General features: G+C 39.1%; 2 protein-coding genes across 3 annotated transcripts in view; one reads left to right on the top strand and one right to left on the bottom strand.

Moving 5' to 3' along the window:
- bmp2b (bone morphogenetic protein 2b) overlaps positions 1 to 789 on the bottom strand; it is a 7,072-nt gene extending 6,283 nt beyond the window's left edge. The window contains exon 1 of one of the 2 annotated variants that reach the window (XM_055044279.1): positions 393 to 789. The gene's annotated coding sequence lies outside the window, so the exon portion shown is untranslated. The remainder of the gene's footprint in view (positions 1 to 392) is intronic. The other variant, XM_055044280.1, reaches the window with a different exon arrangement.
- A 35,151-nt stretch (positions 790 to 35,940) lies between these two features.
- LOC129369013 (1-phosphatidylinositol 4,5-bisphosphate phosphodiesterase beta-1) lies at positions 35,941 to 143,315 on the top strand. Its single transcript, XM_055044263.1, has 33 exons — positions 35,941 to 36,334; positions 40,932 to 41,009; positions 64,717 to 64,785; positions 92,236 to 92,376; positions 92,467 to 92,546; positions 95,198 to 95,251; positions 97,056 to 97,131; positions 99,715 to 99,815; positions 100,575 to 100,741; positions 104,612 to 104,758; positions 105,764 to 105,921; positions 108,584 to 108,666; positions 108,918 to 109,002; positions 114,355 to 114,529; positions 115,475 to 115,561; positions 115,955 to 116,025; positions 117,918 to 118,014; positions 118,298 to 118,382; positions 119,125 to 119,249; positions 119,351 to 119,505; positions 119,720 to 119,884; positions 120,470 to 120,569; positions 120,744 to 120,848; positions 120,931 to 121,046; positions 123,086 to 123,221; positions 123,300 to 123,353; positions 123,508 to 123,727; positions 124,383 to 124,551; positions 125,675 to 125,751; positions 125,843 to 125,932; positions 126,035 to 126,092; positions 126,362 to 126,448; positions 140,141 to 143,315. Exons 1-33 carry the CDS (start codon positions 36,236 to 36,238, stop codon positions 140,363 to 140,365), a joined length of 3,735 nt encoding a protein of 1,244 aa, XP_054900238.1. The 5' UTR covers positions 35,941 to 36,235; the 3' UTR covers positions 140,366 to 143,315.
- Positions 143,316 to 144,179: the final 864 nt, after the last annotated feature.

Below are 144,179 nucleotides of genomic sequence, written 5' to 3'. Positions count from 1 at the left end.
ACAGCAACAGCAGCATTACAGTCAGACGGCATTGTTTGCAGAGGCTTTGACGGTCATGTAATCATAATGGATAGAGTTACTTCAAGAGGCTTGCAGGTGTTGGATCTGACGTGCGTACCAAAGCCAGATGTACCCTGGTAAAGCTCGTGAAAAACTTCAAAAACTAAATCCAAATTTTTTACATTAACTTTTTTTTTTTTTTTTTTTTTTTCATCTGCTCCTTTACTGTTTATTGTTCAATAATAAAAAAAAAACGCCCTCTCAACTTTTCTAGGAAAAAGGTGGGAAGCAAAGCAAAGCACAAATTGTAAAGAGAGCGCGTTTCTCTGAGGGATTATTTTTTCAAAACGATTATTTTTAGTAGTTTGACAAATTCACCGGTTGCTCCTTACCTGACGAGAAAGCGCTGTGTCCGGTCGTCGTTCCACCTTTGAGCTCCGATAAATTCCACATTAATTCGTGTTTAATCCACGTTGTTTGTCCTTGGGGGACCAAAGACAGCCCATGCCGCTCACAGATTGCCACATATTCTCACCAGCTGTGAGTTGCGTTAAGTCTCGTTCAGTTAGATGGGAGGGGAGAGGAGGAGGGTAGGGAGTGGGGGGGAGACAGTCTATGTTAAGTCTATGTGGAAACTCGTTGGCATAATCGATGGAAGTCTAAGGAATCTCGTCTGCGCATCTTCGAGAGACGAAGAGCTCGCTGAAGTCAGAGTGGAGCGGCGCTGAAAGTTGGAGAGAGAAGCGCACTGGAGCGTCAGCTGCGAGTGGGAGAGTGCCGCACCGCAGTGCTGCTATTGATTGGTGCCTTCTGTTCCTCCTGCGACTCTTTTTGTCCTGTAATGATGTCACGCATCAAGCACCCACCTACTTTTCTGAGACCCCCGCTGAGCATCTGCGTTAGAGTCATTTTCGTGACTGAAACGTCATTGTTGGGGGGAGAAAAAAGAAAAGAAAAAACAGTAAACTGTTCTTGAAAGCAAAGATTGCCCTTTAAATTTGAAATAGCCTATTCAGTTTTGCCCTCTAACATCTGTAACTTTTTTTTTTCCTTCCTTAAAAGCCATCTGCAACGTTAATCTTAAATCTGTATAGTTTTCTAGTTTAATCACTTATGAATAAAACAAATTGTCTAAAAGTACATTTTTGTGATTTGTAGGACTTTGGTGAAAAAGCACAATGAGGAGTTGCCAGGGCTAGTATCTCCAAAGATTTCCGTAAATCTCGGGCCAAATTGGGGCCACTAATAACCCTGAGGCGGCACAGCAAAACCAAAAAACTCCACAACAATTTTATAGAACTATGTTGGTACGCCAGAATTCAAAACTGTGCCACAAAAAAAAAAAAAAAAAAAAAAAAAAAAAGTAGAAAACAACAAACAAACAAACAAAAAACCTCAATCTACTTTAGGAATTTTATTTGAATAACCTAATAATCAACAAGGTCGTGTGAGTTTATGTCTGGCACCAATTTACCAAAAAGCAGAACTTTTGACATATTGCCGTCTTTTCTGCCCCCACAAGGAGTATTCATAATTTTAAAATAGTTTCACTTTCACTCTTTTTTTTTACCCAAATGTGTTTATTATTTTAGGTCAGTGAAGGAAAAGCTTTTTTTAAAAAAAATATGGGGATTTTACAGGGAAAATTACAGCATATAAACATAACGAATGCACTCATCAAAGCTTTTCTTTTGCTCTTATAAATTAACATGTTAATCAATGCCAGTAGTATGTGTGATTTTAGATACAGCAGGTGACATCTTTTTCTCTTGACTGCACTCCATTTGCATGTGCAACATAGTGCTGATATTTACATGCTGGCTCCTGGTTTAATCATTTCATTCATATTTCTGTAGCTGACAGCGGACATATGTCCAAACCTGAATTGCCTAATTTTATACCTAACTTAACCAGATAGAAAGGGTAATAAAGCAAATTTTCCTAATTGTGCTACTCGTATGAATAATCATTTTAGTTCAAAAAGCCAGTAAAACAAGCTAAGGAAAGTGTGTCAACTGCAACCAATTAATATTGGTTAGAGACGCACAGAAAAGACTTTAATCATCCTTATTTACACTTGACCTAATTACTAATGATAGTTAGGCTAATTGCAAAAAAACAGCAACAAAAATTACATGCTGAATGTGAACAAAAATTGCAAAAGATAGCCCAGCACATCATATCCATTTTGTTTTTGAATATTTATTCAATTCTGTTTAATAGCTGAGCCGTGTTTCACTGACTGTTCTCGCTCCCACACACAGTGTGACGTCTCCTTTGGTAATATTTAACAGTCATTCATGATCAAATAGCTGCTGAAATCTCCTTTACAGTTACAATGAATGAACCAATGTTTCAACAGTGTTCCCACAACAGTAAATTGTTGTGTTTTTCCATCCATCCATCCATTTTCTAGCACCCTTCTCCCTAGTGGGGTCGGGAGGTGCTGGTGCCTATTTCCAGCTGCGTTCCAGGCGAGAGGCGGGGTTCACCCTGGACAGGTTGCCAGTCTGTCGCAGGGCAACACAGAGAGACAAACAGGACAAACAACCATGCACACACACACTCACACCTAAGGAGAATTTGGAAAGACCAATTAACCTGACAGTCATGTTTTTGGACTGTGGGAGGAAGACAGAGAACCCAGAGAGAACCAACGCACGCACAGGGAGAACATGCAAACTCCGTGCAGAAAGACCCCGGGCCGGGAATTGAACCCAGGACCTTCTTGCTGCAAGGCAACAGCGCTACCCACTGCGCCACTGTGCAGCCTTATTGTGTTTTTCCCCCCCTAAAAAATCAAAGTAGACACTGCTGCTATTTATTTTGAATAGATCTTGTATAATAACTCTATCTTGTGACATGGTAGAGGTTAGAAGTGATCAGTTCTTTATGTAAGTCAATGAGCTGTCAAGGTTTTTTTTTGTTTAGATACCTTTCTTCCATTAGCTATATAATTTTACCATATATATAGATTTTTAGTGATTCAGAGAGAGGATCACATCTTCATGCTGTTTTTGAAGCTGCTGTATTTCACATCCTATTGTTAGCACAATTGATTTTGAATTTATTGAGAAAGTATAGAAAGTTACTATTTATAGTTCCGAAAGAGAAATCAGCAGATTTGTTTTTTGAGGAAGCCTCACTCATAGCAAATAATAGAAAATATTTTTGTCAAATATTTTAAGCACAAGGCCTTGGATTACACAATATTTATTGCTTATGGTGATTCTGGTCAAGATGAATCACTAGGTGTTGCAGTACATGCTATTAAAGCTCTTCCTATGTTATTTAAAGTAAGCAGCATTACTGTTTACCTCCATAAGAAAAGGCTTCATTGATTTCCTCTTGTGATGATGGCGGGACAGGTGGCTATGTTTTCTTCAAAAGATAGCCACATATTTAATCCCACATAAATCACAAGATATCATTGTCTTGTGTCAGTATAATATGATTATATGAGGGATAATCCCAGATTATCCACTTGGCAATTAAAATGCAGAGAGGCTCTTGGGTTCGTGCCATTACAAGCATCACAGAGTTCATTGTGCTTTTTTTCCTCAGTACTATTATAGGATGATTCAACATGTTTCTCTCTTTCTATTTTGTCTTCTTTTTATCAGAGTAAAAACAATTTTATTTAGAATAAAATGTACAAAACTACCTTTTCTATTCAACTTAATTCAACCACAGCTAATTCATCCATAAAGCTCCACCTCATTGTCTTGTTAATCCGTTGGCAGTGATAGCTGGGTCTGTGCTGTTGCCAAAACACCACTTGGTGAACCTAGTGCTCTAAACCCAAGCCCAGGTAAAAGCTGCACGGCATTTAGATACTTTAGATTGAAAAATAAGCCTTCACATAGCAAGCTGTGAGCATCTTTAATTACAGAAGTGAGAGGATTAGAAAGGGAGGGATTTATCTGATGTTCTCTCCCATATTTTCTCTTGTTTGTTTGTGTGTGTGTGTGGTTTTAATGAATGACCGCGTGAACATGAGAGGGTTCAGAGAGCACAGACATCTTTATAATATTTGAGTGTGAGTGTGTGTGTGTCCTGATACTGTAATAAATCATTGTTTTCTGTCAGATACATCACACTTATCACTTCCCTGCTGCTGATCCAATTACACGCTGATTGAAAAGACAACATGACAGAGGGAAACTCTTGTGGCCAGAGAGGGCAGGTAGAGATACGCTATCAGTTTTATAAATGAACGACTTGTTCGGGGGGACATGGGGATTTCTAAGGGGACATATTATGACTCCACCAGACAGTATTAACTCACCACAAACACAAGACGTATGTGTTGTTACTGATATTTGTAAATAGCCTTTTAGAGCTTTGGCAGAAAACTCAGACTCTGAGACGGACATGTCTGTGGGACATTCCTGGTCAATTGTACAATTGTTTTCAAACTTGTTCAGCAATATTTCCACAAACTGGTTCAGTACTGATATGATTAGAAACATTACTTTAACTGAAAAAACATAATTGAAACTGTTTTTCACACATGTAAGATCAATTGTAGTTGCTTTAAAAAGTATGTGTATGCCACAGAACCATTTCAGCCCCGTATATTCTGATATACCAAAATAAATTCCAGTGCATCCAACTCCAAACAGACACCCACTTATTGCACACGTAGTCTAATTTAATCTTGATAAATATATACAGCCGTGGAATTTAGAAAACATCAGCGCGAGAAGAATAATGCAGACTAAACGTACTATACTTCTACAAGACACTTTTTATATTTTTGTTACATTTTATTATTACAAATTCATTCTTTTTTTTTGTAGCAAACATTAAAATATGGACAATAGTTTTTTTGTTAGCCCTTTGACAATTTTTTTTCTCCGTTTCTGGACCCTCAGGTGCTGTGGAGCATGTGGACCTTCTCATAGCAATCATTTCATTATTAGCTTTATAGTCATCAGACAAACTAATGCTGTTAACAATAAGGGCCATTAGGTCGATTTCTAAGGGATGAACAATCTACAGACAATCCACATTGAAAAATGACAAAACTGACATTCGTTAAACCAAAAACATTCTGAATGAAAATGGTGGGTGTTTTTTCTACACTATTTTTTGTATTTAGTGCCTGTGTTCCTAAATGTGATGTTCTGACATTTGTCTTTTATTTTGCCACTTTTCGGTGACAACTTGAAAAGAATAATAAGCGAAACCGAGGTCAGTGGCATGGCAAGGACCTGCACCACTCCAGGCCTTACATGATGAAGCACACAGGGCCCTTTGTGTCGATCACGCATTTTTAATTGAAACATAAATCAACCCTTTTCCCTTGTACAGTGTGTTCCAAACAGCCCTCACCTTGGGAAATCATCTGCAGTAAACCAAAAGAATAATATACAGTCAAGCCACCATCATGTACGAATCCTTCATCTAATGCATGGAGCATCTGGGTTCTTTTTGTATGGAAACCCCCTTGCTGGCGAACAATGTGTAACACATAAATTTATGACAAAAGTATAAAGAATCCATTGAAGAGCAAATATTTGAGGTCAGTCAAGGCAGATTATCAGAGAAGAGGACATGTTGTTGATTTAACACATATAGTGGCTTCTAGAAATACTTACGCCCTTTGAACTTGTCCATGTTTCGTCATGATACATCTACAAACGTTGGTGTATCTTAGTGAACTTCCATCTGACAGACTGACACAAAGTATAAAATAACCAAGGTTTTCAGTGGTTTCACAAATCAAATCTTAAAAGTGTGGCATGCTTTTCTAGTGAAGCCCCTTTATGCTGAAAGTCCTGTTGAAGTGAAGATTTTGCACTTGCTACTGGCTGTCATTGTGGAGATGTGACACAGAGCCGGGCGGTCATAAAAGAAAAATGAAGTAGAAAGCCAGTATGCTGGAGGTTTAATAACAACAATAATATTAACAATGACAAACTTTGTTTAAATAAGTATGTCAAAGTGGTACGACACAAAAGTAAAGAGTTTCAAATAAAATTAATCAAAATAAAGTTTCACAACTCCCCCACCCTCAGCGTGCTCTCCAAAGTTATCAGCCCAATCTTATCGCTAATATTTTTTCTACAAATTGGATGTGAAGGATATTATCTACCCAAATATTGTAACTCCATAGAAGCTTATTTCTACATGAATATAAAAAAAAATAGTTGCACAAGAATATATAGACACAGCATCAAAACATAAAGGTGTGCTGCTATAAAAACAGGGAAATTATTTGATAATTCAGCAGCTCAAAGTTGGCATTATTGGAGAATATTTCTAATAATTTTTTATTAATTTAATTTTATATTCTTTACATTTTCCAAATATTTGACAAGTATTGTCTCCTGTCAATGTATCTATGCCTCATTATTGTTCTAGTTTAATAAACCGTATTATGGATGGTAACATTTGCATATCCTCTGCTCAGAGTTTTTTTTTCTTTCTGATGATCAACATTTGTTTAGCATATTTGTTTAGATATGCTACATGGACTGCATATTGTTTGCACATCCAAAACTGATATCCAATCAACTTTTCACCTGCTATCAAGTTTGAACCTGATTTTTTTTTTCACTCAGACCTTTCAAAGATCAGGTCCTGAGACCACTCAACTTTTCAAATGTATAGTATTGTAGATTCTGGTGAAAAACAGCTCATTGCCCTCAACAGAGCCCTGCACAAGCCCATTTCTTTGAATGCCACAGTATGTGCTTTGTAAATGTGTTCATGTTGAGTTGGATATGGAGAGCGAAGACCCCTCTTGTCATCGCATACATTCCCTGAGTCAGTAGCCAGACAAAGCCCTGAGATGACACCGCAGATCCAACCATTAGCCTTTCACCTGCTGTTAACAGTTGCTTGGCCAGACATAGAGCCTGCATTCCTGTACCTCAAACCAAATGTATTCTTAATACACAGCGTTGCATGCAGTCAGAAAGATGATCTTCAGAAATATTGCTTGAAAGCAGGAAACACTTGGTTGCATCGGCTCACTTGTAATTCAGCTGCTAAGCAAGCTTGCCTTTTTAATTTAGAAACCAATAAAATCTTCATCAATCCACATGTGTTTGACAGCAGAAGCACGACTGCTGGACTACGGCGCGCACGTGCGCACATGGTGCATGAAAGAGATTGTGGCCAAACGGGACACATTTCTTATAGGTCTGTCCCAAAATGGAAACCCACCAAGGTCAAAGATGGGCAACAAGAAAGCCAGAGTCAATATTTATGGATACCGAACATGTGGCACACTTCTCTACCCACTAATTTGAGCAACAAGTCCACCTCCAGATTATATGGGCCCTCAGAGATCACAAGCGAGGGTCTAAACCTTGCTCGCATGGCTGAGAGCTGCACTGAGGTTGGTCGCTGACGAGAAGCTGTGAATAATTTAGCAAATTGGCTCAGTGTTTATTTGTTTGTGTTCCAATTTTTGGTGTAAATAAGGGACAATATAGCTTTGATCAGACAGCCCATGTACCTCCTTGATCCAGAACTTACATTTGTAATTATCAGTGTAACTAGTATAGTGGTAATCATCATTATTGTGTGATGTTTTTTTTTCCCTTTCATGTTGCATTTCATAAAATCAGATGCTACCATGGTGTCCTTTTTCCATATAAAATGCATTCTTCTCCAACTGTAAAATTTAGACAATATAGTTGATCTTATTCATTTATACGTTAATTTGGATGAGAAGCAATCACATACATTTTAAAGAAGAAATGAAACAAACTCTTAAATAAAGGGACATTCTCGTTTGAATGCAGCTCGACTCATAAAGACACCACGTGTCACTCAATTATACCTCTGCATGATTAGAAGCTTGTACTATGTAAACAACCAACGTCAAGATTTACGTTTTACCACTTAAGCACAAGCAGCTGTTTACCGTCTAAGGAAGGAGGGAAAGCGCTGCGGAAGTATCCATACATGAGACAAGACGACGGCCTAACCCAGCCAACGAAGATGTTTTCAATTAATAGTTTTTTATGCCGCTCTAATGCAACACTTGGTTGGAGACCTAGATTGCTTTCTAAACTCCCAGCGCCAGTGCTTGTTGGTTTTAAACATGTTAATATGGGATTGGATTTTAGTTAGACTTTGGTTTAAAATAAAAGCGACTCATTTGCAATTTGATGCTCTATAAATATTTAGGAAGCCAAAATGACGCATAGAAACTTGTGTCCTTCCCCATTAAGTAGAATTTGACAGCCGTTTTAATCACATATCACCCAAGACGAAAGAGCGGTGGTCTTCTCATGCTTCATGTGGTAAGTAATACCACACAGTGTAGCTCCATCTGTTCTTCAATTTCACAAAAAATAATAATAATTAAAAAAAAAAGGTTTTAGTTACACAACAGGAGATTAGGGATGACGTAGGATATTGCTTCTGTGTGAGATACGGTGAAGGTTAGATAAGTAAAACATCTCGTATCATAAAGAGCAAGGTCGGTCAATGAACGGCTAAATATAATAAGGTTCAGCATCGCCGATGTGAAGAGCATGCAAAATATATCGATATAAATGTATGTACCAATAAAATGTTTCGACTTTTGTTTAATGAACAATATTGTGGCTCGCATGGATCACACACATCAGCGCAAATTCCTTTCTCATTTTATCAAATGCAAGCAGATATCTGCAGATATTTTTGCATTGGCACTTTTGCCAGTTTGTTCCATAAAAGTTTGTTTATGTGGTTTTAATACTCCAGTAGCCCTGCTTCCTTCCTGATGTAGCTAAAATGCATAATAAGCAAGCATCATAAAGTTGTAAATTCAGTCGTTTCTAAATTGCAGAAAACATTTGTTCATGTGATTTCTGTTATTTCAGTGCTTTTAGTTGAAATACTGTAACCCACATTAACTCCTTGTAGAGTTTTTTATTTTTTCTATGATTATGGTTACTGCCAGTGAAGCTAAGCTTCTCAGAAAGTGGCTCAACTTGAAGAAAATTTTTTATACAAAAATAGTGTACACTGCTTAGTTAACAATTTTCCAGCAGACACTCATTGGTACCTTCTAGAAGGAAGGTAATCTATGAAAAGTAAATGCTAAATAAGCGGATTGTTCGCATTGGACAGAAAATATGCAATAGAAATATCGATAAACTCTTCCCTGAGAGCATTGTGCAGCAAAGCTCATTCAAGAATTTGGACTAGATGCACAAGACATTGACAACCGCTGGAGTCGGTGCTTGAAGAGGCTCCTTATTTAACCCACATCAACTCTGGATCTGGGCTGCTGCTCAGATCCAAAGTCCTTTCTTCAGGTAAACATAGATTTTGCATTTCGTTTGGGAGTCAAGGCTCCAGAGTGCAGATAAAAAGTGAAGAAGGACATTACCTCTTTTGTATGAAGGTCCAGTTTCTTATTTCCACAGTTATTGATGGTTTGAGGGTAATGTGGTAAGTTGTGTTGACTGTCAACACAAAACTCTATTTTTAGCACCAGTACAATAAAACTGTACTTTAGCTGTTTTTGAAACACTGGTTCTGAAGGAGGGAGAGTAATCTCAGAGTAATGTGGTGCACTGTGTTTTATAAAGTCCAAACTCTATGCAGTTTTATCATTTTCCAACAGGATCTGGCGCATGCCCATCCTACCAAAAGTCCCAACACCTGCTTAACTGACCATGATGCACTGTGTTTGATTTGGCATTTGTTCATGGTGGCACATTTCACTCTGATCTGGGCTCTGTTCTCAAAGCAGTTCTAGTGATATACGGTTCCTCCAGTGAGCTCTGAGTCTGCCAGCACAATTCCCAGTGGGACCAGTAGGACTCATCACAAAGCCAACTTGCTTTGTTCATGCTGGTTTGGAAACCTTAGTCTTTTATCAGGTTTTTACATCCGTACATGTATTTATACTGAACAGTGTGAGTGTGTCACAGTCCAGCTCCTGCAGTGAGATAAAGATATTTCAGTCATACGTGAACACCAAACATTCATAACTGGAACAGTGAATGTGTTTTTATTGTTTTTTGGTTGTTTTTTTTTTTTTTTTGCCAAACCCAAACCCAAAAGCCAGCAAACAATCAAACTGTATCTGCAAACTGGAGCACAGAGTTAGAAAAATTACAAACGATAAGTAAAATAAAGATAAAATATTTGTTCTCTTTTTACAGGATTCTCTTCATGTTTCATTGTAGAGTCTCAGCTGGGATGATAATCAAGTTGATCCATTTTTACAGAAAATTGCCCAAGAGGAAGATGGCAGGTTTCCTGAGGCTGTCAAAAATAAATTGAGACAGACTTTGATGCAGCTATACCATCAACTCACTTTTAGGTAAATAACAGCGCTGCAGTGAGCAACGTAACTGTTCTTTTCTATTTTGTTTTGGCTCTTGAAAAGTCACATCTGGTGAAACATTTTGAGATGGGAATAGTTTGGATGTCAACTTACTAGAAGCATCAATTGTAGTGAACCCTAACACGGGATGGTTTTAATTTTCTTTTTTTATATTTATTTATAAAATAACAACATAATCTAGCATTTGGATTTTTCTCTGCTACATGGAGCACACAGCAAACAGGAGCTACACTTTAGAGCTTACTGGGATTTAATTGTTCAGGGATTTATCTGTTCTGTCGGCATATTTAAGCTATTGAATTTGGTGCACAGTTGAGCAATCATAAGCAAATGCGAAGGATTTTCCAGTCCATCCATGTTCCAATACTGTCCTCTGATTATGAACTATGAATCATGTCTGAGCGAACATGATCTTGGAGCTTTGCTTCCTATGTTGATTGTCTATGTTCTGCTCATAAGTAAGCAGAACCGCCACATAAAACAGAATCAGATGAGGTGACTGAAGCACCTGAATCCCTGTCATCTACTTGGAAAAACTGCATGAAACGAATGGGTCATTGCCGAGCCTCTGCAGAATCCGTGATGCTGAATAGAGACAATATCAGGTATCTCACAGCTGTAAGGACTGGTTTAGGTTATCACCACTAAAGTCACAGTTTATAGGATGTTTTTTTTGTCACTGCTACATGTTTATTCCTTCTGTTTACATGATTTCTAATAAAGTCTGGTATTCACCAGCACAATTCCTGCATCCTACACAATATTTCTTGCTTAATTTTACTGTCTGCCTTTGCAGCATTGTCTATGTTTGAGTAATTACCCTCATCACCATACGCAATAGGGATATCCAACCTTTTCTCTTGCTAATGTCAAGGAGTATCTTTAAAGATTTAGTCATGTTTTTATTGCTGTTTTGTAATGAACGAGTCTGGATCTGACTAAGCCAAGACATATGACCAAGATAAAATAGACAGTCATGATGTTCTCCAGCTGGCTGGAAGTTATTTGAGCCTAAGTGATTCTTTGAGATCAACCGTCTCACACTGGGTCAGTGAGCAGAAGGCATCATTTTCTCTCATGGCCTGATCACTAACAGACCACAATCCTTCTGAGAGTCTGTCGAAAACTTAAGACACTGTAACAAAACAAAGTCGAAGAAGGTATAGCAAAATGGCATTGACAAATGACTTGCCTCTTCCTCTTCGAGAAAAAAAAAATCATACTGTATACAGTTATAGGAGCAATTCAAACACTAGTTGAATTTATTCTAGTACATATCCATTTCACTGTTTCGTTTTATTATCCTGGTGTCGTGCTGTGTCTGATCCCAGTCGTTGAGTTTTGAGGAAACAGAGAGGGCCAGCATGTCCAACAGAGGCAGAGAGAAGCCTGGTAGGCTATAGGGAGGACCTGATTGTGCTCTGGCATCCACAGAATGACATTATAGCTGTGTGGTTTCATGATAATAATAATCTTCCCAGCAGCTGTATAAACATTTAACTGACATCCACTCCCTGGGCATGCAGTATATATCTTTAACTTTTCTACGAGAGCCAGTCTGATGCAACTATTCATATCTCCGCCCATCTCTGTCTCGCATTTTCTCTCTCTCTCTCTCTCTACTTGTGATATGTTCTGCATGTTAGAGGCTGCTGTAAATATCAAAGGAAAGTAATGTTCAAATTACATTAAGCTTCAGCCATTTCAAAAAGAAAAGCCCAACATAGTTGGTTGAACCGTTAGAAGAGGTATAATTTATAGCAGTTTCATCCAGTCGGGGGAGAAAAAAAAGGGAGTTTTGCAAAATGTAGGATTCAACACACGCCAATAAATTTAGACAAACCCTTGCTCGGCCTCTCACAATGTAGACTATTTCCTGGTAACATTTGTCTTAATTCGTGGCAGTTTGTGTAAATATTTATGCCTCTAAACTAACTCTTCTGTATACAGTAAGCCCCCCAATCTTCCCTGGAATGTGATTTAATTGGCGGTTTCCTCTGTTTATCCTGTTTCATACGGTTATAGGCAAGCTTACTGTAATGAATAATCAGGTAGACAAAATCTAGCCTTAAATTAAATGCTCTCCTTAAAGAAAATCAAATGAAGGTTAATACCTGTTTCATGCTGTCTGTCTGTAATTCAGATTCTCTCATCACATGCCAGATTACCATTATGTGTCATTTGTAATATGATAAACAGACTCCAGATGGCTTGGTTTCTCTCAAATACACACAGAGCAACAGAAGCTACGAGTCGAGCTGCTTTATTTTTCAGTAAAGTCACCTATCTCAGACATTCTGGCCTGCTCCCTTTCAGCCGCCATGTGTGTTTTCTGACAAATCGGTAACACAAACTCATAAAGTCAGACGTGGAAATGGGCACAAGAATTTTAATAAGGTTTGGAAATTGGAGAGATTAGTGTGTGTTTTGTCAGTTACAATAACTCTCGATGTCTGACAGTAACTTTTTCCACAAGTTGTGATACATTGAAGCTTAAATGTATTTATTTGGGATTTTATGCTAGGCTAATGCAAAATAGCAATGTGAACTCAGAGGAGAAAGAGCACTTTTTAAAAGTGTTTTCACTCATGAACATTTTAATGGTGTGCATGATTTTGTACTCATCCCCTTCACTCCGGTACTCTTAAATTAAAACCAGTGCAACCAGTTGCCTTTAGAAATCACCTAATTTCTACATTTGATCTCATTATAAATGTAGCTTTTGTTCTGTATGTGACAAACGGCAGACAACCCAGGGAAGCTGTGATTAGCTTTCAGCTCAGTCTGTGGCTTTTTGTCAGACTCAAAAAAAAAAAAAAAAACAGGAACCAGAAAAGACTGCTGGCAGTGAAGCCAAACTCTAGAGAAGTTTTTACAAATGGCGGGTCAGATTCTTGTAACGGAGTTGCTCCTGTGATGCAGTCAGGACTCCACCTCCTAGCCAATTAGTAGCCGGCAGTCTTTTGCATTTTCAGCCCCACATAGCCTGCTTGGAACCCCTACAAAGTCTGCTCTAAAAAGAGAGCATGTAAAACCATTACTAGTGGAAAATCCTGAGATTTGAGCTCAGGAGAGACAAGCAAAGCCAAAGCTAATTGATCCAAGTCGAATCACACTGAGATGAGAAGGAGCCAAAGGATGTGCCTAAAGGAAAGGTAATCCTGAAAGAAAGCTGTTAGAAGATAAAACAATTTGAGACTGTGTGCTTCACCAAGATGTTAACACTAAACATACAGGCAGGGCTACACTGGACTAGTTAAGATAACATTTCAAAGATAATCTTAATCAAGACCTGCTGACCTTGTGCTACTTTGAAAATAATTTGACTTCTTTATCATGGACTCCTTTGTCTTGTTAAATTACAAAAAAATGTCAAAGAAATACAATGATATATCTGTTTCTGACATCGCAAAATTAAATTCTTTTGCAAGGCTCTGACGATATCTTGCTGTTTACCCATTTTGACACTGTGCAGAAATGGTGACAATGCAAGCAGACTGTAAGAAAATTGTGCTTCTGATCTCCCAGTTAATTTCCTCTGGTCAGTGGGGCCTGTATATTTTACCCCAACATCCACAGAAGTGTGTGAAGCCTGGTCCTTTTCCAAAAGCTAGCTAGAACATACGCATGACACATGAGATGTTGGCTGCAGAATTGCATAAACACCTCCGTCATGATGGCTATCTCACATCCGACAATGATTTATCTATGATTATTTGGCCTCGTTATGTTTGGGGTGAGGGAAAAGGAAAGGACCACTCGTTGGTTTATGCATGGATCACCGAAGAACACTGGGCCTCTTGTCATGATGTCAGATTTTGCCCCAGAATGAAACATTGTGTTTTTCTAACCTGGTTAAATAATCACATTACCTAAAACGCCATAAAGTGGAACAAACAGTAGCATACAACTCTAACTTCTTTTTATGTGCCTTGAGTGACAGATTGGCTTTCATCAAAGAGGCGAGCACAGAAGTTATATAGTCATTTTGCTATGCTAAGAACACTAAATTGATCCTCATATGTAGAACATCTGGCGAAAAGCAATTTCCACCCAAGTGTTTTAGTATTTCCTCCTAATTAATTTCACATGTACATGACAAGACTGAACAGTCTCCCAGAACCGAGGCACAAAAGCCAGCTTTGTTTCCCCATTAGAAAAGTAATCTGTGGGTTCTGGTTGAAAACTGGCTAGGTCTTTGACACTTGAAATCAACGCTGAAGGCAGCACATTGGGGAGAAACGTCACATCTTGCTCCGTATCGACACAGTGGGCTCAGCGTTTACATTTCTGTTCGATGAGGTGATGACTCTTGGAGCGAGCAGGACATGTTTGATAGAGTGGCACGAAACATGAATGGAAGTGGGACCAGAGCCTGCAGAGGTCTGAGTGAAAATGTGAGTGACACGTTGACAATCCATCAAATGACGCAAAATGCGCTAAAACTGTTGAATTTTAGATGTAGGGCTTATAAATTATGGAACTATCCACAAAGCAACATGTAATGCCTTGCAAATCTTTATTGTTCCTGTTTAACGTTTCCATGTTCCATGATGCATTTCAACCACAAATTTCATGTTTCATATTTCATAGGGATTTTACATGGCAGACCAAATAAAAGTTGCTACTTATGGAGCAGTGAAAGAAATTATTTCACAGTATTAAATTTGTTTTTTGCAGGACTGAAAGTGTTCAATCTTATTGCAAAATAGCTCCAACTCAGTCGGATCGTATTTAGAGAAACGTGATCGTCAACTTTCAATTTGTGACACCGTTTCAGACGGATTTAGTGCTGTGCTTTGACTAGGCCAACTAGGCCATGCATATCCTTTGATTGGAACCGTTGCATTGTAACAAGCTGTAGGTTGGGGTTGTTGGGCAGCTGGAATGTGAATCTTCATCCCAGTGTTTTACAGGGTTTGTCCTTCTGGAATTGTTCAACATTTAGCTATTTTCACAACCTCATCAACTCCCATCACCTTTAATTCCTGCTTAAAAATTATGTTGCTGCCAACATCACGTTTTACTATAATGAGTGGTGAGGTGCTTCCAGTGTGAGATACAGTGTTTAAATAAAAATAAAAGTTCATAAACAAGAAAAATGTATGATTAAAAAATAAAACTTTGTTCTTAGATGACAAGCACATCTCATCTTGTTCAGCTTTTGAATTTATGGCTCACGGAAAATAGCAAATGGCACTTTTTAGGCTTTTGTTCATTTTTGGGTTTTTTTTGGCACTAATCTAAAAAGGCCTGTTTTTTGTTGGGGGGGTTTTCTGAGTGCAAAAGCTAATTGTTTTCTTGTCAACAGGCTCTCTTGAGCTGTGAATCTTTGGAGCTCCTCCAGACTCACTGTTGACCTCCTGGCTCCTTCTGGACTTTAGTTTAGATGGAAACTCATACTTTGGTTTGCGGTTGTGTCAAAGAGAGTCACAGTGTTTGGTTCGCGGTTGTGTCAAACAGTTTCCATTTTCATGTGATGAATTAAGCAGAGACTTGTGAGATGTCAAAAAAAATTGGGGCATATATTTTATAGTCTAACTCTGCTTTAAACCTCTCCAGAACTGTATTTATGTGCCTTTTCCTGGTTTGATGCTCTTTGTTCACTAATTTTTTTACCAACCCCTGAGGCGTCCACAGAACAACTTAATTTGAGTTTAGATTACACAAAGAATCTTTTTACTGAAAATAAAAAGATTCTTTTTATTTTCAGTAAAATGAATCTGAATGGAACTATCTCTGAATGGAACTTTATTAATAGATATTAAAATAAAGGAAACAAAATAAAAACACATTTTTCTAATTTTTCCTTGATTTAAAAAAAATAAAAGTTGAAATCCTGGTTGGTTTTTCCTTCCACTTCACAATTGTGCACTTTATACTGATCTATCACATAAAACCCAAGGAAGTGATGATGCAAAATGTGAAAGATTTCAAGGTGCAGAAATATGCTCACACAGTTTTCCAACATATTAATTGAACACATGATTTTTCGTCCAAAATGAACATTCAGCCTTTTGGTCACACATCCTTTAACGTTTGAAGCCGTATTTCCAAACATGAGAGGTTTTTATGTTGATCTTACAGAAGATTATATGCTCTCGTCATATATCTGGCCTAACATATATTACAACAGCCTTAGAGACCAGACGGCTCAGCCTTTGGAGGGGATTGTGAGGCTTCGGCGAGACATAACACTTCTTGTTATTACTTGTCCATATGACAGGCAAAAAGATCTCAGAGAACATTGATGTCAACACATCTAAAGCTAGTTTGATCAGATTAATCATTGAAGCTTGAGAGATACGCGCATACTACCGCATTGTTTTTAACACATTCTTGATGGCGCTCAATCTGAGAACTCTGTTGTGATAGGGTGTCTGGGACCACCTGGAAGAATGCAACTTTTGTTTTGTTTTGTTTTTTCCCAAACCACACGTTTCTCACCTGAAGGTCTCTACTTTACAACGGGTTTCCCCCTCCCCCGAGAGTCAGACAGTCGCCTTTTCATCTTGTCAAGCTCTTCATCTGGAGAGGAGATGTGATGCACGTCTGTAGAAGAAATGACTGTCCGGAGTTAGCTGTCGGAGTGCATCTGTGTAGACGAACAAAAATGGGTGGTCTTTATCCACATAGATGCAAAGGTGAGATACTAGCAGGTGTTTGCAGGAGCGTTTGAAGAGGAATGGAGATGGTGTGCTTTGATTAGAGCCCTGAGAAAGGGGTGACACGCTTTGTGTTTTCTGCTGACACAGATAGAAAGGTTCTCATCCCTCTTTAGGTTTTCATGCCTTCCTCTGATCCTGCTGTGCTTTTTTTTTATTTTACCAAGTTTGACTTTCTTGTCACTTTAGCCAAGCTTTTTTTGTTGCTATTTATCAAATCATTACTGCGTTGTTTTTGATCAAGCAGTCTGTCGCTCCATATTCCATATCAGAAGCTGCTTGCATTACGTTGATAAACTCAAGGATTTGGATTATGCCTCAATCTGCTCCTACCTCATTTTTAGGCACAGCACTGTCTGCAGTGAAGAAGCCCTCTTTTCTGTTTGAGCTTCAAAGCATTTTTTTTTCCAAAGGCGGCAGAGTTACAGGCTCTTTGTGGCATGAGTTATTTGTCAGAGGGTTTTGTAGAGTGACTTGTTTCACTCTGTTCTCTAAAAAAAAGGCCCATGCGTGAGTTCTTTAGCAGTCTTAGGTTACAGCCATGAGCCCCGGTATTACAACCTGATGACTGACAGGAAAAACGGGGAGAGCTCTTTTGCTAGGCTCTAACAAAAACACCAATAAGATGGAGAGGGAAACAACAGATTAGACTGCTGATCTCAATCTGCTCCCCTTTGGTTATTGAGAAATAATAGCTCTGAAAAGGAAGTCGTTTAAAATGACCTTTAATCAATTCCTTTTTAACGTGCAAGTGGCGTAAGACGGAGCACGTTCTCCTGGAGCTCTGGGCATTTTGGTGTGGGGGAAGCATGGGAGAGATGAGCTCTAATTTGTGTTCTCATGGTGTCCAAGCATCTCCAAAAGCACTTGATCACCACCACAGTGGGCCTTGATGCCATGTGTGAGTGTAAATGCTTCCAAGGCTCCTTGGTGGTAAAATCTCATTACCAAAATGACCACCAACTCTAAATGAAACACTACGTTCTTCTTAAAAGGCCCCATTCAAAACTCTGTGGGTTTTTTTTTTTTAAGGCACATGAGGTAGCAATTTTCTTCAAATATGGTGTTGCCCAATAGCTGTTGAAGTAACTGACACCGCGTCAGAGTGAATGAAATAAATGTGGCGCTATCTCCGCAGAGCTTAGCTACTGCACCATGTTAGAGCATTGAATACCCCTTTTTCACATTTTGCATGGCAACCAGATTTTTTTGTACTTTACTGAAAGTGTTAGGTAACAAACCGAAATACTGTAGGGCCTCGTTGTGAGGTGGAAGAAAAAGAATACATTGTTTTTATATTTCGCTTCTAAATAAAACTGAAACGTTTCACTCTCAACACGCCGTGGCTACTTTCTACCTTAATTTATAGTTTGTTTGTTTTTTTGGTATTTTCTTATTTTCCACATTTCTTTTTGATTAGCCAATTCTGACAAATGTACACACTTTGATCTCATCACATTTTGGATCAAGTTTTCCTCCTGGATTGTTTTGTATTTAGCTTGACCAGCTTCCCTCTCCACTTATGTAATACAGCGCCACAAAGCGAGGCCTAAATGTAGAGTCAAAAGAAAATCATGTATGGTTTTCTGTTTATATAGATATATTTAATTTGAAAAGTGTGGTGTGCATATGTATTTAGCCTCATTTAGTCGAACAGCTTGAAATAAAATCCTGTTCATCCAGTTGACTTCAGAAGTATAATTGCAGAGGTTCGTGATGGACCTCAAAAGTTTGTCAGAAAACATTAGTAGTGGTGGCAGCATTATGATGAGGGAATGCTTTTATTTAGCAGAAATTTACAGCAGAACCTGTTAGAGGCTGCAAAAAAAAACATGAGATGGGAATACAGACTATCCTTCCAGCAGGACAGTGACAATAACAAAGTAACAATGATTTACATGAAAGAGAATTCATTTGTTGGAATTTCCCAACCAAAGTCCAAATGACTATCTGAGGAAAATAGTTATATTGTTAGAATTATTCCCCTAAAAACTGAAAATTAAATTGCAGCAAGAGTTGGTTCTGGAAAGCATAGCCTAAGTGGAGTTCATAACATAATATAATACATCAGATTTTGTTTGTAAAGGTTATTAGAAGCCAGGTTTTTTTTTTTTCTTTTAATGTCATTTTCTGCGCTGTTTCACATTAAACCCATTAAAAAATTACAATATAAATTTATGTGTATATAATATGTAGCCATTCCATTAATATGAATATTTCTGGAAGGTGCTGTATATAAAATATATTCCAAAAATATGAGATTGCAATTCTACACTGAGGTAAGGAGCCTAAACAGATGCAGTATTTGACCCTGTTGCCACCAGTGGGATCATTTGCCACTTTTTGTTTTATAGTTCGAACCACAGAAAGAAAGCCATGTGTACAGAGTGAGTACTTTGCTTCATTCCAAAGTATGCACAAATCTGTTTTAAGTTCAAGAGAGGAGGAACCCTTTAATTTAAACCCTGAAATGAAGTCATTCATTCCCTCCTAAACTGCACCGTGACCCATAAGGTTAGGTAAACAAGTGTCCCTTACATTACTGTCAAAAAGACCCAGCCTCTAGCTCAGCCGTGATGTAAACTCCCACAATCCTGGTACAGTTGCAGGAGAGGAAGCTGGGGAGAAGGGCTGAAATGTGTTCACGGGCGATTTTTTTTTTTTGATGACACAGAGAAGAAAGTTTTTCACAGAAATGTGTGCTTCAATGAGAGAAACCGTCTTGTTCCAAAGTTTTAAAACTGTGGAGAAGAGGACAGGCCACAGTGCGCTGAGTCCAACAGGCCTGCTCAGATCTATTACCAGCTCCAGCACAGCCTGGAATGTGAAGAATCCCACTGGGCTGGGGTTCTAGTGCAGGGGTCCAAACCTCACATTGCTGCTTATACTCATTTTTCTTCTCTTATGGTATTGTATTTGGATAGGTGATTGTAATGTACCAGGAATTTGGAGTAACACTTTGAATAGCTGTGGACAATGTTGAGACTTTGCTCATAAATTTCACAGGGGCGTCGCAGCCTGATCTTCATGCAAGCTTTAGGATTTAAATAAAATCAGAACAGCTGATAAAATTAGTTTACCTACGAAAGAAAATCAATTAGGATTTGCAACTTCGGCAGGAGTAACAAATTGTACACTGGAAATTGCTAATGTGACACTAATTGCTTCTTAGTCTGTCAGAGGACATGAGAGAGAACAGACGGAGACAGAGGATGAGAAAAAAGGGGGTAGACAGAGTACCAGGTGCTGATGGAGAGCAGTAATGACTGCAAATGGAATGCCTTCACCCATAATCCTTTCTGTCACTGCTGACAGATCCTCTTGACCTATGAACTTCTAATGTAGGAAAAGAAAAGGGAGGAAGTCACAACTTAATAAATTTACTTTTACTAGTTATCACTTGTTTCACTGTCTGTTGGTGAGGCTCCGTCGCAATCCCAGTTAAATAGCACTCGGATATCGTTTGACTGCCTGCTGTTTCGGATATGTCCTTGAATTCTTGCTCCTTTTGCATCTGTTTTGCTCCAAAATGTAAGATTAAAAGCAAGGATTTCATAACAAAAGTGGGCGTGAAAATGAGATATGCAGAGTCAATTTTTCACGTTTTGTCTATGTGCGTCTGAAACAGAAAATACCAGATATTTAAGATGACCGTTCCTGGCTTGCTTTCTCCCTTCGGACGCCCATGCTAATCGCTTACATTAGCCAGGTATCTGCAGAGCTGTGCTGCGATCTATATGTCAGCAGGAGGGTTTGGCCTGGAGACACGGGCTGAAACTGTCAAAAGTTTGTCATCGATTCCCTCTGCCTTGTCATCCGTCTTATCTGATCCCACTGTGTCACTCGCTCGAGACTCCCTGCGCTCATTTCAGATAGAAACACAGACTAGCTGTGCTCAAGATTTCCTGTGATTGCCCTCCAGAAGAGTTTGAACATGGTTTATTTCTTACCATATTTTTATCCATGCTTTACAGGAACAGCTTAACTTGTTAGAATGCTAATCAGCTGTCTCTTTGCTTCTTCCTTTTTTGAATCCTAATTATTTTTAAAATGTGGTTTGAACAAAGAAGACTTGGTCTGTTAATGTAGTTCAAGATAAACCAGGATTGGTGGACACATGAACAAACTTCCCATGGTGACTGATGAAATTCATCAATATGCATTGAAAGCCATTTTTAGCTTTTTAAAAACAATATACCAAACAACAAGTTAAGTATTTTTTATTGAAAAGAAAAGAATAATAAAGTACAGTGCATAGCTGAAGTATTCATATCCTTGTAACTTGATCAGATTTGATCATTTTTTCCTGAAGAAATCTTCTGCACAGCCACATTGTGCTAAAGGTATAGCGCATTCAGGTAGTTTCCACCACACATAACACTTTGAATTTAGGTAAAAAAAAACTTACATTTTGCTTCCATTTGACCAGAGCACCTTCTCCCACATGGTTACTGTGTCTGGCTTGTAGCCAACTGAAGCAAGGCTTTTTTTCAACAATACCTTTCCTCTTGCCACTCTTCTCTCAGGGGCAGATTTGTTGGATGCACAGCAATTTTTTTCTTGAGCTGAGTCTTTGCTGCTCCTCCAGAGTTATTGTGGTCCTCGAGACTCCTTGTCTGATTGACGCTTTTCGTGTCCAACTTCTCAGTTTGTATTCATGGGTGTTTTTTGATAGGTTTGCAGTTGTGTAGCACAAAGGAGCCTTATGTATGCAGAGACCCAGTCACACAAAGGTAGACTCTGATTGGATTCTGGATTTTATTTAGAAGTATCTGAGTATAGAAGACTGAATGGAGATATATTTCACAGTTTTCAGGTTCTTATTTGTAAATAACTTTGAAAAGCAGGTTACATATTTTACCATAAAATTCCATTAAAGTTTGAGTTTGTAATGTGGAAAATTGTGATGGAAGATTCATTACTACATTTGCAGGGTACTGAATCTGATCTTCCGTCACATTCTCTAAACTGCAACTAATGAGCTCCACTATTTGAGTAGAAAATGACATTTTTGTCATTTATTTTGTTTCTGTTTACCAATTGCATCTATTTTGCTGCACTACTCCTATTCTTTGGTTCAGCCATACGCAGAGAGGATGATACTGCTGTACTTATTCTTATAGCGTGTCGTCAAGCTTTTGATCTTACCTCCTACTCCTACAGAGACTGCTGCACTGACAATTCGCTTGACAAACATGCAATCACCATAGTCACAGACAGCCCCTTTAGTTAGGGTAGAGTGCAGTGTGAATTATGGTTGAGATGGAAACCTTTGAATTATGGGTAAGCTCTAAAGTACCTCTTGTCCAGGGAAAGACGAGGAGGAGGAAGGATCTTCACAGACTCGAGCCACAGATCAGCGCAGACAGAGACCTGGCTCGGTAAACTGCTGCAGGACCAGAACAACAAGAGGCTAACCCAAACATGGACCAGTAGAGCTGGAGAAACCCAGCCTGGCTCGGCTTCGATGGTGCATCTCACCACGAAACAGTGAAGGAGGTTTATGGCATGTAGCCTCCTACTATTCAATCTTTCATTCGCTCAAGCCAGCTCTGCGAACATAGGCTTGGAAAACAGCATTGCAGGCATTCCTGCCTAATTGTACATTTGTCCTCTTTCAAAGGGAAGAAGTGTAAAGCCAGATAGAAAGATTCTTGGGACAGGCCGATAGCGCCTGTATCCCTAGCCTCCTGAGGGCTATTTAAAGGTACAGTAGGCTGTATTTTCCGCTGCACAGTGAGGCACCCTCCCTTCCGCCTGGCTTCATATTGGAACCAGATGCTGCTTGATGCGAGGCCCAACTAATTTGGTGGACATGGCACATGGAAGCGACTCGCCCTGTATGCATACCACCCCCTGTTGGTTTTCATGTGATGAAAAATCTTTACAATATGGTGAGGGAGGTCCTTTCAGTGAAGCACTCATAAACCATTCTTGTTCATGTTAATACAGCATGAACACATGCTTTTGTAGTTTGAGTAACTTTTGTACACAACCACTGAGACGTAGCAGTGATTTACCAAACACATATGCCTTTAAAACACTAGCCAGGGGTTTCCGAGATACACGTACCGTGCAAAACTAGTGTAGTTTGAGATTTGAAAAATGAATGAGGAAAATATAAAATATTTATTGTAGCTGGCAGTTTCAACTCTCAAAATTTATACTGCTGTTTTTCCACTTGAAATGAGATTTTGTACCATTTTTTTCAACCTTTCCTAAGACACAAAAAAACCTCCTACTTTATTATTATTTTTTTTTTTTACTTTATATGCCAAACAGACACACAGCATTTAACTGCTAGCATTCAGTTAAGCTCATTACCCCCACCTGATTGGAAAGGTTGCTTCATGTCCCTCTAAGCAATTTCTTATCACATCATCACAATGGTGCTGTGCTGCCAGTCCTGCCGTGTTGTAACTTAGTAAATTACATAAGTAACTATAAGAGTCATTCTGCGTTGCAGTGTGAGAAGCATGTGAAAGTGCACACGTGTATACACGCATTCGTATGTGCATGTCAAGGTAACCACAGTTGCGCCTCAGAATATGTCCTTTGTCTGGCAGGCTGACAGGTAATGGAGTCAAAGAGGATGGAGGAATTATGGCTGCAAAGCAGTTGAGACGTTGCATGGATTTCGAGCCAAAACCTCAATGGTAGTTAATTGCTGTGTGACAAAGCTGCATCCAGCTGTTTTGCTGGATCTAACTTTGCATGAAATTAAAATATAATACTCATGCAAAGTGCATATGGAATGAAATATACAAACTGCTTCGAAACTAGCACAGCAAGTGTTGATATTTGTTTTAATTACAATTATTTAACTTGATAAAAACTTCTTTTTTGTTTTCAAACATCGTCAGTAGTTCACAACGTTCCCCTGACTAGACACTCATTTGCACAAGTCCCTTGGGATCTTCTAGTGAATGTGCTCTAACTGTGAAACAAAAACTTGCAGATCAGGCAGGAAATTTCCTCTTTGATAGCACATGTTTGTTAAGCTGCACTTGGTTGACCTGTGTTGACCTGTCTTCTCAAGTTCAGCACTCCGCAGCCACAGTCCTCCCTCAGCTTGCACCAACAGCTATCCATTCCTCGCTAAAGTTTACAACTTTTTTTGGCAACACAGATTTAGATAAAGCTCAAGCTGTTCCCCTCACATCATGCCACAAAAAAAGTCGCTATAAAATCTTTAAAAATAGAATTTACCTCTAAGAGCGCGTAGATACTGCAGAGCTCTTCTAACATCATTAAAAAAATAATAATACAAGATATTTCTTTTACATTACAAGTTACAAAGCTGCATAATGTTTTAAAATTGGAACTGTGTCTCTTAATTCAGAGCCTATTAAATAATAGCGTACTAAGTAAGTGCTCACTTTTGCCAAGTTACGCCTTTCTGCATAAAATCTGTGGATAAGTGTTGAAAATGTGATCACCTGGACAGGATTCCTGCCCAACCTTCATGCTGAGTCTGAGAAACAGAAGGTGACTTTTTTTTTTTTTTCCACAATGAATGACCGCATAATCCGAGTGTTAAGGATGAGGGTGCCTCTCTGGAAATCCGTTTTCTGCAACAATGAAACAAATGCATGCAAACTTACATTAGGGAACACACAAACACAGGGAGGTTAAAGGGTCTCATTGTTATCATGGGGGAGCTGCCCTGTGGCTGTGATTAAGAGCTGTTTTCACTAACCCTCCAGTGTCCTGAAGCTTAGCTAGATGTCACAGCTACGGCAGAAATGCTTGAGTGAAAAGGCCAAGATAGGGTCACAGCAAGGATGTAAACATCAACATTTTCTCTCTTAAAAGGATTTATCCCCTCTTGAAGGGGGGAAAAAGCTCTACCGCAGCACAAAGCCTGATCCTTAGCACCTGGCCCAAGGCACACACCTATGTTCAGCTTAGCCCAAACTAATCCTGATTTAAAACTCTGTTTCAGGAGAGAAAAAAAAAAAAAAGAAAGAAAGAAAAACTGGCCGTAAACCAGCTTCTTGTTTTTTGCCCAGTGCTGAGTTGCTCCTGCAGATTGCTATCAGAGCAGACAGGAGTTTTATGCCCTTGCTGGAATTGTACCATAGCAGGCGATGGACAATAGATGCACTGTGCAAATCAGATTGGCAGATCTGCTCATAACAAACTCTCTAAATAACAAAGTCACAGTGAGGAGAGAGAGGGTTAAATCAATCCTTGTCTCATTTTTTTTTTAATAAGTATACCAGTTTCTTTTTTGTCTGTTTGTAGTTGGACATTGCATAACTTGTAGATGAATGCAAAATTTCTATGGGGACTGAAATGGGCAGACGTGAGAGACTTCAAACACATTTTTCTTGATGTTTATATTACCAGCTTCTCAGAATGCTTTGAATTAATATATCATCTTCATAGTGGATGAGGTTTGAGCATCCTGACTTGACAATATCTGCAGACTTGACTGATTTGTCAACCTAACATTTCAGTCAGTTTTTTATGTCATCCTGTACTGGCAGTGGTTAAATGAAAAAGAAAAGATAAAATAAAGGTATTGTGACAGGCCTGCAGCCCCATCTGCTGTTGTGCCTCACAATGGATCCAAAGATGGCCCGAGGCACAGATGTCTGGGATGACTTTGTCTCTCAGTCAAAGCATTACCTGGGAGGGAAGCAGATAAAAAGAATGACAATTGATTTGCACAGTCATTTTTTTTCTCTTCTTATTTAGTATTTGTTGCTCATTATTCTGTTGTGAAGCTTAAGTTTAAATAGCACCATCTCTTTTTCCCTCCCTATGTCTGCCTCAAACACGTGACAGTGGTTATGCTAACACAGCATGGGATGTGAACCATTTTTAGGCTGCAGCCACAACCGTGGCATCTGCAGCCCTTCTGCTGGCCTCTTCTCGAAGTTGCAAACTCTGTATTCATGCAATAGACATACTGTTGAGCAAATATTCACTCAAACACAGGAAAACCTTTTAGTTGCTTTGGAAGTGTAACGTCTGATGCTTCCTGATAACTTTTGTGATGAGGAAGCTGCCTTAATAGTCTGCACAGTTATAATGTTTTGCTGAAGTGTTCACACCCTCTAAATTTTCCACATTTTGCCACAATACAGACACAAACATCAAGGGACTTTGTTGGTATTTTATGTGAAAAGAAATAAAAACGATACGCGCTCTTTACATTTTTTTTACAAAGTAAAATTCAGAAAAGTGTGGTTAGCTAATCAGTTCTCCGTTTCTTGAAATCCAAGATTGAAATCCAGTCGAGTGTTAGTTAACTTTGTTTCGAATGAAGCTGTTTTACTTAGGCCTCGGATGGCTACTAGAGAATATTATTTAACAAACAGAATCATGAATACAATGCGAGAAAAACGATTTCTGCATAGCTGCAAACCTACCATTACATGGCAGCCATACTAAACTGACAGGACTGGCAAGCAGAACATTATTCAGAGAAGTATCCAGGAGGCCCATGGTAACTCCATGTGGAAAAAAAATGCCAGTTATTGCACATGAAATCCACAAACTGCGCCTAATGAAAGGTGACCTGAATAAAGTCATTGCTGAAAGAAAGCCATAAGATGGGTGGTTCACAGTATGGCATGTCTATGCAAGGGAAACAACAGATATGTTGAAAGGGTGACCTCGTCTGATGAGAGCAAAAATGTGACTTTTAGTTTTATATGAACAACTCAATGGTCGAAAAGTAACTCTGATACCCGAAGAGTACAGTGAAACATGGTGATGTCATGGTGATGGATGCTTTGGGAATGCTTTGATTCAGCAGGAATAGGGAAGCTGGTGAGATTTGATTGGAAGACGGATGGAGTTACAAATAGACAGTCATAGAAGAAAAAGCACCGATTCACAAAACACCTGGATAATAACTGCCACCATAGAGCATAACTACTATGCCGTAATTTAGATATAACAATAGAAAATATTGCAAGACTTGAAAATCTCTATACAGATAGATTTTTGTTAATTTGTCCTTTTCCTCCATACAAAATCCCAACAAAATATTTGTTCTTTATGGTCCTTGTAACTCAGGAGCTATGAATATTCTTGAAAGTTATGTTAATCGCCTATACATGTTATTTTTATTGTTTAAAATGTTCATCTGGTGACTACGCTGACATGATGGGCCTCCGCGGATCCTCCATGCTTCACTCCGGTGCAACCCGAAACATCCCTTGTGTTTATCAGCAGCTCGAGGAGGCCGTGTTTTCCTTCTCTGATAATTTTGACATTCGCGTAATGAGTCCTTTCTGACAGAGTGAAACTGGCCCAGCTGCAGCTCTGCAGGTGAATGATGTCTTCTGCTTCCTGGCTGTGAAAGGCCTCTGTGTGGTCCCAGTTTCTTTACATCATACCAACATGTGTGCGGACTGGAAACCTGTCATCCAATTGCCATTTGATATTCAAGAATACTCGCTTGATTGTTGACATTACCAACTGACCTTTTTTGTTATTGGTACTGTGTCTGCGTTGTGTGCGTAAAGCTTCTGTAGAGGTATAGTATCCACAGCTGCGAGGAAACAGTGCCTATAATCTGTCTCACCAGAAGTGTAACCTGAGTTAGAGTGAGGTTAAGGGTCAGTTATTGAACTTGAATTACTCTGGGAGAGGCCTCCCTCGAGCCTTCACCAACCCTCTCAGCCACCCTGTGGGGTTTGTTTGTTTTCTCTCCCAGTCTCTCCCAGAGCTTGCCCAGTCCCCTGTAATGAGTATTTAATACACACCCTCAGACATGTTTACACTGCATGTAACAGCACTGGTTGTGTGATCTTGTGACACACTTAAACATGCATGTCAACCTATGCTCGCAATTTATTTATTTATTTTTTTGTATTTGAGTGTGTGTGTACACTTGTATGCATGTTCCCTTTCATTTCATTTAAGCTTGTGCTCTCTATTTTCCTCGAACTCTGAAGTCTGTAGCCTGAGGGGAGGAACACCTGCCAGATTTTTCCCTCTTCAATCTGAAATAAGACAATAGAAGCAGTAGAGCAGAGGTGTATGGTTACACGCAGAAACAGACCACAGAATGGGACACATTAAAAAAAACCCTCCTCTGGTCACAGCAAAACTCCAGGTGTGAATCATGTCTGGAAAAAAGAGAAAGAAGGAAGAAAAAGAAAGCCCACTCACGCACATGCATGTGAGTGGAGACACATTGGGGAAGAAAAGAGCTTCAGCATTTTTCTCTAGACTCCTAATTTGACCTGAGTTGCAAGTCCTGGGGCCCCTCTGCAAGCTGTTAAGTTTTTAACATATCATTTTTCACTGCATATGTTCCATGTTATGTTAGTTACCAAGAATTTCAGTAGAATAGACAATAACGTTCCTAAACCTTGGGAGGATTATTCCTAATTGTAAGCAGAGGAGAACCTCCAGGTAACCGTAAGGTTATCCCACAGCACTCTCTGTTGGCGAAGTTGAATTACTGCTCCGTTTAAATCCTTGAAAGTCTCAGCAAGGCTTTGGTCTTTTTATAGGCAAAAACCACATCCCTGGTGTGTTTGAAGAAACTGTCCTCACTAAGTAGTAGCTAGAGCTGCCAGCACATACTCACTATTTTATAAGTATGAGTGGTGGAGGAAGCCTTTGAACTGCAGCCATTTAGGTTCCCCTGACTTGAAGACTTTATAATTCGGAGGAAAATAAACTATAGTTGGATAATTAGCAGTGTTGATCATGAAAAGCTGTTTATTGGTTTCTCTCACACAGATGGATCACAGAAATGGTTAAATGCACCCAGTTTAACTGTGTATGCTATATTGCATGCATTTGCAACTGACACACAACATGGAAAATGTTTAATTTGCTGTCATAACACAAAGAAACCAGCGGAGTACTTTTTAAAAGTATGAGTTTCACTTTAACATGTAGTCACGGTACAACCGTAACTGACAGGTTTTTTGGGGGGATTTTATGTGGAAGACCAAAGAAGGTAGCATAACTATGAAGAAGAACAAGACACAGTATACGACTTTCTAAATTTCGTACTAATAAAAATCTGAAATGTGTGGCCTGCATTTACTGTAAGCACCACTTACTCCTAAACCCCAACATAAAAGTCCAAATGCCTTTGAGTCTTCTCTCACCTGTAATCTCATCTTGGTTGTGCAGAGGTTCTGTGAAGATTGCTAGAGAACATTTGTGAACAAACGGCATCATGAAGGCCAAAGAGCACAACAGACAGTGAACTCATTATCTGAAAATGGAAATAGTGTAGCAAAGAGTCAAACTTACCTCATTGTGGCTCACACACCTAAACTGACAGGCATAGCAAGGAGAGCAATAATTACAAAGAAAAGACAAAAGGCGTGTGGTAATAAGAGCCTCAGAAATCTGCAGCTAAAGTCACAGTTTCTTCAACTGAGCAATTAGCTGAGCTCTAAAGTGAAGCTTAGAGTTAATGTCAAGATCGATAGATCTAAATACATTGCATTTCAATTACAAAGCATCTTAGAGGTTGCGAAGAAATTGAGTCAAGGGAGGAGGTACAACTGAAAATAGGACAGCAACCCTGGACATGCAGTAGGAGTTACAATGCAAGGGTTCAGATCACTGCCTGGCCATGTGTCCTGTAAACATAAAGGAGAAAAGGTTTAAGAGTATACATACTCTGTTAGGCAATTTTTATAAGAGCTTACTTACTTTTTGTTGTGTGGTGTAGTCTAAGTAGGACAAGGCACTGTTGGATCTCTAAAAGTGTTTCAGAAAGACTACATGAACAATTAACTTTTAATCCAATAAACCGCCCGTTCTTAGTGAAATTTGTACCACAAGTTAAATTAGCTCTGAGCTTTCTGAGGCCCAGCCTTGACAGAAATGCTCTGTCATTATGGTACTCGTTAACATTGCTTAGACCATATGTCTTTTTGGACTTTCCTCTGTTTAATAAGCGAAACCAAAGTTTATCCTGGCTGCTAAAATTCACATCTTTGTCAGCTGTGTTCACCAGCTGCCTTCAGGACTCAGAGCTAGCAATGGGCAGCTGAAGAGGCAATGAGAAAAGTAAATAAGAAAAGTATGATCTTTATTCTGAACAACTGACCTGACACCATAGCAAGTTTGCTCCACTAATGCAAAAGTGTAACTCCATTTGAACATACATCAGACAAACCAACACCATTATAATGGTGAGGTTAGTGACGCCCACAGCATAGCCTTAGACGTGTGGTGAGGTATTTCTGCCTCATTAGCCAACATTAAAGCAAAGAAGATATGACATTTTATGCCCTGTACTAAAATTTTCCAAATAAGGAATACTAAATTGCTTGTCCAAAAAATGAATATGTGTCATACGAGTTTGTCAAGGAGGGATTCTTCTTATACCGTGTTCCAAATTATTATGTAAATTGGATTTAAGTATCATAAAGATGAAATTTTTTTAATGTATAGATGATAGTGTGTGTCAGGGCTCTTTGAATCACTATAATTAATTTCAGAGAGCTGGCTTTATTAGTTTGTCTGCTGAGGTCAATTAAAGGAACTCTACTTAAGAAGGATGTTCCACATTATTAAGCAGGACACAGGTTTCAAGCAATATGGGAAAGAGAAAGGATCTCTGCTGTGATCTCAGATAGTGTAGTGCCGTATGAAAACATTAGATATTTAACAAAAACTGAAGCCTTGTCGTTGTACTGTGAAGAGATTTGTGGCTGATTCACAACATAGATGGGTTTGTACAGATGAAGGCATAATGAGGAAGGTTTCTGTTAGACAAGTTTATGTGATTAAGAGAGCAGCTGTTAAAATGTCCTTACAAAGCAGCAAACAGTTATTTGAAACTGCTGGTTCTTCTGGATCCTCAAGGTGGAGGATCCTCCAGAGAATTGCAGTGCATGAACCTACTAACCCCCTAACCAGAGCTCACAAGCAGAAATGGTAGCAGTGGGCCCAGCCGGACATGAAGATTATTTTCAAACAGACTTGTTCACTGATGACTCCTATGCAACTCTGGATGGTCCAGATGGATGCAATAGTGGATTGGTGGTGGACGGCCACCACGTCCCAACACGGCTGTGACGTCAGCAAGGAAGTGGTGGAGTCAATTTTTGGGCAGAAATCAAGGAGAGAGAGAGAGAGAGAGAGAGAGAGAGAGAAAGAGAGAGAGAGAGAAAGAGAGAGAGAGAGAGAAAGAGAGAGAGAGAGAGAGAGAGCTGGTTGGACCTTTCAGAGTCCCCAAAGATGTGAAAATGACCTCAGCAAAGTATATGGACTTTCTGACTGATCACTTTTTTCATGGTTCAAAAAGAAGAGCCATACCTTCAGTAGCAAAATCATCTTCATGCATCACAATGCACCATCTTGTGTTACATTACATAAAGGTAAATTTCATACAAACACAAAGATTACTACAAACACAATGGAAGTGTTCACTAAGACACATTATTTAGCATGTAAACCAGTAGTTTTGTTTAAATGTTTTTCAAAATGGATGTATTTCTACTTAAGAGTCAGTCTAAACTGTTTGTTATTCAAGACCCCCAACTCATCAAGTTATGCAACTAGTGTCAAGCAAAAATGGGCTGCCTCAAATAAATTATGTTGAAATTAAAGGGGAAGTTGAGGCAACTGCTCTTAAAAGGGATCCAAATAATGTGCTGTTTGTGCTTGCTGCTAATGTGCCAAATCGAGTTTAAGCTGCAGTGCCATGCATTGTCCAGTAGATGTTGCTAACATGCTTTTTTTGTTCTGTGACTTTGTGTTTGTCCTCGGCACAAACAGACCCTTCTTGCTCTTCCTTTAAAATACTGTCCTTCACTTATTCAATAAAATAGTGAAAGATTATTTATGCCACATCAGTTATTTCTCTGTCCTTCTCCTCTCTATTCCCACCTCTCACTGCTGTGTTGTAGGGGTCAGGGGTTAGCCTGTCTCTAACAGTCATCAGGCAAGAGGTGGGCCACACTGGTCAGATCTCCGCTACACCAAAGGACAGCACAAACAAACAGTCACACATGCCCACTCTCACTTCCTACAGAAATCGAAAGACAAACTAAATCTGCTTTTTTTTTTGTGCCAGGACTTTATGTTCTCCGTTGATCTGCTTCAAACTCCTGTCAGACAAGTGTTTCAAAAATATGTTTGTCTCTTTTCTTTATTTCCTGAATGCAAAAGTTTTACACTTCCTGGATCGCTCATTCAACTATTTCATTAAGTAGCAATAAATGATTTTTGTGAAACTCAACCACTGAGCACAAATGTTTCATGCAAATAAATTTTCTCCAGTAAATGGCAAATACAAATAGCTACCTAAGATTAGCAAACATTGCTGATGTCACACTTAACCCCGCCAACAACCAGCATGCATTTTTAAACATCTTTTACCTTTTATGTCGTCTTAGAACAATGTCAAATAAAGCATTATACACACATTGTGCTGACATGTATGCTGCTGGGTCAACCCATGTAGGGACTTGCCTTCTCCCAGCGTGTCGCCAGTAATTTGCTTCAGTCCTCTTCCACAACCCCCTGTAGGAAACAACGGAAATAACAAATGGTTGAATGGATTGTTTTGATCGATTTTTACAATGAAGCTGACACAGAAATGTTATTGTGCTGAAAGCTACGCTTTGTAGGAAAATTAAACTCTACATTGTTCTTGTATAGATCCAAATACTTTGAACCTAAAGAGATGGCAGCATACATCGGTGTAATATGATGCGGTTGTATGATGAATTTATAATCCCCCATTAGCAAAAGGAATGCTAAATGGGCAGCTTCCTGAGATAGTTTTGATATTGAAAGTGCTGAAAGCTGCTTGTTTGAGAACACCTGCTTCTTTGTGTTCATGCAAAGAAGCACACCGTGACTCTCATCTTTTTTTGTCTCCAAATATGAAGCTAATCACTCGTCATATTAGCTTTCCGTTTCAAGGATCTGCTCAGGAAGAGAGTCACTGTCTGTAGCTGCACACACGTGAACATAAAAGACTTAAATGCATAATAGTTTTTTTAAATAAGAGGCAAGCCAAAAGTTACTTACTGTATAAAAATGTAATCACACTCTTCTTATTTGTCGTGGTCATCAGCCTTTTCTAACTGCTCTAAATTACTTCTGTTCAGTGAACACTTCTTTCTTTTACTTCAAAAACGAGTCAGAAATCACAGTTTTCTGATTCGTAAACAGTTTTTTTTTTTTTTTTTTACACAAGCCTTGCAGAAAACAGCATTATTCAGCTGCATGCTTCATGGCTCCAGACTACAGTCTTCGCCAATTGTAATTATGATTTGCTTTGGACAAAGCACTCCAGTTTCCCTTCTATGGGCAGTGAAGGCCTTTGCCTGATCAGCAATAGTTGCTTGAAGGTCCTGTAATGTTGGAAATCTTGTTTGTTCTACCCTATTTGAAGACTGCAAACTTCTTTTTAGTGAAGTTTCCTTCTGACAGACAAATATTTAGGTATATTTTGAAGTAAAAGCAGTGGATTAGAAATACCATTGATATCAAATGTTTACATAAATTGTCTAAAAAGACACTTTTAATTAACAATAATATCTGCTAGACATTGATTTAGACTAAACTTTTCTTGTCAAGTTAACCCAAAATCACTTCTTCATTTGCTAGAAGCAGGAATAAACTGAATGATTTATCTTTGACATACTTCTGAGGTGTGTTGATTCAAAATCTGTGCATCAATCGCAAAACTAAAGGAATAGTTGCTGTCAATATGCCGGCTGATACGAGTAAGAGAGTGAAATGAGTTCTGTACCAACATGGGCACGGTCTTCCAAGAAGTGTTTTAAAACCAAAATAAAAAGCCAAAGTACTTTCAAGCCATTTCCTCTGGTTGGATGAAAGTAGAGGTGATTGGCATCAATGATCGTCATTAAAAGCCAGCTTAACGTGCAGGCGGCGTGCAAGCCTGAAAACATTATTCCGACACTGAAGTAACGGGAAGGCGACATCATGAGTGGACACTTTGCTTCAGGTCGGATTGCTACATTTCACAAAACAGACCATTATGACCATAAAGAAGAAAGACTGAAGCAGCATCTCAAAACATAAACAAGGAAGTTCATGTCAGGGAACTAACTGGTCTCCCAAATGGACAAATAACCTAAACCCAGCTGCAAATCAGTTATTTTAAAAAGACAAAATTTTGGAGCAGCCACAAAAAATATCCATAAATTTCAAGATACAGAGCTTAAAAGATATTTCTAAGAAATAAGTAAATGTTTATAGACATTTGAATTAAAAAACAAAAACAAAAAGAAAACAATTGCTCATTGTTTTTACATTTGTCTAACTAACCAAAAACAGGAAAATTTTAATCTTATGAGTCAAACTGTGAGACAGTGTCTTTTTTTTCTACTATATTCAACAAACACCTCCATGATAGCTATATATATATATATATAAAACTAAAATATTGGAAATTTCTCAGATGCGTTTTGTAGTTTTTTCTCTTTAGATTTTTTGTGTGCGTGAATGCTGCAGTGGATTTTGAAAGTTTCTCGGAACCTCAAGGCTGAAAAGAAAACGCATCTTCCACATCAATTTTTAATGCAAGAAGGATACTGAATCATTTGCACTACAAAAGTATTTGAATATCTTAGTCGTGACATTGCTTTCTTCCATTTCTCTCCACAGAAAATCTCTGTGGAGAGATTGTGCTCTTGTGCTGCTGTCCAGATGTTTTTCTTCACATTCGTTTACGTTCAGGTAATGAAGGGTTGGACTTAACGTAGGAGGTTGATTTCAGTCGGGCCGAACTGGCTGCTGTTTCACAGTCAGGCAGTGTTTGACCAGAGCGACACAAAGGGAGAACAACACGCCTGACAGGAAACGTCATTGTTCTTTTTATCTCCAAAAAGAAAAGAAAAAGAAAACAGTTGGTGGTGCAAAGGCCCAAGGACTTTAATGTTTTATTTAAAAAGAGAGCTACAGCCCAAAAATGTCCTGAAGGCAGTTAGACTGCCTTGACTCACACAACTTTGAAGAAGTCAGTCATGAAAAAATAAAGATGCTTAGAGCAGTGTGTGGGCACTGAAACAAAAGTCTATGTGCGTTCTGTCTAATGGGGGCAGAGTGACTTCTTCAATTAAGAGGGAGCATGATTTTCTTTCTCTTTAGTGCTGATACAGAATGAAAAATCACAAGCTCTGCTAAGAAAATACTTAAAATGGCTCAAAATGTTTTGAACATGGTCATCATTTTCTTAGTAAATGTAATTCCAATGGGGCTGCTGACCTCAAATTCACACCAGATATTAGTAACAACCCCAAGCATTCAACACATGCAAATAAATCTTAACTAGGTTTAACTTGAATATGTAATAAAGTGTGATCAAATGAAATGATCTTTGGAATAGGTGTCGAAAAGTTCAATCTGTCCTGATGTAAATCCCAGAGACCACAATGCAGACGAGCTGAAAACAACCCGATTTTCCCCAACACCTCAGCAGAGGCTGACTGGAGCACCAACCAGGCATTCAGTGCAAACACTCTGCAGTACATAGACAAACTTTTTAAATAGGTGTTTTGTTGATCTTCGGTAACACTGCAGTCTTCTGAGAAATTGGGTTTTTGGTTTTATTAGCTTTCATTGAAACATTTCATTCAATGTGTGATAAACGTATATGTTACATCTGAGTTTGACTTTTTGAATTACTGAAATAAATGACATTTTCCATGATCTAATTTGTGATGAAGATTTGGCTGGAGGAAAAATGTAATTTGTCATTTCCCCCTCTCCAGTCTACATCATAAAATAGACCTGTCATTTACCAAATCAGGAAAAAATATTGTTCTTGCTGCTATTGCGTTATTATAGTGTCAGCCTCGTGTGCACCTGCTGCTGCTATAGCGTCTAATTTATCAGCTTGGGGGCCAGTGCGCGCGCATCGCACTGCCACGGACACACGGAGGCGCCAGAACACTTAAAGCATCGATCCTGTCCTGGTATTGACTTGTAGCTCCTATTTCAAACCAGACGTGAAACTCATTCAGATGCCTCCCTCTTCCCCCGCTGCTCTGTCTCTCTCTGGAGCTCGTTTTTAGCTGCATGTCACTCAGTCGTTCAGTCAGTCAGTGGCTCCGCTCCGCCGCGCCTGCGCCTGTCTCTCCAGCTCTCCAAAACCGAAACGCGCCGCCGCCGCCACTGCGGGCATGACATACCACCAGCAGTAGTAACAGTGGGCTTCCATCTGCTGGCTTTTGAGAGGATTTTAAGAAAAAAAAGGGGGAGACGTTGAGACGTAAAAGAAGCGCAGAGGGGAGAGATACATTTCTGGCCGCGCCGTGCGTCGAGAGGAGTGGATGAGTCAATGGCTGGGGCTCAGCCTGGAGTTCATGCGTTGCAGCTCAAGCCAGTGTCCGTGCCGGAGTGCCTCCGAAAGGGCAGCAAATTTATGAAATGGGATGATGTAAGTAATGGATAGACACGCCAGCAGTATTTATTTATTTATTTATTTATTTATGACGACATCTCTGCATAATTTCTATTCGCTTCATCTACATGCACATGGTCCAGTGTGGCATACACAATCTATAAGCGACTCATGCAACAGCACAGCGGGTAGATTTATTTGCAGTGGGGACTGCAGTGACAGGGCTCAGTGCTTTACCTTCATGCTTTAATCCAGGATTGCTGCAAGAATGCAGCACCCTGACATGCGCTTTGTTTACATCTTAATGCAGAGTGTTTGTTGGAGTACACGCGAGTGAGTACACGTGCCTTTCCCAAAAGCTCGTGCGTCAATGAAATTGACATTTCACAGCTTATCTGACCTCTGCTTGCTCACTTTATTTTTATGGGTTTATTTAAGCACCAGCACCAAGGTTGATATGAAAAGACTTCAGTTCGGTAACATTTCAAGCCTTTCTGAAGAAGTAGATGAACATGTAATATATATAGGTGACATAGATAAAGCTGCCACTCTTCAGACTTGAGTTCAAGTTGAACCGTTTTCTTATTTTCTTCCACGCCATGTCAGCAGTAGAATTTGAAAGGGACTTTTGTTGTGATCCAGTTACAACCTATTTGAATAACTGCGCTTTTCTTCTCCGTCCTCAACCCGGGTGCAGGCCTGTGTGTACTGTGAGGATTTGCATGCGATTATTTATTTTTGAATTCCCTTTTCCTGGAATATTCTTTCCTCCAATAGAAATACCTGGAAATGAGCCTTAAGCCTTTAATTTTTAGTGAAAGAAATTTGAAATTTGTTAAATTCACAGTTCCTGTATGCTTTGTCGTGCCCTTCATAAATGAGCTTGTTTTTAAATTCATGGCCATCTTGAAATATAAATTCATGAGCCTCTTGGTGAAAATGCATGTTATCTTATTTGACTCCAGGTGAGCCAAGCACAGCACAGATGGATGAGGGTTGCAGAAGTGCGAATACAGTCAGTCCAGACGGCAGTGAGGAAATCGTGCACATTTGCAAACATTTCGCTCTGTCAATCATCAGAGGACTTGTGAAACATTTTCATTTAATTGCCAAAGAGTGGTCATTCCATCAGCTTTGTCTTTGTTGTAAAAAGGGGCGTCAAGTGTGAGTCGTTTCCTCAAACAGGGTTGTTTGCAGCCTTTGGCACATGCAGCTGTATCTCCAGAGCCAAATGCCTGCCAGGCCTTTCCTGTGAAATACAGACATACCCACAGATACTTTCTCTGGGTCATTTCCCATCCAGGTCCTTCCCATTTCCTCCTTGTGTCATTTCGTGGAAAGAATCACTGTGGAATAGAAAGCTCAATTAATAAATTGAAAGTAGAGATGAATTATATTATTTTTTTTTTCTTATCACAGCTTTGGGTTTCTCTCCCAATTTTTTCCCTCACAGAATTGTGTAGGTCACAAGAAACACAACATGGATGTGCCTCTTTCATTTATTGCTTTCCTCTGATGTGGGTTTTATTTATCTACGCTTCTACTTTGCTGAAAATTAAATTTTGCGCTTCTCGCTGGGCGCGTGAATGATGTAAAATTTGTTTGGTAAACTCCAGCGCAAGACTGTTAGGGAAAGAAAGGGACAATCGCCTCTAAATGTTTGCCGAATTCCCACAGAAAGGCGAAGGCATCTTATTTGTTTTGACTAAGTCAGTCGGACATTTTACTATATACATATATATATATATGTATATATGTGTGTATATATATATATATATATATATATATATATATATATATATATATATATATATATATGTATATATGTGTATATATATATATATATATATATATATATATATATATATATGTATATATATATATATGTATATATGTGTATATATATATATATATATATATATATATATATATATATATATATATATATATGTATATATGTGTATATATATATATATATATATATATATACAGGATCAGTAAAATTGTTACTTTGGAATCATCCCCACTTTTTGCATGATGCACTCTAAATGAGATCATACCTGTCTGCACAAGGGAGCTTAAATCTAGTGAAAGTAGCAGGATATGTCATTAGGACACAGACCAGAAATGTACAGAACTCAAATCTCCTCCATAACGTTTCCCCTGAGCTGAGCACTAATGGCACAGATGCTTCACAAAAAAAAAAAAAAAAAAAAAGACAGTCTTTCTTGGCAGGGATCTCAGGGTTTGTACTTTTGTCATTTGTTCTGCCTTTTGTTTGACAAAAATAAGACCACAGCTTGCTGAGGTTGTCCAGACAAATGACAATAATAATAATAAAAAAAAGCTAAACCAAAAGCAGATGGGGAATGTTCATTCTTGGCTCACCAGAAACAATAAAACTTTGTTGAAAACAAAAGGAATACACAACAGTTGTTTTTGTTTCTTGTTGGGTTTTTTTTCTTTATAAAAATGAAACGCAATACTACAAACCACCGGAAGTTTCTGTGTGGTTTTATTTTCAGTCCCAAGAGAAAATCTTCACTTAGAGCCCATAATAGCTTAATGTGTTTGTTATGGTGGCCGGGGAGAGTTAAGACATTAAGATGCTGGTGAAAATGACTGCTCTCACATCATTAGGTTGATTCCCAGAGCTCACAAACCATCCTTCATTCCTTCCACTAACATCAGAACCAACCCATCAAATGCCACATCCTGTCCTACTGCATAAATGCTTCAACTGGTTTAATGGAAATGCGAACGTTTTTACGAAAAGTTGTTGATCCGCTTCATTACTAATTCATTTTCTAGGAATCACTGATGTGTTTATTGAGTTCAGAAAATTTAGATTTATCTGTGAAAGTGGAGTTGGAGGAACTAAAAGGCAGACAGCGACTTTTATGAAGATTTTATGTAGACTGACACAAATAAGTATATTGGGAGAATGAAAATCTAAATAGTGATGGTTCTTTTATCCTGATGCTCCACAAAAACAACTTGCAGGGCAACAAACTGTCTTCAGAAGTCAGCTAATTACACTATGTGTTATAAAATGCAACACTTCACATCCATTTGAGCTTACCATTCATGTTGTGGAGATGCTTCTTTATAGGGACATGGAGGCTTGTCAGCATTGATTGAATGATAGTTGGAGCCAAATACAGGACTAAACCTGTCACAGACTCCACTGTGCCAAGGGTGAAGTTTTACCTTTATCTGGACAACAAACATAAACACATAACCAAAGTTAGATGAAAGCGTTTTGAAATGCTGTGGCCTATTCAAAGTCCCGACTTCAATGCAGTTGAAAATGCATTTTGTAATAAGCATCCATATAAAGAAGAAATATAAATTTTGCACATTCCTATTTATAATTTTCTTTCACCATTCACAATTTTTCTGCTACGCTGTATGTTGCTTTCAGCTGCAGTTTCAAATAAATTGGGGCGGTGGGTGTAACACACCAACAAATGAAAGAAAAAGTATGAATAGGCTTGCATGCCTCTTCACTAAACGCTAACTTAAAGCGGGGTGTTCTGCCAATCAACCCATGCAGGTTTTTCTCCCTCAGTCAAGCCTACAAAGATTGTGCAATCATGCGTGCACAACCTAAACTGATACTGAGGAGTATTTATTTCCAGTGAATGTTGAGTTGCCGTAATTAGCATCCCTATAGCAAATGCTTCTGATACAACACTTTACCAGTTCAATCTCAGAACATGTCATTCATTCACTTTTTACTCAATTCTTTTCTTCCTGCTCAGTCATGGAGTAAGTGTGCAATTTTTCTACGATGTTTTCTTCTCTTGAAGTCATTTTATTATAAATTATTATTGTTCTCTGTACCACGGTACAGTTGGATCAGAGGTCTACAATCTCCCAGTCAAATGGTTTTATATGTTGAACTTTAAGTGGCATGGGGTCACACAAATAGATATGTGTAGCACATTCTGACCATTAGCTCTGCCTCCAAATGCTGTGTTAGGGACGTCATTAGTTGTCTCAGGAAGACACTTTGAAGATTTTGTTGCAGCAAATGTGGTTTGATTTCCCGGATATTGAAGAGGACAATATGCTGCTGTTCAGCTGAACTACTGCCACAATGCGATGCTGGGGGAAAAAAAAGGGCAAAAGCCTCTTTCTTTTTATAGCGGCATCCAATAATATCTGGCGTTGCCATGTGCGCCTCAGGGTCAAATTGTGTCTGTGAAACATGGGACCGTCTTTACGTAGAAGCTGTGGGAAAGCATTTCCCCTTTGCAAGAAGGGAAAATGGTAACTTCAGCTTTCAAACAACCTGCAGCCATGAATGCAGCCGCAGCAATTACACTCACACGCCAGTGAGCTGGTCATTTGTGGCGGTGTCTCGTCATGAATTGAAAAGTACCCTGGAAGAAAAGGATTGTGTGTAAAGTGCAACAAAAACAGCGGTTTTAATGTCATTTCAGACTCTGGAATGCAAGTGTTGTTAGAAAAAAAAACAACAACTATGCTTTGATGTTGACAGGAAAATTAACCGGTTTACCCCCGGGAATATTCCGTCATATGTACTTGCGTATAAGCCACAAGAGGGATGCAGTGTTACATGGTGACACACTGATTGACTCCAGATGTCTTGTCTTTCTTACTACAGGATTCTACCACTGTGACCCCTGTGACTCTAACCGTTGACCCCAAAGGCTACTTCCTGTACTGGATTGACCAGAACAAGGTAAAACACCAGCTTTTAAGTCTGTTGAAAGGTTTTCAGTCTGAATCTTGACCTACATGCTTACAAAGTTGCAAGAAAACAGCATTCTTCCATTAGATTTATATAACAGTTATTGTTGCAGCAGCGTAAACAGTTGTTTTCCGCATTTCTGTTGTGAAATGTATGAAAACTTACAATTAGGTTGGAATCTTGTGTATTCTTTGTGTTATTGCTACTCTGAAGGCTTTGTGTGTGCTTTGATGGATGCAAAGCAAGGACAAACTATCACAGGCATTTGTTACTGTGTTAACAATCAGACTATGGGCAAAACTGCAAATTGTGAAGAACAGATTGTAGTTGTTGCAGTTGCTCTTTAAAAAAAATCTGACTCACAGGCTTAAATTTGAACAAGTGTCAAAGCTAAGAAGTAATATAAATATTCATCTGCAGCCTTTTGTGCTTAAAAACCATCTATAATGTAGTCTTGCATGCTGCAGGTTAAGTAATAGGTGGCTGTCGTGACAAACTTTCATCTGAAAAATGTAAACCTGAGAGTACACTGTGCTTTCATTGCTTTTATTTAAACTATAAAGAAACAAATTCTCCTCCTGTTGCTAAACTATTTTAATGTAATAATCACTAATGTTTATGAAAACATTGCTGTTGTGCATATTTTCAAACTATGGACAAACTACCGGTTAAGTTAAAACACCTTTTCATTATTTTACTCTTTAAAGAGTAACAAGAAGTGGACAATAGTTGGTTAATCAGTTTGTCTAAGCTACCTTAATAAGAGTGATCAATTATGTTTTTGTTTTTTGTTTTTTTGTGTATGAGTGTCAGTGTTTTTTGCTATGGAAAATCTTTGCAAACAACTATAATTGTCTTCCAAGTGAGGAACAAAAAGTGCAGCATTCTTTCAGCCATCTGGCTGGCAGTGTGCGGCAACATGTGGCGTAGTGGCAGAAATGTGTTACACAACAATCCACACACTGGTACCTTTACACTTTTTCTTGCATCTTCAGCGGCATGAAACTATCATTTCAGGAAAACCCTTTATGTACCATGGCATTGTGCTTCATTCTTTGAAAACTCAAAACATCACCAACTCAAAAATCACGATCCAGTGGCAACAAGCAATAACTCCAGCTACTCCTAGCACTTTACAATCCACTGTCCAGCCATTATGTTTGAATACAGTACTGAAACGTGGACTGTGTGGTGACACTCTGTTTTCGTTGTGGCCTCATTAATCTATCTTGTCAGACACCTTTATGTGTTGGAGACCTGTTGCAAACTCTTGGGCTACGTTCACTAAAAGATCTGTGTTGAGAAAGAGAGAAATTCAAACTGTTTCACCCAGAGTGCTTAACATGACACTCTGAGAATACACTGTAGTTTTGTGCCTTCAGTTATTACTGAAAGACACCAGGAGCAATGTTGTGAAATTACCTCTGTCTGATTATGCTAATGTTGATTATTAAGCTTATTTGATAGGGAGAGACACACATCGACAAAGTGAACAGAACAGCAGCCCATGTTTGCGTCATAGTGCAATAGCAACAGCTAATTCGCAGCACTTGTCCCTAGATGGGCTTTTTAACAGTACCTCTGATGTGACAAAGCACTTCCTCATGGCTTACTTTGTTAAAAGTGGGCATAATTTGCACTACTCCCTGTTTGTTCTGTTTATTTGGATATGCAGTACGGCTGTCAAGCTCAGGGACTTGATTACTTTAGTGATTTGAACATAGATCTGCTTGTCCAACGCCTCCAAACAGCTTGATAGACATAATGTGTTCCTGTTCTATTTAAGTGTAGAACTTTATCAGCAGTGTTAGTCTGGCGGAGACTAATTAATAGCAAGAATTGATTTGATACTTTCCTAGATGAGCATTTCTTACTGCAGTGATGGCAGAGCACAGACAGGAGTGCTGACCGAGACTTAACCTCGGCACACAAGGAGTCTTCTAAGTCCTGCTTCGTAACAGGCAAAGGATGCGATTAAGTTGCCAGCCTAATGTAAATAATACACTGTCTGTGGCAAAAGAGGCAGCGTCTGCAGGGAAAGTGAACGGTTCTATTAAGCAATTAACGAGGGAAGAGAGCAAGTGAGAGACGAACTGTGAGTGTTACTCGCTGAGAAAATTGAGAGAGGCTGGGACAGGTTGGCATTAGTTCACTATTATTTTCTGTCCCTCCATTATGAGGCGGGGAGTTGGAATGATGAGGCTTTTGCATCAATGTGTCTGGATCTGCTTGTGTGTATTTATGAATGTGGATGTCTGCTGAGTCTCCCAGCACTGAGAACAATCCTTCCTCGCACATAATAACTCAAGCTGATGCCAAGCAAAGCCTAGGTAAAACTCTATTAGGGCATAAAGAAAGGCAGCCACTATCTTGCTTTGCCCCACTGTGCGTTTGTGAAGATGCCTTGTCTCATGTGTTTGCTAACATTTATTCATTATGGTATTATGCATCTGTTCAGCAGACCGATTTAAACAAGCTGTAATGCTCTGTCCAGTTGTTATGGGTGTTTGTGGCGGCCTGCAGAGTAAAAGCATTCCTTGGATTCTTCAGGAGCAAAGCAGAACTGCACTCGGTGTGCCAACTGGGCTGACTTTTAAACTGTCATTACCACTGATGGATTTAGGTATTTCCCGTACTTAATGTTTTACTGTGTAGTCTACTTCTTGAAGCGGCACTCGATTAGGGCTTCGGCAACCAAAGTGGCTCCAGTGCTAAACCAAACCTGATGCTAGAGTGTGAACAAAAGTTAGGAGCTACAGTCATTTTCCACTGCTGGATAACCAGCCCGGTGCTAGCCCATTTTGTCACTAAAAATCTTTCTTCCAATGGTTATGACTTAATTAAACAGGGGTACGGTGACAATGTAAGTAATGTAGGTACTATGTTTTGCCTATTCTAACATTTAGAATATGGGTTACTGCTATTATTTTTGTCATTTAGGATGATTTGCAGTCATACGTGGGATCCTCAATCCTAGATTTGAGGACCCAGTCAGTTTTCCTGTTAAAATCCTGACTGGTAGTTCAATGCAGCAGTGCAAGTGGATGTTAAACACACAGTTTTAGGCAGGATTTATTGACTCTAACTGGCTATTGAAAAGCCCTACAGTGGTTAGAATTGTAAATGCAAACACTGTTTATAGAAATATCCGAGTGGCTGGGTGCAGCTCTCTGTAGTGCTAGTTAAACATGCAACTCTGTGTTTCTACTGATTGTCAGAACTGATACGGTTTGTCTCCATATGCAGAAGCGAGTTCAGTCAGGGCCGGAATATTTTTAACGCCTCTAAGGAACAATTTTTTCCCTCCTCATATGTCAGTTTTGTTTTTAGACATTTAATTTGAATTATTAATTTTTTTTAAGCATCTGTGAAGTCCATGACTCAAATAAATCTAATATCTTTCTCTGGATGTGGTGGCGGACACATTTCAAGTGACTCATAAACATTTACTTTTGTCTGGCCCAGCAGAGAGTTGGTTCTAAGGTCGGACTAGTTTTGTAGTGAAAGTTTGACGGCTACTTTTCTAAACCAGTACTGGAACTAGTTTGCCAGGAAAAAAGTCCCATTCCCAAACTACAGAGTTGTATAATATTTAAATACTTGTTCCTTCCTGAGAGAAAACCCCTTTTAGTTAATGAATATATCAATGAAACATGGAATATTATTAATGGACACTTGCCAGAACAAGGCTTTGTTAACCTTGTTAGAAAAATTTAGCAGTTTTCTCATGTAACCACAAGACTTTAAACTAAAAAAAGAATAATATTTCTTCCACGATTAACAGGTGTGGCAATCTAAATGAGTAATTAATCTAAACATTTCATCAAACAAAAACAAGAAGAAAAAAAAACAGCTCTGGACACATGATTGTTCACGGATTAATTTTAAATAACATAATATTTAACTGTGTTGGAGCTGCAATTGTAGCAGACTGCAGCATTTTATCTTCACCCACTTTATATATGTAACATGTTATGTCTTTTCCCATCTCTGATCTTCAGTTTTTCTTTCTTCTCTTTAGTGTTGTGGTAAATCCTGTGGAAGAGTAAAAATACATTTATTTAGCCATTATATGACTTGCCAGGGAAATGTAACGGAAACATAGGCAACCTGTCAATGGCAGCAATTCACCACAAAGAGCCTGGATCAAATGGATAAGCTTAATTTGAGTTTTCATGTCACTCCCTTCGCCGTTGGACTTTCGCCAAAACAAAACCTCTGACAAAGCTGGTTCTGTTGCGGACAATTCAAATGCAGCGGTCTGATGCAGCTTCAAGGTGTTACACTTTCTCTGCTTGGTTACAGGTCTAAACAGTTTAGTGCTGAATGCAGTGCTGGCCGTGTTTTTATGCTTCACGCTGCTAAATTCTCACTCAGGACACGGCTATGTAAATTATTGCTGTAATAAATTTCCCACGTTTGCATGCGTTTGGTTCACAGTTCACCCGGACAGCTTCTTTCTAGTTTCTGCAGGTTCTCTCTCTTCTTCTGAACGACTGGCTGCAATAAACATCTTCACAAATTCACAAGTGGAAAAAAGAAAATTAATAATGTCCCTTCGCACAAAAGGAATGTATTAACAGCTTTGTGTATATTCACAGAAAATAATTTTCTCAGTCACTGATAAAACTCGTGTTTTTTCCCCCCATAAAGTTAGAAAATTGAGAACAGGAATATTTTGGGGGCCAGAGTTAAGAACTTAATAAAATACTTCCTTCCACGTTTCAGCCTTTCTGTTTCTGACTGAAAAAAAAAACCCTCCTGACATTCTTTACTGCCTTACTGCTTGTTGTGAAACTAATATTAACGTTTAAGTTACTTTGCAATTTTCAGATGAAGTTACCCTTTTCTCATGCAAGACTTTAATGTAACTGAAAAGCGTTTCAATGGTGATGGTGCGATATGTCAACAGTCTGTAGCTTAACATTTGGCAGAGGCTGCTGTAAACCCAAAGTCCTCAACTTGTTTAGAATCACATCACGCTGTGGAAACGTCATGCATGAACAGGTGGCTGCACAGGTTAAAAATACATTCGTACGTCTAGTGGCTGTGGCTGCTTTTAGTGGGAGGAGCAATGGAGCAATACAATGAGAGGTGGAGTGACTCAGTTAAATTAACAACCTTTTAGTTTAGTTTCCATGGTTGCCTTGTGACAGCATATGCCTTGGAAATGTCACTTTCTCTCTCTTTGTCGCCCGCTCATATTCTGAGGAACATTGCCACTTTGAAACTGATATCGTCGTTTCCGTCTGCATGCGTGTGTGTGCGTGTGTATGTCCCACTGAGCAGGCTGCTGTTGTAACAAAAGGTTAAACACTTTCTCTCGGGAGATTTATGTTTCAGGAGTGTGCCAATTTCAGGACGTTCCCCTGACAAGCACTCAGCGTATGGCACTGAATGATGTTCAGAGGTGAAACACAGGCCACCCCGGGCCAAAACCAGACTTACGCAGTTGGCAGCTGGTATGCGACGGCCGACTCCGAATGAAGCTCCAATTGAGCCGATGCACAGCAGGAGTTCTGCCCTTTAATACACACTCGAACAAAACCACACACCTTTTCCTCCCAGCTCTGTCATAGCAAAGCTCACACATCTGTTTTTTTACCCACGCAGCAATTTTCCGTGATTACAGAGGCTGCTGCTCCTCCACCTCCGTCAGCAACTATATGGGGTTGAGAGACAAGGTATAAATCTGCAGCCAATTGACTGAAAGTGAATTGTGGCCTCTGCCAAGTTATAGCTGGGCACACAAAGCCCATATTTCACCTGCATCGGTGGTGAGAGAAAGGGAGTGAGTGTGGATGAGAAATATTAGGGAGATGAATATGACAAGGCTCTTGGAAAAGAAAAGTTATCATATTTCACATTTTGGTGACATTGGTTAGTCTGACATTTTATTTTCAGAATGACTGGATCGGGTACTTTAAAGCTATCAGGACTACATTTAAAACCTCCTCTGTCGTTTGTTGCTTAGTAATTAGTTACTAAATCTTGTAGTTATGTTATTTGAAATAACAGGTTGTGGTTGTATTTTTCCTCGTCTGTCATGACATTATTATTTTGGTGTTGCATAGTCGATAGTAACCACACCCAAACATTAAGTAACAACTGTCCATTGAGTTGCTGTGATTACAAACAGATACAGTCAATACTGGATGAAAAGTATTCAAACTTGAACTTAAAAAAAATAAAAAATTAAGTGTAAGATTAAGATTTTATGTCTTAAAGTTTAGTATCAAATTTAGTTTTCTGAACGAAGCCATCTTGGAAAAACGCAGAATCAAAAGCAGGAAAACATTATCAAACGTTTGAGACCGAACACTTCCTGAGTGTTCAGCTTTGTTTGCGTCACACCTTCTCCCTGAATTCAGATTAGGAGCTTTCTCCTCTATTGGGTTGCAGAACAGTTCATGCTCAAATAGGCAACCACACAGAAACACTTTAGAGAAGGACAAGAGTTCGTCTTAGAGTCCTTTGGCCGATTAAACGGCTCCCATTGCCAAAGTTGTTCAATGTGATTCCCGAAGCTTCAGCAGAGTCTGCCACGGTAACAGAAACAAAGGTGTCGCATTAGTCAAGCAGTTCAGACTTGGCAGCAAAGAGCAGCACCAACAGTAAGACACCGAGTCCAAGTAACAACAGGAATCGGTTATCTCCTAACTGATATTGTCCTTGCCACCAACATTGATGGAGTGTAGATAATTAGAGATTTAAAAGGTGAGATAGAATAAAAAGAATATTTGGACTTTCATATTAGGCGTTTCTATGTGGGTTCTGCATTGATCTCGAGATTCTACATCACAATAACCTGTAGCTGTAAAGCATAAGCTGCAGGAGAAACCTGCCTTCATGCCATGCATAATAAAAATCAACCCTTTTCCAGACAAACAAAATTAGACTCCAAAAATTAAATCAGCCAAGCCATTTTACAGGTTTATTACATAAATAGATCATATTTCTGGATTAGAGGCCTGTTTGTTGTAAGACAACAGCCTGTGTTAGTCTAATCAAGCATAACGTGTTTGGCTGCTTGCTTAAAAACGACAGAAGAATGAAGAGGTTGATTAATCCTCTCAATATTACGATTCCAGGTATTTATGACATTTCCACTGGCCTGTTTCTATACCACTTATTTATACATAATCTCTGGTATGTGGATTCATGTCAACCATGAGTCTTCACAAAGATTGCAGTTTGACTTTGTCTGCTAACAACTGATGGTTGATAATGACAAAAAGCCCACTGCGAAGCAACGGAAAGAATAAAATGAGAAAGTATGACTTGATTCAGATGCAAACAACCGTATCTTTTCTGGATTATAGAGTCTGTATCTGTAGAAAATCCTCTCTTGTAATATAAAATAAGGATGCCTCACTGTTTGCACTGTAAGGGCTTTTTGATGGTTTTCCCTGAAATGCATGGTTAACAGTGATTACAGTAAATGGATTCAGCTGAAAGCTCTGATACTCTTTCATTTTGGCTATTTCTTTCTGTTTTAGTTTCTTACTATTGTCCAATAAAAGCCGATTACCAAGTCAACTTTTATTAAAAGCTGCTAAATACTACTAGAAACCCTGTAGGAGGTAAATACATTAAACCAACATAAACTTTCAAACCATGTGCATGTAACCAGCAAAGCTCAACAGTCTGTGCCCAAGTTTGTAGCTTTCAGACTGAAAAAAAAAATCCCCCAAACCAAGCTTGATTTGAATAGATTTAAATGTGCAACGGAGCCCAAGCTGCTCCTGTCGCTGTTGATTATAAATTTGCATGGCAGAGACAGAACTGATCTGTGAGCAGAGCCCTACATTACCAGTCAATGTCATCCTGTGTGGGGTTGGTTCCTCTTTGCTTCCTCTTTGCTTTATTTTCCTTCTGCGGGTGTTGTCTTGTAGTTTTGGCCAGCTGATATTATAAATACAGGAGTAGTTGTAAATGATAACTTAAATAACTGGAGCTGTTACATTTTCCCTGAACAAGTCTCACTCTAATTCTTATCTGATATTTCAACTTGTCTTGGAGCCATGTCTCAAGGCATGATGCAAAGCACATGTAGATGTACTGTAAATATAGGAATCTGCGCGATCTGTATCTCAGAAATGGAGAAAGGTTTTCAGGTTTGTGTGCGGATGCTGGTTCTTTTTTTCTGTGTGTCTCTGTTGCCCTGCAATAATCTGGCAACCCGTTCAGAGTGTACCGCTCTCTCACTCAGTGAATTACACAACCGTGCCTTGAAAAGTGTTTACTGAAGACCCTGACATGTCTGATGCGTTTCTTGGTCTTTGTGTTTTTGTTCACTGTCCTTCTCTGGATTAAATTACTCATTAGTGGTTCGTCAGTTGCACTGGATTTCGTCTAGTGCTGCTAAAATGAATGTGAGTGATAAGATTTCATATTACACATTTAAAATCTTTATTTGAAAGCTGTGTTTCAAATCCCTTTCACTTGATGGTAAAGTGAGAAATTTCAAAGCAGTGCCCACTTTTGAAAGGCACTGCACTTTCTGCAGTGCCTTTCTGGCCAAAGGAAAGTACAATGCTGTGTCAAAAAAAAACAGCAAAAGTAGGAGTGCAAAGATTTATCGGTGCCGATTTCCTTAATTTTGACAGATCGGTGATCGTCCGATTTTTATCCACTGATATCAACCTCGGCGAACATCTAAAAATCAAGCTCTGTACTTTTCTTTTCTACCATAGGACAGGTTTGACTGGCAAACCAGCCGACCAGGTCATGTCTGCACATTTAAAGATGCTCTTTAATAGTCACCCTTTTTTTTGCCAATGCAGCAACTTGCTTAATATATCGAACAACATTTCAGACAAAAGATTGGTATCGGCCAAAATCAGAATAGGTAAGTTAGGTTTTTTTAAAGCTCGGTAAACGGCGATCTGCCAAAGAACTTCTAAGCAAAGGTCCTTTGGTCATGACTAACTTCAAGTTCAGTAAATTTCAGTTTCTCCAATAATTACTTTTGGTTTTTAGTGTGATGAGACACACGGATGAAATAAAGAAAGGCTATAAGAGCTATATTAGCCAACAATTATTGAATACACTGGCATTGCGATGATGGTATGTTTGAAGTATATTTTGCATCCCTACGTCTTGATGCATCTAAAACATGCAAGAAAGATTTAATTGATCCATTGTCCTCCTGCTTCTCCTATCTACCTAGAGCAATAACCAAGCCCAGTTGCTGACAATCCAACAGCTTGTTTTTCGTGACACCTCCTCCTGGCAAGGATTTTACTGCCATCCCTGCTCCAAACCAGGTGGCTGCTTTCCTCTGAGAGCCCTTTCAAATTAAAGCATTCAGTGAAAAGATTTTAAAGCCTACATTAAACTTCCATTCTCTTTTATATGATGCTTTGATGGATACCTTTAATGGCTTCTGTAGCTCATCAGTTTGTTTTTGTGTTAATGTTGCTCTTGAAACTTAAAAAGAAACTTTTAATGTGTACCCTGCTCATTTTTACAATTAAAACAAGTATCAATGTTCTTTCTCTTTTTCTTCACGGCTTTTAAACTAAGCAGAGAAACAAATGTTCCCCGTTTTGTTGCGCAATTCGGTTTTTCTTTGTTGTAATTGAAACTATGCAGTGTGGACCACACTTCCGTCTCAGTAATTAATTTCTTCCACTCTTTTTTTCTCAGTTTTTCATCTGCACCTACACAGGGAAAAAGATGAAAAATTGAACTGAAGGAGTATTGTCGTCAGAATCTTATACTTTAAATTATCCACACTTTTTCTCCTTAGGGAAATTCATCATTAATGTTACTACTGTTTCTCACCAGTATAAATAATTTTGCTGCTTTCGTCTTTGTACTATGGAAAGGATCTAATGAAGAAGAAGAAATCCAATTGCTCGGAGCGTTTAGAAGCAACACTGTTGCATGTAAAATGAATGTGAGTGTTGTGACCCACATGCTATTTCTGATGGGTTCTTGAACATAGTAAATCATCAGATGGATGGATATTCTTTGCTTGAAAATAATCTAGATATCTAGATATCCCAGTTGCTCCCAAATAATAATTCCCATCATTCTTTTACAGGGATGGATCTACGTACGTGCTTTAGATCTGTTTATGCTTAAACACTCCAGATGTAAATGATTGCATTATTCTCGCAGTTTGTCACAAAGCACTGCAGGAGTCTGCTAATGACCAATCCTTTTAAATCAGGTGGATTCAAGCAGTGAAATATCTAACAGAGGATAATCAGTGGCAGGAATTGCTTAACACAAAGGACTTTAATAGTCTATAGTCTGTGTCCTGCAGCATCACCAAAATCCCACTTATGTCTCATGTAAAAGTCTTCAATTGGAAACTACAATTTTGTGTAATTTTGTTTTGATTAAATTGAAGATGCTTTTTCTGTAAATCATTGTGGATTTACAATAACTTCCATGTGTTTTTTGGGGGGGAGTTAAAGTGGGAAAAAATCCAAATTAATTAAACTTGAACAATGGGCAATCTGTTATTAAATAGAGTAAATATTGGATAGAATAAGTAATAATTCCAAATAAGTGAGCAGCATTTTTGCGTTAAGGAACAAATTTGTCTGACCTCTATTTTTATTTTTACTTCCAGAGGGCTGGTGGTTTTCATTTAGAAAACTACTTCCTTCCTTAATGACAAAATGTCCCTTTTGTTCATTTTTTTGGATAAACCTTATTATACAAGCAAAATGAGACTGATAAAGTGTCTTATTAGTCAACATGAAGATTTCATTAAGTTCAAAAGCTTCATCCGGAAAATGAAAAAGTCTCAAATAATTTCAGACGAACATGTTTAGCTTTTCTGAGATTCACTTTATTCTCGCTGTCCTATTTTTCATGCAAATGATCACACTGCATCGATTCGTTACCCTTGGTGCTATTGTTGTTTAGTCTCTTTGCCCTTCTCTTTTCCAATGTTTTCCACTCTTAGCCACTCTTAATGTGTAAGGAATGCTTTTTTTTCCACATTCGTTGCAAGGCCTCAGTGAATTCATTCTGCTGGAGGCATCAGTACAATTGATGGCTTCCACTCACGTCCCAATTTGTTAATAAGGCAATTACAGGCTTTTTGCTTTCGAACAATCTTCAGGGCTTCCTGCACATAAAGGAATGACCAATTGCTCTAATGAGTAACAAGGAAGAGAGGTTTTAACTGCATTGCAAAGACCTGGAGTGGTCAATTGGATTGCTAGAACAGAAGATCACAGATAAATGGTGCCATAATGTCCTCTCACTATACACACCTACTGTTGCCTATTTGAAGAAAAGTTCAATAAAATTATATACATGCAGATTCTCATTTTTAAATGCTAAATAATAGTGATGGGTCAATGAGGCGCCATGAAGCGTTTCGACCCAAAGCAAAACTGTGTTGATACCGTGTCACTGAATACTGACACCTGCTGGACATTAAAAATCCCTACAGGCAACATAGTTGACAGACTGATTTGATGACCTAGTCTATACAATAAGATTTAACTCATTGTATTTTTATTGTGTATTATATAATGTCATATTTTCAGTTAAATTCAAAATATATTTGATATTCTTAGATACAGTCAATAAATAATGTGAACATGTACCATAAAGTAAAAATTGAAGTGATGGTTTGGTATGAGGATGCTTGTGGACTGGGGTTTATTCCCCAAAAAATTTTTATAAAAAAAAAAAAAAAAAAAAGATTTTCCAACATTTTGAAATTTAGTCTGTTACACTTTTTTGACCCAACTTTTTGACCCAATTGTCTTTAACAGCTTTGTACTAAAGAGCATTGAAGTCATACATAATCTCGCAGAAGTAATGAAAGCCCTTGAACTTTTTCACATTTTGTCATGTTACACTTCAAATGTCAGTGAATTTTATTTGGGATTTTTATGTTATTTACCAACACAATATGGTGCACAATTTTGTGAAGTGGTAGGAAAACAAATCAAGGTTTGATTTTACCTCTACAAATAAGAATGTAAAAGTGTTGTATGTCTTTAATTTCCCTTTTAATGAAATACAGATTCACTTATGAAACCTGTTACGCACAACTGTATTTATACGTTGCACCTTGGGGTTGTACTTTTAAGTAAATGTGCAAACGTTCTTACTTATGCCTGCTGTGTAAGATTTGACATTTCAGTTCAGTGATGGTTGAAATAATAATTTTTTTCTGTCAGTACGCTGTTGTCCATCTGTACATATATTTTTTTTCTTTTGGAAGCCCCTCCTCTCCTACCGTGGGTCCATTTCCGCTTGAGCAGCTAAGTGTGTCACACATGTGGGTCACTTGTCTTCACTCCTCACGAAAGTCAATTCAATTTGGTGAACTGATATGAAGGTATCAAATTTAAACAGCTTTGTGGTGCTCAGGGGCAAGACGAGAGGCACAGCAGACTGCCATACTTAAAATACCAGCTCCTCCTTGAGAGCCTTCTTCGACAGATGCACAACAGGAGGAAGAGGAACATTTGCCCCCATGTATCAGTGACAGAAGGATTTGGACAAGCCCATTTTTTATCTGTACATCACCAAAAAAGAAAGGACCATTAAGACCTTTCAAGCAGATGTTCACTTTATGACCACAATATGGTTTTCTAATAATTACTCTGTATGCACCAGAGGTTTCTTTCTCCTATAAATCCGATGACAAACACACGTAATTATCTGTGGTTTCTCTGACAGGAAAACAAATACACTTTTTTCCGGCTTCCGAGTGGCGGAAAGATGACTATGAAGCACGACCGCTATATCTGCGTAGGGATTATTAGAGACTAATGTATTTTCTGATTTATTTAAATTTTATCTTTTCAATTTCAGCATCCCATTCTTAAGCAGTGAAATTGGTTTGGCACCATTCTTCAGTTTCAATGACTTTGCTAAAAGTTAACAGAATAACTTCTCTTTGCAAAGGTTTTTTTGATGAGTTAGTAATTATAAAGCTAACTTAAATGTTTTTTTGTTTTTTTTTTCCTTTGAATAAGTAATACCAGACCACACCACACTGAAAGTCTTTGGTTCCACTGGTGCTGCTCTAGTTATTTTGTTTATGCGACCAACATTAGGGAATATTTTTGCCTCTTCATAGACGTATATATTACAGAACTGAAAGCAATTTTAAAATGATTTGATCTGCTGACTAAAGCGACCGTCTTTGCCGTCCGTGGCCTGTATATCCTGTCATGCCAGCTGGTCTGCTGCTCTTTGTTGAATGACTTTCAAGAGATTTTTGGCAGGTTAGTTTAACCATCTGTTCATCATTACCTCTGCAGCCGCTTGGCAAACTCATAATCCTGCCAACATCAGCCATAAGAAGTAGGGTAAATTTGAAGAAAGCACCCAATGTCATTCCCTTTTTCTTTTAATGAGGTAATATATCCAATTTTCCCAACCATGTCTATTTAGTGGTTAGAATAATTCTAAGATAAGAACCTTAGCTTCCAGAACCGAAGGAACGTTGGCAAGATTCTCCCTCATATCATTTTAGTAGCCTTGTCAGAATCCATCTTCTTCAATACATTATTATCAAAAGACTGCATTTCTACTAGAACTGTAAATAATGTCTTTCACTACAAGCATGAGTTTTGATTACTGACTGGGTGTCCATGTAAGCACAGAATATGCATTTGTATGAAACTAACCATGTTACATTAGCTATAATACAATTATTGTAAAAGCTATTAGGTTTTGTTATACACTTTAGGTTTAGGTTTTTATGTATGCTCTGTTGTTTTTCCTCTGTCTTGCTGTCTATGAGAAACAGTTCAACACTACTGCATTTCTGGTGCTGGAAGAAATGTTTTATGTTTTTTTTCCACTGAGTCAACGGGCTGTCTTCTGCTCTCTGTCTTTCTTTGTCCTTCCAGCAGTGTGGTGCTGATTTAAAAAAAGAGAAAAGGCAAGTGCAAGGAGAAGGGAAGGATCAGAAGAAAAACATTTAAGTCGCAGAGAGAAAGAGAAAGACAGACAGATTTGCCTGTAGAAAGAAAATAAAAATGCAATTTTTTTATTTTATTTTATTTTTACCAGCCTGCTTTTGTTCTGACTTCAAAGACTTTGTAGTTTGTACTTAAAACACATCTAAATGAGGTTATATGAAGGATGAGAGACAACAGTGTACTGTGAACGCCACCGGCTGTGGTTGTCACAGGATCGGAGCAGAGCAACACATTGGCACATTGCTCACTTTATAGAGTGACTATATATGTGGTACAATTACAAATATCTGGAAATTTCCATTTGTTTGTGATCTTTTACTGTAGAGAGTAAAATATTTAGGAATAGCTGTGCAGATGCCACCAGGATCTTCTGCTTTTTATTAATGAAAGAAACAAAGTAGAAACTGCTTCAGCACTTATGAATGAAACGCCCTACATGAGCACCTACTGTGCTTGTATCTGATCTGGTATTCAATTACTCTGATTGATTTTCTCTGGGGACTTTGTGCATGCATTTTCAGCTTATACATTCCTGCATGTGTCACCCGCTATTCAACTGGGGAGGGGGGATGTCAGATGTTTGTTCCACTGAAGCAGATAAGAGCGTTCCCCGTTGTGCCTGGAGGATGCCAAGGAGATGAGGAGCAGAATTAAACGATGCACTGGAGACGGATGAAGAAAGATGGAGGGAGGAATCGTGTGTGCGTGTGTGTGGTGTGTGTGTGTGTGTGGGTGTGTGTGTGTGTGTGTGTGTGTGTGTGTGGGTGTGGGTGTGTGTGGGTGTGTGTGTGTGTGGGGTGTGTGTGTGTGTGTGTGTGGGGGTGTGTGTGTGTGTGTGTGTGCGTGTGTGTGTGTGCGTGTGTGTGTGTGTGTTATCTAAACTGCCATTTGCAGAATAGAAAGTTGCTGTTAAGATGTGAGAAGACAGGAGGGAGAGAAAATGAGAAGAAACTGAGTAGGGACGTATCCATGAAGAGGAAAGGTGAGCCAAATGAGGAAGAGAGGCAAATGTTCAAAGACAGTAGAAGCAGAAATGTGACAAACAATATGATGGAAGCCATGGAAGGAGGAGGAAGCCAAAATCCAGCTTGAATCATAAGAAAGGCTGGGCAGGAGAGAACAGCAAACGATGATGGGCAGATGATTCAAACGGCTTTGCTTTCTTTGTCATCCCACTCTCGATCCCAGTTTTATCTGTCAGCACAATCCATCCTGTAATCCTCAATACACTCCATCAGTCATTGTGCATACAAGTGTGTGTCCAAGATTTGATTGGTAAGTAAGGAAAAGTGTGACCAGAGTGAGCCCAGGAGCTGCTCACATCATCGCTCTCAGTCTTCAGGTGTTTCCAGTGACTGAGCACTGAGGACACTGCAGATTAATGATAGAGATAAGGTGGTGAGTGTATGTGTGCAGTTCAAGCAGGTGCCTGCCTACCTACCGAGGTGAATGTGTGTGCGTGAAAGCGGGAATTTGTTCTTTTCTGTATGGAACAAAGATTCCTGCAGCCTTTATCTTCACGCCGGTTTGTTTTGTGGGCCGTGTTGGCTGCTGATAGCCATTATCAGCTGTGGCCATGCTCTTGTTTTGTTCAACCTCTCTGTTATTTCGACCATTCCTCCTTCAGTCTCTCCTCTCCAGATTTTCTCATTTTGGTCTTCATTTCTTCTGACCTCTAATCTCTTTGTCCTGTCCTCATCTGTCCTAAGAAAGTAAAAGCCCAAATTGATTAGCAAAGTCAAGCAAACCTATCTTTCAATGCCTTATTTTCTACCTAAGCCTTTTTATCTGCACTGAACCACAGCATAGAACGGCAAAATTGAATCTACATTTATACGCAAGTTTCATAACAATTAGACTGTAATGGAACTGAGTTGCTGCAATTCCACCAAGATACATTTTCTAATAACCTCATTATTTCTGCTGTCGGTAAATGGAGATTCTCTTGCTGATGAAGTGAATAAGTGGCCTAGCAGTATGTGCTGCCTTTGTTTCCCGCTAACAACTAGTGTGCTGCTGTTAAATTAATACTGAAAGACAGTCGAAACAATGGAGATGTGGTGAAAAAACATTTTAATATTTTTGAAAATCTGTTCTGAGGAATATTAATACATGAAAAATGCCTGAAATGTGGTTTGTTAGAGTTTGAGGGTACACACAAGGCAGTGTGTACCCTATATATACATTTTTCTTCTTCCTGCCTAAATTGACTTGAAAGTAATATATGGTACACTACATTTAAAAACAAAAGGCTCAAATCATACAAAAGTTTTCATACTCTTTGAACGTTTGGCCTCAGAGGTTTTAGACACATTTTAAACCTTCCTAGTTACGGCCATCCAGCTAATCCAGGGGTGTCAAACTCCAGTCTTCAAGGGCCAGTGTCCTGTAGTTTTTAGATGTGCCACAGGTATAAAACACTGGAATGAAATGGCTTAATTACCTTTTCTGTTGGAACTGTGCTGGAAAATGGATGCAAGTGGTAGATGCCGCAAAAGACTCAAAACCTTTGTCCAAGGTTTTCCTTCCAACAGGACAATAACTATACGCACACAACCACAGCTACAAAGAAATGATTTACACCAAAGTATTAATGGGTGTTTGAATGGCCCAGTCAAAGTCCAGACTTGATCCTCATAGAGAAGCCTTACAAATTCCTCTTCAAACACTCTCTATGTAATTTTGACTAAGTTTGAGCTATTCTCCAGAGATTTCTGGCTTTTCAGTATTAAACATTTTTAAACCATGTACCACTTCACAGTTATGAATGACGTGATGATCTATGACATTAAATGTTGTTAAAGTACATTACTGTCAGGTTCAAACAAGCTAAAACATTCAAACACCACACGAACAGGAGAAAGACAAGAGAGTTTTAGATTTACTTGTGGAAAGGAGAACAATCAGGAGAGAGCTTCAGTTACAATCTCCCGCCATTCTAAAGCACGTTCTGCCGAACCCTTTCTTTTTATTTTCTTAGGGCGGTCCCTCGTTACATAGCTTATTTGGTTATCTCGAGATAATTACAAAGCGTTGCTGCTTCTTCTGTCCTTCTGGTCTGTTGAGTCGCAGGCCTGTTGCATCTATGGGCTGACGTAGTGTAGAGTGAACAGTGCAGAGTTCAGTTCCTGTTGGTTTCCTTCTGTAGCTACAATGCAGGAACTGATGAACTCAGAACAATGGGGGCTGCTGCACAACAAAACAACTTCAAACAACAAACACAGCAAAGGTCTCTTCTTCCCCCTCCATCAATATTTGTCAAATATTATCATTGCATTCATGGAATTGCTCTTGTACTCTCCGCACTTTTGAGATTATGCACTGTGCCGATATCAGTGAGAATTGATTGATCGAGCTTTGTAATTGGCTGGGGAAAAAATTTAAAACGTTCAAGTGGTATGAATACCTCAACGTTTAAATGGAAGTTAGCGCTTCCATTTAAACTTGTTGATAATGATCTTCACGAATGTATTTCTGATAAGAAGCCATTTCCAATTACTTAAGAATCATAATCTATTGAAAATAAGAATCAGGAGGATTGTTAAGCTGCATAACTATTTCTAGGTTGAATCAGTTCAAGTTAAATTAAGTGACCCTGACAGATCTAAGTGAGAGACACACTAAAAGCTTTTTAAATTGTCAAGATAGTACGAAAATGACCCACAGTGTTCCCTTTTGATTAAATTACTTCAGCATTTCATACACAAAACAGTCAACCATTAAAGGGACATTGATAACTCCCACAAGTTATCAACAAGTTCTTGCAGCTACGATATTTAGAACAACGCTGACTTATTTTCATCCAGTCAAGTTAGTAGCTATCATTTTAGGTGAAATGTCACCTTAATATTATTTTGTCAAGAGAAGAAAATCAAGAAAATGAATTTTAAAAAGCCTCTTAAGAAAAAAAAAGTGCGATGTAAAAGCTAAACCTTAAATTGAAAATCCTTTCAGGAAAGATAGACTTTTTTATTGTATAACTTTAAGTAGAAGCAGGTAAAAAGCATCTTATGTTAAACACACACTGCTCTTGATCATTAACTATGGTTGCTTAAAATTATGTGAGTTCCGTTTTCTTTTAATAAGACAGTAGCAGCTGCCTTTCTCACCTCTTTAAATGTCACAGAATCAGTGGAGGCAAATAAAACTGGCTTGTGATGTCTCATTGCTTTCTGAGTTTATTGGTCACCACTAAACATGTGCATAGCCTGAATACAGCACATAGACTTAGACTTAGACTTAGACTTAGACTCGTACTTTATTGTTCCCTACCTGAAAATAAAAAGCAGCACATGCTTTTGTTACTTTTTTTTTTTCAAAAGTTAGGAAAATAAAACCTGATGCAAAATTTAAAATAAAAAAGATAAGTGCTATTTGGCCTGCAAAGAGCTCATCAGGTGAGGTGAGGTGAGGAATGTAACTTTATCACTGACAGGTTGTTGGAGTTGCTCTATACCAGCATTTCTCAAAGTCAGGACTTTGGTCTGGGTCCGCTCTAAACAGCATGTCAATCCAAAACCAGCCGACGGTGCAGAAACCGAGCTGAATCATGGAATTTGACATAAAAATGCTGAAACATTACAACAGCTCTGACACAGAGTCAACCGTGTGTTGGTCACCTGAGCAAAGAACCAGAATGTCCTGAAACTTTTAAGAAATAAGACGACCAAGGAAAATACAACCCTCATATTGTTATCGCCGTTTGTCTGCAAATTATAATAGATTTATTAAACAACTGTGGATCACGTTACAAGTTTGAGTTTATATCTAGAGAGTTTGTGTTTTATCAGAATAACTTTTTTCATTCCTTTCATATAAAACTTTTCTGTGGTTATTTTATAACAAAGACTTTTGGGATAGGCGATAGGTGATTTTGGGAGATTTACAAAATTATTAAATTCCCAGTAAATTGGGGTTAGTTTTCAAACCATCCATCCATTGTCTTTGCCACTTTTATGTGCATTGGAGTTTACTTTGTAATGCATGAGATTATTGAGGATAAAAATGAAATTTAGTGAAAAATATGTCCTATTTAAAGGAATACATTTCCAACTCATGTAAGCTGTTCTTAACTTTTTAATTTCTTTGTTTACTTCAGCTGTTTAGATGTTACTTGCTCTTTAAGTTCAATTTATTTATTTATGTTCTTCTTTTGTAAAACAAGACACTTTCATATGTTGAGGGATGACAATTAATTACGGTGGTGAATTTTAAGTTCAAAGTTCTTTGAAAGTTAAGAGTTCTCTTTGCATTTTCCTGTCAGAAATAAGAACAGCTTCGAGTCACAACTGAGCAGCTCAGGCCAGCATCATTTGCTTTGCTTGTGAGTTGCAAACAAATATAATAAAAAGATTTGCTCATCCCGAGGGTTCTGGACTTTTTGCTTTAACCAGAAATCACATGTTGATCTCTGACATAAAGTTTGCAAACCCCACTTCTATAGGAACCTGTGAGTGGGGTAGCAGAGAGGATGCAACTCTTAAACAAGTTCAAGTACAACTCTCCGTGAACCACTTTCCCTCATAACAGGATGTTTCCAGGCAGCTGAGTTTCAGTGGAGGACCACTTACAGAGACGGGTGAAGCACCTGCACAGCTTTAGTGCCTTTTGTTATATAGAAGTAATAGCTCTGTTTATGATAACGGGGTCACTTTCATGACAAGGATCTTTTGACCCTTTGACTAAGAAGCTGTGAAAAGAATCTATATTGAAACATATAGGATGTATTTTTGCCTGTATGACGCAGTCCCCGTTTGAATAATTCATTTACAAGTTATTATGTTCCTAGCCACAGCATTAAGGGGATTCAGGGTCCTCTTTATGTTGTACCAGTTTGAATAAAGTCGTTAGTGCATTTGTTTAATTCAAGACACGGACATTCATCAGATGATGGATAATATCGGTTTTTAATTAGAAATACAATTAAAGTGATGCGCATTGATTTGCTATGTTTTGACATCAGCCAGTGTGACAGCTGTATGTACTGTAGGACTCACTGACTCTGACAGCTAACCCTTTATTTTCTGTATGTATTTTTATCTTTGCCTTCCTCCTGCCCTGCCCGTTTGCGTCTCGTCTGTTTCTTTTCTCAGCACAGAGTAGATCCCTGTTCAGCACATTCTGAACCTGCAGGCTGTCAGGCTTGCTGTTGGCAAATGAGCAAGCTGACCTGTTGATGTCATTCTCCCGACTTTTCTGGTATAATTCTCTAAATCTTAGCCTTCCACCCCATGTTTTCTTGACGTTTCCTACCCTTTCCTGCACCATCACCTCATGCACTCACCACTTGCACCAGTAAAGCTGTGAATGATTTTAGCTTCAAAGAGCTGATAAATCTTCTGTCATCCAACTATCAAGCTTGCATGACCACTGTATATTGTCAGACAATATTTATTTAAAGCAATTGGATGTAGTTTTTGCATGGAGACAAATAAATTACACCAAATTTTTTTAGGTTCAGTTAGTTTTTCAGAAAAAACTATGACAAAAAATCAATACATTTGACAAGGTCAAAATCTTAAGTTTAAGCTCAAATATCAACATACTCCCTCACTGCTGCTTGGTTCAATATCTTTTGCAAATTGCAAAGAAACTGCCTATTTTGATCTGATTATCTTTATTTTAACCAGAATTATCCATTAGACAATAAATTTGTTTAACCAGAATTATTCAATGACATTGGATTCTTGCTCCAGATCCAATGTCATTCCCTAAATTTATTTCAAGATTTAATCTGTCAATCCTGGAGCCAGGGTCTGCATACTACCCTCCAAGTTCATAATGTTGTACAATACAGTGAGATAGCTTGACATCCATTTCCTTTCATCTAAAAGAGGGACAGCCAGGGTCTCACACTGGGTGTTTCAGTGTACGTGTTCTCACTGTAATTAGTGTGTGCGTATTTCAGCCTAAAATTCTAATCTTGTGTGTGTTAAAGATCCACATGTGTTCATTAAGTTGTTCCTTCCTGGAAGACAAAAAAAAATGTAGTATTTAAAGTAAAAGAAAATTTGTGTGACATTCATGTCGATGAAGAGAAAACATACACAAAGAGTCTGAATAGAAGGAACATTCTGTCTCAAAACGGGTCGGTGAAAACGGTCCTGCCACTTGTTGTGTGTTTCATTCTAGGAGGAAGCTTATTGCAAATGGTGCGTACCGCTGCAGACACTAGCAGGCATAGAAAACAGCGCCTGAGGCCAGCGCAGGTTAAGCATGTTCATTAATTTCTGTTGTTTCTCTCCCCGCTGGCCTTGCTTTGCTTCCTGGACGTGCCGCGGTTCTTAATAGGCTTTTGAGCTGCGCTCACAGTTTTTGTTACACACAGAAAGGCCCAGAGAGCCGAAAGAAAATCAGAGACCGTGCCACAGAGGGAGAGTGATGAATAGAGACGACTTCAGTGAAAAGATAAAGACCATATGTCCAAGAAACTGAAAAAAACAAAAAACTCGTCTCAGAGAAGCAAAGATTGAACTTGTTTGAAAAACGGCTTTAATTAACCTACTTCAAAGTCAAGAAAAAAGATTCAGTTTTCAACGACACCAGTGAGAGTTCACATCCTTAATCACAAATCAAAGCCTGATATCCTGGAAATAGCGCAAACAATATAATTGTGGTTACCTCCACAACACGCTTGTAATCCATACAGGCTGTTCACCTTCTTTTGAAGTCAACTTTAGAGGCTAACAGATGACGTTGAACCAGATTAAAGCTACGTTAACTCTACAGGAAAGCACAAAAAAGAACTCTATCAGCAAGATACTTCCTGAAGTTGCAGGGTTGCACCAAGACCCCCTGTGGAGCTTCATCTCTCTAAAGAGACTTCAAAGGCTGGCCCAGTGTAGGTGTTGACCTTTGACTCAAAGGCTCCTTCTGGTCAAACGGGGACAGACTAATGGATGCTAAATGTGAGCTTCTACATCACATCATTTGAAGCAAATAGTCATATAACTGCATCATCTTAAATATCTGCATCTAAAATGGGCCAAATAAAAACTTCTCCTTTGAAGCTTTGAAACCCTGTTATGCAGATAAAAAAGTAATAATTTGCTGTTATTCAGTATTATTTCAGGGTTTATTATATTTGTGATTTTGTAATAAGAAAAAGAGTTGAGTGACGTTTGTTATCCCTGCAACTGTGTTTCTCATATCTTCCAGGCACGTTCGCATGTGAATAAGATGGAAACATGAAATTATGTGCTGAGGACTCGCACTATATATGCATCTGCAGATAAGGAAGTATGGTCAGGTTCAATTTTCCACCCACCTCATACAGTTGATCAGATAAACATGTTGTGGCTTGAAATAGAGTCAGACCCCCCCTCCATTGGTTCTTGTCTCCTCAGATAATGCTAAGGGAACTCATGGATGACTCTGGTTAATTTTCCACCTCATGTCCTGGTTTCCTTTTGGAAAAAATGGAAGCTATGATAATTCAGACTGATTTAGAAAGTGGTTACTGCAGTCTGGGCAGTTGCACTTTGGGTATTTTCAGTGCCAGAAAAAATGCCAACACATTTAGAGTACGGGTGAATAAACAGATCAATGGTGCATTAAAAGAAATATTAACATTTTTTCTGGGTTGTTTATCCAGGCTTCTGTCAAAGCTTGGTAGCTAATTTATGGAGGGATAGTCTTCAAACTAAAATTAAAGCTCGAGTTCGTTCAAAACCATTATCTAGCATCCAAATGCAACAAATGTGCCTCATTGTTGCTAAGGACCAAAATTACAAGTAGTGGTCTAAAGTAGACATGTTTAGCTACTATGACAGGGTCAGAAAGTTGCAATTGCAAGCTGGAAAGCACCATCCCGATTCCAAATCTTTATAATGTGTACACAATATGTTAAAATCAAGTCAAAAGAGAATTTTGTTGAATATTAAAAAAGCATGTAAACTTCAGACTTTAAAGAAAGCCCTAAAATGTATCTCCCTCTCCATTTTGGCATTAAAACAGGAAAGATTTAGTCTTATTTGATGTGAGAGAATGAGAAAAAATATTTTTATTAGTACATTGCATTAAAATATGCAATTTAATTATATGAGGGTTCAATGTTGAGATGAAAACTGGAACTCTGACTTGTGTCGTCAGCTAAAATGTATTGAAAAATACCCTTTTTGATGGGTTTCAACCAAGAAAGGAACCTGTTGAAAAAGTTATTTTTAAATGTTACGAAAGTTATTTAACTCTCAACTGCTGCAGTGGACCAGGGTTTGTTTCTTTAACAAGCTGTGTGAGAAGGTTCCTTAAGAAACGCCGGGCGATGAAAAGGCGAGGCTTCAGAGGGCTCAAGATGGGACCAGGAGTGACCTTTTTTAAATTCCATCTTGTGGTTCACATTTAAAGCTGACTTCATTAAGGTTTGAGTGCAAACAAGCACTTACACAGCTGAATCCAATCAAGCTGTTGCTACATCAAGGCCTCATGCAGCAGCTGGGCATTGTTCAAAATATTTTGGGATCTATCTATATTTCTGCATTGTTGTTTTATGCAAGCAGCTTCTGTCTTCACTGAATTCCTGTTTTATGTCCTAGGATTTTGAAGCTATGTGATTAATACAACTGCCTGCTTTTACTTATGCATGCACACACTCATACACACGCACGCACACAAACCACGCACAGGTGGTTGGTGAATTTGAGGAGGGTTCCTCAAATGATTTCAGCTATGCAACCGTAGTACCCTTAATACCTATAACGTTTTCCTTTTACTCTAAAACGGCTTCGAAACCTTTAAAAATCCATATTTAAAGTATATATCTGTTTTCTGGTACTTTTCAGGATACAGACCTGCTGGATATTTCGTACATAAAAGATGCCAGAAATGGAAAGTGCACTAAAACGCCAAAGGTAAGAGAAATAATTTCTGTTGTTTACCATGTCTATGTATTTTTGTTTTGCACTAAACTATTAAATAAAGCCAGAAAAATAACTGGCACCCCATAAAAACCTGTGTAAAAAAAGCCTTCAAAATCAACTAATCCTACAGTAGAATAAGATAAGAAACTAAGAAAGAAAGTTTTCAAAAAATCAAGCAGTTTGATTATATCTACTGAGATCTAATTGTTTTTCTATTTTTAAGGACAAAATAGGAAAGACAAGTGAAAATGCCATTTTATTAGTGTAAGAAAATAGGTACCGACTTAAACTTCTAATATAGAGCATTAATTAAAAACTTGGAAACAATTAAATCTTTAAAAACAAAAAACAATGGTACATGAAAATCTCAATTTCTCTTGCCAGTGAGTCTCCAAAGCTCACAAACTACAGCAAAAATAGCATCTTCAACTTGCACAGTCGCCATAACAACCACTTCTTCTAAGACTTTTGCAGACTTCTTTACTCGGGGTGCAAATGTTACAGTGATGATGGTGTAGATTAAAACATTTTTCCAATGTCTCCATGAGAAACCACATCGTTAGCATGCTGTGCTGGTGCTTTGGATGGCATCAATGTTGGTTATTTTTGCAGAGAAAATGAATTTAGTGTGTAGGTGTCAGTCTGACCATGAATCACACACTGTCTGCATCTATCCAGCAAGGAGTTATAATAAGATGAGACTCAAATAGGTTCAAGCAGATGTAATGACGGATATTTAACAAGGAGCTCCTGGTTAAAATCAGGAAACGGCGCTACTCTGCTGGCGGTGGTGTTGAAATAAAACTAACGATTGTGACTTCCTGGAGTGCATAATGAAAAAAATAAATCCATTTTGAATCTTCCTGCTATGTCCATGGCTTTCTGTGTAGATGGTGAGTACAATTGGTAAATAAACTTATACAAACCTATTTTGTAGAGGCATAGCATGACAATTTAACACTTAATCCCCACCTCTCAAAAAAATAAGTTGCAGAAAGCTTTTGGATGTTGAGACTGGATGGCAGCAATGGCTTTATAAGGTTGACTGCATGAAAGTGAGGTGAGTGGAGGTTGATCAGAAAGCTCTTTGTGTAAGGGAAGTTCGAGGGAACGAGAAGATTCATGCATTTCTAAACAGCTTACGGAGAGATATCGCAAGAGAGAAGCCATGACCATGTGACATGTTTCATTGTCAAAGCATTGAAAATCCATTACTAGGAGATGAAGCAGTTGTGGACCCTCGGCATTGAAATGCAAGCGCCGACGAGACAGTGTCTCAGGAGTTCATGAGAGGAGGAGGAGGAAGAAGAAAAGGGGGACTTCTGAGGAGATTGTTGAAGACGAAGGCAATTTCAAAGAGTCAAAGCAAAGGCTGAAAGATTTTTCCTTTGGGTGCCGGCTCAGCAGAAGGCTATAGGAAGGATTATAGGAAAGAAGGACGGGCACAGAAAGATTATGTGAGGTCAAAAACAGATGTGAGTGAGACTCGTATGGCACACTTTCATGTTTTTTTTTGTTTTTTTTTTAAAGTCTCCTTCACACTTCTTAAAAATCATGTTAAAATGAAGGTTGTGAGAGGATTACTGGAGAGATGGACCCCTTTACACATTTTCCTTGTAAAGTGGGTCCTATTTGTTATACAATATTACATATTAGAAAAGTGAAAGTGAAATTTAAGACACGAGAAGATGCACGAATATCACAGTAACTTCAGGTATTTTGAAGGTAAGATTGACTTATTCCAATTTCTGCTTTTGTTCTAAGATTGCGATTTCTCGAGTGTTGATATAAAGGCACAACAAATCCACTTCACTCTTCTGCCAACAATATCTTACCCTGATATTCTCACTGGTTGTCACATAGGTGCATATCATCCAACCTTGCTGAACTTCACACTTGTATTGCAGGAGTAACAAGTACCGTAAAAGAATGAGTCCCCTTCGCAACATCATTATCAATTCCATGCTACAGCTTTTAGCTTTCATCAGAGACACGCTAATGACCACTACAGATCTTCAGACAGTCATTTGGAAACAGATCTGGAACAGATTTGTTTGGCAGTGGAGTAGCACAGACATTGTTTATCTTCACATGACTTTTCCTTGAACATCTTATCAGTTTCTCGGCCACAGGCCTAAACCAGGGACTTGACAGAGTCCTGAGATTATTCAGCTTTTTAGTTAAAGACATCATCATCATCATCATGCCATAGAAGAGGGGCCTTTAATCAGATCTGACTTGTTGAAGATTATGACAGGACTGACACAACGAGGTCTTGGCCTTAGGTTACCCTCACTTTGTCTTTTTCCTTTCCTATAGGATTGAATGATAAGGACTTCTTAAAATTTTGCCAAACTGATGGAGTTGTATGATTTGGTCACAATGGCTAACTCGGCTGCCTTCCCCAGTGGTTCAGCCAAGAACTAGAATTAACAAAGTACCGAGTTCCTGTGTCAAGACTAGACATTTAAATTTTTGACAAAAAGCGCGTTTTCAGCGACACTTCGTGTCCGCCCCATATATGTAAAGCCATTCCTCATCAACACAGCCGTCCAGGATTTGATTCCCTATGATAAGACCTTTGCTCCTTGTCTCTCGCCTTCTCTCTCTGCCGATTTATTTATTTTCTTCTGCAAATAGAAGCCGCTAGTGTCAGAAAAAGCACAAACATAGATATAGGCATAGATATTTAAAAATATGATTGAAAAACATTGTCTCATTTTATACATACAGTGGTCTGACCTCTGACTTCAAAAGATGAAATTGCAGCAGTTAAAAGGAAAATCAAATTTTTTTCTGTAGCAAGTCCATTTGACATAAACTGTCCTGGTGTCCAAAGTGTCATTTAGGAAGAAACGATTTGGACCCTTTTACAGTTTTCTTGTTTTTTCTTTAATTTTTAACCATATGGCAAAGATTACAAATTGTTGATTTGCCCAATTTATTCTTGAGCTGAATAAAACTTGTGTTATAGAGTATCCCTAATTATTCACATCTGCCAAGCTAACACTCTCCTGATTTGTCAAATGTCCCACATATTAAATAACAAAGCAGCAAAACTAAGAAAAATAAAATTAGCATCCATTCCTTCCAATAAAAACGGATATTAGGCATAGAAAAAGCTGCTGAAATAATAATAATTTTAAAAAAATAGACAAATTAGAAACTGGAGAATTTGGAGAACTTTTTCCTTCTCTGCTGTCATCTTCTGCTTCTCTCTGATTTCACTTAGGAGCTGCTGCAGCAGCTTTCATTTATTTATGCAAATTACAGAAAAGGACCACACTCACTGGAGCGAGATGAGAGGTTTGACTTATGACGACATGTCGACCGAAAGCTTCAGAAGTGCTTTTATTGTGCTTCTCAAGGGTCCTGTGTCTTAGCTGAACGCCGCCAGACTTGGGCACCATCATTACCTACAGATGAACCTGAAATGAGCTCCACAGGAAAAGGCTTGCTTTGTTTACATCTTTCAAATTGATTTTCTGTCTTGTAGAGCTTCTTCTGTCGAGGCTCAAGTCGTCATGTATTGTTTCTGTGCAACATCTGAATGTCTGTCTGCGCACCATCACGCTTTGGAATGCACAAGCGTGTTCACTGGCTTGTCGCAGTGTGTGAAAATCTCGTCTGACCTCACATGAACTCCTGCCACCCTGTCCACTGGCTGCTGCGGCTCCGTTGTGATTCATGTGTTTGCTGCAGAAAGACAGACAAAACGGCGCAAACACATTCCACGGCAGGAAATGCTCACTATTACTGCCACTCCGATTACGTATCCAGAAGCACATCCTGCACGGGGAGCACAAATATGTGGGCTGGGGAAAATAATAAATTGGGAGGAAATTGGAGTTCTTTGATTAACAAAGCAGTGGCTGTGGCTGCTAATTAGCATGTGTCCTCCCTCTGTGTTCATTAAGGCTGATTAAAAAGCCAGTTTTAAAAAGAGAGGAGCTTTATGTTTGATAGCTTCCTAAATAAGTCACACATGCTTACGTTGGTTGATCAAAGCACAGCACCACCCATCATTAATTTCATGTAGACACATACAGTTGACAGAAAACATCCCAAAATATGCCAAGAATTTTTTTGGGATGTTACATTTTTAATTAAGCACTTTTCTGTCAACTAGTTACTCTCTCACTAAAGTAGCTAATTAAATAATTTTTTTATTAGCACCTGCATACCAGCAGCTTTTAACAGTGCGTTGGTTTTAATGCCAGAAATAGAAGCTTTTAGCATTGATCTTAGAAAAGTTGTTGTTGCTTTTCCACAGTATTTTAAAAATAATGTCAGGCCACGATGTTAAAGTCATGGCGCGAGCACAGAAAAGTCTGCAAATGCCCGAGAGGTTATGTGATGTTACATTCAATCAACAAATTAGTCTGTCCCTGCACAACATGTTCCCTTCTCTTGAGCACTGACCATAAAGTACATCTCCAAGCTTTTATGAACATCTTACTTTACAGCTAGCTTAGCTCTGTTATATTAGTGTGGTATTTTACACATGTGTGAGGGTATTGTTACACTTCTGCTTTCAGGAGATGTTCTGCTGCATGAATTGACGATTAAAGGCGATAAACATTTCAATATTCTGGGTACAGTAATTTGTTAGAGCACACATTTATGCAAATTGCATGAGGGCATAGGACTAATGCTTTACTTTCATGTTTTAAGGTCAGTAAAAGCTCTGCAGTAGGAGGAAGTACCCTCTTAGCATCACTGGTAAAATACATTGACAGCTCAGGTTTTCACCCCACACAATGCAGGCAAATATAAAAACCGATTAGCGTAAAGTTGAATCTTTCTAGAAATTAAGTTATGGTGAAGAAATGTTGAACAAATGAGGATGAAGAGGTACTTTGAGTTTGAAGAAACAGTTAAAAACATCAAAAGTCCTTGAGAACAAACGTGTATCTGAACTTTCCAAACCAAAATGAGTAATGCCATTCTTTATTGCTTTTTAAAGAAACTTTCAGTGCCACGCAGGAAAGTCTCCTCCTCTAAAAAGCTGCTAGTTTCCTTCATCTCTGACTGTGAGGTGAGAGAAAGTAGCTGCTACCTTTGTTGCAGTCTAACCTTACAACAGCAAGAGTTGCTTCTTAACACAGAGCAGCTTGTGTGTCCCTGAGAAGGTAACAGGATCTGGGAGAGGCCAGCAAGTCTTTATCACTCCTGCTCTGCATGGCCAGCCAACTACAGCTCAATCCGCCACAGCAACAAGTAGCAGGGAGTTTATTGAAAATACAAAAAGCTTCTGTCAGGTTTGCAGCTAACGGTCTGACAGGCCTTATTCATTTCACATTCAAAGCAGCGGTTTTATTAAGTGTTTGAATAGTGATTAAAACATACTCGCAGTAACCATGCAACAGTGAAATGGCGATGTCCTGGCATTCCTTTTTGGACTGTCGACCTCTCAGACACCCATGTTTTGCAACAAGATAAAATAATTTTTCTCCTTTTCATGTTTAAGAACGACCACGGAAATGCTTTTAATTTCTTTGTTTCGTGTTTTTAAGGTGCACAAAGCTCTCTGTGTGTGTTTATTCCATCATCTAATCAGTCCAGAGTATATTGACCGGGAAGAGGGTCACAGCATGAACCTCAGCTGCAACAATCACAGCCTCTCATATTCATTGATTTAAAGAGTGGGCAGGTCCTCTGTGTGACCCTGGACAAGACCACACTGTAAAAAGAAAAAAAAAAAAAGTAAACTACATGAAAATGTGTGACAACACGGGCATTGTTGTGAAGTTGATAGGGAAAAGGGAGATATGCTTTGCAACAGCCGGTCATAAGAAGAAAAAAATAATGCTTTTTTTCCTCTTGCCATAAAATTATGCCTATGCTGCTGATGCCAAATCATACGATATGATGGATTTTTACCAAATCCATTAGGGCCATATTACAGACTAGCCACTCAGATGATGATTGATTTACTGCTCTCTGTATCTGTGCCTGTGCGTAAAGCTATCTGGTGACGGTGATATTTTCAGTATATGCCAAAAATGTAATGTAATGTGTAGCACTAATATAAATGTAAACCTTCCCACTGTCAAATCTACCATTTCGGCTCATGGTCTCATTCGCACAGCAGACAAACAGTTATATAAGATAAATAAATGCAGTTCTGAGTCATTCTACCGGGAGTGATGAGGTTATCTTTATGTTTTCATTTGTGTTAGGACTCTCTTAAATTTTAAAACGCAACACCAACACCACAGAAAAATTTGGTATTTAAGCAATTCTATAATATTTTCTGTAATATTTCTACACCTTAGTTTGAACATGCTTGCTTCTCTTTACCTTCACCAATAATTACAGTTTAACTCAATGTAATTGTTAAGAAGCCTTTCATAAATGTTTCCTAATGGAAAACACTGTGATATTATTATCACAAGTGCAACAAATTCAACATAATCCAATGAATACAGTTTTTAGGATGAGAAAATATTGGTGGCTGCTTAAATTAAAATTACATCAAAAAAATATTAAGACTTTAAGCCCACCAAGATTACAAGTAGGGAAAGGTAGGGAATATGAATAAATAATAAATCATTAATTGTTTTTTATATTTGTGTATTTAGACACGAAATATCAAGACATAAAATATCAAGTCTGGGTCTTCCACGCCGTTGCATGCTTTCCTCTAACCACACGAGACGGCACAGACACAATCCTACCTACGTCTCTTATGAGTTGCGTTGTAAAAATATGTATTGTCTCTTCCTATTTGGCTGTCTTTACCACTTCATAGTTAGTCTGTCACTTTCAATCTGACACACTAGTTAGTTCAGTCGGTGCCAATATGTGAAGAAGAGATTGGACATAATCGCTCTTTGCCGTCGTTTTCATCTGGCCACAGGGCAAATGGCAGGTTGCAGTAAGAGGTGATTAAAGTAAACGGGCACATTGACTGATGGAGTTTCATTAAAGAAACTGCATCCATTCGTCATCAGCCATGGGCAGGAAATTGATCAGCTTCACGGATTGATGTAAGCTCCCGGTGAGCAGCGGATAAGAGCAGAGGCAATGTTGCAAAGAAGAAAAGAAACGGCTAACGTGATGGAGCCTGATGGGTTTGGCTTTGATTCTTCAGTCAATTACATAGGTAATTCCCACACACAGATGAATTCCCCAAGTGTGAAGCAGGCCATCTCATTATCACCCACTGAGAAATCGAAGGCGACGTCTCCAGCCTGTTTTCGGACCTCTAAAGGAGCTGTTCTGTTCTCAGCAAAACACAAGAATGAGCTGGTGGATCGAGATGAATGACTGAATGAATGAGCGGTTGAATTAGAGTTAAAGAGGATAAAAAAGGAGGCTGGAATCATATATGTATCCAGATATTGGCATCTTGCTGCAAAAACTCCAGAACAGCATGGAAAGGAGTCTTTTGCAAATCCATATCCTCTGTTTTGCTTTGATTTAAAAAAAAAATGTATAACCTCACAAATGTGCAATGACATCCAGAAATGAGAGTTCATTTTAAGATTTTCTCACAATTGTGTTTGATTTTGTCTTTAACCACATTGGGATTTTTTTTTCCAACTCAAGTCTGGCTGCCTCGAATAGAAAATAAATGCCTTTCAAAGTGGAAGAGAAGTGATACACAACTCAGTCTCATAAACTCTGATGAGATTACATGAGCTTTAAAGCTCATCACAAGACTTAAATTAAGTACTGTAATCTTAGAGTGCACTTTTTTATTTTCACATACAAAAAAGGATTTATTTACAATTAAACGATTCATTTTTATTTTTCGGTAAGCATCCATCAGCTCACATAGTCGATTATAGAGCATAACTGTGAAATATTAAGGTTTAAAAACTGCAGTGCCAGTCTGCTGGGCTCCTGGCATGCCATCGTTCTTTTCTTTAGTCACCATGCTGGCGTCAGTCCGTTCTAGTGGGACTTGGCGCCCTTCTTCAAGTCACTTGATGCCTGCAGTGAAATCAGATGTGGCATTTTGTTAACCCAGCAAACAGTCATCCCAGTGCAAGAGGAGCTGATCAAATAAGAACCAGGGAAGGCAGCAGCTCTCAAACTACACTGTGAAGTTTGATGCCAGTTAAAAGTCAGCGTTTCGTTTCATTAAAAGGAACTGCTGTTAGCACAGACGGTTGATGCAGACAGATTCATTAAATCCCAGGTGGCAGCAAAATTTCAGTTCATACTTAATGTCTGGATAGAACAAACTCGGTCATGTTATTTTATTATTACTCAATCTAATCTTTGGATCTTAATGGATTGCATTTACAGTTTGACAAATCATCTGTTTTCAGCAACAAGGCTATTTTAGTCTAGATACGTTTCAGATAAGGTAGGTTAGTTGTCTCTAGCTACAATAATCTTGGGTTGGCGATCAGTCCTGCAGACTAAAACAGACATTAATCTTACCACTCATTTGTGTGGTCTTTTCTTCAGACAGGTGATGTTCTAAAAGTACACCATCGGTGGCATTTGGGGGATATTTTATTGACTAGTCTTGATGCAACTGTTGTTCCATGCGGTTTGATCGATATGTCATTATCAATATATTGAACAACTGAGTGTTTTCTAAGTTAGGTGGGGCTCCCGTTTGATGAGGTGAATGCCGATGTTTGAGTCCCCTGGGCCGACTGATTTAACCTCACAAACTTTTGATAAATAACACTCTCAGCTCTGTGCTATTGGTTTTTGTTATGGCCACATTGTGATTGGGAGGAGCTGATTTTAAATGAGCTTCTCAAAAGGTCAATCAATGTAATTATGTTGGATAATTATGCCTCTCTAATACCAGCTGATAAAATTATACCAAAACAATAATGAACGCGTCGATATTCACAGCACAGTCTATTGTGTTGTTGGGCCTGATTGTATGAGAGCTAACCAGAGGAAAGGGGAGTTTTTCCTTTGAAAGGAGATGATTAACCTCTACGACAAACTCAGGACACGTGCAAATCTCTACACTTTCTTTCTACCCAAACGTTTATGTAATTGCAGGATCTTTTATGCACTGACATCTAAAATCAATATGGATTTGTTAGCCATCCTTGAACAGGTTGACATTTTCAGCTGCTGCTGCACAGCAGTAAATATTAGCGTTGAGAAAAATCAAATAAGATTGACAGTATACAAAAGTTGAAGTTATTGGTGGTTGCAATAAAGCATTGATTTAAAACAAAACGCTATGGCTCAGGTTTTTCATCTAGTACACATGAAAGAACTGATCGTGAGTTCATGTAGGACATTTGGACATTATTGTGAAGTTTACAGTGGAATCAAGTTTTCATTGGAAAAATGTGATTTCGTTGTGACTAGTATGAATATGAATACGTGTGGGAGTTATTCTGTGTGAGTTGCTGATGTATTTGGGATCAGCTGGAGAATTTTTAGAGAATTACTAGGCAGGCGTCTCATCTAAGCAGAGAATCAAGAAGATTGCAAAAGTGGTTTTGTACCCAAAGGTTCGCCCTTAAAGGAGCAGAAAGAAATGTTCCTTTAGATTTAAAGTCATTTTTAATTTTATCAATGTGTTTCATCTGAATTCAAAAAAAGGAAATCACATTTTATATTAGCCTAATCAGAGTGCTGCCTTCAATCTGGTGGAGAATCTATGGATGTGTTCAAAATTAGGGTGATGGTATGGAAGCCTTCATCACCAAAGATGCATTTTAAAAATACCAGTGGACACGTTCAAAATGCTGGTCAGCAATGATAAGAGGGATTTGATTGCTGTAATGCCAATTTTTCCATCTCTTTCTATAAATAAGGGTATAAATAATCTTCTACATGCCAGTTTTTCGCTAAGAAATGTACCTAAAATAGGTCAAATGTGCATTTTTAATTGGAATTTATTTTAAATAATTTCATTATCATTAGTTACTTGAGGCAAACTTCTTGGTTTAAGGAACATTATAATAATTTTTAAAAAACGTCAAATATCGTGAAGAGCAGATAAGGGATTTTAGCAAGGTATGCTTATGAAAATAGTCAGAAATAGAAAATACCGTTTGACTAACCCTATGTGCATTATTATGTCTTCAAATTAGGTGTTTTTCTGCAGGGAGTTTGCATGCTCTCTCCATGTGTGCCTGGATTCTTTCTGGGTACTCCAGCTTCGTCCCACATTCTGAAAACCATTGGTCACCCTGTATTATTATTATGCAGATCTTTGCAACTCTCCAGCCCTCTCCAGACTGAACTTTCTTTGTTTACATTTTGTCTCATGTTTCCAAATATAATCTCTATGTGTTAGTAGTGTTGAGAAGCAAACAACTTTAACGATTTAAATCTTTGTCGGAGAGTTTTGATCTAAATTATTCTGGAAATGATTATGAATACTACTAAAGCAGCATTAATGAAAGAATATTTACAATCAGTAAAATTGCAAATATCTCATTATTTTTGAAAACCGGACTTCAGTGGCAGATGATATAATATTGCAAGCAAAAACAGGTTACTCTCTTTTCCCCTCTAATTTGCTCACATTTAATTGCAACGATGAACATCTTCGCCATGGTTTCATCTGCATTCTTATCTTCCATCTCTGAATTACAGATATGTGCACAGATAATGAACTGTGGACGAGACGAGAAAGGAGCTTGGGGGAATATTTTTAATTGCTGCCTCTGTCGCACAGGTCATTCCCTAACTTCATCAATCACATAAGTGAGACTGTTAGATGTGGCACACATGGGAAGGAGTTCTTATGAAATCATTTTCTGGCTTTGCCCACAAATGTGCAGGAATGTGTGTGTGTGTGTGGTGTGTGTGTGTGTGTGTGTGTGTGTGTGTGTGTGTGTGTGTGTGTGTGTGTGTGCGTGCGTGCGTGCGTGTGTGTGTGTGTGTGTGTGTGTGTGTGTGTGTGTGTGTGTGTGTGTGTGTGAGTGTGGTGCCAAGACGTATAGCGACAGGTGACCTTTGTCCCTTCCAACCACATCAGCAGGCCAAAGACTTAATAGGTTTTCAATACTAAATCTCAAAAGGGTTTGAAAAGAAAATGTCTGGCTTTTAACGCTGCTGCCCCAGAGACCACAAAGCTCTCTTGAACTATTTCCTTTCTGGAGGTCCTTGGTAAATGAAGGCAGAAAACCATTTTCCTTTTTTGTGAATTTCTAATTTTATTACCAGCTAAATAACGAGTAAAGTAAGTTTTGAGTCAAAGATCTTCATTACTGAGCCGTTTTTCTTCTGAATGATTTTACTTTCTGGGCATGTATTTTTTTTATTTATTTTTTATTTCTGGCAGGTTTTTGTGCAGCCATTTGTTTTGTTGGAAATGCTAAATTTTTGCTGTGGACAGCAGGTGTTTCGGAAGCTGAGAGGCCTAAATGCAGCACTTTGCACAGAGTCTGACAGCTTTCTTTCGTAAAGAAAGAAAGAAAAAAACATGATTACTTCCTGCAAATTTAAGCTAATTTTTTGTGTAGAAAAGCCAAAATGCCAAAAAGGATTTTATTTCTCTCTCTCTTTACTGTTTCTTTTTTACGTTTTTTGTCAATATCTGTTCCATTATCCACTACTAGTCCAACCATTTCCATGTATATCAGTGAAACTGAGAAATAGGAGAAAAAGCATTTTATTCCACTGTGTGAAAATCTATTTCTTGCAATGAAATTTCCATCCCCAAGGCTTTTCTATAGGGGAACGCACCAAAGAATGACTGTGTCAGCTTCTGGAGACATTCAGATTGGTACCATAAGTCTCTCTTGTGAACAAACACATATTACACATAATATAATCATGTTTGATCAAAGATCACTCCCAGCATCATGATCAATGAGACATGGCAGATTCTTCAACGTGGAATGTGTCATTATGACAGGATTTCCCCCAGATTTAAAGCAAACACTCCACAGATAAAGTCACCAGTTGAGTGTCGTAAAAATATCCAAAGGCTTGTTTAAACATTCGGCAAGTCCTTGTTGGCGCATCAGTGGAGCACACAGATGCCACACCAAATGGAGCATTATGTGAGGGGTGAAGGTGGCTGGTTGGTTAGCGGCTGGCATGGCCTGGGCTGGCAGATGGTCGGAGGATATCGGGACAGCAGGCTCTTTGTGTCACAGGGGAGCTCATGATGGCAAGAGGCTAAACGATGACTATAGACAAAGGACTAAAATCACAGCTGCACATTTCTCAGCTAGGACTCCCAAATATTTAGTCGGGGATTTCAAAGACAAATTAGTAGAGCTAGTGCATGTCCCGTCATAAGCATCTTCCCCCGAGTACGTGGAACTGTAGTGGGTAAGCTGGCTTGTCAGTTTCTGACATAAAACAATTTCAGCAGGATTTGTTAGAAAAATAGCGAGTAGATTCAGATTCAGAGATGTGGTGACTTTTTCAAAGTTCTGAGTTAAGGATTTGTCCTCGACGTTGAACAACTATGAGCAGAAGTGTGCACTGCTAGTAATATTACATTGAATTGGATTGAGCTGTCATGCGGCGGTTGCACTTGCCCTGGTGATATCACAGCCCATCATTCTGTGAATTGAACTTCATATTACAAATGCCTGCAGTGACTCTCATTTCAACAGCGCCAAGGATGTGTGGACATCAACATGGTACAGAGTCGTCCTCCGAGTCCACATCCACATGTCCATTTGAAAAGCTTAAAGCTCTGGTTAAAGTTCCCCTTTGCACCAAAGTCCCTTTGAAAAAAGTGCAATACAATAATTACCGATTTAAATGCTTGACAGTTATTGTTCAAATGAAACTTTAACCTAGGAAACACAATTTTGTTTCCAGTAATTGGTTTTTTTACCAAAATTTCCTGAATCCACGAGCTTGTATGAAATTACAGGCCTGTGTGAAATTATCTCTGTATGATAAACTTATATGAAAAAAGCAAAGTTGCACAGTGCTATATTAACATTGAAATTTAAAATAAAATTGTTTAACATGATATGAAGACAATATTTTTTCTTACTGTTATAAAATATGACTGATCACTGTGGCACTTCCTCATTTGACTACAACGCCATGGAAATAAATATTTTTGCCGTTTCAAAACTTTGACTCGATAAAATCTTGGTATATCTTCATATTGGTGATCAACTCATCCATTACTGAAATATATCTTAAATTAATTGCTAGCTTTTTCTGGCACTACTGTGTTCAATAGTACAAATCAGAGGAAACCTCCAAACCGCCGTCAGCAGAAAGACAAAGCACAGCTCCTTCTCTTCAGCTCCACTATTACTTTGAACAGTTTGCTGACTCTTCCTGATGTTACGCAGCCCTCCACTGTATCCCTGCAGGAATGTCTCCAAATAAACCCAATTGACTCTGGCCAGAATTACTGAAGTTGTCACTGGGTCTGGAATCTGCTTAGTGTCCTCTGCATAGTAAGGGCAGAGCTCATAATATGCTGTTGGTAAGATGGAGCAAAAATGGAGAAGTGTAACCCAAAGAGTAATGGAAACAAGGAAAGGGGGGAGAACATATGCTGCCTCATCACTGCACCAACAATGGCAGAACATTCATAGCCAAAAGCGCAAGGAACTCATGAATTATTAATTCCCTGACCTCCCTGTGCACGCTTTCCCTGGTGGGACTGACTCTACATGACCCCTGTGTGGTAGAGGGCCCCTAGCACAGTGCCACAGGGAGGAACAAATGCTGCAAAGGGCCCTTTTTTCCAGGACACTCAGCAGAATAGAAGGTTTTTTTGATGGAGGGGTGTGATGACACTTGACTTGTCTAAATAACTTTAACACAAGCCAGAGATGCTCTTTAAACAGAGTCTGTTGGCTTCACTTTTCAAAAGTGATGTTGGTCTTTATGTTTTTTTTCTCTTCACAACTCTGAAAATTCTGTTTGGTTCACCTAAATCACTCCATTACTGTCCCAGTGTAGCATTGTAATATACGGATTATTCCAGTTCGGGCTTTTTATCTCTAATACACGGTAAGAATGATTTGCAACTGCTGTAAAAAAAAAAAAAAAAAAAGCTCAGTTGTCAAAGCATTAAGCTGGTGGCCCCTCAAAAAATCTGATCTTGCTCTCATAAATCCAATACTAATGTATCATCTTGTCTTAGGAGTCTCTATCAATCATTAAAAATAGTGAAACAACAGATTCTTTAACCAGTGTAAAGACTCTGATACCAATGATGTAAAAAAAACAACTATAATGCAAACTGGTTGTGTCATTTATTTGAACATTTCCGGGAAAGATCCTTGCATCAAAGTCAAATATTTAAGTCTTGTTTTTCATTATTAAGCCATAAAAAAAGTGCTTATGATTCTTCAAGACTAGTAACGTTAAAACGGAATCTATTTATTGTAGTAAATATTCTAAAGGGAAAATTTGTTGATGTGAAGACACAAACATGGTTTTTATCTACTAATGTTGAATTTCAGTAGTTTTGTGTATCAGAACATCCTGTATGTGAACATTTTGTTTTTCTAGGGGGCTAAACGAGGCAGCAGAAATGTGGATTTTTCACCAGTGTCTTGGCTGCTTCTCCTGCATATCTATTTCTGCATCGAGCGTGTTCATTAGTCTTTGTGTGGGCGTGAATCTGCGTCTTCTTGAATGCCATTCATGTGCCATTCCCAGTGTGTAGGCACTGTATGTAATCTCTCCTACCTTTACTGAAGTCTGCTTTCACAAAATTAGAGCTGCGGTGTGACTAAAGGATAATTGCCATATTTACATACCTGCCAGTTTCTGGCACCTGGGAGACGTTTTAGCGCCCCTGCTGATAGAGCGGAGCGCCATGGACAGCCTGAACAGGATGGAGTTCATCCACCTTACAATGTGGATGAACCACTGATGGGACTGAATCAGACTGAGTTTGTGAAAGAAATGAACATTTGAGCACAGCACAAATAAAGTATAATATGCAATTAGAAACTTATTTAACACTTCTTTTGTCTTTTATTGTGGAGAAACTCAAATATTTTAAGCATTCCGTAACTTCTGTATCCATTCTGTCTTTTTAAAGGTCTCAATTTTCTGGCAATACCGGATTTGATTGCACAATGTACTTTTCATACCTCATTAAACATTTAACCCTAGTGAGCTGTAAGAGTTTTCTTTTTTGGCTGTTTGACTTGCGTGTTGCTGCGCTCCAAGTTCTGCTCAGCCCTTGTTCTAATGAGGAACTTGCGAATCACAGCAGCTGATTATTTTTTCTCCTGCTGGAGTTTGTGTGGCATGAATGTCTGAGGTCAGCTCTCTCCCGTCTTTGCCGTTCCCTTCCTGTCTGCCTCATGCGAGCTCAGTCAGATAGAGGAAGAGTGCATGCCAGGTAGACTTCTTCCACCTCATCAAGCTTGCCCCTTGCCCCCTCCTGTCTCTCCGTCTTTCCCTCAAAGTGATTCACACGCAGTGGGAGTCGTTCTCCAGCTTTTGTTCTGTTTATTCTCTCTTCTTCGAATTGCGGTGAACACAAACCTACATAATTGCAGCTTTTTATGTGAACATATGCTTGAGTGTGTGTCAAGAAAGCCGTTGGTCTGCTGCGGCACACAAGGAGCATTGTTAAAGTTTTTTTTTTTTTTTTTTATGCAGGTGGCATTCCTGAGAACAGAAGAGCTTTGGGATTCATTTTTGATTCCTTATTTTTACGTCTTGACTTCCAAGCTTGTGTCTTAATGTGAGCTGGCAGCCTTATTTCCTAGTAGAAATAAGATCTTAAAATGCTAATTTGCTGTAGAGCTGCACGCACAGATGGATTGAATTGAGGTAGGCCTGGGATTCTCAGAGTATGACAGCTTTGAATATATAAACACAGTTTCACAGTATCAGTGTTTCACAGAATTATAAATTAAAATGTAAAACATGATTTAATGGCCCATTTTTCTTAAAGCAGAAAAGCAGGAGATATTCCTACTGCTAAAAAACCTAAATTATAATACATTTTGAGAATTTTTCACATTAGCATTAAATAGTAAATATCATAGCATTCTAATATTTGTTACTCTATTTTTTTTCTACAAGTTTTTCAACAGAGCTACTAGAGACTAACCAATCAATTTCAAAAGATGGGCCACATTTCCCATGTTCAACAGGTCAAATTCTGAAACATGTATTTTTTCTTATTCATTACTTGCCTCAAAACTCAGTACTCCCACTGTTTTCTGTCTAATTGAACAACTAACAATTTGTACTTGGATGCACTTGTTTAAAAAAATTTTAGGACATATCTTTTTTTAACCATATCCGAGGATGATCTTGTTCGTTTTTCATTTTTAATGCATCACTCAGTCATACGTATTTACAAAACAGTGCGAATGACGGGGTTGGATCTCGTTTTGGGCGTACCTTGGTACCGATACATGCAAACAAAGAAATAAAGACAATACATCAAGCAGCAATCACTGGTGGACAGTTCAGTCAGATACGTTAGTTACTGAGGGGAATTAGATTTCCAATCAGATGCTGTCAGGCATCTCTCTGTGTTTCTATTAAAGAACGTGTTTCTCTGCTGTGACAAAGCTGCCTGAATGAGATGTCAGAGATTTTCTATGTGAAGTGGAAATCTGAATTAAGAGTTTATGACAAGGCTGCACACTCAGCTGTCAGACATGAGCCGTTTTGAGTCGATTGAAACACTTTGGTAGCAGCCGAGTGACTTTTGGATTCCTTTTCAAATTTCAAACTTCTCTGTGCTGCTGTATATTTATACTGTTTTGAACTTAAGACTGCTTATTTTTATATTATAAGCAGTTAAACTGCCCATTTTCAGTTTCCCTGTTCAGGGCTGTCTGCTTGGATTTTTTTTTTTTTTTTGCAGTCTGAATGTGTTCATGCACTTTGCATCTTTCTACTGAAATTCATTGAGAAATTATAGCAGCTCCTCATGAAACCCAAGAAGCAGCTGTTTGTGCTCTGATCATTTACCTTTGAAGTTGGATCCAAATTGACTGCAAGCAGCGACACATTTCTCTGCATTTTGCACGCATACTGATGTTACATGTTCTCCAAATTAAGCCTCGTATTGCTGTATTAGACTTGATCACTTCCAAGAAATACAGATAAGGAATTTTGTTTATTTATTTAAAAATGTAATTATTTATTTTATTTATACAGACATGCTATTCTAGTAAGATATCATTTATTTCTTTTTTATGCATCTTATCAATATTTCCAATATTCTTAAGGTAATTGCCAGATCGACTCCTGGTTTTAAGTGACAAGCTACGTATGTATCCCCTGTTACTGCATTTTCTTTTTCCTTAATGATCTTTGTTGATCCTTTGATGTTATAATGCTTGCAACATATAACAACTTGTTTTGTAGTAACACTAAGTAATGATATTTACTAGTTTAGTCACTTAAAGAAGATCCTGTAAAGTTTAAATCCTCTCCACAACATCTTCTAATACATGCTCACATATTCATGACGTGGTTTGATTAAACTAATTTATCTTCCGTGTAATTCCAGTACCGAAAAATATTAACTTTATACCAGGTGAGTCTCTCTCACCTGAGAATGTGAACCTGTACTGGGTCGATTCTGCCTTCAAATAATTGTAACAATGCTCCTGTAGAAGATCCAGAACTTATAACTTAAAAGTCTGAAACACAAACAGGTCTGTAAAAACAGCTTGTGTGCTTCACTTAGGAGAGAGACTCATTTGATGCATCAGAGTGATGTCATCACTGCTGATGTCATTGTTACCAAGGGAACTGAACATTCTACTGGTCCATTCACATCAAACACGTTTTGAGCATCAGGAAAGTCTGGTTTACATTCAAAGTCGACTTGGAGTGTTGGATTCGCCAGCTGTGCCAAACGGTTCAAATCGCACCGCGCTAGACGCCGGAAGCGCGCCGCAACGGCCCTCGACGCGCTTCCATTTAGACTTTGAATGCAAACCAGAGCCTAACCCTAACCAGACACACCGGATGCTCAAAACACATTTGGTGTGACTGCACCATTATATGTATATCCAGTGTCACATTGGGTCAGTGATTCTCAGTTCCGGTCCTCAGACATCCCCTGTTCTGCAGGTTTTAGATGCTGAACAGCTGATCCAAATGATTACATGACATCTTCCACAGAAGCCTGTTAATTATCCAGATTCAGTCCAGGGGTGGGGCAGAAGGGGAAACACCCAAAACATGCAGGACAGGGGGTCTGCCTGAGGAGGGGAATTGAGAAACTGCATTAGTTCCATCATATCAGGACCAAAGCCTGGTCCTAATATGATGGACTCATTGATTTGGGTCAGGGGTAACGTTTAGAGGTAAGATGCCAATTAAGTTTTAGTTAATGTTAGTGTTAGGAATAGACTAGTATTCCTAGACTAGTATTCATATTCTCTGTTTCATATTTTACTGTCATCAGTGTGATGAATATTTGTAAAAATATTCATTGCACACACACACACACACATTCACACCTTGGGATAATTTAGAGAGACCAATTAACTAATTAATGCACAGTTTTAGCCAAACCTGGGTTTGGATAGTGACGGAGGTTAGCACCACCCGGGTGTGGGTCGGCGCAAAGGCCGAGCCGGGCATAGCTTGCGCTTCATGTGAACGGCAACACGAAGGCCCTCCTGGCAACCTGTGGAGGATGGTTGCTTCGGCGTCTGTCCTTCTTCAGACCTCAATGTTTGTGTGGAGGTCTGGCTTTGCGTGGACTCCTCTCTTTGCAACCTCTGTGTGGGTCGGTGCAAAGGATGAACCAGGCTATGGATGGAGACCTCCGGTTGATTCAAGGTCTCTCTTTCCCTTTCCAGGGGGGCCTCTGGTTGGGTGGAAACTCCAGGAATGTTGTTTTCCATGGCAAGTTTCAGCTTAATTTTCAGGTCTTTAACCTGTTCCTGAAGAGATTTTACCATCTCCTCTTGTTCTATATATTTGGAAGCTTGCTCAGCGTGTCGTTTGAGCTGCTCCTCATAATTCAGCCTCACTCTGTACTCTTCAACCATTACTTCTATGAGACCTTTGTTGTGGGAAGCATGTTTTACAGCCTCCCTCTTGAAGTAATCGAGCTGTTGAAGGAGGCTCTTGTCCGCTGTAACTTTTGAAGAGCAAGACGCTCTTGAGCCACCAGTGGCTCCTGGCACGTTTCTGTCATGATCTTGTTTGACCTTCTGGTGACGTTCTTTTTCTAACATGCTCTGCAGTCTTCGAATCTCCTCTTGCTGGGATTGGACTTCAGACTGATAGGCAATCCGTCTGTCTCGTTCCTCCTGGAGATCAAAGATCTTACTCTGCAACTCCTTTTTCAGATCGTCCACCTGCTTTGTCAGGTCAGTGACGCGTTGGCTTGTCTTGTCCGCCACTTCCACTGAGGGGGTGATCTCGAAGCCAGCAGACCGAGTTGTTTCCTGCTGGACTTCAGAAGATGTTGAACTCTCAAAGTGGCCGGAAGGACTTGATTCCCCCTGGATCTTTGATGGTACGTCTTCCGGCTCAGTGAGGCTGCCGCTCTCATCCTCAAAAGGGAAAACGACAGCGTCGTAGTCGACTTGGACGTTCAGGTCCACGATGTCGACCCATGAAAGCTTAGATGGAAAAGCTTCATGTTCACTAACAATTTGCTGTTGCTTCATGTCGATATTGTTGCTTCTCTCAAAGGCGATATCGATATTCCGCTTGTTTCAATGACTTTCGAACGTGCTGTGTAGAGTGATCTGCTGCAGTAGAACTGTGGAACAGGTCTGACAAAACTCTCTCTGTGAGCTACATTTAAGAGAGAGATTCCTTTGTGGGGTCATAGAGTTATGACATCGCTGCTGATGTCATTCATACCATTGGAAAAACATTCTTTTTCTATGGGAGTTGATAAGCAACCAGACCTAAAGCGCTGCCATCTGCTGGCCTAAGTTGGAAGTGCGCTTCTAAATAAAATTACTGCGACACTTTTCATCATCATCTGTTGAAAAAAGGCTGAAAACTTCTGACACTTTTCTGAGAATTCTAAAATTAAATTCTAAAATATATTTTGTTTTTCTCCACAGTAACCCTAGTATTCTTTTGCACCAGCAAAGACAATCAGGTTTTTTATATATTGATCATTTAGTGGTGGCAAAAAACAATAACAAAAAAAAAACAAAAGCTAATATGCTTTGGACTTAAGGTGGAGGAATCTGAAAGGAGAAGTGAGTTTCAAACAGATGAATCATCCTCTCATGATTATGCAATAATTTCTTCCTGTTGCAGATTGGAATAATAAGTGGATTTACAAATTCATAAGTTCTAAAATTTTGGAGCCACGACACCAGGTCTTTTATTACCTAGAGTGTTTGGTCAAGCCGCACTGCAGATGTAATGAAAGTGGGACTGAACCCTTGTGGTACATTCGAATGAAGTCTGATCTGCAAGAGAGATGACTGTAATAAGTTCGCCGAGTTTGTTATTGAAATATTCATGACAGCGGAAGATATACTGAGCTTTTTAACTCGTCTTTTTAAAAATTATCTTCCAACTATAACATCAAGGTCTGCGATGCTCGGCTCCACTGTGCCATGAGTTGATTATCGAAGGAGGACATGAGGTATTTTTCCCAACACATGTAGATGAGTGGCTGTCAGGACGAGTTATTGCTGATACTCTGTCATTTTGAAAATGGTGTACTTATCTTCCCCCACCACTCCCTCTGTCCGCCCCTCCATCTCATGTTTCATGTCTCAGTGTGCCAGGGTTAATGAAATCTCCCAATTGAAGAGCCGCAATGAGGGATTGTTAAGTCTATATGAGCTTCCAGCCGCCTCCCACGCATTTCCTCAACCTGTGCATCAATGCTTGACTGAGCACCACTAACTCACCACAGTGAGCAAATGCATTCAACTTTAGTGCTCATGATGAGACGGAGGGCAACTTTAATTATGATTGGGTTAATGTTATTTTAAATGCCTCCTTCAAGTTAAGGTGCAAAGAAAGAGGAAGTGTGTGCAGTGCTTTTGGATTTTGTCCCATTGCAACCACAAATTTCAAAATATATGTCACTGGGATTTTATTTAATGTCACTGAGCAGGTAGCAAATGGTGACATATGGGCCGAAGAACACACCAGACACATCTCAGAGAAATTAGTTGAGAAGTTTAAAACCGGCTTAAATTATCAAGAAATAATAAAAGTTTTGACATTTTCAATGAGGACTGTTCAATCCGCCATCAAGGATAAGAGAGGCATTACTAAAAGGAACTCGCATCAAGCGGCAGGCGACATCCATAGCTCAGGTGGCCAAATCTGTTGTCCTTGTGTTTAACTAATCTATCATTTTTGGATAACTGGCAAGAAGAAAAACACTGTTGAAAGAAAGATTGTGCAGTTTGCCACGACTCATATGGGCTCAAAAAAGAGGTGGAAGAAACTGTTTTAGTTGGATCAGGCATAACTGAACATATCTGTGAAATATGTTGGTCAAAGCGTCATAATGTGGGGATGATTTTCTTCAACAGCGACAGAGAAGGTTTATAATTTGTGACAAAGAAAGGGCAAAACCTTCATCATCTTCAGCAGCTATTGTTAATTTGACAAAGAACTGAATAAAAAGGGCAAATACAAATGTATTGAACACTGTTAAGGTTTTTACTTGCAAAGAAAATCTCCACTCTATAAGTTTGCTGTACTTTGTGTTGGTACATTATGCTAAATTCCTGAAAAGACTCATCAGGGAGTGTGAACAGTTTTTCCGAGCGCCGGTCCTTGATGATGGGTCATTTAAATAGCCGTGTTTGTTCTCTTATGCAAAATTCAGTAACTTACTGCTTCGAAGTAGATTTTACTTCAAGTTGCACAATGTTGCTAAATAAAACTACATCTGAAAAACTCCAAAATCTGGAAAGAAAAGACGTTTTGTGATTTGAGTCTGCAGAGCACAAAGCCGGCCACGTAGTGAGCCAGCGGCCGGTTCTGTGGTCAGTAATGCATCACCAGAGACCTGACTGATGGCTTGACTGCCTCTGACCTTTTACTCCTGGCCCTCTGGGTAATTCTCCGCCTCATAAAACTGCGGTGGTCAGCCTCCCCTGACTCTTGAGGGCTCAAATGAATTATGAATACACGCGAATAATAAAAAGAAGCAGAAACAATTTGCCTCAGAGATAAGGGGATGGCACTGAATACAGGATTCAGGCAGCAAAGGAGAGAAAGAGGTGAAAGCCCTGGAATCAAAGACAGGGAGTCTTTGATTCGGTTCCCTCTGATTCCCTTGCACCCCCTTCGCTTTCTCATGCATATTCTTTGATCATGTTTACAACACAGCCGTTTGCAAAGCTCTCATCTGTGTTTTATCCTTCGGCAGCTTTTTATGCCTGTGTTCCACCCCTGACACACAAAAGTTAGTGAAGGGATTTTCACACTGAGAAAGTTTACAGTAGGAAAGTGCGGCGTTCTGATATAAAGCGCTGCTACTACGGAGGCTGAACCGCAGAGTTGTTTGTTCAGCAAAGTGCTTTAAGGCTGAGATACATGGTGTCCCTTCGCAGCTGAAACGCTCAGTGCTGTAACTCTCCTCTCTTGTTCTGTCTAATTTTAACATATATGCCCTATTTTGTGTGAGCAACTTGTTTGCATTTATTTGAGCATTTTAAGCATTGCAAATTCCTCATATGCTGCTAATCGTTTATTGCTAAGCTCTGCGTTTTAGTAGAGTACTCAAAGCAGCACACAAAGCAGTTTAGATGCAGCAATTTGCATCCTGCATGCATGGACTTTGTGAAGTCATTGACTGGACACACATGTCTGGTTGTCCATGTGACTTCATACATGTGCGTGATAAGAAAGGCCGGCTTCGGCATGGTGGCAGAAACGGGGCTCCTTCTTTTAATGGGATTCGCGTTTCCGTGCTTTCTGTCTGTGTAAGTTATGATGTGGCTAATGTTTAAAACATGCTCTGCAGATGCAGCATAACCCTCTTAAATAAATGACTGCATCACCAAAAGAGGGAGTCATTTTGGGATTAGCTTTACCGAGTGCAAAATGCTCTGTAGTCTCTGTGAGTCACCCAGGCTGGTTAACAAGGAATGCAAAACGCCTCACAAATGCATTTAGGATCACCTTATTGTCATTTAGGATTGTTTTTTTTTTTTTTTTTTTTGTAGAGGGTAAACAAATTAAAATATTTCTTTTAAAAAGTACTTTTTGTGGAACTCGTACTGTTTTTAATTTCAGAAGTATATTTTTTATACAAGTACAGCTTTGCTCTGTTAACTGTTTTAGAAAGATGTCGCCTCTGTTAACGTTCTGGAAAACGGAAGTACATTCACAGACTAGTGGAAGCTAATTTGCATTTTTTACAAAAATGCTGATTTATCGAATCAGCTGACATACGATTGTTTTTTACAAGTATAAATTGTTTCATTTGACTAAAAAAACAGAGCGTTTTTAAATATCTTTGCACCTCTCTGAGGATTTTGTTTCTTTACGACTACCTCACTGAGAGACGACATCTTCCTACTTAGTACATGACGGTAATTTTTAGAAGCTCACTGCAAATAATCAAAACTAACACCTTCTTGGAAAAAACTTCCAGGAAAACCAATCAGCTTTACGTACATTGAACCTGCTGAGGCCCCGCTCACCCCAGATTCCAACCATCCTCCAGGACCTCTATCGTTGTCTGAACAATCCTCGATTGTGGCAAATTTATGGAGCTCCATTTGAGTGTGAGGACAAAGCATGATCCTAGTCAGTATTCAGAATTCCTATTTATTTTCCTGGCCACCACTGGCATCACATCTGCATGAAAACCTTTTCATGCAGTCTATTCTATTCTTGCATATTTGTATTTTTACCAGCTCTTTATTAGGTTTTCAGCAGCACAAGGAGAACACGCCGTGCCATTAATTTTATCCCGCTCAGTGTGCATACTGAAAAGAGTAGTCCGAATTATGAACACAAAAGCCCTATCTACGTGCTGATCACTTAGAGCTGATCTCACCACGCCTGGAGTTCTGTTGTTTTGAGGCTTGCTCCAATTTCTGCATAATTCTAAAACCTGGAAGCCACTGCTTGTGCTTTTTTTCCTTTCTTCCTCCCTGTAATTTTCTTCCGTTCTCATCACTAAACATCAGCTCTGGATTTCTTGGTGACAGCATGTCAAATTTTTTTGCGTTTGTGTTGCAGCTTGAAAAACCCAGAGATGAAATTATTTTCAATTTGGAATAGTTTCCTTCCTATTGGAAACCCTATGCCATGTGGAGCTTTTGTTTTGTTTTTTTTAGAGATAGATTTTCATTTTAGCATCAGTCGGCACGACCAATCAAGACACTGCAATAATAAAACACAGAGATCACATTTTCTTCATGCCTTAAACGGGCATTCCTGCTACAAGGAGAGCAATACATTTTCGATGCACTTTAAAATAATACTTCATATGTAGCTCATCCTTGTAGCTCATCCTTGTTCTATCCCAGTCAGCCTGGTATGAAGGGCTTATGGTGAACATGTTTAGTGTATACCAAGCAGAAGTCTTTTCACACAAACTTTTTTTTTCAATAAGAACCCTCCTGCCCTTTTGTTTCAATTATTTTCTGAATAAATGCTGTAAAGCTTAACACGAAAACTTGAAATTGGTGCCATTTTATACGCGAGCTCCTCTTGTTGATGTGTCATATATTTTTAGATCGGTCAATCAATCATTCATGTTGACATTTCCTTTGATCTGTTGCCTTTGTGTGCATATTTAGCAACACAAACAGCATCCTCAGTTGTGTGTGTGATTGCCTTTCTCTGAAGTTACAGTTTTAGTCTTTTGAAAGTGTGACTGTTTGCGTGTGCATGCGTGTGTGTGTGTGTGTGTGTGTGTGTGTGTGTGTGTGTGTGTGTGTGTGTGTGTGTGTGTGTGTGTGTGTGTGTGTGTGTGTGTGTGTGTGTGTGTGTGTGTGTGTGTGTCAAAGCTGCCGTGAACGTGCGCGTGTGTCTATCTGCGCATGTGTTGAGACAAGTGCCGTGCTCGCTCGGCAGTGTGTGAAAGGAGTTCGCGTGCTGCTAACAGCAGCTGCTAACCCGCGTCACGAGCGCCTGATGAATCACACTGCGGCGTCCATGGATACACAGATGCACCAAATATACGTGCACACATGCACTCTGGAGACTGTGGACTTTCAAAACTCTCAAAGAAATTTTTCCAACCCTCCAACTCCCTTTTGCTTGATCTAAACTTCCAGTCTTGTGGTAACTGGGACCTGAGGCCTGCCTCTGAAGTCTCTATGAATGCACCAGTAGGAAATGACATTTCGTTCACATGAATGAGCCCCCCTTCTCTCCTTTTGCTGCTTTCATGCCACGGCATTATCCATGGTTTTCTGCATTGCCTCACTCCTCCCCCACATGGTCCACCTGCCTGACTTCATCTTTTCCATCACAGTTGCTGAGGTTTCTCAGATTGCCTTAAGTGCCTGCAGCTTCCTGCCAGTCTAACTGCACTGGCTGCACACTAGGAGACGAGCAGCATGTCCGGTTAATGGCTACAAGTAGATTTGAAACAGAATCGCATTGTATTGACGTTCAAGTGCCGTAATAAATGAAATATGCATCTTACTGTCATCTTATCTGTTCTCAGAAGCTGTTCATCCTTGGCAGCCGTCCGCGGCGCTCCTCTGTGTGTGCTTTAGCATTGTTTGCTGAAGCAAATTGCAAGTGGGTTTTACACATTCACATGCAGCTGTTGGCATACAGAATATCTAAGTGGAGGTTGATGGATTAGTATTTGAATGAGAACATGTGTTTGTTTATCGCTTTAACACTACAACCATGCAATTCGAGGCTGCAAATAATGCACAACAAGCATTTTGTACACAGTATTTGTCTCTCTGAGTGGAGACAAATACTCAGAAGGTTTGGTCTGAGTATTTGTGAGGTGGACCATCAGCCTCTATAGTGGTTTAATTGAGAGGTAGCCACAGAAAATATCTGTATATTTTTTGTAACTGCAAATTGAGGAATGTTTTGACTCGTAATGTAATAACGGCTTGGATGAGGTGGGGTGATTCTGGGACAGTTTGATTTGCGGACGTGAGGGACGTGTAGAGGACATTTATCAACAGGACACAATGCTCATTTTTTGATTGCTGAAATTAATGGGAGCTCATTTGCTTTCTCTGCAGAATCCTTTACAAAGCTTTTTGTTGTGTTAATTAAGCCAGAGCACCCAGTCTGCATGCCTCTTGCGTACTAAACCATAAAGGGGAGAGGAAGAAAGTTGTTATTCTCGTTTCTTGTGCCTCTGAGGCATTGTAGATTGCATTTTAGGATTTGCACCAAAGATTAGGTACCTAAATGTATATTTGCTAAAATTAGTTTTTTCCGTTCTTAGAGAAAAAAAAAAGAGCAAACCTCCTGAGTAATTTCTCTGCGAGTTGGACTGCTGCCATCAGCCTCTGTTTTGTTTTGGCAGAGAGGAGATTTCTTGAAACAAGCTGCTGAATTTGTCAGATGATAAATGTGGGGGAGAATTAAGTCTGGACTTTGCTTTGCTGAAGGTGGAGACTGTCTGTTCTCATGAGATTTTGTCAAAAAATAAAAAATAAATAAAAGACTTCTGAGAAAACGTGTTGCTCCACTGGTCCGGGGGAAGTGTTGTGCTGCTTTTTCTCGAAGCGGGGAGAAATATTTTTCTGTCTGTTCATCAATCCAAATGAATGAGTGACAGAAAAAGACCCTAAAAAGATGCCCCAGATTTTTTAGATTCATTCTTTTATTCAGATTTTAAGTAACCTGGGTTTTTTTTCAACTTGTATGAGAGGTAAAAGAGAAAACCAAGATTATTTGATAAATCTTGAAGTTTTGAATCCAACAAAAAAGAAAAGACATGACTAGATTACCCTTGATCATGCATCAAAATATTACATATATTTATCAGACCTTCATGAAACCCAAAAAAGTGCTTTGAAAGAGCAGATCTCTTTGGTCAAACCAGTTATTGACTACAGGAAAAGAAAAATGATTTTCATTACTTTACCAGCCAAGTACTAATTTAAGCCAATCATAGGAAAATTGTATCATAGGAGCCCAATCCTGCCTGACTGATCGAAAATGTTGTACTGTTCTTCATTTACAATTTAGCTTTTTGTTGGTTTCAGTGCTATGAAACATCAAATGACTGCTTCTTGTACTGTGATGCCTCCCACCGGTGCAGACAGTACAGCCCTCATTAATCAGCCAAATCAGTCTCAGATCAGACGGCGCTCCAGAGGCTGATAGGTCTTGTTTCAGCGTTTGGGGGTTTTATTCTGAAATCCAAAATCTTATGACACAGCACAGAACCGTCTCTCACTTCCTCCAAAGAACATTCGCCGCCCTTTTCCGTGTTCTGCTTAGCATCATTTTCTTTTCCACAGCAGGTTTGTTTATCCTGCTGGAGTTTTGGATGTGTCTTTGGGTGACTGGTTCCCCCACAGTGTTTGAAAAAATCTGATAATAAAAAGCATTTTTATGATCAGATTAAACCATTGATTTTGTTTTTTGTTGCTTTATTAAAAAAATATTCTCTTAAGTCTTTGTAATGATTATTTTTCTGCTTCCTTGTGTGTTTCTTCTCCAAAGGATGCAAAGCTGCGTGAATTGCTGGATGTCAGCACACTGCCAGGAAAGCTGGAGAACAGGATGCTGACTGTGGTTAGCGGCACTGACATGGTCAACATCACCTACCTGAACTTCATGGCCTTTCAAGAGGAGATCGCCAAGGTTGCCATTTTTAAATTAAACAAGTGACTAAACAGCAAAAATGTGATTGAAATATACTGACACGATGTGTTGTTGCTTTACTTTCTACAGGAATGGGCTGAGGAATTATTCAGCCTGGCGTCTAACCTTTTGGCACAGAACATGTCCAGAGAGGCCTGCCTTGAGAAAGCGTATGTCATTTGAACCCATAAGCATGCCTCAGAGAAAATGTAAAAGCTTGTGTCTCCCAATACGGAGATGAAAATTAGATTTTCTGGTGCCACAAAGATGCCAGACATTTCTAATGCCACTGACATTATGAGCTGTGCAGTGGAGAAAAGTAACTGGTATTTACGCAATCTTTGTAAAATGCCATGTAAAAGCTTTCATGTCAATTGAACGTTTGCATGTTTTGTTCTTCTACAGCCACACATTTCAATGTTTTTCATAATATTTTCCTTCAGGTGACAGACACATACGATTTATTGTACAATTCTGAAGTGGAAGGAAAGAGAAGCATCATTTTCAAAACAATTTTCTAATAAAAATCTGGAAATTGTGGCATGTATTTGTAAACGATACTTTGGCTTAGCGAGGCAGCAAACTGTAACCACAGAGCTTCGTCTTAACCACCTTTCCTGTGTCCTTCATACCGCTTGTGGCTAAGAGGAAATCGAACTTCTTGAAGCTTTCTTTCAACAACAGACTTCTTCTTGAGCTCTTTAATAAGAGCTCATTGAGTTTATTGATGAAAAAATGATTTAATTTACATTATTTTTCTATCTCTGGTGTCTTCTTTATTCTCATACCTTATTAATAGTTATCCTCTCCAAGCATTGTCTACATTACATCACAGAAATGATTTATGCAGCATGACTCTGGTTATGGTTTTTTTTTTTATGTTAAAACTTCTGAAAGTTATGCATCACATAGTCACCAGAAAGGAAGACGTTAGTGAAACACCATGTGCAAAAAATACACACAACAAATATGGCGGTGCATCTGGGTTTTAGTTTGAAGTTGCAATGGATAGAAAAATAACCACTTGACCTTGTAAATGTGTGTGCCTCCGGTTCGACAGACTCATAATCAGTTATCCCCACACCGACCGATGTTTGCGGAATATTTGTGTCAAACGGCTCACTACATCACGGTCGTCCCTGCGAGACACACACACGCGCGCGCAGGCTGATTTATGTGCACGGTGCGAGACTGAGCGATGTTCATGCAAAGTGAGCTTAGACATAAATGTGAGACACAGCTTTTAGTGAAATACCTAGAGCTGTGTTTGGTGACATCTCCCTGCTGTCTGATGTTTATCAGCGCATGGAAGCCATTAACTGGCACCCCTGAGGAGGCTAATTGACTTATGAGACAATAAAAGTGGCCATCGACCACATAGCATGGAGAGGGTTGAACAAAATTGAAGAGAGCGGCTTTTGCAGTCACGATGGCTGCTCACAGCAGCAGCTGTTGTGCACTGCTTGCTTACAAATCGGGCAATAGTTTTTACTCCCACTCCATCAGCATGTGAAGGCTTTATTCCTGAAATGATGTTGTTTCTCTGCATGCGGTCAATTCTCTCCAGCTCTCAAGGTTGTGAGAGGTTGGGTTTTTTTTTAATAGTAGAAGTAAGACATGTTACAAGCAGCAGGAAACTGCGGGATCCAGCAGATGAATGTTTTCTTCAATTTTCTTTGTGCTCTATACAGCAAAAGAGAATGATTTAATCACATCACAAACGGCATGTTTGACTATAGGATCACGTCTGATGAAACCATATTTTGAAGCTGGAACTATAGAAATATAAATATTTTCCTCCTGTTTCATTAGTTGTCTCTGTTGTTTCTCCTCCTATGCCAGCCATTTCTAGCTGTTTGGATAAAGTTTATTCTCAATTGATGTTTTTATTCCTGTTTTTATCTAGAAAAAATGCTTGAGAAAACAAGTCTGTCCCTTATTAACCATTAAAGGCATCAGTGAGTTTCCCTCAGGAAGCCAGTCTGCCCTAAGAAGTGGACACTATAATGGATATTAATTATTAGCCAGCATCCACTTAAAGTCCGACCTGTAATGTTAGCTCCTGTTGCAGCTGAGCTATTTATAGCCCAGGTATCTCTGCCCGTGCGGCCGCTGCTGCCGCACAGCTCTGCACTGCCGACTCTTGAGACTTCCAGGAATTAACCGCATTTCAAACCTGCAGTGTAAACATAGGCAGACATTCATGGCATGCAAAGTGCACTCACTGGGGGTTGTGCTGATGGAAGAATTTGTGTTTGTAGAGTATATTTTTTTGACGTGTTTTTTATTTATTTTTTTTGTATCTTTTTGAATACCGTTTTGAATTGCACTGCTTGTGGTTGCAGCATGTTTCATTAGAACCTATGTTTTTCTCTTTGTATGGTTTTGGATGCTGTCCAAATGGACGCAGACCAGAGGAGAGAGAGAAGGAGGAAGATCAAATTGTCACTTCTGTCAATCATAAGGGTTAAGGATCCTAACCTCGACTCCAACGTCTCTCTGCCTTGCTTTCTAACCACGCGGCCAGACTAAGATTTAAAGAGGTGTTTAAAACCCAGGACATGTTACTGTGGAATATTGTCCAATCAACTGTGGTCAGTATGAAAGAATTTATCACACGGCACAATGAAGAAGATTCTTTGGTCAGATTGGGCCAAAATGTAACAACTATATCTGATGTAAAGCTCCACTGCACATCAAGGTGTCAAATACTTGGTGACAAAACAAGCACACACTGAAAGACAGAACACTAGTGCAGAAATTTCGCGCAGAGAAACTGCTTTTGCATCTGGTTTTGAAACGTGTTCTCTGTCCATTGCAGATACATTCGACTGAAGCTGCAGCTCAACCCGGAGGGACGAATTCCTGTCAAGAAGTAAGTCTTTCTGACTCATCCTTCTCTCCCGTGGCACCTTTTAGCTCTTTTGATCAGTGCACACTGTAGCTCGCTCTGCCTCTACTCTTTACTCTGGGCATTAGTGCACTTCAACATCCACAGCCTTTCTGTGGATGTCTCCATATATAGGACTATATTATCCCTATCCACTCCGTTCTGGTATTTTAACACAACTCCTATTATCTTCTAGATTGTGGGTTTAACACAACCACAATTTTGGGTGTGTGAAACAAATCCTTTTGTGTATGTCCGGTTAGAGAGCTCTAGTTTCGTTTCGTCTGTCACTTTGTCATCAGCTCGTTGAAAAACGAACTCCCTCCATTGCCATTACTCAAGTCGAGCTCTCGGGCAGCAACAGTGAACTTCTGTGATAACCTCCCTCAGAGCCACCAGTGAAAGCGGTGGGTGTCAAAACACAGAGCCAGCGACACACTCCTCACCGTTTAGGGAATTAACCTCCTGGCTGGGGAGGCATGTCTGCTTGAGTAATGTCAGTTTGACAGCGCTCTCCCACTGAGCATACAGCATGTCCTCATAGATCTGCACAGGCATACATCAGCCAATGAATAAAACACACTATGGCATGTGAAAACATGTCTAAACAATCATGGCCGGACTTGGATGCAGTAAATCGTATTTATTGTCTGTGTGAGAGAAACTGAAGACAAGAATTAAACACCCTTAATAAAAAAACTAATTCAGTCACAGATGGCTGATATGTGCTGTTTAAGAAAGGTGCTGCAGGTCCTTTGCGTATTTCAAGTTCGCTGAATTTAATTTACAGATAAAATTAGAATATTTTACACTTTATCAGAGCCATTCAAGCTGAAATTGGCTGATTCGAATCTTCGCCTGATTTCATTGTAGTGCGTTTGTATTGATTGGTTTTTCACTGGGATGTTTTGACAACAGCAACAATTATAAAGGAGGAGAAAAGCTAAAATATTCTGAATCTTTACCCAGGTTTATGTCAGCATGTCGTAGAAAAGGAGAATTATTTCTGCATGTTTATTAAGCTGAGATGTGTGCAATTCAAAATACCTAATATTGAAACAATAATTTCTTTAGTCTCCTGTTGTATTAAAGGCTCATTCAAAATGCTCACTTATTAGTTTATTTCTCATTATTGGTGTTCCAACTTGGTCACTGCACTATTGTACCATAATAAACTTAAAATGCTTATTAAACGTTTTAAGTCTTTGTTCACATTTGCTCAGAATTTGACTGTAAGACAATGTATAATTCACGAGATCTTGAATTGAAATGGCAATAGTCTTCAGTCTGCTATTTGTGCTAAAGATCTACTAAATACCTTTTAAAGAGCAGTTTGGTGAAACGTCTCTTACGCTTTAAAAACTGAATCAGTAATAAAAATAACAACTTTACTGCAAGGCTACACTCAGGAAAGCTCACAGCTTTCTTACTCTCCTTCCTCTCATATTCTTCTACATCTTCTTCTGCATTTTTTATTCAAGCGTTATCTGTGCCCCACTTTTTCGCCTCCAGTTTGCAGACTCTCATTGGAATTTTTATTTCTCTTTGCTTATTTTTATGTATTTATTGTTTTTTACCCTCTTGTGTTTTTTTGTTGTTTTTTTTTAACTGTGACTCATTCCTACAGTGGAAGCTCCCCGCAGGACAATAGGAGTCTCTTGAAGGATATCCTGAATGAGCATTGGTTGAAAGTGTTAGGATTTGACATGCAGATGATCAGAGGAAGCTTCTCTGTCAGAGTGACACTTTCTGTTTTTATTCATGAGAGGCTGTTTCTGTCTGCCTGCAGTATCTTCAGGATGTTCTCAGCAGACAGGAAGCGAGTGGAGACAGCACTGGAAAACTGCAACCTCCCTTCTGGCAGAGTAAGACTGCAAAATACACAAGTTTCCTTTTTCTTTTTCTTTTTTCCTGACTCCACGCATTTCTTCTGTCATATGAATCTGCGTCCTTACATGTTGCTTCTTCTCCCTTCCTGCCTGTTTGTAGCCGCACGTTCTTTAATCTTCTCCCCCTCGTCTATCGGACTGCCACTATTGAGCCCATTTTCTCCTGAAACAGTGGCCGATTGTTGCGTCGCTCATTTGTTTGGAGTCATACTTTCTGGATGGCTGCACGGCTCCCAACCCTAAACTGCTTCGCTCTTCGTTGTGATGCAACAAACGGACCCGGCGGGAGCAATAAAGACGACAAAAGCTGCTTTCTTTCCACCCGTTTTCAGACGTCGCACGACAAAAGCTGCCCTCTCATGCGAGCCGTCCCACAGCTCTCCGACGGTGGAGCAGCGAGCAATGTTCATGCCTGAGAGTGGCAAAATGCTGTTTAATGAAGCTCTGAACACACACCGAAACATATGGACACGCAGAGAGCAGACAACAAGGCTGTAATAATTGGCTTCTGAATGTGAACTGAAATAAAAGCACACACTGAGACACACCCACACACAAAACTCTATACATTATTAGCACAATGAACGGCATCAAGACGGGGGGTGGGGGAGTGTGTTGCTTTGTGCAGGTCTGCTGGGATTTGCTGTTATTCCACAGCGTAAGTAATTACAGCTAAATGGTATCGCTGTTAATTCCTCAAACACACAACTCCCCCGACAGGCAGGGGTGCGTTCACAACATGGTTCACACCAAGGTCTCCTGAATGACTCAGTGAGTTTTAGCAAGGCTTGACCTCCGCCCCCTCTCAGTGCATCTTCCCTCCTCTCCCACTCCTTCCTAATACCCTCTGGTTCTGCTCTGGTTCCTGTTGGCACGCCTGCCGCTGAGCGCACTCCATCTTTCTCAGACCTGCTCGGCTGTGATAGCTCGGTTAGGCGCCCGCTCTGTGGGTGCAAACTGGAAGCAGTTCTGTTCATGTTTTGGATTTTCAAAGCTGCGACCACGTGGAGATGAACCTCTAAAGAAAACTGAATGGATGAGTAAGAGATCGGTGTTTCCTGCAGACACATCAGGGACTTGGACGCGAGAGTTTTTTTCAAACAGTACAGTAAATAGCTGGCACATCCACACAGCATGACTCATATAGAATGTACTCATTAATTTGCGGAGGCGGTCGACAGTCGGGACACACAGGATTTGTTCTGTTTGACAGTTTTTCTTTATTACTCTATGGACTTCAAGCAACAAAAAAAAAAAACAATAATAAACCAGACATTACGTAGTAGATGTTAAAAAGATTTTAGTTGTGTGTGGCAGCCATTCTGGAAAGTTTCCAAGTACTTCCAAGTTCAGACATATTAATACAGAATTGGAACAAAATCTGGGAGTTTTCTAGCTTTTGTTTATATCACAAAACAAACACAGACTATTAAAGAAAAATGTTTTTCCATTCACATTACTTGACTGAGAAGAATTGACCGAAAGGTTCCTGCAGCCTGAAAATCCAAGAAAGACAATTTAAGATTTGTTTGTTCTCTTACCAACCCTGACCTAAAAATCCAACATGACTGAATTGGATATATACATTAAAGAGTACATTTCTAATACATTTGTATGAGTCACATCTCGTTTGTGGAGTTTCATCATGAAGGAGATATTAGTGTCTTTTAATAACTCATCTATTTACCCGTTACTACCTGTGGACCCCTGACTGTAATCAGGGATTTACCTATTTTTTTTCTGTGAAGCGTAAATTCAGATTATGTTTACAAAGCAGCCAATCCAGGAGCGTCATTCATTTTTCTTGCTCCTGACTGGCTGTGTAAATAATTCACTGAATGTTCAAACATGCTCGCCATTGCTACCATTAGATGCTGTCTAATGCCAATTGTTTCTTTGGCAGTGATAACAGGCGAAACTAAAACCTCTTCTACTATCACAAATGTAAACATGTGAACTGATTAGACTCTACTGGCACTTTTACTGAGTTTGTGTGTTTTAGTCAGATAAGAAAACAGATTAAAACAGTGGCCACAAACACATCAGGTGGATCAGGAGCAAAACAGAGAAAGAAAATGTGAAAAGCAGCTCCTGGCTGCTGTTGGTGATCTGTGATGCATGTTTCTTTTCCTAATGCCCAGAAAACCTGTTTTCTGTTTTTTTATGGCATCATGAATTCCTAGAAAACCCAGAGTCTTTTAAATGTAACATCTGCTGGCCTCTCTATGAAACCTATTCTTCTCAACCCCAGACCAATGCTATTTAGAGAAACTTGTGTGCTTTACTGAATTGTTAAAAAGAAAACATGCTTTTATTATTTGACAAAGAGCCTAATAGGGACGTGTTTTATTACATTGAACATTTAACAAAGAATAAAAATACAACTTTTACATTTTGTTTACAAAACAAACAACAAAAAGCATATATAGCAAAAAGCAAAGCAGTATTTATTTTAAAGTTAGTGGGCCTGAATTGAATACAGTTCTTTTAAAGTAGCCCACCTTCTGCCTGGTGTATAAAAGGTCATTCATGTGACCCCGCTGCTGCTGTCGTCTGCAGAACGACTCCGTCCCCCAGGAGGATTTCACTCCAGAGGTTTACAGCATGTTCCTGAGCAACATCTGCTCTCGACCAGAGCTGGACAACATCTTCTCTGAAGTGTAAGAACTTTGTTTCTAATTCACAGTTGAGAATAAATCTTTGTCAGTCGATACCGAAGGTTCAATTTACTCGTCCATGTTTGTAACATCTCAGTTTGTAAATACTGTTATGTTAAGGATGTGTTGCTATTGCTTTACACATTCTTTATAATTCAATATGAAGAAAAAATATTTTAACTTTGCTTATCTTAACTACAGTAAATGATCAAAAAAGCCTCAGGATGCAAAACAGGAAAACATCCAATAATAAATTTTCTGCCAATTATTCATTAGGCTTTGAAGGGCTTAATTCTGCATAAATGATCTTCTTACTATTCTTCCTACTCACTTCACTTTAGTAAGTGAATATCTTAAAGACATTTCTTTTTACCAATATTCATACATTAATAAAACATGTGTTTCATTATTTTACTAAACCAGTCCCAAACCAGAAGTGTCTTATAATTTAAGGCTTACTGTTAAGCTGTGGACCATGAATTGCCACTTGACCTTGAGTTAGTCAGAGCATGAGATGAGCCAGTATAACAGTGTCACTTAACCTAGGTTTTAATTACCACTATGAGTGAGGCGACAGGAGACAGAAGGATACAGGGAGCACAATTTACTGTCACACTTTTAGATATGAATAACAATTTTATCAAAATATAAGCCCCTTTTGTTTTTGCTATGATTACTCCTGCCCTTCATGATGTTCCCTTTTTTTCTTTGCTGACATATATATATATATATTGACATTTCTTGACTACCTCCTCTCCACAGCGGAGCAAAGAGCCGGCCGTACCTCACAGTGGAGCAGATGACAGAGTTCATTAACAGCAAGCAGCGAGACCCTCGTCTGAACGAGATCCTCTACCCTCCGCTCAAACCAGAGCAGGTTCAGCTGCTGGTGGACAAATATGAGCCCAACACGTTGCTTGCACAGAAAGGTCAGAGACACACACTTATTTAACTCCTTAACTGGTGGAATCCCAGATACTAATCTAGTTTGTTTGAATACTCTGCCTTTCTCGCCGCCAGGTAAGGGGATGAATCTCTTCTTAGTCTTCTTGTTGTCCGTGGTGTTCAACACCAAAATGTTATGGAGCAGTTCTCTTTGCATGCCTCATAATCACAGGGATTCACCAAAGGAAATCCTCATCACCAACATATTTCACCAGGTGCCCAAACCAATCAAAGTGAAGTCATGAAGGTAGAACTTCAGGTCATGATATCTATGACACAATAAATGTGATGCATTTCTTTAACCGATTAACAGCTTGAAGCTTAAACTGAATCAAAATATTATTTAATATTATTGTTATTTCAAATACTGCAGTAAATATGCCCTACTGAATTTAAAACTAAAGTTCTTCAAAGGGTTTTACTGCACAGATTTCACTAAACAACAATTTACTATTGTGCAGATTTTATGTTCAGGACATTGTCTTCTCAATTTCAACACATTATTTTTTTCATTTTTACACACATCAGTATTAACTGACAATTAAACGTGTTAACTTTAACACCCGAGGAGTTACTGGGACCTTTCTCGCTACTTCTCAATTCTCATTATTGATGGTATGAGACAAATGACTTAAGCCTCAGTGTTTGGACTTTTTTATGCTTCTGATGTCAAAACGCTGCTCTCAAACATCGTTATGTCTTACAGCATTTGAGGTGCTGATAAGACAACTTTAGTGCTGCGTTTCTCATTTTTGGAGGCTGGCAACTAGTGGGATGCTTGACGAAACATTAAAAAGCACACAGGCTTCATGAATAAATACGTTCAGAAAAAAAAAGTCTCATTTCAAAATTAATGAGAAAGACGAGCTTAAGGAGTGAAATGAAAACATCAGGAGCTGCAGAATGACTCATGTTGGGCCGGATGAGTGTCGAGGATCCAACATTCATGGACATGCTGTGCTTTCATGTCCTCTGAGGTGTCAGCGGACCAGTCGCTGCCAGAACTGGAGAACATCCCACCCCAGATATCAGGCAACAAGCTCGGATGTGTGCCAATTCAAATGTGATCTCTGCTGGAAAGTATGCTGCGTAACTGTGCCAAAACGAGGGACTTATTTTACACCATGTTCTGTTTATTGCCGAGCAAATCATTCCTACAATTTTTTTATTTATTTTTTTTGTCCTCTCCCATTTACATGGCTTTATTTGTTTTTAGTTATATTTAAAGAACAACATTTCTTCCATTAAAACACGGTGTTCCTGTTTTAGGACATAAAACATGCTAATCTGTCCAGAAGAGGCTGTTTATCTACAAATCTCTTCACCTTCCCATCATTATGCTAATCTGATGCGCATGTTCTCTTTCGGATTTCACTGAATATAAATTGGCCTTAATTGTCTGAGGCGGAAAATTGGGTGTGATTTTCATAATCTCTCCAGAGTAAAGAACCTACTTTACATTTATTCCAACATAATTGAGCATGGCTGAAACTACAGGAAATCCTTTTTTTAAAACTCCACTTGCATTTGTAGCTTCATTGCCCAGTTAGCGACTCTGATCGCAGTGATCCGCTCTTGCGCCGATGCTGTGTGCTCATCCTGTCCTGGGCTCTCTGGAAGCGTGCCCTTCCCCTTCCTCGTGACAGATTTCCCCTTGTGAAGTATTTATCTAGCCGGAGGAAGTGCAGCCATCTGCTCTGCACACGCGTCCAGAACTCCACATGTTACCTTCACGTTCACTCGCATGGACTCGTCCACATGGTTTTATCGCTCTTAAAGTCATTTTTAAACCGAACTGGCCTTTCTTTAATATATGTCATCAGCATTAGCAATATTGTGTAGCGGTGTGTGACCAGTATGGTTCCACTCGGTCCGACTACTGGAGCAGAATTTAGCTTTCAGTGAAGCATCAGGCCACAGTCCAGGAAATGAGCTTAAACTGTTGGACAAAAGATGTTGATAACGTATAAAACACAAAATCTCGAATTCCTTAAGCCACACAGAAAAACAAAACAATCATCCCCAAGTAATCTGGTTTACAAAAGAGGAAATCATTCTAGTCTCTTATGCAGAACCCAACAGGGTTTTTTTTTCAGGATTGTCAGGATTTACCTCCATCTATCAACTCTGACCAGTTTCACAGTCACTGCTCACAAAAAGCACCAGTTGATATGTTGGTTCACATCAACATTTCCTGTTTAGGTAAAAAAGTTTAGTTTTGATCTTATTCTGCCCAAAACTGCTTTTCCCACCCGAGATGTGGAAATTTTGCCGCTGCTTCCCATTTTCAGGGATCGGATCGAACAGTTCTCTGGGAGATTTTCAATGCTTGGATATTGTTTTATAACCTAAGGCCGTTTCGGCATTTCTCCAGATTTATCCCTGTGCTGTCTGGTGTTTTCCTTGGTCAAAGGACACACCCTCCACTTTTCACCTCTTTATTTATACTTCAGTTTTCCTGGATGCTTACAAGATCTTGTCAGATGTGTGGCTCATTGCAGATGATCTAAAACTAATAAATATGCTCTTGAATTTTGCATCCTTCATTCAGCTTTTCAGTTCTGTCATTATTTTGTACTTCTTCAGTTTATGCCGGCTTTAAAGCTATGATCAGAATGCTGAATATAATATGAGGAGACTCTGAAAGTATTATCCATTCACAGAGCATTTCTGGCCCATTGTCATATTTTCAGATGTTGAAAGATGAGTCTTTCAAGTCATTATTTCAGTCTGATAGCAGTATCCCTATCCACCCAGGTGTAGTTTCACCTTTCAGTCTCACCTTTGCTGTAACCCCAGTAGAGTCTCACTCTACTATAGATGTGATCCCAGCTATGTTAACATACTTTTCCACACTGTGGTCTACAAATGTCTTGAGAGCTGAGGAAACCCTTTGACTGGGACTGTCGGTGTGATGCAGGTCAGACCTGAGTCATGCACAGAGACGTCCCGACAGTCGACAGAGGAGCGCGACACCCAGTGCAACCGAGCTCAGATGTCACGCACAGCAGCCAGCGTTAATTAGCTCAGCAACTCTGCAGAGGGCGGTACCGCATTAATTAGCATAAAGTGGCCGGAGGGACCTGCTGCACCCATCAAACTCGCATTACTTAGCATATTTAGAATAACGTTATGGGAGAGTGAGTGTGTAGGTGGAGTCGGCATGTTGGCCATAGCGGTCGCTTTGAATTCAGCATTGATTCAGTGCAGGTTTTGTGTGTGAAGGTTGTGGTCATATAGCTGCAGATCACAGTCTTTCCAGTGGATGACAACAGCTTGTTGTCACTTAATCTCAGATTCACTTTTATGTACTTTTTTCAGCTCAGTGAAGAAAGAATCGTGTCATTGGCAGACTCTTTCTTTGCTTATATGTGACAGATCCTTGTATTACTTATAAGCTGTAACAATGTTTGTTAAAGTCAGTGGAGCTTGAAATACAGAGAGATACATTTATGTTCTGAGCTATGGCAACAGAAAGAGGCCATTTCCCACATTTGAGCAGGTGAACATCCTCCTAACATGTATGACTGGTGTCTAAGAACAGATGTGTTTGCCTTGCGAAAGCATTCATACCACTTGATTTTTTCTTTCATAATTTTTTTAAATAATTTTTTTACTTTCATGTCTCACTATAGATTTACTCCACTTGACCTGGATTACGTCATGTGGAGTTAATCTGAGCAGAGAAGCGTTTCCCACCTGAGATGTGCAGTTTGTGGTGGTTATGTGACAATTTTCTAAAAATGTATGAACAGAGTTTTTTACTCTGGGATCTATGACGTTATTTAGATGAAAGAGAGAAAATGATTGCATTATGTCGCCCTGGCTGCTTCAAACGTATTGTTTCCATGCAGGTCAGATCTCGATGGAGGGCTTTGCCCGATATCTGAACGGGGAAGAGAACAGCATCATTCCCCCAGAGAAGCTGGACCAGAGTGAAGACATGACCTTTCCACTCTCTCACTATTTCATCAACTCCTCACACAACACATACCTCACAGGTACGTGGGCAGAGATGCGAGTCAGAAAGTGAGACGTTCAATCGGTCTAATTGCACAGATGCATCCTTTATTCTTCTCCACAAATGAATCAGTCATGCAGTAAGCAGCAAAATTAAAGTGCCGCGAGCGAGAACGTTTAACTTTATACCTCGCAGGTCAGTCAATAAAATCTGGTGGTGCATCTAAAGCTTCCTTTCCCGTGTTGCTACTCAAGAGGTTATCCAATCAAGTCATAGCCTGAGACTCCTTTCATTGTCATTCATGAGTCAAATATTTCTGGTAGTCACAGTAGCTGCTTCTTGGCATCGTGCCACAGAGGCGTTTGCAATACAGGGGGCCATTTTCTCCTCAATGGATATTAGAATTAATCTATTCAAATCTATTCTGAGAGGAAACTGAAGTGCACTGACTCTTTCAAGTGAATCAGACCTCTTGAGCAGTGGAACAAAAATGGAATTGCTGTAATGCCCCAACCTCATAGGCCGCGAAATACAGAAATGAGAAAAACAAACAAGGGCTGTTTCGCTTTCTTCTCACGAACACAGCTTCCTTTACTTCTTTTCGAAGCGAAACAAGTTTTGCTGTTTTTAAGTGGGAGCCAGGAGGTGCACCTCTAATGGGCAGGTTTGTGTCATTGCTGCAGAGGCGTCTTAATCATGTGTTTGATAGTGACTAATGCAATAATGTTTGGTAAACCACCCTTGCTGGTTTTAAAAGGATATTAACCAAAAGAAGAAAAACAAAAGCAATTGAGGAAAAAAAGCTTCTGCAAAGATCAGCATAACGAAGTGAGAGCCTCTCGCTTCTGCAGAGCTGTTTTTAATGTTGCAGGAAAGCAAACCGCTAATGCAAAGTGATAATTGCTTCTCTAATGGCGACATGTTAAAGAGATTTGCCTGTATTAGACACTTCTACTGTTTTTTGTTGTTGTTGTTTGTTTGTTTCACTGCTTGCCAGGAACTGAAAGGATTAATGAGCTGGTGTGTGCTTGTGTGTGTTGTGCAGCGGGCCAGCTCGCAGGAAACTCCTCGGTTGAGATGTACAAACAGGTCCTCCTGTCTGGGTGCCGCTGTATTGAACTGGATTGCTGGAAAGGGCGCACCACAGAAGAAGAGCCTGTCATCACTCATGGGTTTACAATGACAACTGAAATCGTCTTTAAGGTACGGGCAAAAAAAAGCCCAAAAAACCCCTGAAACCTTTAAATCATGGGTTGGAGCAGAAGATGATTTTGAAATCTGTTTCCGCTCAGTGGAGTTTGGGTTACCTAAATGCTTCTTTAGTGACCTTTTTTGGTTGGCAGCCACCACTGCATAGCATTATGGATTTTTTCACCCTAATCCTGTTTGATACGTTTATCCAGTGAGATTGTTTCTGTGCTTAAACAATAGCTTTAACTAGAGAGTGCTGGCCAAAATTCTATACTAACTTTCTTTGTTAATCAAATTGACTAGAACTGTTGGCTGGTGTTATGAAAAGACTAAAGCCCCAAAATTAGTTTTAAGGTTAAATCAGCATTGCAACCTAGTTACTGTAGCATTTTCCATCCAACAAATTTGTTTTCTGTTGACATATGCAGGAAAAGTATTCTTATGATATTTGAAGAAAAAAAATAGAAAAAAACATTTTATCATGGCCTCATTCTAACCTTTTAGAGCTCCTCCACCCTCAGATTGTACTTCAGGGCACTACTGTGCTACATTACATTAGTTATTGCACTGCCATTTAGATCAATTATTGAGATTTGGAAATATGAGTTGGAGATGTTTGAGTTACTAAAGGACAACAAATGTGTTGTGTTGCATTGGTCTGACCCAAGTTGATTTGTAAAATAAATGCAGTGTGATTTTTTTTTTTTTAAATCAAACTGTGGTCTCTGCTGTGGAAAATGTTTGCTTTTAGTGGTTAGTGCAGAAAAGCATTAAACAGCAACATAGGCAGCCCATTTTATCATTCCTTATTAATGCTGCCTTCACAGAAGTTCAAGCAAACTTTGCCTTCTGCACTAATGTGCCTCCTAAGAAGTTGCATGATTCATGTTCTCTTGAGTCTGAAGCCCCCCTGCTGTGCTTTTCATTACAGACTCATGTATGTTTCTAAACACTGCTTGAGGCCCTAAACATTACTTATTTCATGCTTGCATGCACAATCTGTCAGTGATTAATTATTATGAACCGAAGAACAAAGGAAACACTTTTTTGAATTTGTACGACTGTTCTTTATGACATCCGCCGCCATTGGTGAGTTTTGTGTCTATTCCACAACCCTATGCTGCAAAGTGCACAGAGAAAGTATGCACACAGAATGATGAGGAAAAACATCCAAATTAACTGTGCTAAAAGAGAAAAATTGTCCAAACTCCATCCTTACTGCTGCACCTTATCAGTTTTTTCATCATGTTAGGATCAGTATGTCCTGTTATTTGTTTAAACAAAAAATCCTGCATTGTTAATTCAATTAATATGAACTTTTATAGGAACTGACTGGACTTTCTGAGAAAGCTGTTGGGGGCCTGAAAGTAAGCTGTGGATCCAGTAAATAAATACCAGTTTGTGTTTGCTGACTATGAGCTGATCAGTTCAAGGTCCTGCAGCTTTCAAGTCCCTTTTTACTTATTCTGAAAAATGAAACATTTGTGTCAGTGATGCTTCAGAATGACACCAAACTCTGTTAAATCAGAGCATTTTATGAACCTGCATTCCTTCTAGCAGCAGGCTGCTCTTCCTCCTCCTCATCATCATTTGTAAATGCAATCTCAAGGCTTCTCTTTGACCACCTGACAGATATACCTGCGTATATCAAGCTACAGTCTTAAAAACACACCACTTCCTCTGGTCTCCAAGCAACAAGGACCAAACTCGAACACAATTTGACCATGCATGTCTTTCTCTCCACCTCAAGCAACATCCATGAAGTCTTATTTTCACTTTAGTTGTCTGAATCTAAAAATGTAAAAAAATAATTTCAAAACTCCAAATATATCAACTATGTGACCAAAACTCATTTAAATTAGAAAATGCAATAAATCCATAACTTAACATTATTTTAAAGAAATTTTTATTCTGCCATTTGGTCGTTTAGAGCTGGTTTTGAAATACTGACAGCATCAACAAACACTATAAGGGTAAAGAGTAGAGAAAGAAAGGCAGATAAAGAAATGAAGGAAATCAAAAAGTGAGACACAGATGCACTGAATAGTCCTAAAGAGAAGAGCCAGGGGGCAATTTATCAAGGTCATAAGAGGGGGAGAGCACAATAAGGAAAAATTCTTCAAAAGAGGAAAAATGTAGCTTTAAACTCTTAAGAATTGAGTAGATGTCAAGAGAAAAAAAAACTAATGGGTGAATTGATTGATGCTGGAAATTGTAATCTAATTTGACTAAGAGAAGGAGCCTAATGGAATTAAAGTGGAATGCAAAAAGAGGGAAGCTGAGAAAGATGGAGGAGAGCTAAAGATAAAGAAGGCTGCTGATTATATTGAAAGACGTGGTGCAAATGGAAATGAAGGCATTAGCTTAACTGACACTGTTGTTAACAACAGTGTAATTGATTTAGACGATCAGTGGTTCAGAAGACTGATTTCAGACTGGGTCCTCTGAATGTGACAGAACCTCATTAGTCATGTAAAACAGACGTTAATGATTGGGAAATCAAAACAGTGCAGTGATTGAACTTATTTTACTGATATTGACTCCCTTTCTGTGTAATGATCTCACTTCATATGACCGGCTGTCAGGAATGCTTTAAAATAAAGTCATATCTGAACCTGGGTAAATGGACACGTTGCTGTTTTTCAGGATCTCGTTTGTTTGCTTCTGTGTTCAGGAAGTGATCGAGGCGATTGCAGAGTGTGCCTTCAAGACCTCACCGTTTCCCGTCATCCTGTCTTTCGAGAACCACGTGGACTCGTAAGTCGGCAAACCGCTTCAAGTCGGCGCAAACCGGTTTTGACCTTTTTGATGAGCACAAAGCATTCGCCAGCTGTCAGTTACCGGGATGTGGAGAACATTTTGATTGGTTGTTCTAACTTTAATATCTGCTAGGGAATGTCAGCGAAGGAACATAAATATTCAGTGTATTGACATTTAGCGGAGAAATCATGATTGTTTCTCTGTGCTTTTGTGCTTGCGTGTTTGTGTGTGTGTGGGTTGAATCGAAGACCAAAGCAGCAGGCGAAGATGGCAGAGTACTGCCGGTCAATATTTGGAGACGCACTACTGATGGAACCACTGGAGAAATATCCTGTGAGTACACAGGACGCTCGAACACACTCTACATGTGCACATTCTCACTCTGACATTCACACTTTCAGCAGCTCCTTCTCTTCTTAACACGCACCCCGATACATAAAACATGGCAGGCAGTGAAGTGTTCAGGAGGCATTAACCCACGGAAGAGTGCACTCAGGAACCAAAGGAGCGTTTGCATGTGGTTCTTAGAAGGTTGAAAAGTAAGAACTGACTGTTTTTAAAGTAACTAAAGGAAAGTAACTAACGGAAAAGTAACTAAAGGAAAACATGGAAATGGTGATTGAATGCACCAATGTACCAGTCAGCAAATACACAGAAGTAAACTATTACATTTCTGACTCCCACAATTGCACACAGATGCAGCTGCTGGACACTTAGTTGCAAAAGACCAACTTTATTTATTTATTTTTTTAATAACAGAGAGGTACAAATAAAAATTTAAAAAAAGACACAATAAAAAATAAAAACAAGTTCAGAGAAAATCTAATTGCGAATCCGCAGCAAAGATTGAAAATAAATGTTCGCACTTTCCTTGAATCCCACTTCATAATTAGGAACTTGATAAATAAAATCGCCGCAAAGTCCTTCTTCAATATTTGTCGTTGCAATGTGACAAATGTAAACAAGTAAAAAAGGTTATTCAAGGTATTACATGTGATCAAGCCAAGATGAAGGCTTGCAATATCGGTGTTACTGTGAAAGGAACTCAAGCAACAGGTGTCGCCTTGTTTACATGTAGACCAATGTATTTAAACAGAAATATAGAAATTGCTGCAAATTCTCGTAGCTTCTCCAGAATGTCTGTCTCTTCCACTCACACACACCAGCAACTGTTTACAAGCCGCAGAAGCCAACTTCAGATGACTCATCGCAGAATCACTCCTTTTCGTCTGCGTCACCTCTGTGCCATCACTGAGACTGGAAATGACAGGCGTTTAAGATTAAATGAAAGTGTTTTATGCTGTAATCACAACATGGCTTTCCTTGGCACCCCTTTATCAGCCTTTCCTCTGTTGCCATGGTTACTAGAGAAAAGCTTGCATTGTCCCTTTGTGGCCAAATGTTCAACCCTCCCTCGAGCCCCCCCTCCACCCAAAAGACGTCTTTGTGTGTGTGATGACGCAGGCATCCCGCGCCAGGCAAATATAGACACTTGTTGTACAAACTCTCACATGCACACACTCTCCAAACTTGAAAACGCACACACACACGCACCCATGCAGCACACACACACAGTTTAGCACAGAAGTTATTCCCCTCGCATTTTTCAGCAGGAAAATTGCTGTCCCTGTTGTCACCGTGGAGGAGCGAAAGTTCCCACCACTCTGAGGCAGCATTATCTCACACACGCAGGGAGTTCCACCAGTCCTGCCGCCTGCCAAAGACGCATCCATCTGAGAACTACAGCCCTCTGACAGGGTTTGACATTGAAGTATTATCAGGGAGAAGCCTTTTGAATAGAGCGGCAGTGGAGGGAAAGTGAAGTGAAGGGGAGGGAGAAAACGAGAGGCACACCGAGGGCGGAGCTGGAGGAACAGAGAGGGAACGAACCTCTGAAGAATGAGATTTTTTTTTTTACCACTGAGCTTGTAATAACTGGGAAAGGTGAGAGCAATGACAACCACTCCCCTCTGGCAGCGAGGCAGACATGTATACAGCATATCGAACAGAATATCAGCTCTGTGAGTCTGTAGGCGCAGTCAGATAGGGTAATACAGCCAGATTGGTTCCAGCTCAACCAAGGGTGAGGATAAAGAGGATTAAGATTTTGTGGAACTGAACTTCCTCCTTCATCTCCTCTTTACAAAGATGTTTTTCACTACATTTACTGATGCAGGCTAATTTGTTGGTTACCTTCCACGATGAAAAAAAGCAGGGTAAAAAGCACAATTATCTCTATACTACTTAAAACGTAAAGCTGATTTATATCCTTTGTGGATTATTCAATATTTAACACAAATCAAACGTTGCTTTTGATTTCCACTTTTCATCCATTTTCTTCTGCTTATCTGGGTTTGTTAAAAATTATTAGGGTTAGCCCTCCATGGTCTTCCTCCGTGGTCTTCCTCCGTCCACTCACTGCAGTGGTGTGGATGGCTCTTCAGCACTATCCATGTCATCATTCTGGGTCGCATTTACTCTCAGGTCCACTCTAGGAGATTGGCTAGAGCTCCATGAATCTTAAAGATTTTAATTATATTAGCCACTATGGCCACACGGACATGAAGCCACTTGGAGAGAGTCTTCTCTTTCTGATCTGCTCGAACAACTCCAAGCTTTGCTTTCTCTGCTCCATGTTCAGTGTGGCGCAAACTACCCAGTAGCTTTGAAACTGTGAATAAGAACCTGTGATACAATGTCAAAACATATTATTTGGCATATTTTTAAAACAAGCAATCTCATTTTACAATTTATTTTAGTAGATGCGGCTATCATATCAAAGGCTTTTAGATATGCATTAGAAAATCACTTGCATTTGAAGCACTTTTTCAGAAGAAATTATGCATTTTTTCAATGAGCTCCGACAAATTCATTAGCTTTATTTTTATTTTTTTACACCGACGCTGTAAGCAGTCTGTTCAGTAAACAGCAATGGTGCTTCATTGCGTTAGCTACGATACCCGTGAAGGTCGTGTAGTACAAATATCTTCATCGCAATACCTGAAAAATATGTACATCCTTTTAAAAATGAAAGTGTTTGTCTTGAAGTTCTTTTCAATCCCGTTTGAAGCAGCCGACAAACCAGAATTGGCAAGCAGCAGCGATGCGCTCAGGCAGAACGCAGACAGGACTGAGAATAATACGTGGAAGCGAGTGCAGACAGAAGACTGCAAAACAATATTCCACCCACCAAAGACGAAAATGACGCAGCTTCAGGCTGAAATGTCAGTTCTCCATCACTGTCACTGGTCTGACTTGCCGCGCTATGTATCAACTGGCTTTCGATTGAATTATTTGTTTTCCTGCAAAGTTTAACAACATAAAGGTAGAAACTGACATTAGTTTAAATTAAAGGGGAACTTGTTTTTCAGTGTAAAGGTTATGTCAGAAACATGAAGGTTAAACTCCAGGAGAAAATCGATATGAGCGACTATTGTTACAAGTTTAATTTTATTTTCGTAATCCAGGTCAAAAAGTAACCTGCTCATTATATAGAGCCATTATATAAAGAGAGACATATTTAAATTCAAACTTAAATCTCTCTGAAAATCTGAATACAACATTAGGCAAATTTTAAAAAAGCCTTTAAATACAGAACAAATATGTCATATAGTCTTAAGAGTTGTCCTGCTGACAGTCTCTGATTCTCTCCACTAAGATTCAAGCCTCAAAAGGGCTTTGCTGGTTGTTCAGCTAAGTTACCTCCATAAAATGTTGACGTAGAGTAAAAAAAATGGTCCAAAAGCTTCAGAGATAATAACATCCTTGGGAGAATCATAAACCAAATCCCATTCAAGAGCTTCAAGGGGATTCATGATGCATTGCCTGCGGCTGCCGCATTCATTGTGTTTAATCACTTCTGCAACAGAGACAGTATTAGAAATGTCTTTCCCGGGCTAACGAGAAAATGGACTGGACTCTGGATTAGTGGTCCAAAGTTCTTCTTAATATATTTTTCACTTAATTTGTAAATCAAGGTCACAGAGCCTGGAATGATCCACTTTGCTAGAAGTGTGATGTTTTCTCAGTCGGGGATGATTTGTGGTGACATGTCATCCATGTGGGTCCGCTGTGTTTTATCAAGTCTGAGGCGAGTTCAGCATTCAACCAGGAAACGCCAATGAGCTTTATGAACATGCTGATTTCATTTCTTGAGCGAGACCTGCCACCTGCCCACACTGCTGAAGGTACCATAAGCTGGTTGAATGAGAATGATATCACGATGCTCGACTGGCCAACAAACTGTCCTGAACTAAATCCCACGAAGAAAAGGGGTTTTCTCGAGAGGAAGATATGCAAACAATGCAGACAAGCTTAAGGCTCCTATCGAATCAACCTGAGCTTCTTCAACCCGTCAGCGGAGCCAGAGCCTGACCGTCTCCATGTCACACTGGAATGATCCAGTGGAAAAGGAAACCCAACCAAATTCTGAGTGCATAACTATGATTTCACTCGATTGCCATTTCCATCCTGAAAATCCTCCTTTATTTGTCCAGAGTGAGAATTTCGGTTTGAAATTTTCTGTAATTTATATCACTTTGTGTTACAATTGGCAAGCAAATCTATATAATGAGATTCCCTTCTTTAATTGGTTCATGTTGGTTTGCTACATGTAAAGTCTGCAGCCATAGAAGTTCAAACTTCTATGTATTGTATCCAATTTTTCATCCAGGAAAACTGTAACCTAATAAACCAACAAAGAGCAGCACAAACTGAAATCAAATATTTCTTTTATTTTGTCCTACACAGTGCAACTATAGCATTTTTCATGACTGTGATTATTCACGGTATGTTGTGATAGGTGAAAGGCAACGGTGGCTCAAGAGATGCTGCTTTTGACATTTTAATTAAAGCATAAAGTGTGTAACATTTACATGGTAAAGTGCACAAACAACAGTTCTGGGATTTTAGAGAAAGCTGACCTGAATACAGCTGTGCTTTACTTCAATAGATACATTTTTTTAAATCTTTTTATTTCATCTGCTTGGAGTCAAGATTTAATGCATATTCCAACGGTGTGAGTAGAACCATTTGAGGCCAATGCAAACAGGATGTCTAATCGTTTTAGCGTCATTTCCCTGCAACAACAGCACAGAGGCATCAAGTCTGTCTGCTGGTGATAGAAAGTAGGTTATTAGGCTGTTAAAACTTGTCTGAATCTGCTGCGTGAATCATCAAACTCCCTTTTGTAAACATTCAGAAAGACTGAGCAAACAAGAACATGTTCATGGCTGATAAGTTGTTAACGCTGTAGCTGTGCATGTGTACATGTACTCATCATTACTGCAAACTTTTTTTTTTAAGAGATGAATTATTGATTAGGCTAAACACAGTGATCCTAAAGCAGTGCATCCCATTAATAATTCAAAACTCTGCCGACTTCAGGCTCGCTCTCTTATGAGTTTGGGTTTAATGTTCAGTTTCCTCCCAAGACGCTGATTGAGGTGTTGATCTGTAATGATCAGCACAGCTTCTTAGGATCTCCAGAGAACTTTTTTTTCCTTCTTCTCACTAACACGAATTTACATTTTGAACACCCTGAAATAAGACATCATAAGCAAATTTTGCACTTCGTTTACGTTTTCCGTTTTTCTCTGCGATTTTAGGAAATCTGAACTGACACACATTCCCCACTTTTTCACAGTTATCTGTCTGTCTCTCCATCTTCGTCTGCACTCCTTTCAGCTCGACACTGGAGTCCCACTTCCCAGCCCCATGGAGCTGATGGGGAAGATCCTGGTGAAGAATAAAAAGAAACATCACAAAACCGAAGGAAGCACCAAGAAAAAGCTCGCTGAGCAGGTTTCCAACACTTACAGTGACTCCTCCAGCATATGTGAGCCGTCCTCCCCCAGTGCAGGTACGGCACACCTGATATCGCACAGATGCTTTCAAATATCCCCCCCAAAAAATAAGTAAATCTTAGCAAGAGACACTGACGCTCATGTTTTATGATGTAAAATGTAACCATCTGGCTCAAAATAAGCTGTGGACCAAAACTTCTCTGGCGCCCAGAGACTGAAGCAGCGAAGCAAAACCCTATTGTTGTTCTGCATTTTATCATTTTTATGGCTCTTTCCATCAGTCCAGGATATTATTGGCTGCTGCACACACCTTCTGGGGCTCCTTAAACACTAGCCAGAGGCAGCCGTCAACTTGTCGGTGTGTGTTTGTGTGCGTGCAGCTGTGTGTGCATTATGTTGTGACGATATCACAGCTGCTCCCTGGCTTGAGTTTTCTCAGATCTGTTAACAGCCAGGCTGTAGTGTGCCGCACATTTTATTTGGGCTTTCAAATGTGTGTGTGTGTGTGTGTGTGTGTGTAAAGTCCACCTCTTATTCCTCGAATTTATGCTGTATTTCTTGCGCACACTGCCCCCTGGTGATAGAACATGAGTATGCCAGCGCCAAATCTTTTTTTGTTTTTTTTAGATAGTGAGTCTTTATTTGAGAGTGGTCAGACAGGAAAGTGGGTAATATGTGCAACAAAGGTCATCAGGGGTCATCCAGGACTCGAAACTGAGCAACCTGCCACATTGAGGACTTTCCACACATGGGTTGAGCTTTACTCCTGTGCCACCGCAATCCAAAATCCCTTTAACTTGTACATTCAGAAGCAATAATTTGGTCAACCTGTAAAGACTGCATTTTTTTATCAGTGTAGTGGCATTGAAAGAGTAAAATAAATCAGTTTTTATCTATTTTAGCAAATTAATCAAAAATAGAGTGCAAACAGTGAATGGAGTTTGAAAAAAAAGCAACCAAAATGAAAATTCTTTTTGTTTTTGTTTTTTTTTCCCTCCAAGGTTCAACTAAAGAAGAGATGGCTGATTCGTCACAACCCTCTGACGGCACTGAGCTCAACCTGAGACCACATGGCAGAAAGTCTATTGGTGAGTGATGACCTAAGCCTAAAATCTTTTGTGTGGTCCTCATTAGGCTGGAGCTGTTAGTCACTTTGACAATTATCTTACACATAATTTCCTGTGTCAGTGTGAGCTAAGATATACATGAAGATACTGAGTCGGTCTCTCATTATGCATGCAGAGAGGCTGGGTGAGTTTCAGCTTAGAAATATTAAAACAAATATTTGTCACTGAGCTCCATCAGTTGGTGGTAGATTCGCCTTGTTATTTTAAGGTGAGTTGATAGAACTTATTACTAAATAAAGCTACGAAAAGATGATCAATATTTAAAAAGGTCAGTGAGACGTTTACTTCGTCTTTGTGGAAATGTCAAATAAACTTTTACAATTCGTTTTAAGTTAACTGCAACTCCTATTTTAGGTGAGGTGGAAGCCGAAAGCGATGAGGACGATGACGATGATGATGACTGTAAAAAGGGCTCCATGGATGAGGTGTGTATGGAGGGAAGTGGCACACATATCAAGAGGGTTGTACTTTTTTTTTTTCTCACAAATTGTTCCGACTTTTTTTGATCTCCAACTGAACCACCACCAGCTCTTTGAGGTTTCAATAATCTTTTGCACTTTGATGGAGGAAAACCTGTGGTGATTCTTCTTTGCTAAACAGCTCAAGCTCAGCCTGATTGGATGGAGTGATTCAGCAATGTCTATATTGCAAAGAGACTGCAATTAATGTTAACTATTTATTTAATTATCTTGCATTCAGGCTCTGTGCCTGTAATAGACTTGCTCATACTTTTGTATTTGCTGATAATTAAAAGTATCTCATGACTTTCATTCATATGAAAGTAATCAATTAATTTTTTTCCAGTAGTTGTGTTGATTTTCTGCAAAAAAAACTTTGTTTTGCATGTGGATATTTTATCTGACTCTATCTTCATGATGCTGTTCCTGTATATTGTTATGGAGACATAATTATACACATCTGGCTTCTATTTAGTTACTTACTTTTATTTGTACTGAATTTTATTGAGGTTATCAGTTAGATAGATATTCATGCCAACTTTCTCAGGTTTTAATTTCTAAAAATGTTTGTACTAATTTACATTCAGCTACAAAATTTCAGGAACATTTACCAGGATCTAAATATGTATGGTCGTGATGTGATTGAACATGAAAAGTTTTATCTTTCTGCAAGCCACAGATTTTAAATACTGCTCATGATTTATAATTGTTTGAATAGTTTGCACATCTGAGGTTGCCCGCAAATGTTTTATTTTTTTTTTCTATATACAATAATTTTGTTTCCTCTTACCTTGAGTACAAACCCTTTTCAATCTGATTTTGTTCTACGATGACCATTAGTCCTTGCTGTATTCAAAAGACCACTTCACACTGAGATTGAAAAATGCTTCAGTAATTCCAAACTGAAAAAACAGAAAAGATTTTTGCAGGTTATTGTTAACCAAAAGGAAAAAAAACAAATAAAAGATTGTGTCCAAAGCAGGGAGGCGATGCATTTTATCCCCAAGGGTTCACCTCTTCTGTCGCAGAGGCTTTGTTGAAGGTTATTGCAACAGTGATCTTCTGAACTGGTCTTTACTGCACTGGACATGAAGAAGTATCTGAGCAATTTTCTGCTAACAGCTTTAGGGTCTTCAGAGGGGGCCCTAACTCAAAGCCACCTTTCTTTTGATTGGTTTCTTCACTTTCTTTGAGCCACTGGCTTTTCTGTTACGCCATCCATTTCTCCATAAAGCTGACTTATTTCCAGTTCAATCTGTTGTACAGGTGGACACCAGTGTAGTTGTACTTTTTAAAACTGTCTTTACCTAGATAGCAGTGTTGTTTCGCTGGATTTCAAGCTTTTGAAACGATAGCAAAATGAATCAATGTAAGCTAAACTCCAGTTGATAAAGAATTTTATTTTGCTTCCCTTTTAAATTGAAGTGAACTACTGGCCCCCTGTTGCTTACAGCAGATTTGTTTTTTTCTAATTTTTCTTGACCCATGGTGACTATACACTTCCTTAGCTGGATTCTTCTCTAGCACTCAAGTGTTTCCCTCCCACTACTCCAACATTAAGCTAGAGTATACCATATCTACACATAAGCGCCACTGCTTCAAAATTAGCACATGTACTTCCAAAATTTTGCCGCAAAGTATATACTTTTCATCAGAACACAGTTTAACCTAATGCTACACTGTGCAGCTGCTCTGTCTGCAGCAATGAAGATTTTGTCACCTCAGCATGCTGATGTGGCAGCCAGATCAACTTTGTGAATAATTCACTTAGAATGATGTTTTTCAACCAGCTCATATCCGTTGCAGGATGGGAAAGAGTGTGAGAACAGATTAAAGATGTTGCGTCTCTTCATGCTCAGGGCACAGCAGGCAGTGAGGCGTTCGCCACAGAGGAGATGTCCAACCTGGTCATCTACATCCAGCCTGTCAAGTTCTACTGCTTCGAGGCGTCCAAAAGTAAGCAAGACTGATCGACATTTTACAAGTGTAATAGTCATTTAGGCATACGGAGAAAAAATAACCATGTTAATTTTTTCCTGTATTCTGTATTATATAACTGTGAACAATTATGTGTTTTACTTAAGTAGAAGATAATTAAATAAAAATTAATGCTTCTTGTAAGACGTGTGGGAATAATACCAACATACAATGTAGTTTAAATGCCTATTCTAACAATGAGAAACTAATTGCATTTGAAAACTGCAGCTGCTTTATTCAATGTTCCTGCGTTGACCTGCAGAGATCAACCGGAGCTTCCAGATGTCCTCCTTTGTAGAGACCAAAGCTTTGGAGCAACTGACAAAGTCTCCAGTAGAGTTTGTGGAGTATCCTTCTTCAAGCACAGCGTTCTGCTTTTTACTGTCTGGAAAACATTTGTTGTTATGTTCGTCTGGTTTCTGCTCTGACGGTAATGACTTAAAGCAGATAGAGGCCAACTTCACTCTGCTTCTGTGCTTTTTCATCTCCTTTCATTCTGTGTTGCGATTTCACTCCATAACAGCAGTAACGAGACAGTTTATGTCATAAATGCATCTGTAATGCGATAGTCATAATTGTTTAGCTTCTTAATTATTTATTTTAGCAGTTCTTTTAGGAGAGCGCAGATAATACAAACTACAATTTTAATTATTTTTAAATACAAATTGGCTTGATTTTATGGTGAATTCATTTTAAAAAAAGGTAAAAATTTCACATATAGACTTAAATATCGACCTGTTAAGTAAACGTATGTCTCACAGCGAATTGCACTTTGACCACGCACTGTTTCCAGCTATGACCAAACGTGTGGTTAAATTTGTGTCTGACATAGTCCAGAACTTTTGACACAGTTTACATTGAAGCCATCACAGAGACTCAGCATTGACAGAAAACATTTGGATGAGCTTTTGGGGTCTAGTTTTTAAAGGTCTGGTTGTTGTTTTAAGGTGAAGCTGAGGACTTTGGTGGCATTCCTCCGCCTTTATTATTTCAACTTATTTCTACAACGCACTGTGGAGTGCTTTGTAGTTTGGTGACAAAGCTGTGCATTTATATGCAGCTGTTCTTTACTTAACCGATTGTGCGCAGATACAACAAGCTGCAGCTGAGCAGGATCTACCCTAAAGGAACTCGAGTAGATTCATCCAACTACAACCCCCAGCTCTTCTGGAACGCCGGCTGTCAGCTGGTAGCTCTCAACTTCCAAACCATTGGTGAGGGAAGACAGCAACATCTTTTTGATAAATCTAATTGGCTAAAAGCTTCATTCGTCTACAGCGTGCAGAACAAAATAAATCCTGTCTATCATCCTCAGACTTATCGATGCAGCTGAACCTAGGCATGTATGAGTACAATGGGAAATGTGGCTACAGACTGAAACCAGAGTTCATGAGACGGCCGGACAAACACTTCGATCCTTTCACTGAGAGCACAGTAGACGGGATAGTCGCCAACACACTGTCTGTTAAGGTGTGTGTGTTCATATTGATCCCATTCAGCTGCTGTAGGTCGGTCTGTGTGAATAACATCTGGCAGAGTGTGGTTTTATTACTCAAAATCGGGTCAGGGTTCAATGAGAACATTGCACGACCAGTTGCAAAATGTGATTATGTTTTTGATCTGGTTCTGGATCCAGAAGGTCCTTCACTCAGTCAAGCAATAACTGAATTTCCATTTATTACAGATCATCTCAGGTCAATTCCTGACCGATAAGAAAGTAGGCACATACGTGGAGATCGACATGTTTGGCCTGCCAGTGGACACCAAGAGGAAAGCATTCAAGACCAAGACATCTCAGGGCAATGCCATCAACCCTCTCTGGGAAGAAGAGGCCATTGTTTTCAAAAAAGTGAACTTCATGTTGAAACTTCACCTAACGTCCAAGAAATTTAATAAAGTTGATTTCCCTTACAAATGCAAAATTGCAAAGTACAAATTTACTGGAGGATAAAATTATAAATACCTTGACGTAAAATACGATGAGTGTATGGAACTGCATTTGGTCTTATTAATCTGTAATGCTAAATAATAGATAATGCTTAATAATATACACTCTTTTTTTATTATTATTTTTGTTTTTTTTATTTTTTTATTTACTGAAATGTTCTAATACCATTTGGTAAGATTTCTTTAAGAAAGCTCTTCATCACCCTTACAATTAATTTTTACATTTCATCTTCTTTTCACTCATATAATATGTGTATGTTTAGAGGATCATTTTAAATATAGAACAGCATATTTGTTTGGGAGAATCATTTAATTTAGCAAAGTACAATGCTTTCTGTTTAGAAATGCTTGCATATGCATCAAAACAAACAGTGAAAAATCAAAATATGAACTGGATCTTAATATAAACAGGACTAGAACGTTATTTTAAAAAATTCAGCTTTTATTCCTATGATGTTATCTGATCCTGTATATACGTTATGTTTAGGTCGTCCTTCCTACACTGGCCTCACTGAGGATAGCAGTGTTTGAAGAAGGAGGAAAGTTTATTGGCCACCGCATCATGCCCGTTTCAGCCATCCGTCCAGGTGACAGAACTCATTTCTTCTTAATGTCATTTCAAACCATATTAAATGCACCTATGTTTAAAAAAAAACATGACAACTTAACAGGCGTAAGAATATGACATTTTAAAACGTGAATCCACAAGACATTGATTTTCTTCCTCTGCAGAAATGTAACGTCTCTCATTTGTGTTTCAGGTTATCGGTATATCAGCCTAAGGAATGAGAAGAACCAGACGCTGATGCTACCCGTCCTCTTTGTTTACGTTGAAGTGAAGGACTACGTCCCAGACACATTTGCAGGTAAGTCACTGGCAGAGAAAGGAAATAGAAATCCTGTTTTGTCATCAGGCATTACCCATTTTTTTTCCTCCCTGCTCCTTAGACGTCATTGAAGCCTTGTCCAATCCCATCCGCTATGTCAACCTGATGCAACAGAGAGTCGATAAGCTGGCGCCTCTCACCTTAGAGGAAGGAGGAGAAGAGGAGGGTGACAAAGAGGTACATGAATATTTAAAAAAAAAAAAAAAACTTTGCCTCACAAATAATCCATTTTTTACATAAACATCTAATTGATATTTTTGGATTTATGTAGGTTTTTATGTAATTGACTATTTTGAAAACAGTTTGGGATAAGCTAGAGTGTGTTCAAGAAAGGAGTTATAAAGCAGCTTTGAGTTGTTAGACAGTTCACATGACATCCAACCTTTTTATGATAAAAATTAGCTTGGTAAAATATATAGAGGTACTTCTAATGTCTTCCTCTAGATGATGCCTGTAGCTCTCCAATCCACCGTCCTCTTAATGATAAATTTATGATGTACAGGAAACATTTAGGGGACATTTCCAAACTTCTTTTGAAATGTTGTATATGCAAAGCAAACAGTTCAGGGTGAAGCTGGTCACAGGTTAAAGTACATTTTCTAAATTCTTTTCTAAATGATTTTAATTGAGGCTCAGAAAAACCCCTCCAACAAAATCTGTTCTTTTATATGAAAGACTTAAATGTCTTTGTTCACATCCTTACTATTAGTCAGGAATACCATTCTGATCAAGACTCACACAGAGAGTTTACACAGATCTTGTTGGGAACTACAAAGTAATATTTCTCTCTCCCTCTGCAAATAGCACAGTTTTGGAAATTTGCTAAAGAGGGAACAGATTTCCCCTTCAAATAAGCACTGTTGAGATGCAGTTTAGATCGACATGATGCGGGAAGGGTTTTCTTATAATCAGGAGCGTTTAAACTATACTGAAACCATGTGATGAAAGAATAAATAAATTAATCTTATTCCTACCACAAAATTCTGCGAATGCTATCAGCCAGCTGTCTGCCCCACTTTAATTCCAGGTCATGCATGATAAATTGAACTTTAGCCAGCTATGTAGCAGTGTTATGATTTTTATGTAAAATCTTATAAGATCACCTAGTTTGAAATTTTGAACCTGACTGTAAGTGTAATTTAAGTTTTTACGTTTAATGAGTTCTGTTTTTTAATAGTCGGCCGTTTGCGTCAAATGACCTCATGTGAGTCATTTCAAAACACTTTAGATTTGACAAAATTTTAAAATTTCTCCAGCTGAAGCAAAGATGTGTCTCTGCATTCCCATCACCAATGGACATTAAGGACGTTAAACTAAAAGTGGTAACTATTAAATCACGCGCTTAACATAATGTGCGCGTAGAAACAAGTAGCAATCGGAGCGTAGTTGTAGTCTGCTTGATCTGACATAACGGGGATAAGCAGCCAGGGATCGTTGAGGCCGCTCATGTGCAAGTTCTGTGTTACAATAGCTCGCATGTAATATCTGACTTATTCGACTCGATTTGCTTCTTTGTTTGATTAATGTGTGAAAATATGTGCAGCTTTGTAACATCTGCCTTTGTAGTTTAAAGCTCAAGCTCAGAAATGTTAGAGTTGCAGAAGCAGAGCAACGGGGAACAGACAGGAAAGGGGAATTACCTTTGAGAGAAACACGAGAATTTAAAATATTAAAATGAGGACACATTTATCATGCGAGATGAGGCAGGACCCAGGTTATTAGTAAAGGGAACTGCAAAGGGCGGCTGTCCCTCAGGGTCCTCTTTCATCTGCTTTGCCAGCTGATGTGATTACCCGAGAGCATTTCTTGTTTCATGCTGTGACCATGGCAACAGGGACCTTATGATCTAGAGCGTGGAAAGGCAGGGCATAAATGCGGCGAGAGAACCGAAAGAGAGCAAAGATCAGGCGTGAGTGATTTTCATCAAAGTTTAAGTGATACAAGCATTCTCTGTGTGAGAAAAATAAGACCTGTTGGCTCTCGATACCACCTGCAATGCTGAGAGTGGGCTACCAACGCTATGTCTACAAACTGGCCTGCACAGCACTGGTAAACAAGTGAAAAAGGAGATAAATATTTACCTTTTATCCCTTAACCGAACCCCCCCAAAACAATTCTGAAGCTGTTTTTAGGTTCACTAAAAGTTTTCTGCTGAATGCGGTTGTCTCTTTTGAAATGAAGTTGATCCACATGCTTGTGCTTAATTTGGTGAACAGGTGGAGGCAGGAAGCGATGCGCCCTCTGAAGCTAAAGTGGACCAGAAGGCAGCAGTGCCTGCAGAGAACGGAGTGAGTCACACGCCCATCATCACCCCCAAACCTCCTTCACTTGGGCATCAGCCTCAGTCTGCAGGTACGAGACTTCCTCAGCCATTTGCAAACCAAGTATGGGGTACAGATATTTACTTACTTCATGTACTTGGGGGAACAGGTTCACTGAAACCATCAGTGAAGACAGAAGACATCATACAGAGTGTCCTTACTGGTAGGATGATCTTAAATCTTAAATGTTATTCATGTTATTTTTATGTAAGTAAGCCTTCCTTGCCTCATCCAAAAACATCACTGTGAATGTACAAATTCTAATCCTTGTTTTTGGTCTCGACACCACTGCTCTCATTTATCCGTTGGTGCTCCAGAGCTGGAGGCTCAGACTGTGGAGGAGTTGAAGCAGCAGAAGGGGTTTGTCCGGGAGCAGCGGAAGCAGTACAAGGAGATGAAGGAGCTGGTCAGAAAACACCACCGCAAAACAAGCGAGCTGATCAAGGAGCAAACGGCCCGCGTCTCCGAGCTGCAGAGCCAGCATCAGAGGCGACGCTCCGCCCTGCAGAAGAGCCACAAACGTGACTGCAAGAAAAGGTAGGCGACGCTCTCCTGCTGTTTTACTTCCCACTTGTTTTTCTGTTTGAATTTGTGCAAACTTGATTAAGTTGCGATCAAGTCAATTTAAATGTCCAGTAACTGAATTTCTGAGCCACTCTGACCTTTGGCTTCAAGTTCATAATTATGAACATTTTAAACTTAAAGAAACTATTTTCTGAACATGAAGAAAAAAGTTTACCTACTTAAATAATTTCTGAGATTTCAGCATAAAGAAAGATGTGACGTATTTAGTAAACAACTGTATTAACTGTAAACTGTATTGTTGAATACAATGTGTAATCCCTGACATGTCCAAATATTTCCTTTAGAAATTATAAAGATTTATGAATTAACCTTTTCAGTTTTATAAATGTTTGAATCAGTTTATTCTCATAAATGCTTTTTAAGGCACTTCGAGAAAAAATATTGAATTTTTCTTGACTTTTTCTAATGCAGCTATTTGGGTTTTTTGTGAATATTACTAATACTGTAATCAAAATCAATAATTTGATTTTGTATGTTTGCATATACTCAATCGTTCTCTCTAGTTTCACCAATAAAATCCCCCCTTAAAAGATTTTTGCAAGGACTCTGGTTAGAGTCTGTTTATGTGGATATGTGTGTCTCACTCTGTTTCATGTTTGTCTCAAAGTCGGTCTGACAACTCCCTGTCGACTCTGGACCAAGAGATGAGTGAGATGGACAAGGAGTCCAGCCAGAGACTGGCAGAGCTGAAGGAGCAGCAACAGCAGCAGCTGCTTAAACTCCGCCAAGAGCAATACTACAGTGAGAAATACCTGAAAAGAGAACACATAAAACAGGTACGCACCGCGCAGAATGCACCTGCACGCTGAGATGCACGCATATGGCATGCATGAATATTATGTAAGAGTTGCTTATTCCAGTGATTCAGTTCAAAAGGTGAACATGATGGATTATGAGGAATTATTAAACACAGACTGATGTATTCTAAGTATTTATTCATTTTGTGTTTAATGATGATGTCCAATTAAACCCAAAATTGTTTTAGTTTTCATAACAGCAAAGTCATTAAAACCCTGTATAAGAAAGATAAGCCTCAAAAGGTCATTGCTACATCAACGTGCTGTGCAGAAAAAAAAATATGGTAGAAAAAGTTGCACAAGCATCACGAATAAAAGGAGCCTTCATGTTATAAAGCTAAAGTTGTTCATGAGCTTTAAGGAGATTCCAGCTGGAGTTCCATGTACACCTGGGCTACAACTCCCACTTCATTTTATTAGGCCATTCTTCAGGCCTGGATGCTGTAAGAAGCATCTAAACTTGTCTAAAATGATCAGCTGTTGCAGATTAAAACACAACCATATATAAAAAACATACAAATATGTTCTCATGTCTCTTACGGTGGATAATACCAAGTCATTGCTCCCATATAAACATTAGTTGGGAACCTACAGAGCGTGAACATGAACATGCAGCTACTTTCTGTGGTGTAAACAGATGCGCCACACTCAGACCGCAGCCTGCCTTGACTTGCCGTTGACGGACGACGTGCTGACAGCCTCCTGCTGTCCTGAAGCTTTGGAGAAAGCAAGCACAAACAAGTGCATAAACAAATGCTGCAGTCAGCTCCAGGTCATCCCCCAGAAGGGTTTGACAGACATCACTTTGCTGCTTGTGCTCATGTTCTGTTGGATGATGTGGAAAACTGAATGTGTTCAGGTCCGGTGCATCTGCGCGGTGAACACAGCTGAGGTGTTAGACAGGAAAGGTTATACCAAGTGAAGAGGATGAGCGACAAGTCTAACAGCAGTTGTTTACTTGTTCTGCTGCTTGATTATAGTCAGAAACACAAAATGTGCAGCTTCACGTTAAAGAAGTGGTGGTTAAGAGGGGCCTTGAATCAAATCTGACGTTTTAGCGCTTTTGTAGTGTCGCAGAACGGATGTGTTTGTTTGTCCCCAGCTGGTCGAGAAGCTGACAACTATAGCAGAGGAGTGCCAGAGTGCTCAGCTTAAAAAGATCAGAGACATCTGTGAAAAGTAAGATTGGGTTTATCACTTGTACTTGAACAAATACACAGCAACCCGTTTCCCTTTTTGACGTCTCCCGACTGTATTCCAACTCTGGCAGAGAGAAGAAGGATCTGAAAAAGAAAATGGACAAGAAAAGACAAGAGAAGATCAACGAAGCGAAAGCCAAAGACAAGAATTTAACAGAAGAGTACGTTTTTCTAAGAGGTTTTTTAGACGGGATGTAATAATTTATTGACCACTAGGTGTCACTGTTGACTAAATGTTTTAATAAATGTTTCGTTCCCTACAGAGAGAAGTTAGAGATCAACAGATCTTTTGTCAACGAGGTGGTGCAGTACATTAAACGGGTAAGCAGGCATGTTATAGTCAATATCCTCAAATTATTTCTGATTCACGAGTTTATTCATTTATTCATCTTTCAACATGGCAATGTTGTAACTATGATTGTTGACAAAGGTGGTTATGCAAAGTATTGAATGAAGAGGCTGAATTTCAAATGTATGCCCCATTTTACAGACTTTGTTTGTTGTTGTTTTTTTGTTGTTGTTTTTTTTTTCAAAATGTGTAATTTTGGCAAAGTACCGTACATGAAAGATCTCAAACTGTGTGTTTGCAGTTGGAAGATGCTCAGTGTAAACGACATGAGAGGCTACAAGAGAAGCACAAGGACATACGGCAGCAAATCTTGGATGAAAAACCAAAGGTGAGTTTGTTCGAGACATTTTCTCATCATAATACACTTGTGTCTTTCAAAAGAGAGATGAATCAGCTTTGGAGGTTTTGGGGGAAGGGGGGGGTTGCTTCACAAGGACGCCAAATAAAGTACAGATATCCCTGAAAATTAAATTACACTTTTTGTTAAAGATATGCTGTTAATTTTTTAAATTAACAGTAGCACTCTTGGACAGCATCAACATTCATCAGGATTTCTTCTGTGCTAGGTTACTATGTGGAACAAATATGCAGATCTTCCATAAGTAAAAAAATATTGCTAATAATGAATTCCTAATATGTGAAATATGGCTGCAGAGTATTAACTTTCTAAAAAGAACATAACATGTAAATAATCCAATCAAAACTGTTATTTTGTATGAATTTTTTTATTTGTTATGTAGATTAAAAATATATGAATAAAAACTCAGTATTGTGTAGTTTTTATCTCATTTGTGACTCAGCTCAATCACATGAAAGGTGGTTCAACTTTTCTCAACCACCAGGTGGCGATCTGAGTCAGACATTTTTCTGCGGCACTCTGTGCTGAAAATGTTCCCTCTGGGCATTTACTAACTGTAATGTTTAATGCTATATTGTTAGCATCAGATTATGTTTGTGAAGGTTTTATTGTAGGGCTCTTAATGTTCCATTCATGTTTGCTAAAAACTGGGTTATTGCTTTATAACATCCACTTCCCTGCAGTAACTGTATCAGTCTGCGGCCCTTGTTATGAAAGCAATCGGTTATTAATGCTGCGATACTTATTGATTTACTCTCTGTGTGTTTGGGTTTATTACTCTGGTTCATACACGGAGTGCTTGGCATGTCGGTTTCACTTGTCGTTGTGACTTTCCTCGTAGGATGGTTGTGCTTCTGCAAAGCGTGGTAAGAACATGTGTGCATCCTGGTGTTGAGCACTAATTCAGCATAATCGTGGCATTAACAAGTTGCAAACAAGCAACAGTTAAGTTGCAAGTACAGCTTACATTCAGCTTGCCAATGTCTTATGAGCTATTATGAGTTATTAGTAATTGCAGCATTTGTAGTGGATATCATGGCAGATTTGCACCATAAGGACCAGCAGACTGGCCTGTGTATTGTGAGATCACACCCCAGCAGAGTGCCTGGATTCAGTGCCCCCTGTTAATGATTCCTTTGGCAATGTCCTTCACACTACTTTGGAAAAAAAATTTAAAATCCTTTAGTCAAATCATTTTGACCGCATACTTTTGTTCTGTACACATTTCCATAAATATCCAGAATGCTGAATACCTTCCAGATTCCAATAAGATCCTAAAAATGTGTTGGAATTGATGCAGTTATTGTAATAACACAGTTTGTCAAGTTCTACTAGTGCGTCTGCTCGGGGAAACTGAATCCGGATATCGGATTTAAAAAGGCGTAGATTGTACTTTTAAGACTTTTTTTTTTTTCTAGCATTTTAAGTTAATTGTTAGTCATTATTTGTTGTTTTTACTGGAATAAGATTAAGGGTATCAATGTCATTCCTATGTCATTTCTATCCTGTTAGTGTAGACTTGTTTATTTACAGCCCTGGCAAAATAAATCTGGCAGAAATGTTGACTGGACAACTATCAAGTGCACACTTCATGGAGCATTCTTGACAGCAAGCTGCGGGAGGTTTTGTTAAGTTTAACAAAACAGAGCAAACACGATGCAGTCTGTTGAGACCAAAGTTTAATTTTTTGTCTCTCCAAGTACATCACTATTTGTTGCAGCACTGATCATCCCGCTGAACATACTGGCCTCCCACTTTAAAACATGGAACTGTAGGGTTATAGAGCCATGTCAAAGTTCAGCCCTTTACCCTATAAAGAAATCTATTGTCATTCACATGAAATGCTGGGGGGAAAAAATAATCAAAAGGTGTGTCTACAAAGTATTAACTCTTATGAACAGTGCTGGACTGCGTAGAAACAATGTCTGGAGTCTGAGGTCAAACTGAGTATCTGTCATAAGAACAGAACAAAGGATTCTAGTATTGCAGCATATTTTAAATTAGAAATGCAGCAAACATAAAAACCAAATTCAAACATGTAATTTTCACTTTTGCTTAAATATAAATACTCCTCTCCTTGGCCCTTTTGGATTTATTCGCTTCAAAAAGTGCTCAATCAAGGGCTTCATATAGCTGTGTTACAGCGGGCTTTAAGCATCCCTCATTCTGACTGGAGATGTTGTGATGTGACGCAGAGTTCATGCTTACCATTTATTTCAACTCTTGAGTTAGTGCTCTCCCCCTTCCGCCTCCTCTTTAAAGAGAATCTTAAATCTCCAATATTCTGCTGAAGACAGCTTCATAAACTCCCACACTCCAAGTGACAGCTCCTCATTTCTTTGAAACCACCTGGACTCGAGTGTGGGAGGTGAAGAGCAGACATGGAGTCCAATAATTCACATACATTCAGTTGTCTGTCTTTCCATAAAAGTGCACTGGAGAGGAATGAAGTGTTCTACAGAAAGATGATCATGGAGGTCATTTTTTAGACTGATTTTTGATGTCAACTGTGAATGAATGCAGTTGACATCATTTAGCATCCATTTAGATGAATGCTAAATCTTAGCATTTCTTGTTTCCCCACTGAATTGATTATCTATCACCTAGCCATCTGTCTCAGGCAGATTTTAATCAAAAACTGGGCCATTGTGAATTTAAATCACCTGACTCGGACTGTTATAGTAGTCGACCATCTCTCCAGCTTTTGTAGAGCATCAGCATGTAAAATGGGCAGGTGTCAGAGGACACAGCTCTGGAGACAGCAAGCAAAGATTCCTGCGGTTATGTTAATATGAAGCTCAGAATGCTGTCCACAGCATGAGCGTCGCAGCCGTCACAAAGCAAGCATTTGTGGTAGAAGTAATTTGCCTAAAGGCAGGTTCCTGTAGAGTTTGAAAGGACTGGAAAATTCTGGAATTGAATTTTACAGATCAGGAAATGCATGGAAAACAATAACACCGGATGGAAAAAAATGTTCTGTCTTTTGAACTCCATATTCTGCGTCCCATTGTCGACATGATATTTATCTAAATTTAAAAAAGAAAACAGAGCAATTAGATAGCTTTTTATCTTCGTCTTTATATATTAAGAAATTCCTGGGCGACACTTTATTTGAATAAGACTGTCATAAACACCTGTCACGAACACGAGTGAGTCTTCATGAATATTTATGACTGTTGTCATAAAGTGCCATTCGGTAAATTGTGACACTTTTAATGCAAAGTTGACACTATTCAAAATGTTTTTGTTACGACAACTTGATATTAACCTTAAAAGGCAAAGATGTCTTTTATGGAAAGATATTTCTGATGTTTGTTAAGACAATTTTGTCGAGGTTAATGTCAAATTGTCATAACAAAGACATTTTGAATAATATCAACTTTGTATTAAAGATGTCATTATTTACCGAATGACAGGTATTATGTCATGTTTATGACGGTGTCATGTCAGTCTTATTCACAACCCGTCAAATAAAATGTCACCAATTCCAGTCATCCATCCATCACACTTTCTAAACTAGTCTTAAAAACACAATATCTGCTAATTAAGTGACATTTTAAGTGGAAAGGAACATATTTTTATTAGAATTTCTACATCTGTAAAAATTCACAGATGCAGATTTTTGGGAGTTTTAGCAGACAGTAAATTTTATGATGTGTTAGTTTTTCTAAATAGCACAACAGATGAACTATGTTTAACATAAAGTTCTGACCCACTTTCTTCTCTGAACTCATAGCAGCTACTAATGGACTTCTGCAAATGGAAGCTGAGCCTGGCACCACCCTTTGCAACATTGTTTGTGTGTACACAAACTTGTATTCAGAAACATATGTTGCACTCTCTCAGGCCATTTTTTACCTTTCGAACTGCCTTAACTCTTTATAAAATGGCCACTTCCAAGTTATGTTTCAGAAACACAGCTTGGAAATTTCATGATGATGTCACACTGTGGGTGCAGATTTGAAAGACGTGCATCGATGATGAGAATCTCCCAGTTCACCACATCCCAAAGTTTGTGGTATGTGAGATTCGGTTCAAGAAAATAGTTTTGAAATGTACATCCATGAGATGTAAGTACACTAGACACGGTGAGCAACATTGCTCAACCGGTTGTAACGTTTGCACAATTCTCAGCAAAAGGCCAAGATTCTCCCAAAAAAATATTCCTCACACCTTTACGCCATTCCATCCTGAATCTTTGATACGAAGCAGAGTGGATCCACAAATTCATTTTATTTTGTGGAGTTTATCAACATACCGTCTGTATATTGGGACAGGCAGCATTGTTTTTGCTCAGCTTGTCTGAACTGTCCCAGTTTCCTCATCTTAGACAACAGGATGGGCTTCAGGTGTAATTGTCTGTTGCTGCAGCTCTTCTGTTTCAAGAAGCAACATGTGTTGGATTCAGAGATTGTACTCCACATTCCTTGGTGGTAACAAAGTGGTTATTTGAGCATCTGTTACCTTTCTGCCACGTCAAATCGTTGTTCTCTGGTTTCAGCAGGACATTTATACCCACACAGCTGCTGCTGCTTACTGAATATCTTCTCTTTTTTGGCCATTCTCTTCAACCTGAGTGATTATTGTGCATAAAAATTTCAGTCGGTCAGTTTCCATAAATACCCAACAAAGCCAATTTGCGACCAACAAGCACGCCACGGTAAAATTCTCTAAATGGGCCATACTAGGAATGAACAGTCAAATTCCATTTCACTTTCTGGTAGAGAAACACCCCCAAAAGACAATACGTTACAGTTTAATAGGTGGGAATACTTTTGCAAAGCACTGTGGGTGTTGAGAAAGCTAATCACTATCCACAACTTCTACTCTTAAGACTCTCTTGATAAGCCAAACTGGATAGAAAGAGAGACGACACGGCTGGTTGTCACTCACAGGATGTGCTCTCAGGTCCTGTTAACAAGCCAATCAAAACACCCTGTAGGAGTCAGCAGAGCACAGCATGCTGATGCAAGCTGTGCCTGAAGACCATATGCCAGGGTGTGTTGTTCTCCTTAAGCCTTGTTTCAGGCCAAATTTTAAAAGCTGAATTACCTAATAATCAGACGAAGTCAGTTTTTCAGACGGGGTGGAAATCCTATCTGAAAAACTTGGATCTTTACTGAAAAATGGATCTTTACTAAAAATGGATCTTTACTGAAAAATACATGCTAGAATCTTTAAAAAAAACTTGTGGATTACCTAGAGTAAGTTGCCTTCCATATCTGTATAGATTTGAAAAAAGTGTAAAATGTAGCAGTGACGAGGCACTGGGTCTGACATCCTGCTGTGTGTTGTCTGAATGCACATGGCGCTGCAGTGGGCTCACCTGTGTCTTTGTTGTAACAGTAAAAAGGCAAACATGGTGCCTCCCTGCTGAGAAAGCCTCAAATCAACACCCATATAGGTGTGCGCACACTGCCTCATTCGTCAAGCAGGAGTCCTGGGCTGTTGTCATGGAAACTCTGATCTCTCCTCACATTCTCCTCTCTCCTTCATGATTCTCTGCAATCTGTTAATTTGGAGCTGAGTCCTTGTGACGCAATTTCGGGATGGCTACTGGTAGTAGAGAAAACCGGAAGTACGAGGAGGAACAGAAGGAGCTCAAGCAGGAATGGAGCAGACGTGAGGGTGGTGGGGGGGGGGGGGGTCTCAAGTGGAATCCCCACTGAGCAGGTATATGACCTTCTCCCCGCATCTCTTTCACTGGATGCTGGAGAGGTAGCCACCATGTTCCCTCGTCACAGACTTTGATCTGCATCAGCGCTCCCCAGTGTGCAATTGCATCAATAATGCACTTGTGTGCACACGCACACTCACTAGCCACAGGGAACACCGAGTACAAACCAGAGGCGGCGAGGTGAAATCCATTGTGCATGTGCAAGCGCGCGTGCATGTTGCACGCTTGGTTACTCTTCTGCTCTATTATGCTGGCTGCTATTTTAGATCCGTGCATGAGTGTTCATTATGTATGCCCACATGTGCTAATGACACTCTCCTGGGTCGTGCTCCATCTAAGAAACAGTCGCCACCGAACTGAAATCCGTCCCCCAAAACACAGTTTGGTTGTGAGAATTCTGCCGTCAGCTCGTAGAGATGATTTTTCCTCACAATGCACCAGCAGAGAGACGGTGATGAAAAGGTAAGGGCACTTACAATCCTCGCCTGTGAGGATGAAGCGGTAAATAGAAAGAAAATGGATGGCAGATGGACTTCAAGCAGCAAAAACACAAAAAGTGGTGATAGATATTTTGACCTGGCAGTCAAACAAGACAGCTGAGGCTTTTTTTTTTTACTTTAAACAACAAATACTGTGAAATACTGCAATTGATGAGCCATCATATAATAAATCTATCATTCCTGATTTAAAAGTTATAAGAAAAATTGATTGTTTTACATTAATTTTAGCAATAATTTGTTTGTTTTTTACTATACTTTTACTTCTTCAGTTCACTTCTACACAGTGTCTCCAAAAAATACCAATCTACCTGAAACTGCTTCACATTTCATCACAACACAACCAGAAACTTTATTGTACAGGTTCTTTAATTTCATTTTATGTGATGGACCCAGACAAACTGGCTCTATATTATATTATGAAGTGGCCAGAAGACATAATTTGCAGTGAAAATGACATTTCATATTTCACAAATGAAATGTCAACGTCATTCACTCTGATAGGCCTAAATTGTCGAGGCCACTGTGATGAGCTGTCTAAAGGAGACACTTTGCAGCACTGGACTTACTATAATCAAACAATGATAAGAAACATGCGGCAAAACGACTGACACAAAGATTTTGAACTTAAGCTTGAATCTCTGCCAGACTCTTAGCAAGGAATTAAAAATCAGAGGGGTGCCTGGAATGCCTCAAAGACCTGGACATCGTCAGGGAGGAGAAATTGTTGAAAAATCCACCTGCATAAACCCTGTAATCGAGAGCAGCTTGAAGTTGTAAATAGTTGTCGTCAACTGGGTGTTAGGAGTTTCCATTTAACATTATTTAGGATTTCAGGCATGCAAGATGTTAAAATATATTTAAAAATGTAAGAATAAGTAAGATAAAAACGTCATCCCTTTAAAACGGCATCTGAAGTGAAAACATTGAAATTCCGTGGAGCAGATTTTTAGAGCTGAGCCTCCCTTTAGAAGGAGACCTTTTAGGGGAAACACTCATTATTGCACCTACGTGGCAGCGTGTTTTTGACATTCTTGGACCTGAAGAGCAGGACCCAAGAAAAACACCTGCAGAGCTGCAGATAAAATAGCTGAAAAGTGTCAGGAAAGGTCAGTGTCTCGCGTAACACACACACAAGGCAAGAGACAGGAGTTTAAAAAGGAGAAACGAACTTGTTTTTGTTGTTAGCTCAGCGTTATCACCACTATAGTGGGATGATATAAATGAAAAGATGGCGCTCTCTGCCTGTGCTGGTCTCTCACACGTCTCCTAATTGTAACCGTCCCAACGTGTCTTTTGTTTTTTTTTCTTCTTTAACATTGACAAGGTTGTGACCACGTCTGTTCTCTTGGACATGTGTTCAGCTTAATTGGACTCTGTTTAGGTTTCATGATCCAGCTCGAGCTCAGAGAGCTCACATCTTTCTACATCACATTGGACAATTCTCAGCCTAGACATTTTTAATTTATGTCTCTGAAGACATCTAAGTCTGAATGTGAACTGATTTGCCTGCGACAAAGCATAGTTAACACACCTCAACAATAACATTTTATTTCTTTTTCTACCGGTGCTACAGCAGGCGACATGTCGCCGCTCAAAGCAAAGAATTAATTTGGCTCTTCGGAGGCCTTCCCTGCTTCCCTCGATAGCTTCTCAGAATGAGGACAGCTGGTGAAGAAGGTCACCGAGTGTTGTATTTTAAGAAAACTAGAAATGTGTGTGCGCGTGTTCGCAGACGTGTGTTTGTGAGGGTGCGGACACAGTTTGTTGACAGGCGACAAGTCTCCAGAGATGAGCTACAGATTCAAAAAAGCGGGCTGGTCGGCGTCCAGATGGAAACTGACCTGACGGCGCCGCGACAGCAAATCAGAAAAGTTTGGTCAAAATTTCTGTTCCTGGGAAAAGCTTTGATAATGACCTCATTTCCAAAAAGCCACTAGTTATGATATGTTGGGGCAACTTGGTGGCCAGTTAAATCCTCATTGTTCCCGCCAAAGGGTCTAGTTTAATCATTGTTTAAATGATATTTGTTTAGTTATTAGTCTGGAGAGATTTTTCAGTGCACTCAAACATAATAACATTGCTGGTAATTTTTCTATGACAGTTGTTTCAAATGATCCTTTTACTCTGCCCTTTCTTCACCAAACTCCAAGGTCTCTCCATAGTGGTCAAAATACTCTATGTACATGGAGAGAATAAATGCATTATCCTTGTAATAGCTCACCAAAGTTTCAGACAAATATTGCACACATCACTGGCATGACGTCTGCGAGTTGGGGTTTGGATAAACTGGAGATAATAAGGGAGTTAAGGGGGGCTTCTGGTATTTATTTTCCAGTTGCTTGTTTGATGTTCATAAAAATGTGATTTGCTCCCTTTTTTAAACTCACTCGTCAGGGGTAAACTGAGACTTTTTTTCCTCTTTAAATCCATGCGATTAGGGTTTCTTTATTAAGTATTTATAACGTTTCAAAGCTTGCTTTATGCCACTCCTAAATATTCTAAAATTATTCTTTTTTATTATCGTATATTTGAAGCTATCATATGAGTGTTCACATCGTGTCACATTTCAATACTTTATGTGTTGGAGCAAACTCCATCACGGCCGTGAGCTGACGTCACTGCACAGTCCAAACCGGCTCTCCATTCAAAGAGTCCAGACTTACTTTAAGTATTTTTTCCTAAAACCGTGGCTCGCTTCACTTTTGATGTATTCAATTTAATCCGAGGCAGAGACAGTCTTTAACCCCTTCACAAATCATTTTGACCTTAAACCATGCACCTGTTTTACTGGAACCTTGTTTCTGCTTTTAGATCAGCCGTTGTTAGCTTCTTCTCCTTTTGTGGTTTTACAACCTTCTGCCTTTTTGCCCACCTTTGCATCACACTGGAACTGTTCTGCACATCATTGCAAGATCTCACCGTTGCCTTCCTGTTGCTCTCACATACATTATCCCTGAAATGAGCTGAACTTCTTCCAAATGAACTGCATATAACTTAACACAACCAGTCTTTACCTTCTCCCTCATTCACGTCTGACTCAGTTAACTTCTTCTTTTTGACCACATGAGTCACATCCTGTCCCTATCTTACTGATTAATACATTTTAAGCATTTCTAAATGAATATTCATTTAAATCACAGACTTACTTCAAGAATACCCTTGTTTCCCAGTTATTACAATCATTGTTCATTGTCATTCATTTTTGATATTTGTAATGATTAATTCCCTGCAATTATAAAAATAGAAGAATCATCTTTATTTTACTGCCTACAATTCACTCTTCCCATCGATACAATTTTCCTTTGACTAGGACTTTGTCTTGATTAGATTGAGAAATAAAATAAGACAAAACAGAGGAGCACAACCTCATTGAAGTCTCATACTGCTGATAGTCCTTTATTTTTAAAGGCTAACTTATAAAAGCCTAATCAGAGGCTGGTTCTGCAAATTAGTCCTTCACTATAAAGCCTGCATATGGGGCACGGGTTTCTTTTACATGCAGCATAGTTTTATGTTTTATCCCTGCTCAAATACTCCCTACTCCTTCAAACGTTACAGTTGTACTGCTGAACTAGAATCTTCAGCATGAAAGTAATGACTTGACCTCAGGGTATTTGCTTCCTCAAACTTTTGTTTCCCACAGTTTTGGCCTGTGTTTAGCACCTTCCAACTTTCCATCATCTTTGACCAGCTTCCCTCTCCGTGCTGGAAAAAAAAAACCATTTTAACATCAAGACACGTCATCCAGCAGGTTTCATGTCGGTGGCATCAGTCGTATGTCACCGGCATCTTCTCATTTCATTTCTTTTTCCCTACATCGGCCTATATTTTGGAGCTCTTGTTCCTCTTTGGACCTTTCAAAAGTGACACCTTTAGAACTACTAACACAAAAAAAAGAAGACAAAACAGCAAAAGATGAACAACACATTAAATAAACAAAAGCTTTAACCAGCTTGAACTGATGAAGCTGATGATTAACCCATTGTTAGTTGAAAGTACTTTCAGCCTTTTGAATTCTGATTGCAAACAAACAATTAAATGCTTTAAATGGATACGACTGCTGTTGTGACTCCTGCTCTGTTTGCTATGTTTAAAATCATCTTATTTCTTCCACATGTTCCACATGAGTGGCACATTGAAAATGGGATTTCTTAGGGCTTTCTTCCTGCCAATTTTTGGTGTTGGCGACTCAAAAAAATTATTAAAATAAAAGAGGTGGTGGACAAAGTTAAGTAGTATGAAAGCTTGTGCTAGCCTCTATATTTTGTATATTTTCAATATACATAATTTAAATAAAACAACAATTTCTGATGTTGTAAATTGTTTGCAGTTTTTAAACAGCCAAATCTTTCAAAACAGTATCAAGGATTGTGCTTCATAAGCTCACCTTGTCTTTTTGCTCATCTATACTAGCACCAAACTGGGAAGACTTCAGTTTAGAAAGCTCAGGCGTCTCATGAGAAAACTCTAAATATTGTTGCTCTTGTTGCGTGTTTCCTGCTCCAGCCGTCTCCGTGTCATTCAGTGAGACTATTTTTAACTCAAGCTGTTGCTTTGGAAAAAGAAAAGTGCTGTCTTCATCACTCAGCACCCGAACTCCAACAGAAGACGCTCAGTCTCCCCCGCCCCCACCCTCCAAGTTGTTGATTACACGCAGAAGACGCGAACTGGCTTTTTAAGAGATATTCTCTAGCCTCTCCTTTCCGTCACCTCATAATAAGGCAGGGTGGAATCAGCTGGGAGGAAGGTGACTGCTTTTAATCAGAAGCTGTTTGTGCCTCATCAGAAAAAAAGGTAAAAGACTCCAGGTTGTGTGCGTGCTCACAGTCCCTCGCTCAAGTAGGTCACGCACATTGCAGAGCAGGGAAGCCGTGTGCCTCTGCAATGTGCGATTAGCCCATCTGGTTTTGACATGATGCATGTCCGGTCCGTGAGACCCACAGAGAGAGTGACAAAGACAGAAAGAGGGAGTTAAAGAAGCATGGAAGGAGGAGGAAATGGAGAAGGTGACCTTGAAGTGCAGTGCTCGGTGGGGGTTTGAGCAGGCACTCCAAAATATCAGGGAGACATCGGTCAAGAGCTGCTTTAATGTTTGAATCATCTGCCTGATTACATTTCACTGCCTATGCTTTAAAATGTTGTATCAGGGTTTTGTGGGGTGTTTTTTCTCAGACAGATTAGTGCATAAACAGAGGGAATAATGTGAAAATGCCCAGTGGAGCTTTAAGAAATGCTGTTAGAGCATCACTTTTTTATGCAAGGTGAGGAAATTTCACTATAATTTGACTCTCTGCCAGCAAAATGGAAAATTTAGCCATTACTACTAATTACCATTTGTGTTTAATAGAATTTCAGACAGGCAATGCACAGCAGTATTTATGCTTCGTTGCACCATTTGATCTTCCAACTAAAATGATGGAAATACTGCATATTGCCAAAAGTTCTTTTCTGTCTGCCTTCACTCACATAAACTGGAGTGACATTTTCCCCATTATTAATTCACAAGGTTTAAGATGATCTGGGCCCAACCGTCCTGCTACATTTTTGCCCCCGCTGCGGTGCTTAAAGATGTGCTTTTCCACAATGTTGAAAGTAGATTGAGTTCAAAGGAATTTTGCACCATTTTCCCACAAGAGCATTTGCGAGGCCAGACACTAGTGTTGGATGAAAAGGCCTGTCTGGCAGTTTGCGAGGTCAAGCCCACATCAAACTCATTCATTCATGCTTATGCACTTCTGCCCAGTTATGTTGGGACAATAATAAGCGATCCCTGACCAAAATGTCACAGTACATGTTCTGGTGTGCTGAGGAAAAATAATTTGTCCTCAACTAAGGTGCTTCAAAAACCAGAGAAACATCCTCACACTATTCTCCTTTGATTTTTAGTGAATGTTCTTGTTTGACTGTACATAACTTAAACTCCTAATGGGGCATGCCATAAAAACTCAAAATATCAGGAGACGCTCCTCAGATCATTTTCTTGTGATCTGTAAGGGTGAGCCTCGCTGTAGAATATAGCGAATCCACTTGTATCTGGGATCTTATTCTGTGTGTCAAGATCCATAACCAAAGACTAAAAGTGAACGTGCAAAAGCAGGCAGACCAATAAATCAAGTATCCTTTTTTAACATCCAATCAGCTCTTATGTGAGAATTTTAAAGGGAAACAGTCTCTCCTGCTCCATCAGGAATCATGCTGTGAACAGCCACATGAACAAACTGATTTTACAAGCCATATATTTAAGCTAGCATCACCCATATTATCAGACAGAGCCCAAGTTTTACATTTGATCTAAACCCAGAACAAAAGATCTTTGGCCTCAAAATTAGAAAAGCTGGCTGTCACCCTTGCAGCTTTGCACTTGGCTGCAAAAGTACGTGAGCTCATCACCTGCGGCGAGGGGCGATGAGGTCAGATGGCTTGAGAGACAGCTGACAGTTGAGGGCAGAGAGCCAGTTTCTGCTGTCATTATTTCACTTTTAAAATACCCATCTTGCTTTAGCATACTGAGTCATTAAAGGAAAATAATCAAACATTCCTATTAAATCCAATTTGGTGTGTGTGGATGAACTTTACGCCACCTATACACCAGTCTATTGGATGAAAAGGATTTTTTTTTTGTTGGCAGTCCTTCACGTATTTGTAAAAAAAGTTCAGAAAAGATATTATGATACTGACGCCCGTTGATCGTTCATTTATGTAATTGGTGTGTGTGGCGACAGCGAAGCACCTGAAACATGCAGATTTTAAAATGTGAAAAAGGATTTCACTAAGCATTTTGTGATTACATGTGATAATTGTTTCTCCGTCAAGAGTTTTATGTTTATGTCTGGATCTTTGAGATTGTTTTAAACTCTGTTTACACTCAGAGTTTAGTCCAAGGATTCAGTAAAACTCCACAGATATTTTTGATTCCTCTGAATGCTGGTGTGAACTGGGAGACGCTGACACCATTCACTTTAGAAGCGTTTTTTTTTTTTTTTTTTTAATTACTGCCCTCCCCTGGGAGCTTGCTGGGTAGTTAAACAGAAATCAGCATTACGGCAATTATTGGCTCCCAATGAAATGAATACAATCTTGTCATCTGTAATCATTTGGGGCGTCTATGCCTCGGAGAAAACATCTTCTTTCTATTACTCTGAGAGAGGAAGGAGTGTGTAGCAGAATGGGGTATTGGTAACACAGGTCAGCATCATTCGATTGTCTTTTCGAGAAGGATGGAGGGTTACGACTTCCAGTCATGACTTGAACATACCTTCAATCACTGTGCTCTGCGGCTCTTTTGGGATACAATCTCTGCAAAATCCCCAAAAATCTGTGATCACATTAGGAAAAGATTAAGGAGTGTGAATACTGTAGCAAAGTTCTGTAGCTGTGACGTTGGCAATAACTTCAGACGGATGAAAAAGGGTTTCATTGTCTCACCAAACAGATATGCTGTTCTTGTACAAATTCTTACCTGATGGACATTTTCTTCTTCTGCAGCTGCAGAGTGATCTGGACCAGGAGTACCAGGACAAGTTTCGCAGACTGCCCGTGGAGATCCAGGAGTTTGTTCAGGACAGCAGTAAGACCAAGCTTTGCGACGACAGCCTCCCTGGAAACCTCGTTTCCTCCTCAACGACGGAGCGGCTCAACCACAAGGCATCACAGTCCGAGGACGACATGGAGGAGGGCTCGTCAGAACACGCTTTCGACACCGCCCTTTAGGGATCTGGCGTCTTGCTTCATACCGGGACATTGTTTGGCCGTTGACGTTGTGACCACAGACTTAGGATGAGACTGCCCCAGCTTTGGTCCAACATGTAACCAATGGGAGGATTAGATCAAAACTAAGCCTAAATGGGTGAGTAGAGAGGTCCTCTCAGCTTAACGTGAAGTCCTGTCTAGAAAACTGTTTCATGTAAATATCTCTTTTTGTGTATTTGTATGTTAACCCTGTATGTTGTTCTCTCTTTCGGTACGGCCACAGGACGTGTTACTGGACACTAATTATTTGCAGGAAATAACTTACTTGAACTACTGCACAGACAGAGTAGTTTCCTTTTTGTTATCATTTATGTTATCATGATGCTGTGACAGTCAGAGAGGCTTAGTGTGCCAAGATCTGCTTCGTCTTATGGTGGATTTTCAGTTGAGTCGACTTGCACTGTAAAAAAAAAAACAAAGAAAAAAACTTTACATAGCCTTTAAAGTTTCTATCTTTAGAAGGTTGAATTTCATCCCTTCATGTTTGCACTGACATCTCCCTGTATAAAACTACATAACTCTTTAAAACTACGTAACTCTACTTTAACCCAGAAGCACTGGCGGGGTTCTGGTTTGCTGTTTTGTTCTCACAGAACTAAGCATTTGTGTTGCTGCTAAGATTTATGTTTTCTTGTTGTTGTTGTTTTTTTACTCAGCATTTTTAGCTATTATTTGTGTGATGTAAACTTCTGCTTAATACGATGCAGTCATTTCTTATTCTTTTTATGTCTTGGCCAGTTTTTAATACGTTTTACATCGTTTACTGCCAACTCTGTCGCACCAGGATGAGAAGGGAAAGGATGTCGTACAGTGTGTGCATGCATTTGAACAACTGTAAATGTTAGGAAGCGGTGTCGCACAGATGTTTATTTAAGTAAATCAACTTTTTTGTTTCCTGGTACGTTTTGATTGAACTTGCAAAATAGCTGTGGCTTCATTAACACTGTGGAAACGGGACTTTGTCTAAGATCCAATGGCTGCAGTTTCAAGTAAACAGATAGCTTATTGTTTTCTTTACATTTCCACCCTTCAGTTAAAGTTGTTAAACCAAGGAAAAATTATCACAGGAAGATCCAGTTTTACCCTAAACAACTGGCCTTCCTATAATTTGGTGCTGTGGCTGTATTTACTCAAAACGTAGAGAAAATGCCTCCGTTCTTAATCTTCACCCAGTTTGAGGGGTTTTATAATATAAGGAAACAGTAGGGAAATGGCTTCATTTTGTTCCAACAGACAATGTAGCAATCAACAACGTAATAACAGTCAGTAACGCAACGCCTGCCGATAAATTAAATTTTCCTTTTCTAAAATTTTACATGCAATGTAGGAAACGACATAGAATCTTGGCGATAATGTATGACAGTTTTTGAATTCAATAAAATCAGAACATTTAACTAATTATGTAATGGTGCTGCATTATTGGCCTGGGAACTCCAAGCAAAGCCGTGTGGATCACATGAGCATGACTCTCTCCCTGATTCCCACCAAATTCCATGTTGCAGACTTTCCAGTAAAAGCAGACTTTTACTGTCTTGAAATAACTCTAATCTCAAACACTTGTAGCAGTTTGTGCAATTGCTATTTTCTGAACCTCTAAAATGTCATAAGGTTTGCAATAGAAGAGTTTATAGATAGCAGCCAGCGACTAATCGCATAGCAAACAGGCAGAGGAAGGTTACTGTGCGCCGCTAAAATTGTCCTGTGTGAAACACAGATCAAGAACTGAATATTTAAGTTGTTTCTAGTCAGAGAAACTGGAAAATATATTTTTGTGGCTTTAGTAAGCATTTTTTATTGATTTTTTTTTTTTTTACACAACCTTTTCTGTTTGGCGGCTACTCTGATCTGAAACACATTACGCTTCCTATTCTTGACGTGTTTCACACAGGAAGATCACTAGTGTCGCACTACCAAATATTTCCATTTGTCTTGAAAATATTTGTCAGCTTCTACTAAATTTGGAGCCATCTGCCAGGAGACATCCTTTCTCAACCATGCCTCGGTTTATGTCCAGGGGATCACTTCATAACGACTTGAAAACAACTTTTTTCCAGACAATTTTTTTTTTCTTATCATAATCTTTGAAGAAAAAAACAGTTTTGAGATTGGTGTTATTTTAAGATGGTACAAAATCTAGTTGTTGTTTTTTTTGTTTTTGCTCCTGTTGAGTCAGACATTAGCTTCAGCCTTTGAGAGCTTGTAATATGGACCTATACTAATGAAAAAGGAAATTAAGTAAAAAAAAAGAATTGCCAAATGCAGTTAAAATAAGAATAGGTCCCAATTATTTGCCAGAACGTCACTTAGAAAGACTCCTTCTATTTCACATGTAAAGTATGTGCATTCAGTACACATGGGGAAGTACCTTTTGACTTCCCACCAGCCCAGTGCCATTCAGCTCTCAAGTGTGTCATGTGATATTAAGTGATTTTATGTTTTTTTTCCCAGCTGAAAATGAAATGAACTGCTAGTGAGGAAATATCGAACATTTAATCCAGTTTTTAAAAGATGGTTGGTGTGAGAGTCCTGTGCCTTTGAATGGGGTTGTCATGTTTGATGTTGAATGTATGACATGCATCGCTGTTTAAATTGACATTTTAATATACCATATGAAGCTGTGCTGAATAGACCGTGTGCACTTTTTAGTAAAGTACCACTACTGATGATGCTTGTGATGAGCAGTATTTGACCAGTGTCTCTAAAGAAAGGAGAGACATTTTTCTTTTATGCCTTTGAACCACTTTTTTTTTTCTTTTTTTTTTTCTGACAGGGCCCATATTAACTTAAATGTATGCACTCGGAAAATGTAAATGTGTATGACTTTAAGGATAAACATGGAATTAAGAAAACAATATATATATAGTGTAAAGGGAAGTTGCTTGTAATTAAAATAAATGTGGCTTTTATCGGACTTTGCTGGAGTGGAGCTGTGCGTCTTCTTGAGTTTGTCAATTCAGTTTTTTTTTATGTTAAAGCTGTGTGTTTTATGTATGCAATTTGATCTTCAGTTGCATACATAAATTTACATTCTGATTTCAAATGAGAAACAGTTCTAGAGTTTTCATTTTGTGTGCTTTAAAGGGATGGATCTGCGTTTTTGACGTGAGGTCCTGTTAAAAAGAAATTAGAAGCGGTTAATCTTATCTGCAGTAGATGACTCTCTTGGCATCTTTATTTAGGACAAATCCAGATTAGACAGTGCAGAGCAGGGCGAAGTTGCACCATCCTAAAACAACTCCAACACCTAAAATATAACAGTTTAAGAGAATGCAGTTTTCTAAACTTTGAAACAATCATCACTTTTGGATTGGCTTTTTATTTACACAGACATCGAGGTTTATTGACACAGGAAATGGAGGCTGGAGATATTGCAATTATTTACCTGCCTGAAACAAGTACCCAGGACATAATGTATTTACTGTTTAGAGTAACTAAAAGTAAAGTGGTGTAAAATGTAAAAATATATATACATAGTTTTGAAACCAAATATGTATTTTATATATTTGACTGGAAATTGTCTTATTCTCTGATCAGGAGCCAAATTTCTCTCAGAATGATCATTGGTTTTGCATGATCTCGTAACTACTTTTCCTGTGTAAATGACCAACAAATTCTGTGTGCATATCCAATGCAAACCTGGCAAAGTTGTACATTTTCCAAAATAGCATTTCCATTGTTCGCTATGATGTTTCTTTAAGACTGAAGTTGTTTTAAAATGAGTGACATCCACTTCTGAGAAGCCATAAGTAAAACTACTAATGTGGGTTTAAACAAA

This window comes from Poeciliopsis prolifica, unplaced genomic scaffold, assembly GCF_027474105.1.
Source record: "Poeciliopsis prolifica strain line A6 unplaced genomic scaffold, Auburn_PproV2 SCAFFOLD020, whole genome shotgun sequence".
Classification (NCBI taxonomy): domain Eukaryota; kingdom Metazoa; phylum Chordata; class Actinopteri; order Cyprinodontiformes; family Poeciliidae; genus Poeciliopsis; species Poeciliopsis prolifica.
Note: the sequence above shows the minus strand (reverse complement) of the source record. Positions and strands in the feature narration are given on the sequence as shown.

Coding starts and splice junctions, on each gene's coding strand:
- LOC129369013 (XM_055044263.1), top strand. CDS start 36,236: ATGGCTGGGGCTCAGCCTGGAGTTCATGCGTTGCAGCTCAAGCCAGTG. Junction 118,383..119,124: donor TCTCCAGTAGAGTTTGTGGA/GTATCCTTCTTC, acceptor GATTGTGCGCAG/ATACAACAAGCTGCAGCTGA. Junction 119,885..120,469: donor AGGCCATTGTTTTCAAAAAA/GTGAACTTCATG, acceptor CGTTATGTTTAG/GTCGTCCTTCCTACACTGGC.